This window comes from Pongo abelii, chromosome 5 (genome assembly GCF_028885655.2).
Source record: "Pongo abelii isolate AG06213 chromosome 5, NHGRI_mPonAbe1-v2.0_pri, whole genome shotgun sequence".
In the NCBI taxonomy this organism is placed as follows: Eukaryota; Metazoa; Chordata; class Mammalia; order Primates; family Hominidae; genus Pongo; species Pongo abelii.
In genome coordinates this window covers 26,082,570-26,209,582 of record NC_071990.2, presented here as the reverse complement: position 1 = coordinate 26,209,582, position 127,013 = coordinate 26,082,570, and the positions used below count along the sequence as shown (strand labels likewise).

General features: G+C 41.7%; 10 protein-coding genes across 14 annotated transcripts; 7 read left to right on the top strand and 3 right to left on the bottom strand.

The window, feature by feature from the left end:
- Positions 1-6,537: 6,537 nt before the first annotated feature.
- Positions 6,538-27,313, top strand: H1-6 (H1.6 linker histone, cluster member). 2 transcript variants are annotated; one of them, XM_002816515.6, is made up of 4 exons: positions 6,538-7,507; positions 23,594-23,905; positions 26,454-26,791; positions 27,074-27,313. In XM_002816515.6, exon 1 carries the CDS (start codon positions 6,538-6,540, stop codon positions 7,204-7,206), a length of 669 nt encoding a protein of 222 aa, XP_002816561.6. In that variant the 3' UTR covers positions 7,207-7,507; positions 23,594-23,905; positions 26,454-26,791; positions 27,074-27,313. The 2 variants fall into 2 exon arrangements, 1 of the variants encoding a protein (XP_002816561.6); XR_008526079.2 differs by lacking the exon at positions 6,538-7,507 and adding an exon at positions 23,310-23,501.
- Positions 10,301-94,823, bottom strand: LOC100438251 (uncharacterized). The gene is made up of 4 exons (XM_054557312.2): positions 94,504-94,823; positions 90,945-90,949; positions 68,543-68,906; positions 10,301-10,720 (listed from the first exon to the last, which is right to left on the bottom strand). The coding sequence occupies exons 1-4, from the start codon at positions 94,787-94,789 to the stop codon at positions 10,395-10,397; spliced, it is 981 nt and encodes a 326-aa protein (XP_054413287.1). The 5' UTR covers positions 94,790-94,823; the 3' UTR covers positions 10,301-10,394.
- HFE (homeostatic iron regulator) lies at positions 19,093-27,211 on the bottom strand. 4 transcript variants are annotated; one of them, XM_002816510.4, is made up of 6 exons: positions 27,098-27,211; positions 23,524-23,787; positions 23,040-23,315; positions 21,676-21,951; positions 21,404-21,517; positions 19,093-20,450 (listed from the first exon to the last, which is right to left on the bottom strand). In XM_002816510.4, exons 1-6 carry the CDS (start codon positions 27,171-27,173, stop codon positions 20,410-20,412), a joined length of 1,047 nt encoding a protein of 348 aa, XP_002816556.1. In that variant the 5' UTR covers positions 27,174-27,211; the 3' UTR covers positions 19,093-20,409. The 4 variants fall into 4 exon arrangements, with proteins under 4 accessions (XP_002816556.1, XP_063581206.1, XP_024103842.1 ...); XM_063725136.1 differs by lacking the exon at positions 27,098-27,211 and adding an exon at positions 26,545-26,737; XM_024248074.3 differs by lacking the exon at positions 23,524-23,787 and having other exon boundaries at positions 27,098-27,180.
- On the top strand, positions 57,574-58,847 carry H1-2 (H1.2 linker histone, cluster member). The gene has a single exon (XM_002816508.6). The coding sequence runs from the start codon at positions 58,122-58,124 to the stop codon at positions 58,761-58,763; it is 642 nt and encodes a 213-aa protein (XP_002816554.2). The 5' UTR covers positions 57,574-58,121; the 3' UTR covers positions 58,764-58,847.
- On the top strand, positions 70,562-71,060 carry LOC100435754 (histone H2B type 1-B). The gene has a single exon (XM_002816506.4). It carries the CDS (start codon positions 70,629-70,631, stop codon positions 71,007-71,009), a length of 381 nt encoding a protein of 126 aa, XP_002816552.2. The 5' UTR covers positions 70,562-70,628; the 3' UTR covers positions 71,010-71,060.
- LOC100435391 (histone H2A type 1-B) lies at positions 82,898-83,486 on the top strand. Its single transcript, XM_002816505.4, has one exon. It carries the CDS (start codon positions 82,962-82,964, stop codon positions 83,352-83,354), a length of 393 nt encoding a protein of 130 aa, XP_002816551.1. The 5' UTR covers positions 82,898-82,961; the 3' UTR covers positions 83,355-83,486.
- On the top strand, positions 83,620-86,103 carry LOC134761588 (histone H3.1). Its single transcript, XM_063725139.1, has one exon. The coding sequence runs from the start codon at positions 84,490-84,492 to the stop codon at positions 84,898-84,900; it is 411 nt and encodes a 136-aa protein (XP_063581209.1). The 5' UTR covers positions 83,620-84,489; the 3' UTR covers positions 84,901-86,103.
- Positions 89,189-91,230, top strand: LOC100190801 (Histone H4). Its single transcript, NM_001135489.1, is given in 1 exon segment — positions 89,189-91,230. A coding segment is annotated over 1 exon segment (312 nt). The 5' UTR covers positions 89,189-89,221; the 3' UTR covers positions 89,534-91,230.
- A 281-nt stretch (positions 94,824-95,104) lies between the features above and the next one.
- LOC100436122 (histone H3.1) lies at positions 95,105-96,034 on the bottom strand. Its single transcript, XM_009241500.4, has one exon. It carries the CDS (start codon positions 95,983-95,985, stop codon positions 95,575-95,577), a length of 411 nt encoding a protein of 136 aa, XP_009239775.1. The 5' UTR covers positions 95,986-96,034; the 3' UTR covers positions 95,105-95,574.
- A 2,614-nt stretch (positions 96,035-98,648) lies between these two features.
- H1-1 (H1.1 linker histone, cluster member) lies at positions 98,649-99,471 on the top strand. The gene has a single exon (XM_002816499.4). The coding sequence runs from the start codon at positions 98,711-98,713 to the stop codon at positions 99,356-99,358; it is 648 nt and encodes a 215-aa protein (XP_002816545.3). The 5' UTR covers positions 98,649-98,710; the 3' UTR covers positions 99,359-99,471.
- Positions 99,472-127,013: the final 27,542 nt, after the last annotated feature.

Below are 127,013 nucleotides of genomic sequence, written 5' to 3'. Positions count from 1 at the left end.
TGCATTATATTATAGATTATATAGCTCACACATCTTTGTACATAAATCTTTGTTCAAATATTATTTCCTAAGGATAGACTTCATGAAGTGGAAATACTAAATCAAAAGTGAAAAACATTTTCTAAGGTTCTTAACATATACATTGCCAAATTGCTATTCAGGATCATACCAATTTATAATCCCAACATAATATGGAAATTCCAGTTTTATAGCACTCATATTTACAATAAATTTTTAAGATCATTGTTAACCTAATAGTCCCCCAAAAGAAAAAAAAATTGAAATTACATTTCTTTATTTTAATGACTATTAGTGAGGGTCATTCTTCCCATGTTTCTTGTTAGCCATGACCCTATAAGAAATAAACTGCGCTGCAAAATGATAAACATGATATCAATCATTACATGGGAAGGCACTATATAAAGAATAATACCTTAGGTTAAGGCCAAATAAATATTTATCAGGTGCCTTTTCTGCGGAGGACTCTGAAGGGATATTAAACTGCATTTAGCTGCGTGCAACTGAAACTACTTTTACCTACATTGTCTCTTATAAACATTATAACTACTCTTTGAGAAAGTGTTTACTATGGACTGAATTGTCTCCCCATCCCCCCAAATTCATATATTGAAGCCATAAACCCCAATATGACTCTATTCCTAGACAGGACTTATAAGAGGTAATTAAGGTTAAATGAGGTCATTAGGATGGGTTCCTAACTGGATAGGATTGGTGGCCTTATAAGAAGAGGAAGATTCTGCACTTGGTTTTCCAAATTAAATAATTTATTAAAAAGAAAAAAAAAGAGGAAGAGAGGGAGCTCTGCACATATACTGAGGAAAGGCTGTGTGAGCTCTCACAGTGAGAAGGTAGCACTCTACAAGCCAGCAAGAGAGCCCTTACCAGAATCCAGCCATGCTATACCCTGCTGTGAGACTTCCAGCCTCCAGAACTGTGATAAAATTTTGTTGTTTAAACCACACAATCTATGGTATTTTGTTATGGCAGCCCAAGCCAACAAAGACAGCATCATTGCTGTCACTTACAGACAAGAAAACTAAGACTAGGAGAGAGAAAAGTTAAACTTGTCCAAGATCACAAAAGCCAGAAACAAATGAGGTGAGAAGTTGACCTTGTTCTCCTCAATCCAAGGCCAAGACTCCTCCACTCCACATGTAGATAGCCACCTCACAGTCAACTGCCAAATGTCCACACCCCAGAGTCAGCATTAGACCAAGATGTCTTACCAGGAGACAAATGCCTCATCTTGAATAAATATGTTCTAACAACTTACCCATGTAAAACATTGAACCTCATGAAAAACAAAAATGCAAAGTATGTAGAAAACTATGTTTACCACTTAACTGACAGTGATACAAAGCTTAATGATATCCTTATAGTCTTGGAGGGGTTTGTATATGTGATGAAACAGGTGCTCACGCACTGCTGATAGACTGTAAATTGGTCCTAGAGAGAAAAATAAACTGGAAGGAGATATGCTGTATGTTTACTTTTTTTATGGAAATCTATGAGATATACCTGGAAATTCGATTGGCAATGCATCTATTTCTTCAATGGGTATGCACAGTTGAGCTGTTCCCATGCACCAGGCACTATAATGGGACAATTGCACATGACAGTCAAAAATCTCAGTCTCATGAAGTCGACATGCTCATGGAGAGGTGCCACCCACTAAACTAATATTTGTATATCAATTATGGATACATTGGGCCACATTTTACAGAAATTTACTTACAGTGGGTTAGCCAGAAGGGATTTGTTTTTCTCGATTGGCAAGACGGCTAGGCTGTTTTGTTGGGGGCTGGCAGGAGCTGTCTAGGCTGCCCAAGTATGCAGGTCTCTTCTATCACCCTGTGTTAACCATCTTCCGTGTAGCTTTCAAACTCATGGTCATCTGCAGCATGTCTAGGGGTCATATCTATGTTCCATGCAGGAAAAAAGGGTAAAGGCAAAGGGAAGTAGACATGTACCTACCATCTTAATGCACACCTTGGTTTTCAGAAAATTTAAGAAGAAAGACTTTCTGCTTTTCTCTGACTGTTCTGTATTCTGGATTACAATGCAACAAAAACGTCACCCTAAATTCTAATGTTTTTCTCTCCTTGCTTTCAAAAACTGACTCATTAGCCTCCATGTGGTTTGGAAAAATTATTTCAGTCATCCAGTAATGAGCTGTTGATAGAAATGTTTTGGACATCAAGTCTGTGTTGTTAGCATTATACATGTTAAGCATAGAATAAAAAACATGATGTGGGTACATTTCTTTACTTACATATAAGTACTTATATACTTATAGCTGAAAAGAGAGGTTGAAATGTCAGGTGGAACAGAAATAAGATTACCTAGATGTTTCCCCTATGGGCGATTTTCAGCTATGCTAATCTTTCTTCCAGGTCAGGTACTTCCAGAACTTCCTAATTAAATGGTGGCCCTGATCTTAGTTCCTCTCTCCTCTTAGACATTTTCCAGGACTACAGAAGATGTGCAGTTTATAAATGAGTAGCAGAAACCTACTGAACAAATTATTCAGGCTCATCTGAACAGAGAGGACACTCTTTCTGCTATACTGTCTCAGTGATTTCCCTGCCTTGGGGTCAATTATTGTCTTGGACATTGATTTAAGCACATAATAATTGTTGTCATTGCTTATGTTTGGATTTTATCTCCCGAAATAGATGGTAAATTCTTTAGTTTAGAGACCAAGTAATACTTAAAAAAAATTTTTGTGTGTGTTTTTTTTTTCTGTGTCTCTCAGCCCTGTAATAGCATCGTACTTACACTTGTTAGATTTTTAGAGACAACTTTTACAAAACATGGAATTATCTACATACCCTTTCTACAAAACAGACAAATACTCGGTAGTTGAACAAAAAAAAGCAGTTCAAATAAAATACTTGAAAATGAAGAAATCATTTGAACAGAGTTAAAGTTAATTGTAAAATAATGTCTATAAAAATTATTGCCAATCAAATATAAAGTTCAAAAATAGTGCTTGAAAAAGGAAGAATCATATGAAAAGGGAGTACTCGTTTTAAAAATGTGTTAGATATCAGGAAAAGCCAAGAAGTGAGTATGGTAAGAGTGCTGTCAAGTGAAACCCTGCTGATCTCACTGAACATATAAAAATCTGTAGATGCCTTTATTTTATTCACTCACACACATATGTAGAAAGAGAAATATATGGTAAACATTAAAAAAAAACTAGAATGTAAAATTAATACTTTAAAAAATGGGCTGTATACTTTTCTTATCACCAGAGATAAGAATTTATTATTTTTAAAAGAAAATAGTTATTTTCTTTGTGACTGTTTCCATGACTTTGCTTAGAAGTTAGAGATGCCGAAGTTTATCTAAGAAAATGTTTATGGAAGTATTATTTCAATAATGAATGTTTAGAAGAATGAATTTCCTGACTGGGCACAGTGGCTCATGCCTGTAATCTCAGCACTTTGAGAGGCTGAAGAAGGAGGATCGCTTGAGTCCAGGAGTTCAAGACCATCCTGGGCAACGCAGCGAGACCCTGCAGCAAAGTAAAAAGAAAAAAAATTGAAAAAGGAAGACTGAATTTCCTTTGGGCAAGTCATATGACATTCCTGTGCCTCAGTTTCTTCATCTATAAAGTTAATTCCTACATTTTTGGGGGAGGGGGAGAAAAACTTAGGATAGTGACTAGCACAGGAAAAGCACTATATACTATATATATGTGGATATCATTTGTTTTTATGGTACCATTTTAGCTATCTAATGCAAAATGAATCTTTTTTTTCTGGGTCTTAAATTACGGAATGTAAGAATTTTCTAAATTCTCTATTTCTGTGTTAGTTTTAAAGCAATGGAGTAACATATCTGTCAACTTCTAAATATAAGGATCAACCTGATCCACAATTTGACCCGTAGCCACTAATATTTAATAGTACAACACTCAGAATTTATCAAAGGTCAGAGAAGCCAAACAAATGTAAAAACATACAGGTGCTCAGAAAGATGCACCTGTAATCTCTAAGGAGAAATATTTTCCAAACTGAGTGACACAGTGCTTTAGTGAGTTGTGAAATCAATCTCATGATTTCCAACCTAGTGTTCTTCTAAAAATGAACTAGTCCACAATAGAATATACTAAAGTGCTGGTGCTTAAGATAGTATTGTTTTCTGAAAAAAAAAAAAAAAAAAAAAAAATTTTTTTTTTTGAGACAGGGTCTCGCTCTGTTGCCCAGGCTGAAGTGCAGTGGCACAGTCATGCTCACTGCAGCCTTGACCTCTTGGGCCCAAGTGATTCTCCCACCTCAGCCTTTTGAGTAACTGGGACCACAGGTACGTGCCACCACACCCAGGTAATTTTTTAATTGTAGAGACAGGGTCTTGCTATGTGCTTAGGCTGGCCTTGAACTCCTGGGCTCTAGTGATCCACTAGCCTCAGCCTCCCAAATTTATGGGATTATAGGCGTGAGCCACCTTACCTGGTCTGTTCCCTGAATTTTTTTTTCTTTCAGGTGTTTGTGCATATGTGTCTGTGTATGGGTATAACAGAGAGAGAGAGAAAGAAACTTTTCTATCTCACTTTGCAATCAGAAGTTTGAAGTCTTATCTTTTGGCTTTTGTTTCAGAAATATTTCAAATGTAGACTCTCTCCTTTACCACACTGTCCCCTTAGGCAAGTTCTTTGCCATTCTTCTGAGACTATTGCAACAGACTCCCAACCTCTGACTGTGGGCCCTTCTCAATAACGATTGTTTATGCAATAAATCTAAACCCAAGACAACTACAACAATACAACAAATTCTCTGCTTAAAAACTTCCAATGTCTGCCGGGCACAGCTGCTCACGCCTGTATTCCCAGCACTTTGGAGGCAGAGGCGGGCAGATCACCTGAGGTGGGGAGTTTGAGACTAGCCTGGCCAACATGATGAAACCCCATCTCTACTAAAAATACAGAAAATTAGCCTAGGCGTGGTGGTGGGCACCTATAATCCCAGCTAATTGGGAGGCTGAGGCAGGAGAATTGCCTGAACCTGGGAGGTGGAGGTTGCACTGAGCCAAGATCACACCATTGCACTCCACCCTGGGCAACAAGAGCAAAACTCTGTCTCAAACCAAACCAAAACAAAACTTCTAATATCCACCAAATGTCTCACACAAGTATTGGGGGATCTTCACAAAATGGCCCTTATGGAGTTTTCCTTTGCTGAGACCCCATGGCTCTGGCCACACTAATCTCATTCAGCATCCCAGAAAGGCCTCGGCCTTTGTGAGCAAGCTCTTATCTCCAGGCCTCTCACAAAGACCTGTTCCAGTAGAAGCTCAGGGGAGCACACTGGACATTATTCCAACAACCCTTTCCCCACAGCTATGCAGCCAAATCTGCCAGCTCAGTTAATTAATTAATTAAGCAATTCAGAGATGAGGGTCCGCCCAGGCTGGAGGGCAGTAGCTGCAACCTCAAGCTCCTGGGCTCTAAGTGATCCTCTTCAGTCTACCCAGAAGCTGGGACTGCAGGCATGTGCCACCACACCCAGCTAATTTTTTTTTTTTTTTTTTCGGTAGGGACCCGGCCAACCTATTCTTGAACTCCTGGTCTCCAGCCTCCTGAAGTGCTGGGATTACAAGCATGAACCACTGCGCCCAGCCAACCCGCCCAGTCTTGTTAGACATGGGGTCTGTAGTTTCTAGTAGTTTCTTGAGTCTAGGGTTCCTACCTCATGTTTTATAGTTAATTTAGGAGAGGGACTGTGTCTGTTTATCTGGGGAGGTAGGGGCGGGCAGGGGGATAGAGGGGACTTCAATTAATGAAACCAGAAGCAAAACTCAGTTGAAGACACCGGTCATGAGAGTGGCCTGATTATGGCCAATCTTACATAATGTGTGAGATCTTGATATTAGCCCATCCTTGAGAGTTCTCTATAAAGCTACAGGGACTTGGGAGCACCTTTAATTACACACAACCCATGTTCCTGTGGATTATGGTTTATTAGATTGCACATGCCTAAATAAAGACATCCTCTGCAGTCTTTTGACAATTCTATAAGCATCTTCTGACTCCACAATTAGACAGCTAAGAGATCTGTGTTACTTCCCTCACATATATAAATAATTTTAAATAAAAATCATGGCGTGAATAATTTATTTCCTCTACCGATTTGAAGCTATCCATTTGGAAGACCACTGTGAAGAGACGAAATAAGTCTTCTGCCAAAAATTACTTATTAATTTACAAGGAAAAGGGGAAGTTTTGTTCCTCTCCTTGAATTTGACTGAAAATCGAGGGCTTTCTCGAATAGTTTTGGCATCCAGGGTCATTTTTCATTAAAAAGCGAAAAGTCATGTGAAATATGAATTTCCGCAGATTATTCAGCACTAGACCCTGGGAGATTCTGTAAAAAGGGGTTTTGTTATAATCAACTTTTCCGGGTAAAACAAACACAAATACTCCTCCTCCAAGGGGCGGGGGCGGTGCCTAGGTGATGCACCAATCACAGCGCGCCCTACCCTATATAAGGCCCCGAGGCCCCGTGGCGTTTTATGCTCTTCGCTGGTTATTACGGCTTTAGTTTCTCTGTTGGTATGTCTGAAACCGTGCCTGCAGCTTCTGCCGGTGCTGTTCCAGCCGCTATGGAGAAACTTCTAACCAAGAAGCGAGGGAAGAAGCCGGCTGGCTTGACAAGTACAAGTAGCAAAGTGCCGAACCTCTCTGTGTCCAAGTTGATCACTCAGGCCCTTTCAGTGTCACAGGAACGAGTAGGTATGTCTCTGGCTGCGCTCAAGAAGGCACTGGCCGCTGCTGGCTACGACGTGGAGAAGAATAACAGCCGCATCAAACTGTCCCTTAAGAGCTTAGTGAACAAGGGAGTCCTGGTGCAAACCAGGGGTACTGGTGCCTCTGGTTCCTTCAAGCTTAGTAAGAAGGTCATTCCTAAATCTGCCAGGAGCAAGACTAAAAAGTCAGTTTCCGCCAAGACCAAGAAGCTGGTTTTATCCAGGGACTCCAAGTCACCAAAGACTGCTAAAACCAATAAGAGAGCCAAAAAGCCGAGGGCGACAGCTCCTAAAACAGCTGTTACGAGAGGGAGAAAGGCTAAAGGAGCCAAGGGTAAGCAACAGCAGAAGAGCCCAGTAAAGGCAAGGGCTGCGAAGCCAAAATTGACCCAACATCATAAAGCTAATATTAGAAAGGCCACATCTAAGAAGTAAAGAGCTTTCCGGGAGGCCGATTTGCAAAGAACCCAAAGGCTCTTTTAAGAGCCACCCACATTATTTTAAGATGGCGTAACACTGGAAACTTAAGTTTCTGTGACAGTTACCTGTAGGTTTAAGTTGTGATGCAGCTGAGTTGAAGTCTTGAGGTTGGAGAATTAATTCAGGCCAGGCTTCAAGACCATCCTGGAACATAGCCGGACTACCATCTATACCAGGGGTTCTTATTCCCCCGGCCACCGACCGGTAACTGGTCCCTGTCCGTGGCACGTTACGAACTGGGCCGCACAGCTGAGGGGTGAGTGAACATTAACCACCTGAGCTCCACCGCCTGTCAGGTTAGCTGCAGCATTAGATTCTCATAAGCTCAAACTCTATTGTGAACGGCACATGCAAGGGATCTAGGTTTCAGGCTCTTTGTGACAATCTAATGCTTGATGATCTGAGGTTGGAACAGTCTTAGTCCGGAAACCATGCCCCCAGCCCCTGCACCCCCTGGCCCGTGGTATAATTGTCTTAGAACAAAACCGGTCTCTGGTGTCAAAAAGATTGGAGACTACTGGTTTTACAAAAAAGGAAATTAATCAAGCATGGTTGGTGCGCTCCCTTAGTCCCTGCGCCCAGGCGTTTAAGGATACAGTGAGCTATGGTGGTGCTACCTCACTCCAGCCTGGGTGACAGCGAGTCAGACCTTGTCTCAAAACTTTAAAAAAAAAAAGAGTTGAAAAAGGGCTTCTTGTCAGAGACTGATGCGTATCTAGAGGTCCAGGAACTAAAAAGTCTGATGTCCAATCCTGAAAAGCTCGATGGTGTACTAGAGTAGGCTTTTACGTGTAAGATCATCTAAGTTCTGGAAATGCCAGTGTCAGGGAAGGGAAGTGGAGAGCAATTCGGCATCGAAACATAATTTGCTGATACTTTTTTTTAGCACAAGTACTACATTCTAGTCTTTCTGTGGTGTCATTGTAACTATTGTTTCTTAATATGCTGTCCACCATCTTCAAGGGATCAATAAATAGGAATCAAGGTGTCCCAGAATATGGATTAGGGGAGCTTTTTTTTTTTTTTTATTCATTAACCTGTAGCTGAAATTTAGAATTTTATTCCATTGAGTGTGACTGATAGAAATAACAAATTTGTAGGTTATAGTTGTTGCAAGAATCTTGAAATTGTGCTTGCTTATTTCCAAAGTACTATTATTATTAGGTATGTCAACAAAAACACATATTACTGTCAAGTGGTTTGATAATTATTTTAATATTATTGGTCTAATACAATTGTAACCCTATGAATTACTTTTAAGTATCTTATTTATGAAAAGAATCTATAAGTTTCATCAGACTGCCAGAGCATTGCGAACACTGAAAAATTTTAAGAATCCAAACCTTAATGGAAATGTTGGAGGCTGCCCAGTTGGGGTCTGAATTCAACCTTCCTGAATCACAAAATTGTTTTAACTCTCGGTCTGAGCTAAAGTACGTTTCTCTTTAAACAAACATAGTTTATTTTAATTTTCCTTCGATTTGTGATTTAGTATTCTTACTGATCATCATAAATATTCAATCAATGCTAATGTTAGTCTACTTTGGACCATGGTATTTCGAGAAACTTTGAACAAAGTCCCCTGCAAAACTATGCATTGCATTATTTCACATATATTTGTGTTTTCCAGACGGTTCAATAGTACCTCACTTTTCTGAACTTATTTGTATAGTTTGGCATCTTTTTAAAAATTAAGTTGTGTCCTATAATGAAAAGTTATAAACACTATGTTTTAAATTTGTATAGATAAAATCAACCACAGACCTTTCCTTGCTTGGATGTAATTGCCATTCTTTCCCAATGAGTTCGGAATTAAGAGGATTGTGCAAAAATATGCCTCACTTGCCTGACATATCAGAGAGCCCTTTTGTCTAAATGCTGTGCCCAGCAATGGACTGTCGTCAGATTCTCATCACATACAGTGAGGATGAACAACTGGCCTCCCAGCAGCTGGCTGGTCTCTCAATAATATGGGAATCCCTCAAGATGGCTTCCTGCACCTTTGCTCCTCTATCCTTGTATGTATACAAGGCTAGCATGCCTGGCATACATAAGGTTAAAAACAAAATCAACCAGTTATGGTTCTTCCTCCAGTTCTGGGGATTATTAGACCACTTTTTTTTTTTTTTTTTTTGGATGGAGCCTCGCTCTGTCACCCAGGCTAGAGTGCATTGGCACAATCTCGGCTCACTGGAACCTCCACCTCCTGGATTCAAGCAGTTCTCTGGCTCAGCCTCCCAAGTAGCTGGGATTACAGGTGCCCGCCACCACGCCCGGCTAATTTTTGTATTTTTAGTAGACGGGGGTTTCACCATCTTGGCCAGGCCGGTCTTGAACGCCTGACCTCATGATCCACCCGCCTTGGCCTACCAAACTGCTGGGATTACAAGCGTGAGCCACCGCGCCCGGCCTTAAGACCACTTTGTTTTGGCCAATAGGACAACAGCCATAGAACCCTCCGCGAATGAGAGCTTGTCCCTAAAGATGCTTTATTTGCATAGCTGTGTGCCGCAGGAGCCAAAAGGTGATAACCTTTGTTCAACACGCGCCTCCAGCCCTTTGGTTAAGTTGAAAGTACCATTCTTAGAATACACTAAAACACTTAATTTTTTTTTTTTTTTTTGAGAGGGAGTCTCGCTCTGCCACCCAGGCTGGAGGGTAGTGGCGCGATCTCGGCTCACTGCAACCTATGCCTCTGGGCTAGCTGAGCCTACAGATGCAGACCACCACGTCCGGCTAAGTTTCGTATTTGTTTTGGTAGAGATGGGGTTTCACCATTTTGGCCAGGCTGGTCTCGAGTTCTTGACCTCAAGTGTGATACACTCACTTTGGCCTCCCAAAGTGCTGGAATTACAGTCGTGAGCCACTGCGCCCAGCAAAATGCTTCTTTTGTGGAGGCAATCACTGTATTAGCGCTTGCCTCTCTATGGCTACTTTTTGCTTTGAAATTTTGTCACAATGTGGCCGGTCATTGCAAACACAATTCATTCTTATGCAGGCTATCACAGTGAATTCCGGCATCCAAACTCATTCTCGCAACGCATTTCAGCTCTTTAAAGATTTTGTGAGCGGCCCTGAAAAGGGCCTTTGGTGTTTTGTTTTGTTTTGTTTTTAAGTTCCCAGGAGACCGCGTATTCTTAGATTCAGCCGCCGAAACCATATAGAGTGCGCCCCTGACGTTTTAGGGCATATACTACATCCATGGCTGTGACGGTTTTGCGCTTGGCGTGCTCCGTATAGGTGACGGCGTCTCGAATAACGTTCTCTAAGAAAACCTTAAGCACACCTCGAGTCTCCTCGTAGATAAGACCGGAAATGCGCTTGACGCCACCGCGCCGAGCCAAACGGCGAATAGCGGGCTTTGTAATGCCCTGGATGTTATCCCGGAGCACCTTACGATGCCGCTTAGCACCACCCTTCCCCAAGCCTTTTCCGCCCTTGCCGCGACCAGACATGATTTGTATCACAGTGGAAGTTATGAACTGAAACAGTCCCTTAAATACAAACTTGGCGGACCTGATTGAAAACAACATGAATTGGCGCGGATTTTTTTTTTTTTTTTCTCAAATTAGGTCACCAAGTGGGTGGAGCAAGAAAACTGTTTCATTACGAGTTCATTGTTTTGATTGGCCAGTGACAGCTCACTCTTCCTGGGACTGGAAGGGTGTCTGCAAGTTGAATGCACTGTATTCGTGTCAGCTTAATGACGCTAAGCACAGCCCCACTCCAGATTTCTTTTTATTTGCACTTACTAATAAATTACGGAATAGTTCATTGGGGAACGTACAAATAATGTTTAAAGGAGGTCAGGTTTATAGGTCAAGGGATTTACCCTCCCAATCATTTTAATATTTTTATTTAAACCAGACATTTTGATGGCCTTCTCTGTGCTGGACAAACTATAAGTTTGGCTATGAAGCGTCACTCGTAAAGACCCTATGTTTTGGGAAGGCAAAACGGTAGCCAAATAATTGCAAATTAAAACCTCATAAGTGCAAACTTCTTTCTCGTCACCTTCCCTATCTCGATTCAAATATTTATCGAGTGACTCATTTTTCTGCAAAAGTCTGAGAGAGACAGGGAACATAAACTTAAGTCTGGATAATATGTTTTCCCGGGACGCTCTTCCTGGTCTGCTGTGCCTGTTTGGTGTGCCTGAAATTCCAAACACTCTTCCCTTCCCTCCGTTTTTAATCCCCTTTCAACTTGCTCCAGCTTTAGAGAAAAGAACATACGTTTTGTACAGTTGGGGATTAATTGAAGTGTAGGGCTAATACTTGATTAAGGTCATTACAAAATCTACAGGGTCTTCCTCTGGGAGGTTTTTGTGATAAGATTATTGGTGTTAAAATAAGGCTAATCCCCTTGAAAAATAAATAGAATAAGAGAATTGGGTCTGAATGTGGTTTGAAGAAAGGGACTTCTCAATTCAAAATTATATTCTTAGCTTCCTGCCGGAGCTTTCCAGAATGCCCAAAAGATCCACTTTTGTTTAAAAAACAAAAACACAACCCCACCCACCACTCTCTGGTTAATAAATGAATTTCTATTGGGAATATTTAGAATGGGGCTGTGGCCTGTGAGAGACATTATATAGTAACCTCAGACTTGCTCACATGAAGAGAAGAAACCCAGGAATGGAGAAAAAAGACCCAGGAAAGGCCAGAATGCTCTACATGTCATATTGTTTGTATCACTTCTGAAATAATTGATTACATTTTTGTGCCCCAAATTGGTTTTTCCATTCACTGTCCACATGCCACAACACAGACCTTATAACTAGAGACTTAGCTAGGAAGAAATGTCAAACATTACGGAGAAAAAATGCAGAGTCTGAGATCATAAGTAAAACTCTGAAATCTCAACATGCCTTTTAATTCATGAAAATAAAAAATATAGCAGCATATGCAATATGATAATTCTCTGAAAACATACATCATGTGAACTACCCTGCAACACATCTCGCCAAGTGCCATCTTCATTTAAACCAGAGATCTGGGATGCCTTTCCTTTATTTTGCCTATTATATCATTTATAAAACCCTATTTTTATTTTGATATTTTATTTACTTTCTATTTCCTGCTCCTAATATCTCCTTTCTAAACTTTTCTCAATGGTAGTGACTGAAAAACAATGAATGTCAGAACAAATATTTAAAGGATCTATACATGTAGATATATATATTTAAAATGGATTCTTCCACTCTGGGAAGAATTCAGGCATGCTCAATCTTATGGTTTGGGAGAGGGGTGGCTCACTCGCCGAATCTGTATGGCTTCTCGTTCGCTTTCCATTTCACCTTCCTCTCACCCATCAGATCAAACTCATTCGTTGAACAAGAGACCTAGGCCCTTCAGATTAAAATTCTGCAAACAAGTTGTGGTTGAGAGGATACGTGAAGCATTCAAACAAATAAACCTATGATATTAATCAGAGGTCTTGCCCTGATGCAGTGGCTCACGGCTGTAATCCCAGCAATTCAGGAGGCTGAGTTGGGAGAATCGCTTGAGCTCAGGAGTTCAAGACCATTTTGGGCAACATAGCAAGTCTTCATCTCCACTTAAAAAAAAATAACCAGAGGTCTTATGAAAATATAAATTGTCCAGAACTACCCTCCACAAACTAACTCTCTCAGAATATTTGATATGAGGAATGGAATATGGCGTGTGTGTGTGTATGTGTATATGTGTGCGTGTGTGTATGCACCTATATATGGCACCTGTATATTCAACAAACAATTCTGATAATTGGCCAGTGTTGAGAATGACTAGCAGTCCAGCATACACTATCAGTTTTAAGTATATAATTGCACTTTAGTAAAATGTAAAGAAATCCCAGAGTAGAAATACTTTTGAGCTATATTACAGGTGAGAAAATGCATAAGTATAGTCTCACCCAAGTTAGACTATGGGGGCTTTATAATGTCACAACAGTTGTTTCCAGGCATTTGGGGACATCACCACTGGTCTTGGGCAAACAACTCCTCTAGCCAATGGCTGATTTATCTCACTCCCATCTAAGGCTTCACTGCATTTCTCCTTTTCAGCAACCTAACTTATTTAAAAATATCCATTTTCTGATTCATTTTTTTCTGAATTAAACTGTCAGTGCCATTGGCACACCTTTGGTTCTGTAGCATAACCTATGTCTCTGCTGTGTTTTTTTTTTTTACCTCCACTCCTTACTTTTCTAGGAAAAAATCTCTGCTTTTTTTTTCAGTTTAAATTATTTTACAAAAAGCTTTCTTGACTTGCACTTCCTAGGCTTGCTGTCCTTGTGTGGGCACTCTCCCATAAACACTATTAATACACTTCGATTTGTTAAAAATAAAGATATTTGGACAGAAAATTTCTTTTTCTTTTTTTAATTTTTAATTTTTATTTTTTTCCTAGACTGGAGTACAGTGGCACCATGATGGCTCATGGTAGCCTACACTTCCCCGGAATCAAGTGATCCTCCCACCTCAGCCTCCCAAGTAGCTGGGACTACAGGTGTGCACGACCACATCTGACTAATTTTGTTTTTTTGTTTGTTTGTTTTGTTTTTTGAGATGGAGTTTCGCTCTTGTTGCCCAGGCTGGAGTGCAATGGCGCGATCTCGGCTCACCACAACCTCCACCTCCCAGGTTCAAGCAATTCTCCTGCCTCAGCCTCCCGAGTAGCTGGGATTACAGGCATGCACCACCACACCCGGCTAATTTTGTATTTTTAGTAGAGATGGGGTTTCTCCATGTTGAGGCTGGTCTCGAGCTCCTGACCTCAGGTGATCCGCCCACCTCGGCCTCCCAAAGTGCTGGGATTACAGGCGTGAACCACCACGCCCGGCCACTAATTTTGTATATTTTGTAGAGATGGGCTTTCCCTGTGTTGTCCAGGCTGGTCTTGAACTCCTGGGCTTAAGTGATCTGCCCACCTTGTCCTCCCAAAATGCTAGGATTACTGGTGTGAGCCACCAGGTCTGGCTGGAAAGATAATTTCTAACATTATCCTCTCTTAAACATTTGTTTCAAAAATTTTACAAACATGATAGTAATTAAATTTGATTTTCAAAATTCCCTTGAATACTTTCTTAATAGCACTCAGAAAGCACAAAGTATTTTTACATTTGTTTTAGTGATGAAATTGTGAACCCAAAGTTACACAAAGAAAAACCTGTAACATTATCCCCATACTTAAAACAGATGCCCTCATATACACAGTAAAACTTTTGGGGGCAGTAGTGAAGTTGGTTATTTACTGTTTTATGAAAGTGCCATTCAGCCAGGTGCAGTGGCTCATGACTGTAATCCCAGCACTTTGGGAGGTCGAGGCAGACCGATCACGAGGTCAGGAGTTCGAGACCAGCCTGACCAAAATGATGAAACCCCATCTCTACTCTACTAAAAATACAAAAATTAGCTGGGCGTGGTGGTGTGTGCCTGTAGTCCCAGCTACTCAGGAGGCTGGGGCAGGAGAATCACTTGAACCCGGGATGCGGAGGTTGCAGTGAGCTGAGATCGCACCACTGCACTCCAGCCTGGGAGACAGGGCGAGCTCCGTCTCGAAAAAAAAAACGAAACAATGCCGTCGTAGGGACTCAGTTTTAAGGAATAAATCAAGGATATTTAACTCAATAGACTACAGTTAGCTAACGTGACTTGCACTGAAAGTTATACAAATATTGGTACTTATTCCCCTGCCCCCAAAGTATGAATTAAAGACTCCAAAATTCTTTTTAGAATCTTCAGAGTAAGAGCTAGAATTTGATTTTTTTTAAAGAATAAAAAAATACTTTGTATCTAAATCTGGTGTATAAAATAACTTGGTGGATGATGCTTCAAGGCTATCCATCCCCACATTTCTCCCTGAATGATAAAGAGAATAAATGGATATGTCAATTCAAAAGTTAGAAATTTGGCCGGGCACGGTGGCTCACTCCTGATAATTCTTTCGGATGCTGAGGTGGGTGGATCGCATGAGCTCCGGAGATCAAGACCAGCCTGGGCAACATAGCCAGAACCCGTTTCAATAAATAATAGAAAAAAAATGAGCCAGGCGTGGTGGTCCCAGCTACTCAGGAGGCTGAGGTGGGAGGATCACTTGAGCTCAGGAGGTCGAGACTGCAGTGAGCCGTGATCGCACTACTGCACACCAGCCTTGGTGTCAGACTGAGACCCTGTCTCAACAACAACAAAACAAGTTAGAAATCTGGCTGGCGCGGTAGCTCACGCCTGTAATCCCAGCACTGTGGGAGGCCGAGGAGGGCGGATCATTTGAGGTCAGGAGTTCGAAACCAGCCTGACCAACATGATGAAACTCCATCTCTACTAAAAATACAAAAAAAATTAGCCGTGCATGGTGGCATGCACCTGTAGTCTCAGCTACTTGGGAGACTGAGGCAGGAAAATCGCTTGAACCCAGGAGGCAGAGGTTGCAGTGAGCCAAGATCATGCCACTGCATTCCAGCCTGGGTGATAGAGTGAGACTCCGTCTCAAGAAAAAAAAAAAAATTCTGTATGAACGGAACAAAATATCCTTAAATTTTAAAATACATCTGAAAGATAGTTCAAAATATTTAGGAAAAAAATTATAGGGATCAGGCAAATTCTGAGATTCCTTTTTCCCTGCAGCAAACATTAGGAGTGCTGCTATTCCTAAAAACATGTTAACAGTTGCCACACCATATGTTTCCTTGGCTCAGACATAAGTTTGTGTAGTTGTTATTCCAGAATGGCTAGAATAAAAATCCAGCACAATCATTTTCTTCAGCAAGTTAACTAACCTCTCTGTGCCTTGGTTTCATAACAGCAACATAAGCATAACAGAATAGCAGCAATAGCTCCTACCTACCTCATAAGATTCTTTGGAGGAATTAAATTAAGATTCAGAACAGAGCCTAATATCTAGTAAGTAATAATAATTGGCTAAAAAAATTTTTCTTAAGATTATATATATTCATGGGGTACAAGTACAATTTTGCTACATTGATATATTGCATTGTGGTGAAATCAGGGCCTTCAATCCATCCTGGAAAAAAGAAAAGTTTTTGAAAAGATTTCTGCCATGGAAAACTTTTAATGTACAAATTCATCCATCCAATAAATAGAAAATATATAAGTATCGACTCCAAATCCACCATATCAATCTCTTCTACACCTTAAACAATTACTCAGAAATAGAATGCTTGAGATACCAGAATGCATGCATATCAAGTAATAAATGTATGCAGGAGGTCAAGGCATCCTAGGCTTTCAAATAAAATTGTCATACAAAATACTTTAATATTGTAGTAACATTCTACATGTTAGAGTGTAGAAGTTAATCGCTGATGCAAAAAAGGAAAAGAACACCTTATACCCAAAGCCTACAGAGAGAATCACAATTACAAATATCAGCCTGCATGTGAAAATCTTTAATTTGAAAGTCAGAAATATGTAAATGATAGTCATTGTTAAATCAGATTGTGATTTGAAAAAAAGTTAGTTTAAAACTGAGTTTATGAGAAATTTGGGGATTTTAGAGACAGTGTTTTGTTTTTAAATGTGTGTGAGTTTGTGAAGAATGTTTTATAAAATACTGACAGTACTATAAGATGACATTATTATAATACAACATAAGAATTTTGGCCTGTACCTCTCAGCAGTCCTCAATCACCTGCTGTACTTGTCTCAATGATTATCAGAGTGGTTTGTTTTCCTTCTGTTGTGTTCCCAGTTCAGGCAGCTCAGCAATGGCCTGTGATTCCAGCAATTCAAATAGCTGGTAAGTAGTTTCTTGTTTGTTTTCTCAAATTTTCAGGGGCTTTTCTCTACAAGCGATTTCCAGTTCACGCACCTCCACCCATTCTTTATTCCTTTACCGTCAGGAAAACCCTCAGCCCTGCATCTCTGGTCACCGGACCACCGTGGTATGTTTACCTATGGCCACCAGGTGTCACCCTTCTCTTTACTACCATGGTTTGTGAATGGTTTTGCCAGGGGTGAATAAGAAAGAATTTAAAATGCAGGTCTTTGATTTTTCAAATGTAGTTGATCTTAAGAATTTATGAATAAAGCCAGAAAAATTAAGCTTAAAAAACACCGAAAGAAAATGAGGACTTAAAATTTCTATTAAAAAAATTAACAGGCCACAGTTGCTGATGTTTAGTAAATGTGTTACCGAAATGTGTTACTGTGAAGACTGGGGTGTTTCTTGAAATCTCAGCCCAGGTGAAATAAAACCAATATAAAACAAATGCTTACCTAATGAATTAATTGTAACATATTCTTTATGAGGTAGAAGAGTAAGTGAAGCCTTATAGCAGTCTGCTTTCAGTATACTACAATATTAAGAGAGAAAGAATTTGTCATATGCTTTCAGAATGGTTTGTTGGTAAAATAACCAGTGCCTTACAACTTAGACGACAATGTCCCTAGAGTGAAGAAACACAATTAATTCGGCTACCACAGTTGAATGAAAATATTCCGTAAGACAAAATGTAAAGAAATTAGAAGCAAAATAAATGTCTCCAAAATGACAAAGCGATTAAGTATATACACAGGATGAACAAGAACATCAATAAAATCATGCAGTATACAATACAATGTAAATTTATTAAAGTATATGCATTTTTAATGCAACAATAATACTAACAGGTAATAGACAAGCTGTTAATAGTTTATCACTGGCTAATTAAATAACAGCTTTAATTGTATTCATTTTATAGCTTTTCTACAATGAGCATAAATCACATTTACTTTTTTCTACATAACTTTTCTAACCAGAAAAAAAGAAAATGGTTTAAAAGAAGAGATGAGATATCTTTGCTAAAATTTAATGCCTACAGAAGAAACTTTTGAGCTGTACATGTTATCCTGAAGCACCTGCCCTTCAAGACAGAATGCTTGTACCACATTTATGCAGCCAAATGCATGTAGCAACATAAACACATGCCATCTGGACATATATATTAAGACTATTGACGGCCGTGCAGGGTGGCTCATGCTTGTAATCTCAGCACTTTGGGAGGCCAAGACAGGTGGATCACAAGGTCAGGAGAGTTCGAGACCAGCCTGGCCAACATGGTGAAACCCCGTCTCTACTAAAAACACAAAAATTAGCCGGGCATGTTGGTGCACACCTGTAATCCCAGCTACTCGGGAGGCTGAGGCAGGAGAATCGCTTGAACCTGGGAGGCAGAGGTTACAGTGAGCCAAGATCCTGCCATTGCACTCCAGCCTGGGCAATAGAGTCTCAAAAAAAAAAGACTCTTTTGAACATGGTGAACTGATTTCCCAGAATCTAGCAATTCCTGAGTGTCCTGGTTAGATTTTTTTTTTAATGTGCACTGGAACACCAGTGGTCCCATGGCAGGACCTGGGCATCCTCTAAGCCACTTGGTGGCTTCCATTGTACCATCTCAAAATGAGAGAGCTTACTCCACTTCTTCGAGGGAAATACCACCAGAGTTCTGACTCCAGAGGCACTGGCCTAGGGAGGACACTGTGTGTGAAGCCCAGCAGGGCCACTAGCTGTCCCCACCAATTACAGTCCTTGCGTAGGGTCCAAAGAAATGAATGCCAAAGAGAGCAACAGAGGAGCAAGGGAGTCACATTCCAGGACCTTCCTTCAGGGACTTTTAAAGGAAACATGACGGCTGAGGATCAGCTGGTTGTTTTCTGCTGTTTCCCTTCATGTGATTCAAGCTCACTCAGAAGAAACACAATGAGACAAGAGAAGAGCCATCTCCTTCCTTCTCTATTTACTCTAGGCATCTAAACTACTGAATGTAATGGTGTGTGAGATGTATCAAACGGTCAGACTGACTGAGTTTGAACCTGTTTCTATCACTGACAAGCTATGAGATACTCTATTCTTCACTTTCTTTTTTTTTTTCATTTTTTTTTATTTTTATTTTTATTTTTTTGAGATGGAGTCTCACTCTGTCACTTAGGCTGGAGTGCAGTGGCGCGAACTCGGCTCACTGCAAGCTCTGCCTCCTGGGTTCATGCCATTCTCCTGCCTCAACCTCCCGAGTAGCTGGGATTACAGGCGCCTGCCACCATGCCCAGCTGATTTTTTGTATTTTTATTAGAGACGGGGTTTCACCATGTTAGCCAGGATGGTCTCGATCTCCTGACCTCATGATCCACCCGCTTTGGCCTCCCAAAGTGCTGGGATTACAGGCGTAAGCCACCATGCCTGGCCTACTTCACTTTCTTCATCTAAAAAAGAAATGGGGATAATAGTACCTATCTCATAGAATTATTGTAAGAATTGCATGCAGTAATGCATGTAAGTAGGTGCTCAGAAGAGTTGGACATGAAGTAAGTGCTTTTATCATCATTATCATCATCCTTATCATAATTTTCATTATCAGAACAAGGAGAGACCAGGTAGAAAATTATTGTGATTCTTCAGGTCTGGAATACTAGAGTAGCATCCCAAATGAAGTCACCATTAAACTTTGCAAATATGTATGACACCTTCATGCCAATTAGAAAAAGACACCTCTTCGCAACCCCTTTCAAGATATTTGCCTCCTACCTGCTAAAAACACCCATCATACTACCCACAGATAGCCATGATGCTTTTTCTGGGACAGGTGCCTCTTCCATTCGTGCAGTGTACAGCCTTCATAGCTGTGCAACTCACACCACAATCAGATGGAAGAATCCCCATGGCTTGATGACAGATGAGTTACTGGGTAACACAGAGAGAGGATTCAAAGGAAAAGTCGAAGGAGTCCAGAAAATGCATAGATACATGTGTAAAATTCTGGTAAGGTTATGACTAGCCACGTCCCAGGGTTCAAAGCTTTTCTCAGATGTTAAAATGAATCATGTAAGTCCCCCAAATTTAAGGAGTCCTCTTCCAAAAATAGGAAATGAGATGACATAGGTGTATGTGTCTGAGGTGATGGAGGAAATGAAGGAAGCCTCTAGATGCAGCTTGAGGTTCATGAGAGGCAGTTCCAGGGGAGAGGTCACAGCTAGGGATCACTGGCATGCAGGAACTCAGAAACCTAAATGGGGAAATCTTTCTGAGGAAATGAACAGAGAAGGCTAAGAGCAAGGAGTTCTTCAGGCAATTTCTATGTTTAGGTTCAACTCTGTCCTGAAACATGAAGAGCTCATAAATGCACTCCCTCTTTGAGTCTCTAGTTTTGTCTCCTTCCCACAATGAGTCTGCAGGCTGCGTGTCACTCACGTTCAGCTAAGACGTAGTGCCCCATGGCTCCTCCTGTAGAGACAACAGACCCAGGAAAGAGGCATCACAAACCTAGGCATCATCTTGCCTCTTCTCTGTTCCTTATTTTCCTCATTCACCCGTCTCAATTTAGACCTGGGCACTATTGGATTTCAAGAAACATTATCTCTCATCTGGAAATGCTTATTGGCTTTCTAACTGGTCTCCTCACCTCTCATCTAACTTCTTAACAACACATTCACCATATAAGGGAGATCGTGGTCCTCCTTTCTTAGGATCCTTCAGTGACAACCCAGTGATCATAACCCAATATCCCAAAAGACCTTTGGACTCTGTATGAGCTGGTTTCTTTCTGATTCTCTTTTCCCTACACCACAGATGTTCAGGGGGTAGAAATGCAAAATTGGTGAGTGATAGCTATGCAAACTCAGGGTTAAGATACAGTAATTATTTCTAATCTCCCAGTATGCCTTATACTCTCCTACTTGGCATGGTTGCTCTGTCTGTGTAGACTTCCCATCATCTTCAACCTCACCTAATGGAATCAAGCTTCTCCTTCAAGATCCAGAAGGCTTTCTTGATCCCCAGCTGAATGTGATCATTCCTTCCTTTGACACCCTAAGCATTTGCTTCCTGCCTGCTTTAGGACCTCATGGGGTCTTCTTTAACTACATTTACTTGCTATCAATTTCATTCCCTACCAGATTTGGGTTCTGAGAATAGCCACAGTGACTTCTCAACCTCAAAGCCCCCGCACTACCTTAAACAGCTCTTGCAAAATAGCAGGTGCTCTGAAGATGTTTGTTGAATTAGAGACTTTCATTCTGGGGAGAACCATTATTTTCTGTCTCCCAGGGAGCTGCTGGTGTCCCCAAAGAATATAAATAAGAAAAATGCTTCCCATGGATGCCAGATCCCCTCTGCCCTTCTTCCCACTGTGCCCTGGGGCAGAGGTACTAAGAGACTTCCCCCTTGTTCCTACTCACTTGAAACCTGCCTCTTCCTTAATATTATGGACAAAATTCCAATGAACAAGATGACGACAAAAACAGCAATTCCACTGATGACTCCAATGACTAGGGTGCCAGACGGTAAGGGCTCTAAAACAGAAAAAGCAAGTTAAAGCCTTTGATTGCCACCCTCAGCCCACTCCCTAACAAAGAGCAGATCCTCATCTCACTGCCATAATTACCCCCTCAGGCACTCCTCTCAACCCCCAATAGATTTTCTCAGCTCCTGGCTCTCATCAGTCACATACCCCAGATCGCAAGGAGGGGCTGATCCAGGCCTGGGTGCTCCACCTGGCACGTATATCTCTGCTCTTCCCCAGGGGGTACAGCCAAGGTTATCCAGCCCTGGTAGGTCCCATCCCCATTGGGCAATACGTCTTTAGGTTCGAACTCCTTGGCATCCATTGGCTGCCTATCCTTCAGCCACTTCATGGTGATGTTCTGGGGGTAGTAGTTCAGGGCCCGACACCGTAGAGTGGTCACTGAAGAGGTCACATGATGTGTCACCTTCACCAAAGGAGGTACTTGACAGGAAAGAGGAAGGATGAGGAGAGGGGATCTGTTTATCCTTGCCAGGAAGATTGGAACTTTCACTTCCTTCTATAGGTTGGAGGAAGGAAATATCCTTTTCAGAAAAAAACAAGCTACAGGAGAGACACCATTTTGTGTCCTAAGATTGGACTCTAACACAGTGTCACTTGGAGAGCAGTCAAATCAGCTTGTTCTCCTCACATGTAAATATACACATCTGTTACCCATGTTCTTTGTTCTGATAGACAAAATTGCCCTTTATGTGCATTGAAAATGATTGAATACAGATGGTCAGTTTCACCTGGGTCAACCTAGGAGGCATTGTTATAAGAAGGGGCCTTGTAAGATAGGTACCCTCAGTGATTATTGCTATGTTATGTGAAAGAAACTTTTAACCTAAAGGATTCTGCTACTCTGATAAGTGGCCTCACTTGATATTTTGTCCTGATATTCATATGATAGCTGACATCTCTGAATTCTCTTTTTTTTTTTAAGATGAAGTCTCACTCTGTTGCCTAGGCTGGAGTGCAGTGGCGCGATCTCGGCTCAGTGCAACTTCCACTTCCCGGGTTCAAGCAATTCTCCTGCCTCAGCCTTCCAATTAGCTGGGACTACAGGTGCGCACGACTGTGCCCAGTTAATTTTTGTATTTTTTTTTTTAGAGACGGGTTTCACCATGTTGGTCAGGCTGGTCTCAAACTCCTGACCTCGTGATCCACACACCTTGGCCTCCCAAAGTGCTGGGATTATAGGGGTGAGCCACCACGCCCAGCCTTGACATTTCTGTATTCTTAACATGTATAAATATACAAGAGATTATTGGTTAAATAAAAAGCAAGGGCTGCAGACACTTCCCTTTGAGCCATATGCATGGAGAAAAGAAATTAAACCCATGACTTGTGGCTGTCTCATACATCTCAATTATAAGGTAGAGACTCTAGGATTGAGAAAGTCCCTTCCCAGAATTTGGAGAGGCACACAACCTCAGCCAACTCTGAAACTCCAATCAGGGATTCCATGCCCTGCATCCTCCTGCACTCTGCCACTATAGTGTGGGGGCAGAAGCATGTTTCCACCATACCTTGTTGGTCCAAAACACCTCTCCCCAGCTCCAGCAACTGCTGCAGCTGTGCAGGGCAGTCCCTCTCGAGGTAGGCCCTGTTCTGCCTGGCCCGAATCTTGTGCCTTTCCCACTCCAGCTTGGTGGGCCAGGCCCCAGGTTCTGCTGCTCTCCAGTCCAGCGTGTCAGGGCAGAATTCAAGGTGGTCCTGCCCATCGTACCCGTACTTCCAGTGGCCCTCGGTACTGTTGTCCTCTTGCATTTCACAGCCCAGGATGACCTGCAGGGTGTGGGACTCTGGAAAAATCCCCAGCCTTGTTACTGCAACCAAAGAAGTAGGTCCCTATTTCCACCATCCCCAAGGACCAAATGATCTCAAGAAGCAAATTCCTTCCCTCTTCCCTGCTCCCACAAGACCTCAGACTTCCAGCTGTTTCCTTCAAGATGCATGGAAAGATGAAAAGCTCTGACAACCTCAGGAAGGTGAGGCCCCCTGTCCACATACCCTTGCTGTGGTTGTGATTTTCCATAATAGTCCAGAAGTCAACAGTGAACATGTGATCCCACCCTTTCAGACTCTGACTCAGCTGCAGCCACATCTGGCTTGAAGTTCTACTGGAAACCCATGGAGTTCGGGGCTCTACACGGCGACTCTCATGATCATAGAACACGAACAGCTGGTCATCCACGTAGCCCAAAGCTTCAAACAAGGAAAGACCAAGGTCCTGCTCTGAGGCACCCATGAAGAGGTAGTGCAGAGAGTGTGAACCTGGAGACAGAGCAACAGGCCTTCACCATGTGTAGTAGGAGGGGAGCAGGATGTTGAGGCTCCACACACCTGCATCAACTCATACCATCAGCTGTGTCTGGTCCTCATTTTGTGAAGGGTGAGTTGCAGTCCTGTCTTTCTTCCATATGACAGTCCTGGCTGCTCTTTCCTTATGCGTCTTTCTCTGCCATACATGGCTGCCACCCCCTCACTACCCCCAGATCCTATTCCAATACTCGTGATTAGACAGACTCCACTAAAGCTGGTGGATTCTAGAAAATGTTAAGGTGTCTCTAGCCATGATAGTTGAACTCAGGAGTTGGTGCTCAGGGCAAATTAGACCCAAATCCTGAGGAAAAATTCCTTCAGTTTTTTTTTTTTTTTTTTTTTTTTTTTTTGTGACGGAGTCTCGCTCTATCACCCAGGCTGGAGTGCAGTGGCACAATCTCAGCTCACTGCAACCTGCACCTCCTGGGTTCAAGGGATTCTCCTGCCTAAGCCTCCTGAAAACCTGGGACTATAGGCGTGCGCCACCCACCAGGCTAATTTTTGTATTTTTAGTAGACATGGGGTTTCACCATGTTGGCCAAGCTTGTCTCAAGCTCCTGATCTCAAGTGATCTGCCTGCCTCAGCCACCAAAGTGCTGGGATTACAGAAGTGAGCCACCGTACCCAGCCTTGGCCCTGAATTCTTACACTGAACTGCCTATGTGGCCTCACCACTTGGAAGCCTGACTGGAATCTCAAACTTAACATGTCCAAATGCAGATCCTTGATTTACCCCAAACTGCTCTTTCCTCTGCCTTCACCATCTCAGAAATGGCATTGCCAATTACCCCACTGCTCAGGCCAATAAAATAAAGAACAAAGTCAACTTTAACTCTTCTCTTTTTCAGGGGGTCGGCGGAGACAGGGTCTTGCTCTGTCACCTAGGCTGAACTACAGTGGCACAGTCATGGCTCACTGCAGCCTCAACTTCCTGGGCTCAAGCAATAGCCCCCACCTCAGCCTCCCGAGTAGCTAGGATCACAGGTGCATGCCACCACACCCAGCTAATTTTTGTATTTTTTGTAGAGAAGGGGTTTTGCCGTGTTGCCCAGGCTGGTCTTGAACTCCTGAGCTCAGGAATCTGCCCTCCTTGGCCTCCTCCTTGGCATGAGCTACCACACCCAGCCAATCCTCTTTCTCTCACACAACATAGAATCCTTCAGCAACTTCCTTCAGAATATATTCAGGAGACAATGGTTTGTCACTCCCTTTTCTGTTCCCACCCAGCCCACTCCACCATCTCTTGCCTAGACTGTGTAACAGCTTCCTGGCTGGGCTCCCTGCTTTTACTGTTGCTCCCTTCATTCTGCTTTCCACATAGCAGCCAGAGCAATCTTTTAAAAGCCTGTGACAGATCACTGTTACTCCTTGGCTAGAATTCACACCACAGCCTACAGGCCCCTGCACAACCTTGTTTGTGGCTCCTCTGCTGAGCCCATTACCTACTTCTTGGCCTCTACTCCCCAGCACTACTTGTTTTTTTTTTTTCAACCTGAGCTTTCTAACCAGGAGTTTGTCTCCCAGGTGACATGTGGCAAAGTTTAGAGACATTTTTGGTTGTCAAGACTGGGGGAGTGCTCCTAGCACCTAGTGAATAGGGAGGACAGGATACTGCTAGACATCCTACATGCAGATGGTAGTCCCCCTTCCCACCCCCCCGCCACCCCCCCCCGCCACACACACACGTGAGTAGTGCTGAGAAAACCTGCTTTTTAATCCAACTTGCCAGGCCCACTCAGTTTGCCTGGGAAATACTGCTCCCAGTCAATATCATTCTTATTTCCTTCACGTCTCTGCTCAAGTGTCAGCCCCAGAGTGACTTGCCCTGACTTCTCTGCTTCTCACAACACCCATGGTTTCCTGATGTTGTATATCTTTCTGCTCATTTGCTTATTGTCATCTCTCCCACTAGAATGCAAAATATCAAAGGGTAAAGACTTGTTTCCCTGCTCTCTCCCTTGGGGCTTGAACAGTACAACACATGGTTGGGACTCATTTACACTTGTAAACAATGAGTATTTCTGCTCCACATGAAATTTTATTATTCAACCTCTAATGCAGTGTGATGTTTAAGAATCATAGCTATGAAGTGGAGACACGAGCTTTGCCACCAAAGCCCAGTGTACCATTGAATAAATTTGCCAGGAAGCAGGCCGTGCCATGCCTCATTCTTGTCATGTGTAAAATGTGGATACACATAGTACCAAAACTCAAAGTGCTGTGCTGAGGCTGGCGTGTGACCCACAGAACACTGTGCTACACTACGGGCAAAATCACTGTCAATTAAGATTAGAAGCAGCTGTAGTACTTGAAATAACATCAGAAAACCAGATTACTTATGTTCTTTGTAACCTGAAAAGAGTTTTATAATCTGAATTCCAGTTAACTTCTAGTAAAATAAACGTATTATTAGCTCCTACCTCCCTATGCCTAGTGAAAATCAAATAAGATCAGATATGAATGTAACTTACAACTGAGTGCATTGCTTACATGTTCATTATCAGTACTTTGTAGAGAGGCCTCTTAATTACACAGTACATTGCAAATCAATAAAGCCTGGCCGAAAAGAGAATTGTTCAGTTCAAACGTTCAAAACTAACATATACTTAATTTTCCAGGCAAAAGAACAATTGCCAAGAGTGGGGAAAGGCCGAGGTAGGCCTCTCTCCAGGAGCCTCCCACCCCAGAGACCTCCACCCCAGGTCTCACCAAAAGTGGGTGGAATGGTGAAGAATTCAGATCCCCAACGCCACTCTTTCGCGCCCCCACCGCCCAACGCATTCGTTCTGAGGTGGAAACCCCGTGCAGATCCTGCTGTGGGTTTGCTCAGCCTTCTCGGCAAGCACTCAGGGAAGAACTTCCTGTTTGGAGATGACTGGGGAAAAAACTGCACAGCTGACATTGGAAATAAACCCGACTTCCAGGTCCAAGGAGCCCCAGGCTTAGCTCAGCTCAAGTGAGGAACTACGAGATTTATTTAAAAGCATTCTGGTTGGGGAAGGGAGTGGGCGGTTCCAAAAATCACTCCGAAGAGCCCGGACAGCCGGGGGAGGGGGCAGGTCCTGGGGCGAGGGTCCCCTCTCTGCAGTTCAGTGGTAGGCACTCCCTCACGGGGTCTGGACGCAGAAAGTAGGGAGAGGGGCTTGCGGATAGAGTTGAGCAGGTCCTCCAAAGTTAGCAAACTTCCAAGCGCAAAGAAAAGCTAGTTTCGATTTTTCCACCCCCGCCGCGCCCCTAGTTCGCCCGCAGCCCTCGGACTCACGCAGCAAGCGCCCCTGCAGGACCGCGGTCTGTAAAAGCATCAGGAGGAGAAGCGCCGGCCTGGCTCGCGGGCCCATTTCCCCAGCTCTGACCACACGTCCCCGTTAAATCTCCGCTTCTTTTGAGGGGCGGGGAAACGAGGATGGCTCCAGAAGTCACCCTACAGCTATTGCCTAGGCTCAGGAGATGCCCAGTAAAACTTCCTGGTGAAAAGCAACAGGTCTTCAGAACTTTAATTCTCTCTCCTACAGCAGAAGATACCTGCTTGTGAAACACTAGGTGATCCAGTGTCCCCCTTGGTTTTTAAATCCTGAAGGGGTGTTGTGATTGGGGAAAGTACCTTCGCAATGTTCTGATCTGAACTTTAGATATTTAAATATTTATTATTTTCAAAATTCAATTATACATTTAAAAATTTTATCTCAACCTTAGACCAACTTATGTTTTATTTGACTTAGAAATATAAAGCTTTTTCATTTTGTTTTTTGATTCAATTAAATCATAACATTAACCAATTAGATCCTACTGAAACACCTTCCACAGCCTTCATAATTGAGTTATCTGACAAGTGTTTCACAAACTTTACAGTTTTGGGATTATCTGAAGAATGATTAAACATCTTGAGGCCTGCTCCTAACCCCAGACACACTGATTTAATGGGCAATTGTTAGGTAGTTAGACATTAGCAGTTGGGAGGGGATGACAGAAGAGAGCGGAAAGGCTGTCACTAAGACAGCCACTGGCCCACCTAAGTTCAGGCCCAAGACTACCCTAGTGCCACCCTAAGGGATGGAGTTTATGATAAAGTCTGTGGCCAAAATATCCTGGAGAAAGAGAAAGGGGGGTACAGGCGGAAATTCCCTAAAGTGGCACATGCCCAGTAACACAAAAGCCTGTCCTCAAGTTCACCCCAAGTTCATCATACCATCATTATAATCAAGTTTACATACAGTTTTGCCCCCCATCCCTGGGAAGCTTTTCTTAACGAATTATAGGTAAGACCATGCACAGTTTAATTTTAGATTGTATAGCTATAAACTTCAGTCAAATAACATCATCCTGTCACTCAGATACAGCCCAAACCTCAACTCCTCCCCACAAACCCCATAAAAAGCACCTTGAGCTCTGTAAAGAAGTGCTGATTTCACTTCGCAGAAATCAGCCCACTCTCTCTCCCTCAGAGTGTATTATTGTGCTTCAATAAACTTTGCTTTAAGCTTGCATTTTGGTGTTAGTTTGTAGTTCTTTGCTCACTATCACAAGAACTGAGATTGCTGGTTCAGAGCTCCAGCTCTAATAATCTCCTCGGTTAAAGGATCCATCCCAAAGCATAATTCCCAGTAACAGTATAGGATGCCACCTGGGCAATGGGATTTTAAAAGCTTTCCTCCTCCCTCAACAAAGTTTGGGAATTATTGCCTTAGACATTTCAAACCATATTAATAAATTTAATACACCTGATTTGCTCCAAACCTTTACATATCTAGCAAATTCAACAGGCATTATTTTTGTAAGCGTGTATGCAAATTTTGGCAATTCAAGAAAATCAAACAGGATATCATCAGGGCCTCAACTGTAGGCGAACAGATACAATAACATTGGAAACATGTAGAATATTGATGATGGACACATTGGGGCTGATAGTACTATTCCTTTTTTTCAATTTTTGGTAAGATATAATTAGCATACCATATAATTCATCTATGTAAAATGCAAAAATTGGCCCGGCTCAGTGGCTCACACTTGTAATCCCAGCACTTTGGGAGGCCGAGGAAGGCAGATCACCTGAGATCAGGGGTTCGAGACCAGCCTGGCCAACTTGATGAAACCCCATCTTTACTAAAAATACAAAAATTAGCCGGGCGTGCTAGCAGGCAACTGTAATCCCAGCTACATTAGAGGCTGAGGCAGGAGAATCACTTGAACCCGGGAGGCGGAGGTTGCAGTGAGCTAAGATTGTGCCATCGCACTCCATCCAGCATGGGAGACAAGAGCGAGACTTCATCTCCAAAAATAAAAAATTAGCCGGGTGTGGTGGCATGCACCTGTAATTCCAGCTACTCGGGAGGCTGAGACAGGAGAATCGCTTGAACCTAGGAGGCGGAGGTTGTGGTGAGCCGAGATGCCATTGCCGTCCAGCCTCGGCAACAAGAGCGAAACTCCGTCTCAAAAATAAAATAAATAAAATAAAATGCAAAAATTAATGGATTTTAGTATATTTACAGAGATGTGCAACCATTACCAAAATTTTACAACATTTCTATCTCCCCAAAAAGAAACCATGTTCCCCTAATTCAGTACCCCTAATTCATCACCTCCCAGATTCCTCCATTCTCCTCCTCCTCCCCTCCCAGCCCTAGACAATCTTTAATCTACTTTCTTTCTATTTGCAACATTTAGTATACATAGAGCCATATAATATATTGCTTTGCCGTGACTGGCTTCTTTCTTTTAGCATAATGTTTTTATGTATGTTTTTCATGGACCAATAATATCTATTATAAGGACATATCACAACATATTTTATTTATTCATTCATCCACTGATGGACATTGGTTTGTTTCTACTTTATGGCTATTCAGAATAGTGCTGTTATAAACATTTATGTACAAGTTTTTTTGTGGACTTATGTTTTGATTTCTTTTGGTTATATATCTAGAAGTGGGTTTGCTGGGTCATATGGTAACACTATTTAACCTTTTGAGGAACTGCCACATTCTTTTCCAAAGTAAGCATTTTATCCTCCTATCAGCAGTGTATGAGAATTCTGATTTCTCTCCATCTTTGCCTGGGTTTTTGAATCAGGGCCCCAGAAAGAACAAAAATGTGGTTATTCAGTTGTTCCGCCATCACTTGTTGAGAAGACTCTTTTTTCACTGAAGTGTTTTGGCAACCTTATCAAAAATCAATCTACCATAAATGTGAGAGTTTATTTCTGGAGTCTCAATTTTATCCCATAATGCTATAATCTATAATCCTACCTTTTTTTTTTTTTTTCTGACAGAGTCTCACTCTGTTGCCCAGGCTGGAGTGCAGTGGCCCAGTCCCGGCTCACTGCAACCTCCGCCTCCTGGGTTCAAGCGATTCTCCTGCCTCAGCCTCCCAAGCAGCTGGGATTACAGGCACCCGCCATCATGCCTGGCCAATTTTTGTATTTTTAGTAGAGATGGGGTTTCACCATGTTGGTGAGGCTGGTCTGGAACTCCTGACCTCAGGTGATCTGCCCACCTCAGCCTCCCAAAGTGCTGGGATTACAGGCGTGAGCCACCGCACCCAGACTATAATCCTATATTTATGTCAGAACTACACTGTCTTGATTACTATAGCTTTGTAGTAAGTTGAATTCAAGAAGTTTCTCAACTTCAAATTTGATCTTTTTTGGAAGACTATATTAGCTATTCTCAGTCTGCTGAATTTCCATAGGAATTTTAGGATCTATTATCAATGTCTATTCTATTTTTGTATGTGTTTTAATATTTTCATAAGAAACTTTTTTCATTTAAACTTTTTTTTTTTAAGAAAAATAGTGAAAATCAGAACACTGGGGGTCGGGTGCATTTAACAGGCAGAAGAAGAATAAAAATTTGTCATATAAACAAAAAAGAAATGACCAACCATATTCTGGAAGCCATGGAGTGGTTATAGGTGCCAAAAGCTGCAGAGAAATGGTGTCAGATATACCTGAAAATTGTCCATTATATTTGGACATTAAGAGACTTGGAAGACTTAAGGCATAGATTGCTCAGTGAGACCCCGAGGGCAAATGGTCTGAAGGTGAATAGACCGTTTCACCTTTAAGAGAGCAGGTAGGAAGCTATAAATCCAGGTCTAAAAAGTTGACTGAACTGTTAAGGAAGAAACTGTAATCTTGAGCCACTCTATCCTGGCTCCACCTTCTGCTGCAAGCAAACAGAAATGCTGAAATTCAACACTCACAAAGGCTGGTAAGCTGGAAATGACACAAATTACTCCTGGGAAAGTCAGAATCAGAATTAGGCCATATTTGTTGGGGTTCAGATTTTCATGTACACTTGGGAAAGGGTTTAGCTTATAGGCACATACATGAAGGGAACTGGTATAGGGCTGTGTTCATAAGGTCAAGAGTTGAAGGCCAGGCATGGAGGCTCTTGCCTGTAATCCCAGCACTTTGGGAGGCCGAGGCAGGAGGATGGCTTGAGCCCAGGAATTCAAGACCAGCCTGGGAAACACAGGGAGACTCTGTCTCCACAAAAAAATTAAAAAATAAAATTAGTCAGGTGTGGTGGCACACACTTGTGGTCCCAGCCACTCAGGAGGTTGGGAGGATCACTTAAGCCTGGGACATTGAGGCTGTAGTGAGCCATGATAGTGCTACTGCACACCAGTCTAGGTGACAGAATGAGACCCTGTCTCAAAAGAGCTGTATCCACATCCCAGGAAAGTGGTTGAAGACCTACTTTTCTCTGTAAACCTAATAAAAAATAGAGTGACAAATGTGTGTTGTGGAAAGAAATGGGGTGAGGGCTACGTAGATGCAAAACAATACATCCCCACATACGACTTGTTAATCATCCTTTTCCACCCACTTATGGGATGAATTGCATCTCCCCAAAAGATACTCTGTCCTAACCCTCAGTACCTGTGAACCTGACCTTATCTGGAATAGGGTGAGTTCACTGGTTAAGAAGAGATTATAGTGGAATAGGGTGAGTCCTCCAACCAATGACTGGTGTCCTCACAGACACAGAGGGATGATGGCCATGTAGAGATGGAGGCAGAGATTATGCTGCCACAAACCAAGGAACACACGAAGCTGCTAGAAGTGGAAACAGGCAAGAAAGAATCCTCCCTCAGAGGCTACAGAGGGATCTTGGCCCTGATAATACCTTGATCTCAACTGGCCTACATAACTGTGAGAGAATAAATTTCTTTTGTTGTAAGCCACCCAGTTAATGGTACTTTGTTACGGCAGCCCTCAGGAACTTGATATACATTTCTTTTACTGTCATAGAAGTTTTGAATCTTTTAAGTAGGTCTGTCCCCTTCCTCCCAGTGTCAACGCATGGAATTCCTCTCCTTGTGCCTTGGAAAGTGAAAGGTCTTTGAACTGGTAACGAAAGAAATCTCAGCATGAGGCCAGTTGCTATACCTCACACCTGTAATCTCAGCACTTTGGGAGGATGAGGCGGGCAGATCACTTGAGGTCAGGAGTTCTAGACTACTCTGGCCAACATGGTGAAACCCCGTCTCTACTAAAAACAAAAAAAGTTATCCTAGCTGGGCATGGTGGTACACACCTGTAGTTCCAGCTACTCAGGAGGCTGAGGCAGGAGAATCGCTTGAATCCGGGAGGTGGAGGTTGCAGTGAACCGAGATCACACCACTGCACTCTCTAGCCCTGGTGACAGAGCAAGACTCAGTCTCAAAAAAGAGAAAAAAAAAAATGAAATTTCAGCATTATAGAATAAAAATGTTTCCCCTTCCCCCCAAACTTTAAAAAAGCAGAAGTCTGCTCATAAAATGGTCTTTGCCAATGTTATTTTTATTTTAACAAAGGAATCTTGCAAGGCTACCAGATCTCAGCAATTGTCACTATGTTCTATAAAAATCACTTCCTAAAATGTCTGAATTGACTGCTTGTCTCATTTATTTGTTTCTCGTGTCATACTGCAATGGATATCTGTCGTTAGTATAAATATTTGTGCATTTTGTTGTTGTTAAAACAGCTTTTTTGGCCTGTCTTCTTCCACCTATGAGGTAATATAAAACTCATGTTTAACACTTATTTTTGTAGCAGGACAAGCCACAGACAAAACCCCTCAGACACTGAGTTAGAGAAGGAAGGTCTTTATTCAGCTGGGAGCTTCAGCAAGACTCACATCTCCAAAAACCGAGCTCCCAGAGTGAGCAATTCCTGTCCCTTTTAAGGGCTTGCAACTCTAAGGGGGTCTGTGTGAGAGGGTCATGATCGACTGAGCAAGTAGGGGTATGTGACTGGGGGCTGCATGCACCGGTAATCAGAACAGAACAGGACAGGGATTTTCACAATGCTTTTCCATACAATGTCTAGAATCTATAGATAACATAACTGGTTAGGTTGGGGGTCAATCTTTAAACAGACCCAGGGTGCAGCACTGGGCTGTCTGCCTGTGGATTTCATTTCTGCCTTTTAGCTTTTACTTTTTCATTCTTTGGAGGCAGAAATTGGGCACAAGACAATATGAGGGGTGGTCTCCTCACTTATTCACCCCCTTTGAGAATCTCACTCATTAGTGGGAGTTCTCACTTTTATTCTCACTACCCATGTCTTCTTGAAAGACAGATTGATAGTGATTCATATAGTACACTTGTGCTGAAGCATTTTGGTGAGCTAAGGTAGCGATGAAGCTTTTTATCATTTGGAGAAGTACAGATAGCAAACGAGGGAGCAGTAAGCAGGTTTCTATTAATATTATAACTCCTATTATAAGAGTTTTAAATCTTCTTAGCACTGGAAACCATTTTTCAAACACAGCCCCAGGATCAAATCCATGCCACACCTACATGGGCACATGTGCCACTTTTGTCATATTTCTAACTATGTCTTCAACTATTTGCCCTTAATCATCTATGTGTAGACAGCAATTAGTAAGGTTAAATTTCCTACAGACCCCTCCTTCAGTTGCTAGCAAGTAGTCGAGAGCCAATCCATTTTGATAAGTAGCATTTTGCATCTGAGTTTCTTGCCAGGCCAGAGTAGTCAAGGCTCTGCCAGTCTTATTAGTGATTAATTCTAAGACAGCTTGTAACCGTATGATCCGGCTGAGCATGTAAATGGGGGTCCGGTATCCCCACGAGCCGTCTTGTGCCCAAGTAGCAGGCCCATAATATTGTATGATTCTCTCAGGGGGCCATTCATTATTTTTCCAATTTTCTATAGCTATGTTTTTTTTTTTTTTTTTTCGGGAAGCCCAGGAGTTTGCCTGTCTTTATGGGCAGTAGGAAGAAAGATGGTTTAATAGTGCCAATAACACAACTACCTGCCCACTGTTTGGGTAATTTGGCATAAGCTCTATGCCCACATATCCAGTATAATCCAGTGGGGGCTGTGCAGTCCCGGTGGGACTCCGGGTGGGTCCACACAGTTTGAAACTTTGGGAATTTACTGAATGGATTTTTCTTAGTGTGGTTTGAACTCCACTAGGTGGCTGTTTTTGTAGTACTATTATACAGTTTTTGCCCAAGGCAGCTGAGTCTTCCCACAGGAAGGGTGAAGTCCTTCCGCACTCTTGTTATACAGTATTATCTAATGATTGAGGCTTTTAGGACCCAGAAGTTATCAGGGTGATTCTTTTGAGCTGGGAATTTATCAGGAACTGGGTCTGTAGGTACTAATTCTCGTGCTTCCCATGGCCATTGATCTCCCATTACAGTTCCTCCACATACATAACATGAAGTGACATTGAGATACTGGGCTAGATGCTCAGCTAATTGCAAAAACATATTTCTTGTTTTTCCTGGAATTTCTGGTACTGGCACATTCAGTTCATCATAAGAAGGTTTGAAATACTGGCTCAGGGGAGTGTTTATAAACTTCTCCTCAAACCACCATATTTACTCGAGGATCCAGTCCAGCCCCATCTATTTCTAGGGTTATACGCTCCCCTTTTTTCCAGCGAGAATCAAGGGGGTTGGTTATTACTAGTTCTAAGGGGTTACACTGAACACTGGTACAGGAAGGGCCACTTTTCCCTTTCTGAAGGTGGACAGGATTCTTTTTATTTTTTAACCAAGTTGCCTAAATGACACAAGACCAGTATCTACATTTATTTCCACACAGTCCCAATTCATGACAAATGTACTTATTTTCTGCTATATAACCTCTTTCCTAATGAAGAGAACCACATCCTATTTCTAACTTATTACTATTAATGACAGCACAGGCATCAAATTTCAAGGTGACTTGTTTGGGCATTCCTTTTTCTTCTGTTTTGGCTAACAATGTACTCGTATCGTTTATCAGCCCCCACCAGTCCTCAGTCCTTAATCTTATTTCAAAAACTGTGGGAGGCTCGGATGGGTCATAACACACATCAGGTTGGTCATTTCTTGGGCTACCTACCTTGTATAGAATAGCATTATATAAACAAGTTCTTTTTAGCATCCCTGTACACTTATAATAACCATAAAATAGTAAGAATGTAGCAACTTTTTGTCCTACCTCAGTGACTTGATGTATACACTGGGAACAGCCCTCAGTCTGAGAAAGGTCTGTTGAATTCTTTACTGTGCAAGTCCAAATTTTAAGGAAAATGAGTCCCTTGATGAGTTTTCTCATGTTTCGGCCGTGCATGGACCAGTCAGCTTCCGGGTGTGACTGGAGCAGGGCTTGTTGTCTTCTTCAGTCACTTTGCAGGCGCTGGCGAAGCTGCCACGTACAGCTCACAGTCTACTGATGTTCAAGGATGGTCTTGGAGGTTGGGCCCACTAGAATTAACTGAGTCCAATACCTCTACTCAGTTACTTTCAACTGGCCTCTCTGATGCCAGGAGCAAGGTGGCGGGTTTTAGGGTGTTGCAAACTTCAATGGTGATGCAGGGATTTTCACATAGCAAACTTTGGTACTTGGTTAATCTAGCATTTGTTAGCCAATGATGTAGTTATTAAAGTCACTACAGCATGGGGGGCCTTTAAGTTTAGGTTTTGTGCAAGAGTTAGCTTATCCGCCTCTTGTGCTAGCAGGGCTGTTGCTGCCAAGGCTCTTAAGCATGGAGGCCAACCCTTAGAAACTCCATCTAGTTGTTTGGAGGCCCAGCCTCGGCCAGGGCCCCACAGTCTGGGTCAAAACTCCAACCGCCATTTTTTCTCTTTCTGACACATAGAGTGTAAAGGGTTTTGTCAGGTCAGGTAGCCCCAGGGCTGGGGCCGACATGAGTTTTTCTTTTAACTCATGAAAAACTCATTGCTATTGGTTGTAATAGATGTAGTTTATCCAATCTACATTTTTATTAACTGTCACCCACCAAAATATTGACTCAAATCCTGCAGCTATTTGATTTTGGGCTTTAAATTGATCTGGTATTCCCTGTGGGACTCCAATTGCGTCTAAATAGATGTGAGAGTTGAAAGATCCATAAGGGGCTTCTCTTGCTTTACGATGTCTTATTTTTCCTCCCTCTGGTTGATGAAATGCCAGGGTGAAAGCGATAGCCAATTGGACTAAAGTACAAGTGCCACTCCAGTTATTTGGCAGAGTGTCCAGTAAAGGTCCACCACCATACCACCACACATCCACTTGGGGATGAACAAGGGCTGACTGATTGATAAGCTCCTGAAAATTCTTAAGCTCACTGCATCCCTTCAGGTCTCCAAGGAATGCTAAGTTTCCTCCCTGTCATGAGAGACAAGAAGTGAACTTAGCTTTAGGAGATGGAAGCTGGATGGCCCTCGGGGGTTGACCTGCAGGGTGCTGGACTTTGGGATATAGCAGAGAGAGCTTGGCACAACTTATTACTCCAGGCCATAGAATCCTGGAAAACAGTTACCATGAAGCCCATGCCTGGTCAACGGGAGGACCGCCTTAGTGGAAAGGGGACAATCTGGGCCTCTGGCCTGCCATGTGCACAAGCATAACAATTGGTTTTGTTTAATGTGTGGACAGAATATTTGATCCATTCCAACTAAGCATTTGCATCTTGGTATCCTGCTTAATTATCAAAGTTTGTTATAAGTCTTTAACTTCTATGATCCTCTAGTAAAATGAATGTATGATTTTAGGAAATTACAAAAACCAGTTGGGGCAGTCCATCCTTGCTCTTTAGTGGTCCACACAACATTGGACCAACTATGGCATAAAAGCTCTACATCGGGGGGCAAGACTCCTGGTTGACACTGGGGTCTTTATTGAAATCTCTCTGGATTAAATGGTCTCAATTTACTAAGGCCCAGTCTGAGGAGAATCAGGAGGGACAGAGGTACTTTTCTGAAGTAGAGAGATGTCTTTGACTTGGCAAGTCCCCACAGGGTATAACAAGGCAAGCATTAAATTCAATAGTTTGAGGCAAAATTGACTTGGTTATGTTAATAACTAGATGGTCAGAAATAGAGTGAGGAAAGAAGAAAGAGTAATAGAATAGATGAAGGAGTTAAATTTTTCTTAGCTTTAGTTTGGCAGGGTTTTCCCCTGGGACTATGGCCCACGACTTGGACGGGGTGGCACTTTCTTGACTCGGGTGTGATGAGTCCATCCCTTTTTCACCGTATGAACAACAGTCTTGGTGGTTAGCAGCACAAGGTAGGGTCTTTCCTAGGCTGGCTCAAGTTTTCCTTCTTTCCACCCTTTGATGAGAATATGATCTTCAGGCTGGTGCTGGTTTACCAAAAATTTTAGGGTAGTACATGTGCTAAAAGACTTTTAGTTTTGAGGGAAAGGAAAGTGGAAGATAAACCAAGTATATAACTTTTAAGAAGTTGACCTTTTGTTTTAAATGTGGGGACATCAGCAGTGGAGTTTATAGTCCTTGGTGCCTTCTTACTGAGAAATTTCCTTTAGCACCTATTTTTATTAGTTTTTAGACCAAAGAAAGTCAAATGCCATTTTATATTTGACAACGCTTCTTGTATGTTTATACCAGATAAGCTAGATTTCACCTTTATATTAGTGTGTTGTTAATGTTAAATTTGGTTTTAATAAAACTTTGTAGACATATTTATTTGATTTTTAATGTCTGACCATAAGGTAAGATTTTTATAGACTTTTTTTAACCTTTTATAATTTTTGTTAAAGAACAGGTTAGTGCTTTAAGAAAAACCCATTGTGTTTTATTTTAGTGTTCAGTTCACAGAAAAACTGGATGATACCCCTTAACTTCAGCCAATATGTTTAGACACAGAATTTTCTTTACAATTAAGGTTTCAAAACTTGCTTAAACCTTCAAAACAATTTTTGTAACCTTTTAATGTAGGTAAAAATCCACATTCTTATGCATCCTGTTAATCTTTTTACCAAAGGTATATTTTACTTTCCTTACATACCTTGCACATAAACTATTTATTCAATAGTTTTACATTTAGGAGGCCTAATTACTTTTAAATTATACAACATTTCTTGCATAAATTTATTTTTCTAACACACATTTTTTTCATGACTTTCACAGACAATTCTTTTACATGCCTCAACTTTCTGACTTATTGCAAACATCCCTTTCTGTAAACAACTAGTTAGTTTATCTCAGGACAAGGATTTTCCATATAACATTCTTTTTTATATAAATTCTGCCTCCTTTTTATTTCCTTTTTTTTTCCGAGGATGACAACCATTCTTTTCCAAAGAGAACTTCCTTTATGTCTGTGGACTAGACTGTCTAAGGTCACAAGATTAGAAGTTACTATAATACATGTTACACTGTTAACTTTTAGCAAACTTTACTTTTGTTGAAAACCTTGTAAGTTTTGGATTTCAATTACCCTTTGCTATTAATAAGACCTTATTTAGTCCAAATTAACTTAGAATTGGTATAGATGGCTTTTTTTTTTTTAATTACCTGGGAGGAACCATCTATCCTCCTGTCCTGAAGGGAACCCCTCCTAGGTTTGGTCAGAGCTTTGTATGGTAATTAAGATTTAGATCCCCTGTTAGGAAACCTGCTGTGTTAAGAGAATTTTCAGTGGTTAATGTTAAATCATCTTTTTTTTTTTCTTCCTTAGGATACCTCTGAACTGGTGAGGTGTGCTCACAATGAGGTTTCCTCTAAAAGTTATTTTTTTACTTTCTTCTGTTAGCAAAGCAGTTGCCGCTACAGATTGAATGCATCTGGGCCATCCGCGGGTTACTGGGTTAAGGATTTTTGATAGGAAGGCCTTAGTGCTTTTGGAATATGCCCTGACAACAAAGTGCCAGTTCCTTCCCGGTGTTCAGCCACTGCGTTGATCCTCCACGAGGGCCTGCCACGCGCTGCTCTGGCGAGGCGTTCCACCCGGGCAATTGCCTACCCAGGAGCGCTCTCCAGATCTGTGTCGCTCAAACAGGCTGGAGTTCCCCCTAGGGATGCTCCACAGGGCAGGCCTAAGCCACCTAAGGGGCTGCCTCGACTGTCCCTTAATCACCTCTCTCTCCAAAAACCAGCTCTCTGAGTGAGCAATTCCTGTCCCTTTTAAGGGCTTACAACTCTAAGGGGGTCTGCATGAGAGGGTCGTGATTGATTGAGCAAGCAGGGGGTACGTGACTGGGGCTGCAAGCACCTGTAATCAAAACAGAACAGAACAGGACAGGGATTTTCACAATGCTTTTCCACACAATGTCTGGAATCTATAGATAACACAACCTGTTAGGTCAAGGGTCGATCTTTAACCAGACCCAGGGCACGGTGCCGGGCTGTTTGCCTGTGGATTTCATTTCTCCCTTTTAGTTTTTACTTTTTCTTTCTTTGGAGGCAGAAATTGGGCATAAGACAATATGAGGGGCAGTCTCCTCCCTTAATTTAAACAAAATATTCAAAGTCCTACCTCAAGTAAGTTGGCAAATATTAATAAAGTTATGGCATAGAAAATAAAAATGATTGTAAAAGGTGTAAAGATATTTCTGTGGGGAAAACATTTGTTTATTAGTTATCAGTTAAAATTCTGTGAAAAATAACCAGTAGAGATCCTAAAGTACCCAGGGGCTAATAATAAGAAGGGAGGAACACCCTCTCGCTCCCTACCATTACCTCCCCGGAAGGGAAGAGGAAGAGGGTGACTCCAGGAGAGCTGTGATCTCCCCTCCCCATATGTCCACATATACCTGACCTCCCCTCCCCAAAATATACACCCAATACCTCTCCCATATATACATATTTATCTGACCTCTCCACAAATATATACCTAAACTTTCTCTATATATCCACATATACCTAACCCTCTCACACACATATAGCTGACCTCCAGTGGAGGAAAATGGGGAAGAGAGAAGAAGTTATCAAAGGATAAATCTAGGTCATACTCAGAAATGTGAAAAATAAAAACCACAAGCACAAAAAAAACCCACAAAAAATAGAAATTGATGAATTTGTTTGTGTCAAAATTAAGAATTCCAGTTCAATGAAGGATCCCATGGATAAAGTTAAGACACCACTGTAAGGATGGTAGAGAATTAAATGTCTGAATCAGGCGAAAGGATGAGTAATTACAATGCACAAGGCCAAGAAGACCAAACAGAAACTCCACATAAAAAATGTACGAGGCCGCGCGCAGTGGCTCATGCCAGTAATCCCGGCGCTTTGGGAGGCCAGGGCGGGACGATCAGGAGTTTGAGACCAGACTGGCCAACATCGTGAAACCCCATCTATACAAAAAATACAAAAAATTATCTGGGCGTGGTGGTGGGTGCCTGTAATCCCAGCTACTTGGGAGGCTGAGGCAGGAGAATTGCTTAAACCCAGGAGGCGGAGGTTGCAGTGAGCTGAGATCACACCATTGCACTCCAGGCTGGGTGACAGTGTAAGACTCCGTCTCAAAAAAAAAAAAATATATATATATATATATATATGAAATAAATGAACAAGAAATTTAGATACAGGAAAATCCAAAGCACTTGGTAATGAAAGAAAGGTAAAGTGATGTGTCCTTTTGCATTTAAAAGAGAGCATTAACAAATTAGAGAGCTAAATAATGCTCAGTATTGGTGTGGATATGGAGACTCAGGAATCCTCATGCACTGCTGATGGGAGTGGACACTGGGGCTTTAACTCCATTTCTGGAAATGTTTTCCAAATATCATCTCAAACATATCCCATAAAGGTGACAGGAAGGTGTGGGCAGACTGAGCTCCTTCACTGAGAGAGTTGGAGGTAAAATGAAGTCACTGCACAACATAGAGTTGGAAGCAATGGATTAGATGTCCACATCGTTACCTGGAAGAATCCATAAGACACACACACACACACACACGTTTGCGTATATTGTTCCTGGCAGGTAGGCATGGAGGTTTAGAGGCTTTCTACATCACACCTACTGCACACAGTAAATGGCCAGGCTGAGCACTGACTTCCATGAAGGGAGATTGAAGGTAAGAGATTGAAGATTGTTCTCTGGCCTGGGACCCTGCAACTGAATATGCAGAAAAAAGTACACCCCGCCACCCCGCTTCCCATCTTTCCTACCTGATTAGAACAGCTTTTTCAGAAAACTTTGGCCAGGGTTTGTGGCTCACATCTGTAATCCCAGCACTTTGGGAGGCTGAGGCGGGCGGATCATCTGAGGTCAGGAGTTCCAGGCCAGCCTGGCTGACATGGCGAAACCCCGTCTCTACTAAAAATATAAAAAATTAGCAGGGCATGGTGGTACACACCTGTTGTCCCAGCTACTCGGGAGCCTGAGGCAGGAGACTCACTTGAAGCGCGGAGATGGAGGTTGAAGTTAGCTGAGATCGTGCCACTGCACTCCAGCCTGGGCAACAGAATGACACTTTGTCTCAAAAACAACAACAAAACCCACCAAAACTTTAAATCTACCTATGGCCAAATGCCTGCTAAAATGAGCACCCAAGAAGCAGTGTTCAGGAAAGTCAGATGCATACCCTAAAATTAGATGCAATGTTGGCTGGTCACAGTGGCTCACGCCCTGTAATCCCAATCCTTCTTGGGAGGCTGAGGCGACAGATCGCTTAAGCCCAGGAGATCGAGACCAGTCTGGACAACATGGTGAGACCGTGTCTCTACAAAAAAGTACAAAAATGAGCTGAGAGTGGTGACGTGCACCTGTAGTCCCAGCTGCTCAGGAAGCTGAGGTGGGAGGATCTCTTGAACCCAGAAGGCGGAGACTGCAGTGAGCCGAGATCATGCCACTACACCCCAGCCTGGATGATAGAGCCAGACCCCCATCTCCAGAAAAAAAAAAAAAAAAAAGAGAGAGAGATGCGATATTTAGGGTTCAACAAGACTGAATTTCTGACTCCTTTCCCTACCTCGCCAGCATGTTAGATTCTGGGTCCTTCATCCCAACCCCCTGTTCATGCCATAGCCACCCTGTGGTACCAACTTTGAGAGCCTGGATCTTCATCCCCTCATGATAATGAGTGTCCCATTCAGGTCTCCATACTCAGCTTGGCAAGAGTGTCTGTCTTCTCCTTATGGGACCGTCACATTCACCCAGCACTGACAGGTTCCATTCCCACTAGGGTGGCACCCTATATGGTCTGAGTCCAGGCCTTCCTGGTCCCTCAGTAAGCTCAGCATGGTAGCACAATCGAAAAGGGCTAGGCACGGCAACACCATTTCCCACCAAGAGGTCTGATGGCTGATCACATAGACTGAAGGAGATTCTGAAGAGCAGAGGTGGAATGAAGAATGAATCCTGGGCTCTGCTCTTCCTAGGCCTGTCTTCCTCCCTCCCGAGATGTTAGATAACTCATGAGAGCCAGAAACCAACTGCAGGCTGGCCTCAGGCCCTTAGGTAGTGCTTCAGCCTCAGCCGTCCACATTCTAGGTACCCTCATATTATAGGTTGAAGTATGCATTCTCACAAAAATAAAGTTGTTGAAGTCCTAACCACCAGTACTGAAATGGGACCAAGTTCCCTTGTCCCACTCGCACGGCATGTGATGGGGGTGTGGCTAATTTCTTCAGTGCCTGGCTGCTCAAACCTCTAGGGGAACATAAAGATGGGCAGGTTGTGGGTCTCCAACCCCATGACCCCACGACAGTGTCTAGGGTTGAATGTTTACAGCTCCTGAAGCCACAGTGGGTGTGTGTTACAGGGTGCTCTTTTAGTTTTGCCATTTATAGGCAGCTGGTGTTAACCAGCTCAATCAGACCATCTACCTTGTCCCAAGGACAGAAGCCTTTCTGTATCCCAGGTTCTTGCCTTGGTGTATCAGAATAAATCAGACCACACCTGGGCTGAGAGAAAGAGTGCAAGGTTTTAAGTGGAGGTAGTTCTCAGCAGTTGGGCAAAGCCAAAAGTGGATGGAGTGGGAAAGTTTTTCCTTGGAGTGGCCCAGGCTCTCCTCCAACCACCCCAGCCAAATTCTGCCTCATTTTGCCAGGCAAACGTTTGTTGTGTGTTCTTCTGCCAGTGTGCTCCCCTGGACAGCCAGCTACTCGTGTCTTGTGGCAGGCCAGGGGAGGTCTTGGGAAATGCAACATTTGGGCAGGAAAACAAAAATGCCTGTCCTCACTGTGGTCCCTGGGCACAGGCCTGGGGGTGGAGACCTAGCCGGGGACCACGCCCTTCCCTTCCCCACTTCCATATAATTTTAAAGGGACCACGCCCTTCTCTTCCCAGCACTTTCCCCCTCCTGTATCAGTACCTCTGAATGTGGCCTCATTTGGAAATAGGGTCTTTGCACTTGATCGGTTAAGATAAGAGTGGGCTCTAACCCAACATAAAGGGTGTCCTTATAAAAAGGAGAAATGTCGTACACAGAGACTGACACCTATAGAGAGAAAATGTGGTGAGTAGACACAGGGAGAATCACCATTCAAGTCAAGCTGTGAGTCTGGGGATACCAGAAGCTGGGAGAGAAACCTGGAACAGATTATCCCTCATTGCCTTCAGAAGGAATCAAACCTGATGATACTTTGATTTCAGACTTCCAGCTTCCAGACTGTGTGACGATAAATATCTGTTGTTAAGCCAACGAGTTTGAGGTACTTTGTTACTGCAGCCCCAGAAAACTAATACAATAGGTACTATGGACTGAATTGTGTCTCCCTTTCCCAAAATTCATATGTTGAAACCCTAACCCCCAGTGTGATGGTACTTGGAGCTGGGGCCTTTGGGAAGTCATTGTATTTAGACAAACTCATCAGGATGTGTCTCTCACGATGAAATTCATGCCCTTATTAAAAGAGACAACAGGCCAGGGTGCGGTGGCTCATGCCTGTAATCCCAGCACTTTGGGAGGCCGAGGTGGGTGGATCACCTGAGGTTGGGAGTTTGAGACCAGCCTGGCCAACATGGTGAAACCCCATGTCTACTAAAAATACAAAAATTAGCTAGGTGTGGTGGTGCACACTTGTAATCCCAGCTACTTGGAAGGCTGAGGCAGGAGAATCCCTTGAACCCAGGAGGTGGAAGTTGCAGTGAGATCACACCACTGTACTCCAGCCTGGGTGACAGAGACTCCATCTCAAAAAAAAAGAAAAAGACAATAGAGCCAGGTGCTGCAGCTGATGCCTGTAATTCCAACACTATGAGAGGCTGAGGCAGGAGGCTCGCTTTAGCCCAGGAGTTCAAGACCAGCTTGGACAAAATAGTGAGACCCCATCTTCTAAAAATTTAAAAAATGAACTGGGTGTGGTGGTACACATCTGAGGCCCCAGCTACTCTAGAGGCTGAGGTGGGAGGATTACTTGAGCCCAGGAGGAGGCTGCAGTAAGCCACTGCTGTCCAGCCTGGGCTACACAAGAACCTGTCTCGGGAAAAGGAGAAAACAGAGAGACCTCTTTTTCTTTCCTCCTTCTCTCCACTGCCTAAGCCCTACAAGCACAAAGAGGACACCACATGAGCACATAGTGAGAAGGCTGCCACCAACAAGTCAGGAAGAGAGCGTTCACCTAGAAACTAAATTGGCCAGCACCTGGATCTTGGACTTCTGAGTTTCCAGAACTGTGAGAAAGTTATTTTTTTTAGCGACTAAGTCTATGGTATTTTGTTACGGCAGCTCAAGGTAACTAACATAGTAGAAGGGATGAATTGTGGAGATCACAAGTCCACACCTCCAGAAAAAGGCTTCCCTGAAAATTAGTCTGAGCAAAATTCGAAGAATTATTTTTAAGAAATTTTAAGGGATCTGACAAGTTTGCAAGAGCTAGAGAATGCTTTACAATATGATAATAGAATGCTCTGTGATGACAGAAATCTTTCCACACTGTTCAAAACTAGCTACTGGCCACTTGTGACTATTGTGCACTTGAAATGTGACTGGTGTCTGAGGAGCAAAATGTTTCATTTTACTTAATTTTAATTCATTACAATAGCTACATGTAGCTAGGGGCTACTGGATTGAACAGCACAGCTCGAGTCTTTTAGAGGGAAACAGGACTCACCAAGGTGGATGCTGGTGGCCAAGCAGCAATGGCAGGTAGTACACACACAAGAGGCAGATGATACAACACATTCTCCCCAAACCTGGAGATAAGCTCACCCCACAATCCCGCCACTGAAATAGACTTTATGTTACCAATGTGCATTTTTACATCCTTTTCCATACAGAAAGATCATTCGACAAGTACTATGGTACTTAAAAAACAATATTCAATTCATTATTATGACAAAATTAAATTAACAGCTCTTCCTTAAACTTTTAAATTCAATTTACAATGCTCACTATTGGCATTTATTAATCTACCAATTTTTTCCCATAGAACCCATAGAACTAACAATCTACCAAATTTTTAACATTCGTTTTTGGCAAGGCTTTTGCAAGTTGACGAACTTTAAGGAAAAATCTTAATAATTGCAATTTTTAAATCTGACATACTGGACTTTTAAAGTATCCAATTGACTAATGAACAAAACTGCTTCAAATTTTTCAATTCTTAAAAATCTTAAGACAATACTTAATATGGCAAATCTTAACTTCTTAAACTTTGTAAGAATGCTTATCAACTTAGATTGGTATAAAGTTGTGTTAAAAATCACAGGATACATCATCTCAGCTATAAGTTTTCATGAGTTGAGTTTTTACAATCATTTGAAATGCTTAGAATAGGAAATATGTATAAATTATTTAACATAAAATATTGTTGCAAAACCTCTGGAGTGTCAGTTTCTCTGGCCAGACTTTATGCTGCAGCACCTTTGCCTGAGTTCTTGTCCTGCATCCAGGAAGAATTAGGTACAGAGGCAAGAGTAAAGAAGATTAGTTTTCCAGTAGTTCAGCTCACCTAGTTAACTCCTGTTCACAATCTTCAAAGTTATCAGAAACCTGTAATCGAGGGTTACAATCCGTCCTTTGAAGAGTTTCAAAACAAGACAACATTTGTCTATGAGTGTTAAAATTTCCTAAGGTAGTCACAGTCAAAAACACAATTGACAAAGAAATTTAGTCACCTCTGTGATTTACAATAGCCTAACACAATGACTCTAATTATAACTGACGACACAAACTCAGATATCAGAACTCTAGAAATCCCGTATAATTTTGGAACACACATTCACAGTTTTCACTAAAATATAACCTGAAGATCAAATACCACCTTACGTCAACAATCCTATATAACTAAACATGTCAAATGATCTTGTTTACCTCTCCTTTGGATACTCCAGGGGCCCTCTGTAGCATCCAAAAGTTAGGGGTTAGCAAAGACAATTTTCAAGCTGTAAAGGCTCAAAACACTCAATGAACCTCTAGTCATATCTCTTCTCTACTCACTAAATGCTAGTAGCACCTCTCAGTTTTGGCTAAGCTGGGAGGATCTCTTGAGCCTAGAAGTTTGGGGACGCAGTGAGCTATGATTATGCCACTGCACTCCAGCCTGGGCAACAATGCAAAATCCTGTCTCAAAAACAAAAACAAAAAACAAATTGCCTATGCTGTGGTTATCTCACAATTAATAAAAAGGAAAAAAAAGTATGCAGTCTCTGTAGGTCCTTGGGGTTTGTTGGAACTCAGAAAACAATACCCCAAAATAAAGGCTGCAGAAGCCAAAGTTTTTCTCTGATCTTCTCCTGCCCTCCTGTCTCTGAGTCCCATTCTCCCCGGAGTCTAGCTACATAAATGAGAATTCCTCTTCCTCAAGTTAGGTCATAAAAATCAAAACACCTTTTCCCCAGAGCCAGCCATAAAACCTAAAAATATTACTCTAACTTTCCCTCTGTTTTTCTGTGTAAAAACTGGCCACAAAGAAATTATCTGAACTACCTTATTTGATCGTAGATCACCAGACCGCATTCCAGAGAGGATCCAGAAGGAAGGAAGGCTGCACAGAGAGGCCAAGAAGAATCTAGACAGACAGGCCTTGCTGGGTTTCCCTACTCCATTCATTAGCAATCCTGTTTCTACACGGCAGCCCATACTTTGTTGAATCTAAAAAATAAAAATGGACAATTTCCCCTGTACACATTAATACACATTAATAAATTGGATATAAATTGGATAATTTATTAATGTACACATTTATAAATTGGATAATTTATTAATGTACACATTAATAAATTGGATGCGGCCAGGCGCAATGGCTCACGCCTGTAATCCCAGTACTTTGGGAGCTGAGGCAGGCAGACCACGAGGTCAAGACCACCCTGGCCAACATGGTGAAACCCCGTCTCTATTAAAAATACAAAAGTTAGCTGGGCGTGGTGGCGCATGCCTGTAGTCCCAGCTACTTGGGAGGCTGAGGCAGGAGAATTGCTTGAACTCGGGAGGTGGAGGGTGCAGTGAGCCGAGATTGTGCCACTGCACTCCAGCCTAGTGACAGAGAGAGACTCTGTCTAAAAAATAAAAAATAAAACAATAATAATAATAATAAATTGGATGCATTTTATCCTATTAATCTTCCTCTTTTCGGTGGTTTTCAGCGACTCTTCAGAGGCCAGAGAGTAAGTTTTCCCTTAGCCCTTACAGGTTCTTATGTTTAATTTGTTACTCTCATTTAAGACATAATTAAAGTGGCTTCTCCATGAAGATTATTTCTGCATCCATTATTTGGTAAGATTGGCCATTTTCTCCTTTGATCTCTACTTCACACTGACCCACATAAAACATCACTGCCTGTTTTTTTTTTTTTTTTTTTTTGAGACGGAGTCTTGCTCTGTTGCCCAGGCTGGAGTGCAGTGGTGCAATCTCTGCTCACTGCAAGCTCCGCCTCCCGGGTTCACGCCATTCTCCTGCCTCAGCCTCCCAAGCAGCTGGGACTACAGGCACCCGCCACCAAGCCCGGCTAATTTTTGTATTTTTAGTAGAGACGGGGTTTCCCTTTGTTAACCAGGATGGTCTCGATCTCCTGACCTCGTGATCGGCCCGCCTCAGCCTCCCAAAGTGCTGGGATTACAGGCGTGAGCACACCGCGCCCGGCCCCGTTTTTTTTGTTTTTTGCATGTCTTTTCCCTTTTACTGTAAACTATTCCCACTACCACCGTAGTTATCATTTCTACTGCTTAATAATTGTTTTGGGGAAGTGAATGAATCAACCCACATGAGTTTCTTGTCTATTTGACAATTTATTCTCTTTAGGAATAGTATTAACTCCTAAGGTCCTGGGAGCCAGACTCTGTACTTGGCTGCTCCGGGGTCCTACTTCAGTTTCCCAGCTTCTTAGTACTGTCACTGTCAATTGTGGGTAATAATTATTTTTGTCCATCAAAAGACTCTGTATGTGAATGAGTTTTGAAATCTGCTGAGTAATACAGTGTCAACCCAGTTAATGATTTGCCAGGCGGCTTGATCAGCGGCTGTCCCACTACCGGCATTTTGATTTGGAGCGTCATCTAGTGTCTGCAAGCACAAACAACATCCTGCATTGTAAATGCCTTTGGCTACAGAGATTGAAACCAAAGCAAACCTATGTTTTGAATTGTTATTCTTCAGCAGTTCCGCTAGCCTTGAAAAATCTAAAAGTTAAAAAAAAGCTTTATATTTCATTCTCTGCCTAAACTCTTTAAAATTGCTAGTCGACAATTAGATATTTTCAATTTAATGAAATTTTTTTTTTTTTTAGTTCACAGATTAATACACAACGGGGGAGGGTTCTTATTCTGTTGGACTTTTATATAACCTCCACTTTAGTGCAGTCTGCTTTATGGGGTCTTGTTTGAGGTGTGTGTGTGTTTAAGGGAATGTGGTTTACAATCAAAATATTGGGTTGCTCTTAGGCACATTGTAAAGTCACAAACCTGTATTCTTATTGATACATAATGATTAATAACATTATTATTACAGCCATGATCACCATCATTATTGATATATCTAAATAATGAATTTTATAATTTTGCTTCCTGTCAGGCAAGAGCCAATTTTAGTGCTACCATGTTTGTACAGCAGTATTTATGTCTGTCATCCTCCTCAGTGTGGTCATTTTACTTCACTTGATCTTAGCCAAAAGGCCGAGAAGCGATGGTCATTTTACTTCAAAAATGAAAAGAATTAATATTTTTACGTTTCCCTTAAAAACCCTCTGTTTAACCTCTACTCCTGGGTAAAATGGTCTAGTCCTTCCTTTTCATATCATCTCTGATATCTTTTGCACAGCCACTATTACCTACCTTTTTCTAGATCCCTATTCTTCAAACACCACCATGAAAGTAGAGCCTGTCTTAATTACTTTCTTGTCCCCTGAACTCAGTACATTGTTGGGCTTCTTGAAGATGTCGATCAGTTGTTTGTGGAGTGATTGAATCAGCTAGCATGATTTTTCTAGACCACTGAGACAAGAGTCCAAGACACTTGTTCCCTCCCATGTTCTTGCCTGCCTGTGCAATCCATGCAGTCTCATGGCTTCCCAGTGCCTCAGAATTATCCCCTGTCAAACAGGCATTATAATTTCTGTCCACTGAAAAGGACAAAAAACTAAGTGTATAGCTAGAAGTTAAAAATTACCGGCCAGGTACTGTGGCTCACTCCTGTTATTCCAACATTTTGGGAGGCTGAGGTGGGCAGATCACCTGAGGTCAGGAATTCAAGACCAGGCTGGCTAACATGGCAACCCCATCTCTACCAAAAATTTAAAAATTAGCCAGGTGTGGTGGCTCGCACCTGTGGCCCCAGCTACTCAGGAGGCTGAGGCAGGAGGATTGCTTGAGCCCTGGAGGTTGAGACTGCAGAAAAATAGGAATATACTCTCTTTCAAGAGTTCTGGTTTTGACTGCCACCTAGCATACATCAGAAAAACCGCATGACATAGGAAATGCCTGTGACAGAGGGGTAAGGTGAGAGAGGTTGATGAAGAATGTATTGAAGGAGTGAAAACGCTTCCATCCCTCTACTTACTAAATATATTAGTTAAGTAGTTGGGGCATATTTTAATTCATGCATTTTGTAGATAGAAAAACAAAAGTTTTATTATGTTTTATTTCAGTTGATACTTTAATATGTGTGTGTTTAGGACGCATGATTTATAATCAGTCTGCAGCACTTCTTGGAGAAGTCTGAATTCTCATTCTCCATTTCCTTATTGGCAACGTGAGAATGATTACAATGGTGGTTGTCTCATAGGATGCAGGGAGTCAGAATGAAAATAGTGCATATAATGCCTGGTGCAGAGGAAGGGTTCAGTTAACTGTCTGTATTAATATTACTGATAACAGTCATGACAAACAAAAGCTTAACAACAACACCAACAACAACAGTTGCAGAATTGAGCCACCAATTTGCACACAAGATTGTAGGTAAGATGTTTTAGAAAAGTTATTATTTAATATATGTATATATTTTTGTACTTAAAATATGTCAGAGATTGTTCTAAGAACTATTTAAATATTAACTCCTTAATCCTCATAATGACCCATGAAACAGGTAGGCTTATTATTGTCTCTTTACAGGTGAGAAAACTGAGACATGAAAAGGTTTATTAACTCATCCAAAGTCACACAGCTGATAAAACGGCAAAATTGAATTTGAACTCAGACATTCCAGGTTCCAAGCCAGTCTCATTATTCTTTTGACTAATATACTAAGCTGCCTCTGTATTTTTCCTTGATTACTTTGTAAAAGTATGAGGAAAATATAAGTGCTTCAAGTAACCATGAAAAATATAAACAATCTATGTATCAACTGAAGCATAATTACAAATCCTTCGATAAGCAAACATAATAAAAATTTGATATCAATCAAAAATTTTATGTAATGTAAGCAGGTTGAGATGAATTCTATAGTAAAAAAGTGCAGAGTGCTGGAATACCATGCTCCTAATGTATTGGCTAGTCACACCTGCCTGCTATCAAAGGTATGCACACACCTTGGATACAGAATGTGGGGACTGGGTAGTTATGTGAGTGTCATCAGAATTCTTTCCCACTTGGGAAAGAATTGTCCATCATAAGCTTGGATGATGGACAAGGAGTGAGCTCCCAGAACAGTGATGTGGGGATACATCCTCACATCACAGTGACAGTGAGTGTTCTAGACTGTTTACACACCTACCACTCCTAAATGCACACATATAATTGCTTGCACACACACACACACACACACACACACACACTCATCTCTTCTCTGGTGGTCCAGCTCTATCTTATCATTAGGCTTCCTGGGGCTAGTACCTAGGGCCTGTATCCTTTCAGAGGCAGCTAAGGGAAGCACACATAATTAGAAAGAATGAACCAGCTTGTTGGATTTGGTCTCTTCCCATCCAGCCCTCCAAGTTAAGGAGAGTACCTTCTTTCTTAGGGTCACCAAAGGAAAAAAAAAAAAAAGAAAGAAACAGAAGGATATCATACAGCAAGGATCTAATGCAAATATGCCTCAAATGAGAGGCTACTGTGTGCTCATCCCAATCCCAGGAACTGTATGCACATTATCTAATTTAATCCTCACTATATTTCTGGGAGTATTATTCCCATTTTACAGAGAAGGAACTTGGCAGGGCAACCAAGCTCATGAATGGAGAAACTGGGATTAAATATAAAGCTTCCTTGCTCCAGAACTGCTGTCTTTCCGCTCTTCCACACTACCAGCTCAGCTGTGTTCTCAACATGCAGGCAGCTTTACAAGTTATAGATTAGCCTGGGACTTCCAGGGTTTTGAATGGGTTAGGGAATGGGGAACTTTCGGGTATACTTTCCATTTTTTCTTCATACATATGTAATACATAACATAAATCTATGGTATATATGATAAATATATAGCTACATATGAACGATATAATCACATATATGCATTATAAATAAATATTAATTTTATAATATTTTAAAGGTTATCAAATAAATATTAATATAAATAAATACTTAATACTCAGCTTTGTTTTCCAAAGTGATAAATGCCTATATTTAGCAAAAGATTTTTTGGAGGCCTGATAATTTTTAGGAGTGTAATGAAGTCCTGATATCTAAATGTTTAAGAACCACTATTTTAGGCTGTTGTCTTCTGTCTTATTTTCCCAGCTAGACTGGTAAATACTTGAAGGCAAACGTTTAACCAGCACATCAACATTTTTAAGTTTTTATTCTTTTGTTCTCTCAGTGGCATCAGATTTCTCACACTGTATGATGGTTATATTTGTCTGTATCTGTCCCACCAGGTATAAGTTCTTGAGAGGACACACTGCTAGGCTGATCTTAGTTTTTATTATTTCTCCTGGTGTCCTGTGCTTAACAAGTGCTCATTAAGTGTGTAAAAACACAGCACAGTAAAAAACTAGACATTAAAAATAATGTCAACCAATCTATTGAAATTTGCATTTCCATGTTTCTTCCAAAATAGTCATTGTGTCAGGTTATGTACTTATTCTGATGAAGACTATTGCCTAATATACGTTTGCATCTTGTGCTTTATAACTGCCTTCATATAGACACAGATTGAGAAGGTGTAAAAATGTGCGTATCCTCACAATTGACAAATTCTTATCCTTTGAGGGCAGGTTTGACTTTCTGAAATGCTTTGACATCATTTGAAAGAAGCTTGAAGAATAAGATAGCTGTTAATGACCCAGTTTCCTGCATCACTTATATGATTATAATGGCAATTTCAAAATGTTAGGTAAATATATTTTGCAATATATTGTTCCTTTTGTAATACTTTCTATGTATTTATTTATATTTTTAAATTTTATATTTATGTATTTATTTTTCTGGACAGAGTCTTGCTCTGTTGCCTAGGCTGGAGTGAAGTGTTGCGATCATAGCTCTCTGCAACTTCAAACTGCTGGGCAAAAGCGACCCTCCTGCCTCAGCCTCATGAGTAGAGTAGCTGGAACTACAGGCGCATGCCACTGCACCCAGCTAATCAATGTATTTATTATGCTCCCACCGTGTGCTCTAGTATATTTTCTGTTGTTTTCTGCAACCCATTTTGAGAGCGTGTTAGGGAATATAGATGCAGTAACTTTGGTCTCAGCCCTTGAGGTGAGGAAATATTTAGCCTCAGGTTTAATCTCCTAATTGTTGGCCATTTGCCTTCGAAGATTGAAAAATGAGTAAAACTGTGGCTCTGGGTTATATGTTAAAAAAAAGTTTATGGGGCTGAAGCCAGGCAACAGACAAGAGCCCCTACAATCTTATTTAGGCTGAAAATATCCTGGAGTCCCTGTATTGTTGGTCTCAAGCAGATAGCAACACTAACACTTACTCTTTGAGGCAGGCACTGCCAGTGGGGTGGCTGTTATTATTAGCCTCATTAATTGGTGAGTCAGGAAAAAACAGCTTTAAATCATTCAAAGTTCTGGCCTATACAGGATATGTTAATATTAGGTTAGCTACATCCAAAAGCTGACAGAACCCTACTCTAAGGCTGGGCTTGGTGGTTCACACCTATAATCTCAAAACTTTGGGAGGCTGAGGCCGGAGGATCACTTGGTGCCAAGAGTTTGAGACTAGCCTGAGCAACATAGTGAGACCCCTGTCTCTACCGAAAACAAAGAACTCTAATTGGCATAGTAGAAGGAAAAAGTGAAAGAAAAACCAGCTGTCACCCTCATTCCTTACACCTGTCCCAACAACTCCTCTCACTATCCTTTGAATGTATCTTGGCTGTTTGAGTCTCTCTCTAGCCCCATTACTGCTGTTTGGACTTGACATTTTGCTCTGCATTTTTAACTTTTTCTACCAGGGTTTCCAGAGCCTGAAGAGTGTGGCATGAAACAAAACTAATCAACCTATAATATTTATGATGTGTGTGTAAATACAAGAATACACAATATATTGCATTACAATATTTTAACTGTGTCCTCAATTTGTTTGTGGCTTTCTTGAGGACATCAGTTTCGGGTGGGACGACCACATCCTTAATCTGAACTTTCCCTTGGAGGTCATTCTTTTTTTTTTGAAATAGAGTCTCGCTCTGTCACCCAGGCTGGAGTGCAGTGGCGCAATCTCGGCTCACTGCAACGTCCGCCTCCAGGGTTCAAGTGATTCTCCTGCTTCAGCCTTCCGAGTAGCTGGGATTACAGATGCACGCCACCATGCCGAGGTAATTTTTGTATTTTTAGAAGAGACGGAATTTCACCAAGTTGGTCAGGCTGCTCTGAAACTCCTGACCTCATGATCTGCCCGCCTCGGCCTCCTAAAGTGCTGGGATTACAGGCGTGAGCCACCCCACCCGGCCAGAGGTCATTCTAATAGACTTTTTTGTTGTTGTTGCTCACAGGCTTGTTCAATCTTGCTTCAAAATTTGAGAAATACAGTTTCCATGGAACACCAACCAGATATCAGGTTGCTATGGAGTTGATAGTCAAAAGCTTTGTATCTTCCAGTTTTTCAGAATGGCTTCTAAAGGTTCTGATTCAGAGCTCTTAGGCCAAATTGAACAACCAAGTGTCAAAGTACAATATTCAGGAAGTTAAAAACACGACTGACATATATGTACTATATATAGTGAGCTTGTGTATGTGTCAAAGAATGATTTAATTCATTAATGAAGGAGGAAGCAGAATCACAATTAGGTCAAAGGAAGATACGGGAGAATAAAATATGTATTTGGTCAAGGAAAGAATGTATACTGGAAGAGGAAGGGAAAATCAGATATAAAGTTGTTTAATGCCTTATTAGGCAATATAATAATAACTTTTAGGGTCATTTTTTCTATATTAAGAATTCATTTCCATCTCTATGACAAAATCCTTATTAATTTGTTAAACTTCTACAAGTGAATGTTTACTTTTAGATAATCTGGACCCAATAAAATGTAAACATTAAGTCAGAGTTACTTTCACGTAGGACAGTGTTGTCCAATAAGGTACCACTAGCTACATGTGATCATTGACCATTTGGACTGTAGCTAGACTGATTTAAAATGTTCTAAAAGTGTAAAATACACACCAGGTTCTGAAGATTTATCATTTAAAAAAGAATGTCAACTGTCTTTTTTTTTTAGCTTATTTATTATATGTTGAAGTGATAATAGTTTGGATATATTAAGTTAAATAAAATATCTTAAAATTAATTTTACTTGTTTCTTTTCATTCTTTCAATGTGACCACTAGAAATCTGTAAAGTATTTATGTGATTCACATTCTATTTTACTGTCTAGTATTGCCTCACATCATCAGGTACCCCATAAATAGGCTTTTTAGATAATTCTCTAATATAGCTTGGAAGGATATGGAGAAATATTTTTGCGTTGCTTTTAAGTTTTGCATAACTTTTTCAACACACCTTATAAAGGATCTAGAAAAGGGTTGGTTACATGTTTGTCTTCTGGCCTCCACCACGTTGCCAGGAGGTTGGGGACAAGATTCTGGGTGGCTGGATGTCCTAATGGCTTGAGGTCTGGACTTCAGATTTGCATATAAAGAGATGTGATTAGATTGAATCGACTAGAAAAATCATATTAGAGAAATGAATCACAGCGATTAAATTTACATGTTGATTTATAAACCAGGACACCAATTTATAGTGAAAGAAGGTCCAGTTACCTGGTAATCAAGACTTTTCATAGCTATTTTCATGATGGATATACTTAGCTGAGTTTTAAATGAGAAGGGGGTTAATTGCACATAGAATAAGATCTAAGTGAAATGTTCTTTTTTTTTTTTTTTTTTTTTTTTTTTTGACATGGAGTCTTGCTCTGTTGCCCAGGCTGGAGTGCAATGAGGCAATTTTGGCTTCTGGAGTGCAATGAGGCAATCTCGGCTCACTGCAACCTCCACCTCCCGGGTTCAAGTGAGTCTCCTGCCTCAGTTTCCCGAGTAGTTGGGATTACAGTTGCCTGCCACTACGCCGGGCTAATTTTTGTTTTTTTTTTTTAGTAGAGATGGGGTTTCACCATGCTGGCCAGGCTGGTCTCGAACTCCTGACCTCAGGCGATCTGCCCGCCTCAGCCTCCCAAAGTGCTGGGATTACAGGCGTGAGCCACCAAGCCTGGCCTAAGTGACATGTTCTTATATTGTTTCTTTCTTTTTTTTTTTTCTTCGACTGAGTCTCACCCTGTCGCCCAGGCTGGAGTGCAGTGGCGTCATTTTGGCTCATTGCAACCTCTGCTTCCCGGGTTCAAGCGATTCTCTTGCCTCAGCCTCCCGAGTGCCACCACCCCCAGTTAATTTTTGTACTTTTAGTAGAGATGGTGTTTCACCATGTTGGCTAGGCTGATCTCAAACTCCTGGCCTCAGGTGATCCGTCCCCGAGTCTCCCAAAGTGCTAGGATTACAGGCGTGGGCCACGGGGCCCAGCCTTATATTATTTCTTTTACTACAATATATTAGTATGATGCAGGTGCTTCAATTGTTTATACACTTTCCATAATTTTGTATAATTCTTATACCCTGTCACTCTGAGGAATGGCCAGTCTAAAGTGTTTTTCCACCACTGCTAATTCATCCATCACTAATCTCATTAGACTGTTAATTCCCAGAGGACACAAGCACACAAGTAGACAATGTTTACAAATGTTAGACAAATGTTATTTAATAAAACAATGGAGTCACTCTTAGTCTAAAAGATGTTTCATTTTTCATTCGTCATTGAACTCAATTTGTAGGTTCCCTTTTTGACTTTCCCACAATCTAAGGTTGTTCTCTTTAACACATATTTTCATGAAAACATATATTTGAGCAGAAATTGTTGGTGAGTTGTAATATTACCTTTGTCCCTAAATATGAATCTATAATTATATCAAATATATGGGCAGACAATTTACTTTGCCTTTAATCTCAAGAAAAAAATAGCAATTACTTGGGGTCGGAGAGTAAAATAAGAAGTAGTGAACCTTAAAGTAGCAAACTTTAGAACAGAATAGTTTCAGAGGATGAGAAGAGGTGATTTTTCAGCTCATCAACAACAGATCTTATAATAAATTACATGTTCTGGTACTTTTCTTGTCTTTCTGTGTTAAATTTTGCTATTTAAAAAATAAATTTCAAATATATTGTTCATCTTAAAAGTCAAGAGTGTGTTTTATTAAAGTCAGTTGCTTTATTTGCAACTCAAAAGATATATTTGAGTTCCCAACTGGAGATTGTCCTATATGTTAACTTGTGTAAGGTATGGTTACTGAAAGTAACCTACAATTTTCATGGGCTGAAATTCATCTCTATATTGCAGCGTACAAAAATAAATAAATAAATAAATAAATAAATGCTTGTTTTCTTTGAAAACATATTATCTCAGTGCCTCTAACTGACAAATCTATTGGCTTTTTTGCAGGCTTAAGGGATCTCCCTTGTTCCTTTATTATCTCTATCTTGAGGGCCAGACCTCCTGCCTTACACAACCCAGAGGGGGACCTCAGAGCTTTTTAAAAAGAGCCCAATTTCTCGCCTGTGGAGAAGTGAAAAGGATGCCCCGCCCCCATCTATGAAAAGAAGGATTTGATAGTTTCAATGTCTTCAAATCAAAGATTTAAGTCTCTAGCCCCCCACCACCCCGGACCCTACCAAGGCTCATGAACCCCCTCCCATCCCGCCCTAATTGCTTTGGACTGGCCCTGGAATCCTTGTCCCAGTCCACAGTTCCTGTGCGACTGCACGAAGAATTCACAGAGGACCTGTGTTACTTCCCTTGTGAAGAAACAGAATTATCATGAAAATTTAGGTGGAAACCATTTCGCTTTTTTTTCCAAAAATAAGGGAAGCATGTGCCCAACCACCCCTGGGAAAAAGAACTTTCAGGGGCAAAGGAGCGAACAGGTAATTTATAAGAAAAACAGAAAGTGGTCTCTGATTGCCCCAGACTTCCTTCGGAGTTGGGGGAATTGGGGACGCCTGGACGCGTTGTTATTGTGTTTGTGGAAAAAATAAATGAAGAGCATGAAGCCCGAGGCTTCTGAGATTCTTTCCTGACCAAACCCGGGTGATTTGGTGCGGGGAATTTTAATATTTTTCCCCTTTTGTGAGGTGGAACAAACACAACTTGGGAGCAGCGCAGCGGCTCAGAGCCTGCCAGCCAGGCGGGCGACCAGAGCACCAATCAGAGCGCGCCTGCGCTCTATATATACAGCGGCCCTGCCCAAGCGCTGCTTCATCGGCGCTTTGCCACTTGTTCCCGAGTTGTTGATTCTCAACATGTCCGAGACTGCTCCTGCCGCTCCCGCTGCCGCGCCTCCCGCGGAGAAGGCCCCGGTGAAGAAGAAGGCGGCCAAAAAGGCTGGGGGGGCGCCTCGCAAGGCGTCTGGTCCCCCGGTGTCAGAGCTCATCACCAAGGCCGTGGCCGCCTCTAAAGAGCGCAGCGGAGTTTCTCTGGCTGCTCTGAAAAAAGCGTTGGCTGCCGCTGGCTATGATGTGGAGAAAAACAACAGCCGCATCAAACTTGGTCTCAAGAGCCTGGTGAGCAAGGGCACTCTGGTGCAGACGAAAGGCACCGGTGCTTCTGGCTCCTTTAAGCTCAACAAGAAGGCAGCCTCCGGGGAAGCCAAGCCCAAGGTTAAGAAGGCGGGCGGAACCAAACCTAAGAAGCCAGTTGGGGCAGCCAAGAAGCCCAAGAAGGCGGCTGGCGGCGCTACTCCGAAAAAGAGTGCTAAGAAAACACCGAAGAAAGCGAAGAAGCCGGCCGCGGCCACTGTGACCAAGAAAGTGGCCAAGAGTCCAAAGAAGGCCAAGGTTGCGAAGCCCAAGAAAGCTGCCAAAAGTGCAGCTAAGGCTGTGAAGCCCAAGGCCGCTAAGCCCAAGGTTGTCAAGCCTAAGAAGGCGGCACCCAAGAAGAAATAGGCGAACGCCTGCTTATAAAACCCAAAAGGCTCTTTTCAGAGCCACCACTGATCTCAATAAAAGAGCTGGATAATTTCTTTCCTACCTGCCTGCCTTTTCTTGGTCTGCCCTGTTCCTTAAGGTTAGTCACACGGGAGTTATTGAGGTTACCAAAAAGAATTGGGTAAGGGGGTTGGAGAGTGGCCGCTGTGAGGTTACAACACTTTACCCTTTATTGCGGCTTCCAGGTCCCTGGCTGTTCCGAGGCGTTTCCCGCTGGCGGATGTTTTTGGGATGGCAGTCAGCCCCGCCCCAGGCCTGTGAACGGCAGAAAACACCGCAAAACAGCCAGTTTCCTAGTCTAAAGGGATATCCGGATTGGACAAAAAAAAAAAAAAAATTCAAAAGTCCCGCCTTGCGCCCGGGTTGGTCCATTCTTCTGGTACATGACTTTCATTCTGTATTTAATTGGATGGTGGCAGACGTTGCGTATTCTGTTTTACTTTACTGTGACTTAAAAGTTTTGCCTCTTTTCTCGATACTAATGTCTGGGATTTCGGACGCTTTCCACGTTGTCGGTAGTCAAGTTGATGTCTCCTGGAGGTAGTGGCAACATCCAGCCCTGGGAGGAGAGTGCGTGCAGGTACCTTTGTCCTACATTCCTCTGCTGTTAATTTCTCATTCCTGTGGCAACGAAGGAATGCATTTAAAAACACAGCCAAAACAGCGGCAATAGCCCTTCCTCCACCCAAGGCAATCGTGGACCTAGGGAGCTTTTTGTTCCACATATCATGTAGCGTTCCGCTAAACTGACAGATTTGAGCGTATCGATTTTGAGCGTATCGAAAGCACAACTTTTAGCCAGCCATTTTGTCCTCGCATGACGGTTGCTTATCCTGTTTAGACAGACAGCAACATTTAAAAATCGAAGTTACTTTAAACGTATTTTGTTTGGCAGTCCAAATGTTTCTATGCAGAAAACAAAATATTTGTACTATTAACTATTTAGAGTGTATGGATAAATGGGAGACATTTCTAATAAAGGCCTTCGTTAATGGTTCCCTCTATTTGACATCCATGGTGCTTCTGAATACAGAAAGCCTAGCGTCTTGTATTCGCTTCTTTTAAAATCTGGTGGGCACGTTTTGGTGAGACCTAAATTATGGGGACTGGGGCTTCTGGAGATAAGCTGCTCAATTATTCTACCATCTCCACAATGATGAATGTAGTGAGTTAATTTATCTGTTAGTGATAGTGACCACGGATTCATCCCAAGAAAGAGAGAAAGGGGAGGGAGGCAAGAAGAGAGACAGGGAGACAGAGGCAGGGAAGAAGGAAAAAACATTCTCCCATGGTTTAAGTAATTTTGTGTTGTTAATTTTACATTACAACACGGTTTAACATGGTGAACCCTCTATTTTGGTGTAAGGTTTAATATATGGACATACTTTCTCCCAAGACCATTTATGAACTTTCATTTCTGCTTCCCCCTTCTTCCTCCCGTGCCACCCGCCACACTCCTATCAATTTTGGCTGTTTTGTCATAGGCTAATAGGCTAAAATTTCATGGACAGTTGTACTGTCTCAGGTTTCTCAGGTTTCTATTTTGTTCCTTTAGTCATTCCCACAGTTAAGGTAGAATTGTACTGTTTTAAACATTGTGTTTTGTGCTATCCTCAATGCTGAGATGATCATGTGACAAATGGCAAGTATTCAACTAATACCTAAATCTGTAGTACCTTATCAAGCCTAATGCTATTTCACAATGCCTACTCCATTCACCTCACTTTATCTCATTACAGGCATTCTATCATCTCACATCATCACAAGTAAAACGGTAAGCTATTTTGAGAGAGATCACAGTCATATAATTTATATTTATATTTATATTTATATTTATATTTATATTTATTTATTTATGAGACGGAGTTTCCCTCTGTTACCCAGGCTGGAGTGCTATGGCACGTTCTCAGCTCACTGCAACCTCCGCCTCACGGGTTCAAGCGATTCTCCTGCCGCCTCCTCCTGAGTAGCTGAGATTACAGGGGCCTGCCACCATGCCCGGCTAATTTTTGTATTTTTAGTAAAGACTGGTTTCACTAAGTTGGCCAGGCTGGTCTCGAACTCCTGACCTCAAGTTATCCGCCCACCTCGTCCTGCCAAAGTGCTGAGATTACAGGCGTGAACCACCGTTCACAGACTCAAATCATTTTTATTACAGTACATTGTTATAATTGTTCTGTTTTATTATCAGTTATTGCTAATCTCTTACAGTGCCTGATTTATAAATTAAGTTCATCATTGCCATGTGTATATAGAAAAAACTGTATATATGGTTCAATACTATCTGTGGTTTCAGGCATCCACTGGGGGTGCAGTTTATTAAACATGCATTTACATTAGTCTCCCCTTCGGGAGACTAATTAACCGAGATGTTGTAACATGACTTTAATACCTGATAGAGCTAATTTTCTCTCATTATTCTTTTTCAGAATTTTCCTGGTTATTCCATTTTTATTTTTCCATATGTATATTAAGATCCCTTCCACCTCCTCCTGTTTCTCCATCTCAACATCACACAATTAAAAAAAAAAAAAAAAAAAAAAAAAAAAGGGCCGGGCGCGGTGGCTCAGGCCTATAATCCCAGCTCTTTGGGAGGCCTAGGCGGGTGGATCATGAGGTCAGGAGTTCAAGACCAGCCTCACCAAGATGGTGAAATCCCGTCTCTACTAAAAGTATAAAAATTAGCCAACCATGGTGGCAGGCGCCTGTAATCCCAGATACTCGGGAGGCTGAGGCAGAGAACTGCTTGAACCCGGGAGGCGGAGGTTGCAGTGAGGCAAGACCGTGCACTCCAGCCTGGGTGACACAGCGAGACTCCATCATAAAAAAAAAAGCCGGAAGCGGTGGCTCACACCTGTAATTCCAGCACTTTGGGAGGCTGAGTCAGGCGGATCACCTGACGTCAGGAGTTCAGGACCAGCCTGGCCATGAAAATATGGCCTGGCCATGAAAACACACAATAAATTAGCTGGGCGTGGTGTCACACACCTGTAATCCTAGCTACTCGGGAGGCTGAGACAGGAGAATCACTTGAACCCAGGAGGCAGAGGTTGCAGTGAGCTAAGATGACGCCACTGCACTCCGCCTGGGCGACAGAGCCAGACTCTCTCTCAAAAAACTAAATAAATAAAAATAAAGTTATGGTACATTGAACTTCTGTGTTCCTTTCTCCCTTAGATACTTTCATGGCTACCCATTTAATTGATGTTCTTATCATCTCCAAGGGTTAGTCAGGAGAGGAATCAACCCAAGCAAAAATAGCTGATTTTCTAATTTTCCTTCAATGCCCTTTGGGGTCTTAATCTATTTGATTTATGTACTTTCAATTAATCCTAACCTCGAATGCCTTCTGCAAACATGTTTCCACAGATGAAACCCGTAAAATGAAACACATTCCTTTAATTTATAGAGTTAAAAATTAGAAAAATTTTCAATTCTACTTGGCCTTTAGATTCAGTCTTCCATATGTTTTCTCAATTTTGTTCATGCTCTTTAGTTTTGTTTTATTCCATCACAATTGTTCACATAGCTTACTGGCTTAGGTCTAATGAACCATTCATTTGGAAATTAAAATTGGCCATTTTAAGATGAAAAAGATTCTTGCCTCAATTTTATTTAGTTTTTGAAACTGTCAATGAGGACACATTTTTTTCTGTACTCTTAGATTCACTAAGTAGGGTCTTGCAAATTTAACTGACAAAGGACAGATTAACATGCGAAAAAAAGAGCATACAATTTTATTAGTATATTACATGCACAGAGTTCCCAAAGGAAAAAAAATTGAAACCTTAAAAAAGCAGTTAGACTCACGGACTTATACACCATTCCAACAAAGGAAAGGGAGTCTGCACTTCATGGGATGACAAATTTGGGAATGTGACTTGGAAATACATGGGCAATAAAAACCATGGAAGATAAAATGAAAGATAGAAATAATTGTAGTAAGATTTGTTTTTGCAGATTCATCTCAGTGCCAGCCTTCCATATCTAGTGATAAGAATTGCTCTTTTTCCTGGTATAGCAGTTGGGGACACTTTTACAAGGGAAATTTCTGTCACCTTCACAAAGGGAAATTTGGGTAAAGAGAAGACAGAGAACTCTTCCTACACCTGTTGATTTTCAATTGCCTTCAGCTGAAAATAACTTTTATGCCAAAGTAGAATAATTTGGGGGTGACATCCTGATATTCTTCAAAACTTATATTTAATTTCACGAGTAATTATATCATTCTTGATTTTTTAATTAGTTTTATAAAATAATTTTGAAAAACAGTAATAATATTCAAATAATTTCAGAAACACTGCTGATAAGCCAAAAACATCAATGAATATTGCATAAACAACTGATAATTCAACCATGAAAATTTATGACATTGTTCATGTGTGATGAAACTATGAGTAACATAAAAACTAGAGGCTACTTGTAATGCATTATTCCAAACTTTCTGTTTTTTATTTATTTATTTATTTATTTATTTTGAGACATAGTCTCTCTCTGTCACCCCGGTTGGAGTGCAATGGCGCGATCTTGGTTCACTGCAGCCTCCATTTCCCTGATTCAAGCAATTGTCCTGCCTCAGCCTCCTGAGTAACTGGGATTACAGGCGCCTGACACCAAACCCGGCTAATTTTTTTGTATTTTTAGTAGAGACGGGGTTTTGCCGTGTTTGCCAGGCTAGTCTTGAACTCCTGACCTCAGTGATCCACCTACCTCGGCCTCCCAAAGTGCTAGGATTACAGGCGTGAGCCACCATGCCCGGCGCATTATTCCAAACTTTCATACACAGTGCTATCATGGCTACAAATTGGAATATCATATTATACACCCCTAGGCAAAGCTCTGGATATTTTGGCTATATAAGCCTGAGGGAAATGTAGAAAGGGCATTGTGGTTGAAATTCATACTAGAGATGAACAGGCCCAGTGCAAGACAAAATTACATCACTAAAGGATATCAGAAGAGAATAGGGATTTAGGGTACAGTGGCAACAACGGTTTTGGGAACTAGCATTTTTTGAGCACTTATTTACAATATGCCAAGCACTGTTGCTGATTACTCTATATTTTCAAACACATTCTTGTCACAGCACTTTGAAGTAAGTGCCATTGTCATTCCCACTTCAGGGTGAAGGACTAAATAAAGCTTGGTGTCATTAAGGATGTAGCTAGTTAGCTGTGTGTGTGTGTGTGTGTGTGTGCATTTTTTTTTCTAATTTAAAGTCAATAAATTTTTATTTGAAGAATTGCACATCAAGGTAAACTTTGTTCCTCTAAAGAGCTGGAGTCAAAATGTATCTTCAAAAGATTCATCTTCAAGTTAGCCCTTCTTAATAGAACCGATGCTTAATCCACAGTTGTCAGCCCACAATTCTTTTATTTTGACTTTTTTTTTTTTTTTTTTTTTTTGAGACGGAGTGTCTCACTGTCACCTGGGCTGGTGGGCAGTGGCGTGATCTCGGCTTACTGCAACCTCTGCCTCCCGGGTTCAAGGGATTCTCCTGCCTCACCCTCCTTAGTAGCTGGGACCACAGGCGCATGCCACCGTGCTCGACTAATTTTTGTATTTTTATTAGAGATGGGGTTTCACTATGTTGGCCAGGCCGATCTCGAACTCCTGACCTCATGATCTGCCTGCCTCGGCCTCTCAAAGTGCTGGGATTATAGGTGTGAGCCACTGCACCCAGCCTTATTTTGCCTTCTTTAATCTCCATTTGAATATGGATACACTGATGAAAACATCAACATTCTTCACCAAAAATCTTTGGGATTTAATTTCTTCAACCACTTTACTTTGGGGTCATTTTAAGATTAGGTGTATCTGCCTGGTTCTCAATTTGACACCCTTTCTCTCTAAACATGAATGAGTTCCAATCATATTTATTCCTAAACTATCACACTCAAGTATACTACAGATCTGTGGAATATGCCAAAAGTTAAGGTGAAAAATTAAATTATTAGGTATTTCATACTTTTGCTAGTTTTTGATCTGTGAGTGAATATAACTATCCTCTATGTCCTGGCACTGTTCCTCAGAAACATAGGGCCCACATATGTAATTTTAAATTTTTTAGTAGCCACATTTTAAAAAGTTAAAAATCTATTTTAATGATTTTAATCCAGTGTAACCAAAAATTGTTTCAACAAGGTATCCAATATTAAAATATTGAGGTTTTACTTTGTTATTTTACTAGGTCTTTGAAATCTGGTGTGTATTTTACACTTAAAGCACATCTCAGTTTGGAGTAGCCACATTTCAGTGCTTGATAGTCACATATGGTTAGTGGCTACCATCTTGGACAGGACAGCTTTTATACTCTGGGAAGATGCAAGCAAATACTTGCTCTGCAGCAGAATCCAGATGTTTTCCAAGAAAACACTTTTTCTGACCTGTTCCTGAAACCCAGGGAGTGTCTCTAATACTTTATATTTTATTGGCTTGTCCTATTGTAACCACCCAACGGGCTCTCCTTGTCCACTTCCTAGGCAGAGCTGATTTATCAAGACAGGGAAATTGCAATAAGGAGCCGGCAGTACAGGAGACTAGAGTTTTATTATTACTCAAATCAGTCTCCTTGAGAATTTGGGGACCAAAGTTTTTAAGGATAATTTGATTGTAGGGGACCAGTGAGTCGGGAGTGCTGCTTGGTTGGGTCAGAGATGAAATTACAGGGAGTCTAAGCTGTCCTTTTGTGCTAAATCAGTTCCTGGGAGTGGTGGGGTGGGGTACACAAGACCAGATAATCCAGTTTATCTATCTGGGTGGTGCCAGCTAATCCATTGTGTTCAGGGTCTGCAAAATAGCTCAAGCATTGATCTTAGGTTTTAAAATAGTGATTTTATACCCAGGAGCAATTTGAGGAGGTTTAGAATCTTGTAGCTTCCAGCTGCATGATTCCTAAACCATAATTTATAATCTTGTGGCTAATTTGTTAGTCCTGCAAAAGCAGTCTGGTCCCCAGGTGGGAAAGGGGTTTGTTTCTGAAAGGGCTGTTATTGTTTTTGTTTCAAAGCAAAACTATAAACTAAGCTCCTCCCAAAGTTAGTTAATCCCAAGCTCAGGAATGAAAAGGACAGCTTGGAGGTTAGACATTGGATGGAGTCGGTTAGGTAAGATCTCTTTCACTGTAATAATTTTCTCAGTTATGATTTTTGCAAAGGTGGTTTCACTGTCCACTTCACCTCACATCAGGCCTCTGACTAGAGGATTCCAACAATACTTAGGCCAGGACACCACCATGTCTCCTTATCCACCCTGAGGGAGTCCAGTTTCTGAAACAAAGGAAACTATATATGATAGTATGAAACTATATATGAGAAGGAAATTACATATGATAATCAATTTTAGGGTTATCTTATTGATTAGAAGATATTAAAGTGTGACACTGCCTGGCAATGATATCTGCTGGTAGTAAGAATTTGGCCAATTTAGTGAAATTCCTGAGGCTGAACCTCCACTTCTGTAAAATGGAGACAGTGAGATAATTTGCCTTACAACGCTGAAGTAAGAATTTTACACAATAATTCAGACCAACCACTTCATGTGGTACTTGGCCTATGGAAAACTATCAATGACAGTTTATAGTTTATACTATTAATGAATCCTTTGTTTCATTGTTATTTCCTTCTACACATTGGCCTCTCTAAAAGAAGGTAATATTCAATACAAATAAAGTTATAACAGCTTGCAAAGTTGTCCCAGGGAACTCACTTAACCACTGAAGTGTTCAAATTGCTTAAGGTTGACTTTATATTCTCCTGACTAAGCTTTCTCCTTCTGGTATTTCCTCTGAGAACAGCACCACCATCCAAAGCATCATGCAAACAGTGGTCATCCCAGACCAGTAATTCTCAACTCACAGGGTGCTCCTGCAGAGATGTATTTGAATAGAGTGGTAGGATGCTGAAGAAGGCCACGTATAATTTGGCCAGTGATCTGAGGCAGATTTATCCTGAAGCTAATGAAACACAAGTGTAAGGGCCTGTACTTCCAAGGTGCAGAGAGGGGCCCTACAAATGTGTTAGTTTGTCTCTCTCTCTCTCTGTTTTTAAAATTTGCAGTATTAAGGTATTTTAATCACAGATGGTTCAGACTGCTATTTCCACTCAATCCTCCTTTTTATTAAAATTCACCATTGTCTGATTATGTTGGAATCCTGATGAAAATCTTTGAAATTTGAGTAAGAGGAAGTTTAGTTGAAGATGTATCTAGTATGGGGATAATAAGTTACGTGATTTGCATATGTGTTCATGTGTACTTCATTCGTTGCCAGCCAATCTGACGTAAGAATGGCTTCAAGGAATGTTCCTACTGCTCACTGGAATAACTCACCTAAATTCCTGGCAAGATGCAGGTCTAGATAAAATGTTATGACATCTAAGTATTCAAAACACCTTCCCAGCACTGAGAGTGAGTGTCTAGTGGAGAGTAGAAATGTATAGAGCCAGAAGCTAGTCTGGAAAGAATTCTTACAGTTTACAACTTACATGTGAAAGGAGCTTGACAGAGGATTTTCCAAACTTGAAAACAATCCTAAAAACTTACTTGACATTACCAATAATGTGTTTTGAAACTGAAACACATTTTGAAACTGAAACTAAGTTATCAAGAAAACATATTATCATCAGCCACCCTGGAGGAAAGAGTGAATTCTATTTCCATTACCTATAGACAACATTACAAAATAATTTCGATCTGAATATGGAATCAGAGTATTCAGTCAAAACTACAGGAAAATATACATGGTAGTGTCATATTCAGAAGCTAATAAAATATGCTATTTTCTGAATTTTGTGATGGCTGTTGTTTTGTCAGCTTTTATAAAATTGGAATTTGATTTTATTTTCCCATTATAAATTTATATTTACAGTCTGCAGTACTTTTGCATTTTTAATTTTACATTATAGTTTTAATAGTTAACGAGTTGTAAAAGGTTTGATCCCCAGAAAACCTTGATCTACCCCATCAGTTAAGTATACTAATATATTTAGAAAATGGATGAAATTAGCGTTTAAATACATTTTTAAATATTTATTAAAAGAGGACATGGGTAAAAGAGCTTTGCAATTGCTACCCTTCATTCTCAAATTCCCTGGATAAGAATGACCGCATAATCTTTGGATGATCATACGCAAGTCTTGTGTATTTGTTATATAAATCTATTTAGTGGACTTCTGGCAGTGTGTAGTGAGGCCAGTTTCTTCCACCTGAGCTCTGACTCCACCTCCAGCAGCCCAAAACCAATACTGAATTTTGGGGTCAGATATTGTTTTTGTGGACTTTAGGTAACTATACACACATTGCCCTTATGATAGCTTTAATAATACTGCCATCAGACCTAAAATTGTCAGGTAGATTAAAAGGAGTGACGGTGTCGCCAGGAGCCTATTTCAATATGTAAGTATAAACACATATACATGTTAAAAAGACCCCTAGGAATTTTTTGACAAGGGCAAGTCACTCGTTTTCTCGCAGTAAAACCGGTTGAAAAGAAAAGGCCTGATAGACTTGACTGTAGTAGTTTTCGACTTTCCACTACCTTTAAATCATTTATATCTCCCGGAAACTAACATAGAAAACCGAATTGGTTACAGCTGTTTTTAAGTGAAATTGTAAGTGGCTCTGAAAAGAGCCTTTTCAATTATGAAGAAATGGGAAGACTTATGCCCTTTCCCCACGGATGCGACGTGCCAGCTGAATATCTTTGGGCATGATGGTGACGCGTTTAGCGTGAATAGCGCACAGATTGGTGTCTTCGAAGAGCCCCACCAGGTAGGCCTCGCAAGCCTCCTGCAGCGCCATCACCGCAGAACTCTGGAAGCGCAGGTCGGTTTTGAAGTCCTGGGCGATTTCTCGCACCAGGCGCTGGAATGGCAGCTTCCGGATCAGCAGCTCGGTGGACTTCTGGTAGCGGCGGATTTCGCGCAAGGCTACAGTGCCCGGCCGGTAGCGGTGAGGTTTCTTCACGCCACCGGTGGCCGGAGCGCTCTTACGGGCCGCTTTAGTAGCAAGCTGTTTGCGCGGCGCTTTGCCGCCGGTGGACTTGCGAGCTGTTTGCTTTGTACGAGCCATTTGCAATGAGAGCACACACAAAAGTGTAGTGAACTGAGAGCAAGTGGCCTTTAAATATAGTGAGAAACATTCTGATTGGTCCTGTAATATTTCAAAAGTCCCGCGCGATAAAATTATTGGCTGAAGAGTGACCAGACTGATTGGTTCATTACCAGACAATCTTATTGGATGAGTTGCCCCACCGCCCATCCTGTTCTTTTCGTTTCAGTTATCTGCAGCGACAAATTGTCTAAAATTCTAGCTCATCCAGTCCCAAAGAACAGGGTGTATAACAAACTATCTAAGGTTTTTCAAAATGTAAATTCCGATTCAGTAAGTTTGAGTGGGACTTGAAATTCTGCATTCCTGACAGTCTCGCAAGTTATCAATGCTGGTGAACACTCACTAAACCACCAGAAACGTTCACTGACTCATGACGGGACATAACGTTTATATTCAGAGAATGAGAATTCCACCCTATTTTGTTACTGGCGAACAGCAAGTTTCCTTGCCCTTTGTTTTCTAAGTCCAAGTCACATTCCCACCCTGCCTGTTCTCAAAATATCTTATTTTGGTTGGCCTTAAGTTTCGCCTTCTATACTCTAAAATGTAGTTTCTAAAGGAAGGTGTTATTTTCTCGAAACTTAACTTTTTAACACCATTAGGCTACGGGGGCGGTGGCTCACGCCTGTAATCCCAACATTTTGGGAGGGCGAGATGGGACGATCACTAGAGGCCAGAAGTTCAAGACAACTCTGGCTAAAATGGTGAAACCCCGTCTCGCATAAAAATACAAAAACTAGCTGGGAGCGGCAGCAGACGCCTGTAATCCCAAGTACACAGGAGGCTGAGGCATGAGAACCGCGTGAAGCAGCGGGGTGGAGGTTGCAGTGAGCCGATATCGCGCCGCTGCACTCCAGCCTGGGTGACAGAGCTAGACTCTGTCTCAAAATAAACCAATCCAAACGAAAAGCAAAAAATACCCGTAACAGAAGCAAGTTATCATCCTTTCTTGTGAAACCATAGACGGCTCTGAAAAATTACAAGTGTAAGCTACGTTTTCTGATTTGAGTGTTTACTTGACCTTGGCCTTATCGTCGCTCTGTTATTTTGGCAACAGGACGGCCTGAATATTGGACAGGACGCCTCCCTGAGCAATAGTGACGTTGCCCAGCAGCTTGTTGACCTCCTCGTCGTTGCGGATGGCCAGCTGCAGATGGCGGGAGATGATGCTGCGGGTCTTGTCACGTATAGGCGCTGCCCGCCAGCTCCAAGATCTCGGCGGCCAGGTACTGTAAGTACACTGGCGCACAGGCTCCGACCGGCTCAAAATAATTGCGCTTTCGAAAAAAAGGACGGACTCTGCCCTATTGGGAACTGCAAGCCCGGTAGCTATGAACAAGTTTTTGCTATAGCTCCGTTTTCCACGTGCGAAAACAGCGACCTACAAAAGCAGTCATAAACTGTGAAAGACAAGCAAGCTGGAATGGTCCCTGAACAAATCCTTTTATACAAACTGCAAGGCTGCAATAGGAAGCTATCCTATTGGTCAATTATGTTTGGCGCTTTATCCAATAGAAAAAGATAACATAAATCCCATATTTGCATAAACCCCACCCCTCGGTGAAACCGTGTTTCTTTTGTCCACTCAGAAGTGAGGAATCTTAAACCGTCATTTGAATCTCAGGACTATAAATACATGGGCTCTGAACTGTTCTCTGTACTACTTTGTGGTGGAGAGTGTTAGTAGCTTTTCTATTCTGTTTAGGAATAGAAATGCCTGAACCCTCTAAGTCGGCTCCAGCCCCTAAAAAGGGCTCTAAGAAGGCTATCACTAAGGCGCAGAAGAAGGATGGCAAGAAGCGTAAGCGCAGCCGCAAGGAGAGCTACTCTATCTATGTGTACAAGGTTCTGAAGCAGGTCCACCCCGACACCGGCATCTCATCCAAGGCCATGGGGATCATGAATTCCTTCGTCAACGACATCTTCGAGCGCATCGCGGGCGAGGCTTCCCGCCTGGCGCACTACAATAAGCGCTCAACCATCACCTCCAGGGAGATCCAGACGGCTGTGCGCCTGCTGCTGCCTGGGGAGCTGGCTAAGCATGCTGTGTCCGAGGGCACCAAGGCAGTTACCAAGTACACTAGCTCCAAATAAGTGCTTATGTAAGCACCTCCAAACCCAAAGGCTCTTTTCAGAGCCACCTACTTTGTCACAAGGAGAGCTATAACCACAATTTCTTAAGGTGGTGCTGCTGCTATTCTGTTTTAGTTCTAGAGGATCAACTGGAATGTTAGCGAAGGCAAGTTTTAGAGCCAAGGTTAACTTTAACTTGGACAGGGCTGTGTGCGGTGCCTCTCGCCTTTAATTCCAGCAATTTGGGAGACCGAGGCGGGCGGATCACTTGAGGTCGGGAGTTCGAGACTAGCCCGGCCAACATGGCAAAAGCCCGTCTCTACTAAAAATACAAACGATAGACGGTCGTGATGGCGCTCTTTCTCATCTGCCTTAGCAAACTTATTTGTTCCCCCTGGGTAAGCCTTCGGGTACTATGTATAAATAAGCCTTCGGGTACTATGTATAATTCCTCTGATAAGGTTACTATTCTCTCCCTGGTCTAGTACAGGAAACTTTCTGGATAATGAAGAAGGTAATGGAATTCAGGGTATAGTGTTTCTGTGGGGGTCATTAGCCGTTAACCTCTGTGAGATGCGGGGGAGGGGAGCAGAAAAGTCTAAGCGACAAAAGGGCATATAGGGATATTTCCTCCTGCAGCTTGCCTATGCTGTAAATTTTTACCTCAAGTATTGAGGAAACAATAAGCGAAGTCTGATTTCCCGGGCGCCTTTATACGGAATGTTTCCCGCTCCACAAAATGAAATCGCAGTAGTTTTGCGTTATAATTGTTTATCAATGACAACAGCTATGTAGTTTACATATTTCATGCATCCCAGAAATCCAGATTCCCATTTCCTAGGCCACTTAATGTTCTGATTTCCAGCTCTGCGAGATACAAAAGGGTTTGGATTTTGTGCCCTTCCCCATCTGGCGCCACTGCAAAGCTTACTAGGAGGGCCCCACTTGGAGAGGGAAACCCTTTTCGAGAAGTCCAGGACGCCAAAAACAATATAGCTAAAAAAAACGCAGGAAGAGCACTAGTTGAGGAAGAGGACTCAATGGGCCAATTCTGGGTCTGGGGCTGGGGGAAGAAATTCAAGAAGAAAAGACACTTGTTGACTGCACACTAGTAGGAGGGGGTGGGGGAATCGGAGAGGAGTATTTTCAGCGAATTTATGGGCATTATATGTAGGTGACATTCAACAGTGTCTTTGGATGAAGAAATGAAGTTTCTCAAACAGTTTTTGTTTTTGTTTTGAGAAAGGGCCTTGCTCTGTCGGCCAGGCGCCATCATAGCTCACTGCAGCCTCGACTTCCCCAGCTCAAGCAATCCTCTTACTTCAGCCCCTTGAGTATCTGGGACTACAGAAATGCGCCACCATACCCAGTTAATTTTTTAATTTTTTGTGGAGGCAAAGAGTCTTACTTTGTTGCCCAGGCTGGTCAAGCGAACTCCTGGGCTCAAATGATCCTCCCGCTTTGGCCTCCCAAAGCCCTGGGATTATAGGAATGAGTCACCGCGCCCGGCCCAGATTTAATTTTTAAGAATCTTTTAAAAGAGGTTCTGGGCCGGGTGTGGTGCAGCTCACGCCTGTAATACCAGCACTTTGGGAGGCCAAGGTGGGAGGATCACTTGAGCCTAGGAGCTCAAGACCAGTCTGGGCAACTTAGTGAGACCTTTTGTCTCCACCAAAAATTTAAAAATTAACCAGGCCTGGTGGCACATTTCTGTAGTCCCAAGTACTAGGGAGGCTGAAGTGGGAGGATTATTTGAGCCTGGAAGGTGGAGGTTGCAGTAAGCTATGACCGCACAACTGCACTCCAGTCTGGGTGAGGACAGACCCTGTCTCAAAAATAAAAAATAAAAAATAATCGATGCCACACAAAATGTCAGTGAACAACTGTAAGTGAAGCACTTCCCGTCCTAGTACTGTATATGCAAACTGCCGTTGTGAAAGTGACGCTTGGCTTAAAAATCTACATTTTTTTTTTTTTTAATTATGAAACGACCACCTCCCCCAAAAACATTACTAAGGAATTGAGGCTGCAGTTTAAGAAGCTGATATTTAGGATCTATCTCGGGAGAAGTGAGACCTGCTAATATAAGCATTTTCAAAATGAACTTTTGGGCCAGGTGAGGTGCGTCATGCCTGTAATCCCAGCACTTTGGGAGACCTAGTCAGGCAGATCACTTGAGCTCACAATTCGAGACCAGCCTGGGCAACATGGCGAAATCCAGTCTCTACAAAAAATTAGCCGGGCGTGGTGGCATATGCCTATAGTTCCAGCTACTATAGAGGCTGAGGTGGGAGGATTACTTGAGCCCGGGAGGCAGAGGTTGCAGCAAGCCAAGATCGCGCCGCCACAGCCTGAGCGACAAAATGAGATATGCACCCCCCGCCCCCCAAAAAAGCATGACTCATTAAAAAAAAAAATTTAGCCGAGCGCGGTGGCTCACGCCTGTAATCCCACCACTTTGGGAGGCTGAGGCGGGCGGATCACGAGGTCAGGAGATCGAGACCATCCTGGTTAACACGATGAAACCCCGTCTCTACTAAAAATACAAAAAAATTAGCTGGCCGTGATGGTGGGCGCCTGTAGTCCCAGCTACTCAGGAGGCTGAGGCAGGAGAATGGCGTGAACCCGGGAGGCGGAGCTTGCAGTGAGCCGAGATCGCGCCACGGCACTCCAGCCTGAGTGACAGAGCGAGACTCCGTCTCAAAAAAAAAAAAAATAAATTAAAAAATATGAAGTTTTGAAGCAGAAATTATTTTGTCATATGTTGTTTCATAAATTTTTTGCCTGCCTGCCTTCTTCCTTTTTTACAGAACTCCAACACTTACCCAAAGGTAGCTGTTGTGTCAGGGTTTCTGTACTATAGTCCCTTCTGTGGTGGCCAGAAATATGTTACAGGAAAGAGGTCCCCATCCAGACCCCAAGAGACGGTTCTTGGATCCCGCGCAAGAAAGAGTTCAGGGTGAGTCCGCAGTGCAAAGTAAATGCAAGTTTACTAAGAAAGTAAAGTGGTGAAAGGACAACTACTCCATAGACAGAGCAGGACATTCCCGAAAGTAAGAGGAGGAAGGCATCCACACTAGGTACAATGCTTGTATATATGGGGAGATGTGCTCTGCTACAAGAGTTTGTGATAAAGGATTAATTTTCTTAGTTACTATATTTTGCAAGAATCAACATTATTATCTTTAAACAAAATTAAGAATGCCTTTGTTCTCCAGATATAGGGATATCTGGACACTCCAAAGTCTGAGTCTGTTTAGTAAGCATTATTTATTTGTTCCCTTAACCGTAAACATCTAGAAGCTAGGAACGACTGACTTTCTGGGAATGCAGCCCAGAAAGTCTCAGCCTCATTTTCCTAGCCCTCACTCAAAGTGGAGTTACTCTGGTTCAAGTGACTCTGACACTTTTCTTCTTTTTCTTCTTTTTTCCTTCCTTTCTTTCTTTTTTATTTTTTATTTTTGAAATAAGAAATCAAGAATACTTGCTGTTTATCTAAAACAATACCCATAATTGATAAGCCAAAACAAAAACCTAGGTTTTCTAACTCAAAACTAGGATGTTTTGCTTTCTCTGCTGATACTCGGCTGATCGTTAATAGGTAATTAACAAACAAGCCTTGCTATGTCCCCCTCAGTTTATTACCATTAGATCTATGCCTACTGTCAATCATATTAATCCACAACTATGCATTTCACAAAACTTACCATAAAAATTCACAGGTTTCCCGCTTCCGTCATTTTCATTTCTGAAGGGTCCCATGTAATATAAAACTTATATTAAATACATTTGTATGCTTTTCTCTTGCTAATCTTTTTTTTTTTTTTTTTGAGACTGAGCCTTGCTCTGTCACCCAGGCTGGAGTGCAATGGCGCGATCTCGGCTCACTGCAACCTCCGCTTCCCGGGTTCAAGCGATTCTACTGCCTCGCCCTCCCGAGTAGCTGGGACCACAGGTAAGTGCCACCATGCCCGGCTAATTTTTTTGTTTGTAGTAGAGACAGGGTTTCACCTGTTACCCAGGATGTTCTCAATCTCCTTACCTCGTGATCCGCCCGCCTCGTCCTGCCAAAGTGCTCGGATTACAGACGTGAGCCACTGCACCCGACCAATCTGTCTTTTTGTAGAGGGGCCTCAAGCATGAACTTACTGATGGGTGAGAAAAACAGAATTTTCTTTTCCCCTACAATATAAACATTAATTGTAATTTTATCATTCAGGAAATTTTGGTGACCAATCTTACAGAAATTTTATCTTGTGCAAGTCTACACAAACCAATATGTAAATGTTCTATAAGTGAGATTATATTTCACTTTTCTAGTATCCTTTTAAATTAATAAAAGAGATTCTAATGATTATTTTCATTACTGCATTTCATTATAGGGAAGTAGATAATTGCCATTTATTCATTGACCTTCCCTTTTTAAAAATTATAAACCATGTTACCATGAAAATGCTTTTCAGTTTTTCTCTACACACAAGATTGCTGTAAGGGCAAAAATAGAGATAGGAATCATGCATCCATTAATATACATATTTTGGTTTTTAATACATGTTACCAAGTTGCCTCCTGAAAGTCTGTTTACACTCTCACCAACAGGGTGTTTTTTCCTGACTTCCACAAATGCTCTTGAACAGTGGGTGTGTTAGTCTGTTCAAATTGCAGACATGAACAATTAAATCTCGTTGTTTTTATTTTTAAGACAATTATTATTTGAGACTGTACATTTTGATAATAACATTTCTTCTATTATGGTTTGATTACTCATGATTCTTTCCCATTTTCTTTTGGGATGTTGCCTTATGTACATTATTTTAAATAGATAGCTCCATGTATTAAAAGATTATTATGTTTGAGGGCTTATGATATGTCAGTTACATTTCTAAGATTTTTTTTTTTTCTTGAGACAGAGTTTCGCTCTTGTTGCCCAGGCTGGAGTGCAATGGTGCGATCTCGGCTCACCACAACCTTCACCTCCAGGGTTCAAGCAATTCTCCTGCCTCAGCCTCCCCAGTAATTGGGACTACTGGCAAGCGCCACCACGCCTGGCTAATTTTGTATTTTTATTAGGGATGAGGTTTCTCCATGTTGGTCAGACTGGTCTCAAACTCCCCACCTCAGGTGATCCACCCGCCTCGGCCTCCCAAAGTGCTGGGATTACAGGCATGAGCCACTGGGCCCGGCCACATTTCTAAATTCTTTACAAGTATAAATTCATTCAATCTTCACCAAAACTCAATGAAGTGTGAGTACTATTATTATCATTGTTTTACAGATTAAAACAAGTAATATAGCCACTTACTGAGTTCTTCTATACACTTGGTAATTTTTTTGTTTCGTTGTTCTATCAATTATTGGGGGAGGGGTGTTGAAATCTCTACCTTTAAATCATGTATGTGTCTATTTCTCCTTTCAGTTCTATCAGGTTTTGTTACACATATTTTGCAGTTCTGTTATTTGATGCATATACATTTAGAATTGCTTGTTTTTCGTATTGGATTGACCCTGTTATCATTATGTAATATCCCTGTCTGTTCCTAGTAATTTTCTTTGCTCTGAAATATACTTATCTGATGTATCATCCAAAAGACCACCAGGATGGCTAAAGAGTAGAAAGGAGAGATTTACTGGCAATACTAATTTGCAAGCCAGGAAGAGATGGTCCCAGAACCTGCCAAAATTACTCTCCCTTTGGGTAGAAGGAGCAGGTTGGTTATTTTTATGCCTCATAGGATATATATCACACAATAGAGTCATACATTTTCAGCACGTTTGGGGGGACAGCTATATATATTATGAGGGGTGCCAAGTGCATTCACAATGGATAAACACGTGTAACATACCTCCCATGTTCACTTTGAGGTTAAATTTTAGGTTAAAATGAGGTAGAATTTAGGTCTTTACATCACAAGGTGAACTATAGGAACAAAGACAGTTTACGTGCTGCCTCTAACAGCTGGCTGAAAATGGCTTAAGGTCTACAATTACGTGTAAGAATAGAATGTGTGTCAAGGCGGTCCTCTGTCCAATCGGAGTTGTAGTGGCCTGGACTGTAAATCAGAGTTAGGAGGGCTTCTGATAACTCCTATAGTTAAGGAATTTAGCAAGTGTGAGTTTTTTGGTAGTCTTTGGAATTTAGGAATTTGCCATGCCAGCCAAGTCATGAATGCTCTACCAGTAGGTAACTTTGTTTCCTTAATCTTAGAGTCTGTCTTAGTTGGTATAGGGGCATCTATTTTGGTCTTTCAGATCAGAGATATTATTAATACAGATACCCTTGCAGTTTTGGGCTGATGTTTATATGGCTTATCTTTTTTGCAGCCTTTAATTTCAACCTGCATTATGTTTATATTTGAAGTGAGATTCTTGCAGACAGTGTACAGTTGTTTTTTTTTTTTTTTTTTTGAGATGGAGTTTCACTCTTGTTGTCCAGGCTGGGGTGCAGTGGCACAGTCTCAGCTCACTACAACCTCCACCTCCTGAGTTCAAGGGATTCTCCTGCCTCAGCCTCTTGAGCAGCTGGGATTACAGCCATGCACCACCACACCCGGCTAATTTTTGTATTTTTAGTAGAGACAGGCTTCACCATGTTGCCCAGGCTGGTCTCAAACTCCTGACCTCAAGTGATCCGCCGGCCTCGGCCTCCCAAATTGCTGGGATTACAGGTGTGAGACCCCGTGCCCAGCCAAACTGTTTTTTAATGGGTGTATTTACACCATACACATTTAATGCAATTATTGATATCTTAGGGCTTAAGTTCATGAAGGGTACTCTGGGAACCATAGTCTCTTGGCCCACTAAATGTTTGCCAGAAATCACTGACAAGGCAGATTGATTAATAGGTGAAAAGGCATTTCACCTATTGTTTAACGTGTCTACATGGGAGCATTCGGAATTAATTACCTAACTTCCCAATGAGTTATAGATGCTTACATACCATTTTTAGATCACAGAAAGAATTGGGGCTTAGATTCTGGTAAAACAGGTTATGGGAGGCAAAAGAGGTTTGGCTTGCAAAGGTGGCCTTGTTATGCAGGTGAAGCCTCCCTCAGAAAGAATAGATGGTAAATGTTTCTTTTACGATTTTTAAGTGTCAGACTCTCAGTCTCTCCTGGATCTGGGGAAAGGTATGGAAAGGGGAAGAGGCATGGCTGCATTAATGGAGATTCTCTATAGATGTAAAATTTTTCCCATTTAAGGCAGCTTTGCAAGCCCATTTCTGCCTGCTGGCCAAGCAGCAGCCATTTCAAAATATGTCAAAGAAATATATTTTGGGGTAAAATATTTTGATTTCCTTTAGACTGGTGGCTTTATAAGAAAAGGAAGAGACACCTGAGCTGACACACATACTCTTGCTCTCTCAACATGTTATGATGTAGTAAGAAAGCTCTCACCAGATACTAATGCCATGCCCTTAGCTCCCCAGGTTCTAGAACAGTAGGAAATAAATTTCTTTTCTTTAAAAGCTAGCCAGTCTGTGGTATTCTGTTATAGTATCACAAAATGGACTAAGTAACTATATTATGATCATCTTACATGACTGATCCCTCCTACATCATACACATACACAGGCCACATTTGGAACATTGTTACAGGTTCCACTGTCCAGTAGAAATGTACTACAAATTATATATGTATTTTTAAATTTTTGAGTATCTTCAATAGTATATTTTCGTTAACTTTTATAGTCAAAATGTCATTATAACATGTATTCAATATGCATAATTATTAGTGAGATGTTTTACATTCTTTCTTCATACTAAGTGATATGGTTTGGATATTTGTCCCCTCTAAATCTCATGTTGAAATGTAATCTCCAATGTTGGAAGTGAAGCCTGGTGAAAGGTTTTTGGATCATGAGGGTGAACCCCTCATGAAGCGCACTCTTCAGGGTAATCAATGGGTCCTCACTTTGAGTTCACAAGAGATCTGGTTCTTTAAAAGAGTGTGACACCTCCCCCATCTCTCTCGCTCAGCTCTCACCATATGATATGCCTACTCCCTCTTCACCTTCCACCATGATTGGAAGTTTCCTGAGGCCTTGCCAGTAGCAGATGCCTGCACCACACCTCCTGTACAGCCTGCACAACCGTGAGCCAAAAAAAATTACTTTTCTTTATAAATTAGTCAGTCTCAGGAATTCCCTTATAGTAATGCAAGAACGAACTAACACACTAAGTCTATTTCGTATTTACAGAATAGCTCAATCTGAAGTACCCTTTTTCAACTTCACAGTAGCTACTTGTAGCTAGTGGGCACTGATTTGGAGAGTGTTCAAGGGTGAATTGTATTATGTAATTAACAGATTTTTTTTTTATTGTTTTCGCAAACCACGAGGCATCAGATTGTCTTACTTTCTCTGCTCCTGGTGTTGGAGTTGTTATTGGGAAACAACTTATTTTCCTCTTATATTTATATGAAATAAATAACCCCCAATATTTCCCTCCCCATTATCTGCCTTTTGTTTTTTGAAGGCAAGTGCCTAGAATTTACTGTTTTTGAAGCACTTACTGAAAGGATTGCCATCAAGTTGTTTTGCTAATAGCACATGCCAGGCGCTAGTTGGTTTGCTTAATTCAAGGTAACTTGGATGAGAAGAAGAGTTTTTCTCATCCATGGCTCAGTAGAGTATAGATTACTGATATTGTGACTGGATGTACTCCTGCTTTCTAGTGTGAGTTTTTGAAGCTACCCTTAATCTTGGTTTCAATTTTATCTAGCCCTGTACATATCCAAGGCTCTTTCCAAAAATGGTCTACGATTTGTTTAGGAAGTTAGAATAACTGTACCTTCTGACCCACGGTTCCTGACATTTTCTGGGCTTCGAACACATCCAGCATTTTATCGAAGTATTTATCCTTCCTACTTGGCTGGCTTCTTCATTGCCTTCAGGTCTGAATTCAAATGACATTCTCCTGATGAAACTTTCCATCCTTATTCCTATTCTTTTTTCTTATCCCCTTTCTTTATTTTTCTCCATAGCACTCATCATTTATCTCTACATTTTCACTATGTATTTACCTTATTGTGCACTCCCCCTACAAGATAAGTAGCACCGTAAGGAAACAGGTTGTCTGCTTTTTCACTGCTATGCTCCCTGCACCTAGAACACTCTCTTGGCACTTAGCAGGTTTTCAGTAAATATATGCTGAACTAATAATGGTGGATATACATCTCCCTCATGAACTCTCTAAATCCTTCTGATTTACATTGGTCAATCTTCTTTTCCATGTGCTTTTGTATGATTTATTGCTCAAAATCTTTATTTTATATGCAGAATGCGCACTGCTATTTAATGTTCATGTATGTAAGTCCTCCCTTCTCAGAGTATAATCTCTTCAGGGCAGTATCTGAGATAACTTTTTAACATCTCCATCATGAATCTTGCACCTTTTCAAAGAAAATGAGCCAGTGGTTACTGATGTTTACGGCTGTTGTTGAGGGTGAAGATCATTATAATTTTGAAAAGGGAAGTTGAATATTGTGAAGGGAAAGATATCACTAGAGTCAGAAGACTTGGGAAAAGGCAAAAAACAAAGTAAAAATGAGCACTTTTAGTCTCCTGACAGTTTCTCTGAATCAAATCCATAGTTCTGTGACAGCGTTGGCTTAGAAGCAGATTTTTTTTTTTTTTTTTTTTTGAGATGGAGTTTCGCTCTTGCCCAGGCTGGAGTGCAGTGGCAGGATCTTGGCTCACTGCAACCTCCGTCTCCAGGGTTCAAGCGATTCTCCTGCTTCAGCCTATGGAGTAGCTGGGATTACAGGCTCCCACCACCATGCCCAGCTAATTTTTTGTATTTTTAGTGAAGACTGGGGTTTCACCATGTTGGCCAGGCTGGTTACGAACTCCTGTCCTCAAGTGATCTGCCCACCTCGGCCTCCCAAAGTGTTAGGATTACAGGCATCAGCCACCGTGCCCAGCCAGGAGCAGATTTTCTTACACTCATGTTTCTTTTTCCTTCTGCCATCCTGTTTCAGTATAACTAGACCACAGATAGAAGTAGTAGATACCTCAGAAATTCCTGGAATAATTAATCCACGTTCATCTGTACTCCATCTGCTCCTATCTCATGGAATATAAAAGGAAAAACACCAAGATTTCTCTAGGCAATCTGTCTTGATTTTAGGTTCCTCAACAGGAGAGCCAGGCAATGGCTGTAATAATATTGTCCCGGCCAAGGAAAAACTTCCCCTTTGCCCTCCCAAGGTTTATGGAAAATTACTGGCAAAACACAGATTAATTGGAGAAAAGGCATATCTATTTATTTCATCACAATTTTACAGGAGATTTTAGAATTAAGACTGAAAGATACAGGGGAAATTGCCCATTTTTATGCTTAGGTTCAACAAGATAAACAGCTGTATAGGGTACGATCTAATGCTAACAGACTGAGTGGGGAAGCCCCACAAGGCTTGTCTGTCAAGATTCTTCTTGACCTCTCAGTGCAGCATTCCTTCCTTCTGGTTATAGGACAAGACCCTTTTTTAGAATGGGGGGTCTTATGACCTACAGGCAAACAAGGTAGGTTAGTGTAATATTTTTAGGTTTTATGGCTGGCTCTGGGGAAAAGGAGTTCTGGTTTGTATGGCCTACAAACCAGAATTCTAGAATTCTAGAATTGAGGAGGAATTCTAGTTTCTATGGCTAGACTTTGGGGAGAATGGGACTTACAGACAGGAAGGCAGAAGAAGGTCAGTGAAACACTTTTATAATAATAATCCCATTTTGAGTATTTCTGTGTTATGGAATGTTCTTTCATTTCCTGAAAGATTCCAGAGACTCCTCATTCAGTGTTGTGAAAAAGTTCAGGAAATGCAACTCAAAAACGTGCCACTTTGTTATGCTGATTTCTTTGAACTGAGGGCACCTAGGAAACAGTAAATTCAAGGAGGGGCTTTCTCTGAACTTCTCTAATCAAAAATTTCAAAATTTAAAAAAAAATTCAGAAAGGAATTTAGTTGTTAAGATTCACTTCCCTGGGGAATCTCATCAACCAGAGAAGATTAACTGTATCACAGGAGAGGAGACTGGTGGTTAACACCATCTAAACAGACTTTGTCACAGCTGTCACCTATTCTTTGAAACACCCATTTATTTTTCTCCAAAATCATATACTCTCCTCTAAGTTGCCTACATCCCCCTTCTCTCTCCCTTATGAATCAGAGAGCTTATAAGCTTCTACAGTTCACTGGGATTTGGGGTATTCGCTTTTCTTCCCTCCCACTCCCCCTCCCCTTTTTTTGTCTTTGAGACACAGTCTTCTGGCTCTGTCGCCCACGCTGGAGTGTGGTGGCTCTATGTGAACTCACTGCAACCTCCTCCTCTCGGGTTCAAGTGATCCTCCCACCTCAGCTTCTCGAGTAACTGGAACTACAGGCGTGCACTAACTACCAAGCCCGGCTTTTTTTTTTTTTTTTTTTTCCGTTCCTTTTTTGGTATTTTACTGGAGACAGGGTTTCTCCATGTTGTCCACGCTGGTCTCGAACGCCTGGCCCGCCGTCCTCGGCCTCCCAAAGTGCTGGGATTACGGGCATGAGCTACTGCGCCCGATTTGAAGGACCTCTTAAATCTATTTAGAAATTGGTCGGAGTCTACTCCTTTCCAAAAGCATGAGTCACAATCCCGGAAAAGCACGAGCGGCTGAAAGTCAAAATAACCAGAACAAAACCTCCACTCATGCTTAAAAAAGGTATTTTGACAAAATCCTAATTCGGTCAATTATTATTAGTATTCAAGTAGAAGGCTCAAGCCAGACTGGGGATTGGCTCAAACATAAACCTTACACCAGACGGAAGGATTACATGCAAATGAAGGATGCAGATTCTGATTTCCCATTGGGTATTTGACATTAGCCAATGGGAGAATTCCCCACAGCCTACCTCCAGTCAGTATAAATACTTCTCTGCCTTGCGTCCTAATGTAGTTTCGTTACATTTCCTTGTGGTGATTTTTTCTTTTTATCTGAGGTAGTTATGTCTGGTCGCGGCAAACAAGGCGGTAAAGCTCGCGCCAAGGCTAAGACTCGGTCTTCTCGTGCAGGTTTGCAGTTTCCCGTGGGCCGAGTGCACCGCTTGCTCCGCAAAGGCAACTACTCCGAGCGCGTCGGGGCCGGCGCGCCGGTGTATCTTGCGGCGGTGCTTGAGTACCTGACCGCCGAGATCCTGGAGCTGGCGGGCAATGCGGCCCGCGACAACAAGAAGACCCGCATCATCCCTCGCCACCTGCAATTGGCCATCCGCAACGACGAAGAGCTTAATAAGCTTTTGGGGCGTGTGACCATCGCGCAGGGTGGCGTTCTGCCTAATATTCAGGCGGTACTGCTGCCCAAGAAGACTGAGAGCCATCATAAGGCCAAGGGAAAGTGAAGTGTTAACGCTTCATACACTGCTGTTTTTCTGTCAGCAGACGAAGTCAGTCTAACAACAAAGGCTCTTTTCAGAGCCACCTACGACTTCCATTAAATGAGCTGTTGTGCTTTGGATTATGCCGCCCATAAAGATGTTTTTGAGGTTTTTTTAATGGTTTTGAGTGTGGCACTTTTAGTAATTTGTACTGCAGAAATTAGATTCATAGAAACCTCAGGAACTCTAGGTATGTGGGAGAAGTGCCATGCAGCACGAAAAACATGTTTACTGGGGTGATTCGCGTTAAGTTTCACACACAGCAGTTACCACATTTTAGAGGAAGGAAATTATACCGATGAGTGCATTCCTAACTATCTTTAATGGAAGTGTTGAACAAAACCCGCATACAACACACGTTAAAACAGTTTGAAAATGTCATACCATTTGGTGTAGCAATTGATGGCATACACAATTGAGAGCACACACATTACCACTTAACATTTGAGTACGTATTTCCCAAAATAAGGAGCTTTTTTCCAGTTTGGGGATGTTTTGCTTTGTTTTGAGGTGGAGTCTACCTCTGTCGCCCAAGCTGGAGTGCAGCGGCGTGATAACAGCTCATTGTAACCTCGAACTCGGGCTCAAGCGATCCTCTTGACAGCCTTCCGAGTAGCTGGGATTACAGGCGAGAGCCGCCACGCCCGGCTAAGAGCATTTTTCTAATTGCCCACAATTCTTATGCGACGCCCAGAAAAATATAATTTTAAATAAAGCGCATATGCAAATTTCCCTAATCCTCTCCAATATGCTCTGATTTCTTTTTTATATTTTAACTAGAAACAATTGGAGGTTTCTGCGTTGCTTTGTGTGGTTGTAAATTTTAAGACTTTAGGAAGCTTTTCCAGTACAAGACTTGTCCACAGTGGATATAGCAGCTAAGGGGTTAACAAAATGACGTCAGAGTAGCTATGGTAATGGACAGGAGCCTCTCTTAATCTGCAACCAGGCACAGAGATGGACCAATCCAAGAAGGGCGCGGGGATTTTTGAATTTTCTTGGGTCCAATAGTTGGTGGTCTGACTCTATAAAAGAAGAGTAGCTGTTTCTCTTTTCCTCCACAGACGTCTCTGCAGGCAAGGTTTTCTGTCTTTTTGCCATGGCTCGTACTAAACAGACAGCTCGCAAGTCCACCGGCGGTAAAGCGCCGCGCAAGCAGCTGGCTACCAAGGCCGCTCGCAAAAGCGCGCCGGCTACCGGCGGCGTGAAAAAGCCTCACCGTTACCGCCCGGGCACTGTGGCTCTGCGCGAGATCCGTCGCTACCAGAAGTCGACCGAGCTGCTGATTCGGAAGCTGCCATTCCAGCGCCTAGTGCGAGAAATCGCCCAGGACTTCAAGACCGACCTTCGCTTCCAGAGCTCAGCGGTGATGGCGCTGCAGGAGGCTTGCGAGGCCTACTTGGTAGGGCTCTTTGAGGACACAAACCTTTGCGCCATCCATGCCAAGCGAGTGACTATTATGCCCAAGGACATCCAGCTCGCTCGCCGCATTCGCGGAGAGAGAGCGTAAATGTAAAGTTAATTTTTCATCAGTCTTAAAACCCAAAGGCTCTTTTCAGAGCCACCCAATTATTCCAACGAAAGCAGCTGTGATATTTTTTGTTGTCTTAACAAAACAAATCTCTAAGGACCCCCAGAAAGCATTAGATGCTCTTAAAAGTTCATTAACAGAAACAACGGCTTGATCAGTCTTGCAGTGTAGGCTATTTCTGACCTTATTAGTAAGGTGCTATTTGGAGAGAAGAAGCTGTGTAAGTCCACTATCATTCAGGCCTCTAGCTTGCTATGATTAGCATTATTTTAAACAACTTTGTAAGACCAAGAGTAAGGGAAAAATCTGGAAGTAGTTAACTGGCACTTACTAGGCATTTTTTGCAAAGCTTTGAAAAGACTGGAAAATTTTATCTTGCGAGTTCCAATGTCTTCCTCAAAATGCTTAGAAGGATTTTCTCAGCTCAATACATAGTTCCCTAGGTTTTCTCATATTTTTTTTATATATATATACTTTTATGTGAGGCAGGGATCTAACTGGCTCTCATTTTATCCATAGCTAGCTACCCACTTTAAATCTGTCAGTCTGTCGACCAAGCATAATTTAATCCCTTATATGGGAATTATTTTATATGTGTGGCTTTGCTTGTAAATAGTCTATCTGGTTGCATTGCTTTGTCTCCTCTAGGACTATGCACCATGACATGCCACATTTTTTTTTCAGTAATTCTTGCCTGTAGTTATCTATTAAAATCTAGAATTTACAGGTTTTAACCATTTTCTTTCTGTTGATCTTGCTTTTCAGTTTTGGAGGTTGGGGATTGAGTACTGGAAGAAAATTTATAGGGATGGGAATACTGTACGTAAACAAAAGTAATGTTTAAAATTTTTATATTTTATATGATTTTTTATCACATAGCTTTTCCATGACGTTCTTACAAACTAACTTTAGAACCACCACAGAATGTCCAACATTAAAACTATTAATTCCAAAGACCTTGCCTCACATTCTTTTTTACAATAAATATTTTTTACACCTAACATTCTTTCTTGGCCTACATCTACAATGTAAATTGATGTACCGTACTAAAATCACCTGACCAACTGTCAACAACAAATCACACACACACAAAAGATTAAATTTGAATTGCATCGTTTACTTAAATTCATTTGTGTTCCAGCTTTTAATAAAGCAGTTTTTGGTTTATAAAGTAATATTTGCATTTTAAAAATTATGAAAATGAATATGTCTGTGTGTTTTATGATTCATTTTTCTTGACTCTTATACAAGTGACTCTACCTGGCATAGACATTTGTTATCCATAGACAGCATGGATATGTTAGAGATGCCAATGGACTTGGTCTATGCCAGGGTGACTACCCACAAGCTCTGGGCCCAGCTGAAGGTCAAGTATTTTTTTTCCAGTTATAGATGTGCTGGATCTGATGTATAGTGATTGACTTTTTATATTTTCTTTATCTGTAGGAAACAAAGGTGTTGGAGGTACTGGGTCTGATGAATAGCATAAAAGAATAAAGTGACATTACTGTCTGAAGATCAGATGGACAGGGGTGGTAGCTAAGTCCAGCTGTTCTCCACTCCCTCACTTACATTCTTTGCCCCCTCCTCAATAGAACAAGGATTCTGCTCTAACTCTTCATTTACAGTTGATATTTAAAAATTCACAAATGGATGAAATTGTCATTTGTGAAAGAAAATTTATTGAGCATTTTGTATTTGTGAGTAGTGCAAATATTTTAATATTATATTGAGAATCTATTGTTTTGTATTAGACGAGTAATTAAGGTGAGATTGGAGACAAAAAGGGGGTGTTGTTTGCAGAATATACCATCCAAAAATAGACCACTGTGGGATCAGGATTCTTTTGAGCTAAAGGCACTTTAAAAACAGCAATTCAAGAAGGGATTCTTCTAACCTTTTCTTTCTGAAAACAGGAGATAAAAGTTCCAATGTGAAAAATGCTCTCCTTGTACCAGGAGAAAAGAAATATTCTTCAGCCCAGAGTCATAGATGAGATAATTCTGCACAAACACAGCAGGGAGTCATAGCCGAGAGACTTCCATACACAAACCTTGTTAAAATAATCATATTTTCCTTTAATCTCCTCATATGGTTTACTTTCCCACAATTGCCTCTCTTTAACTTAATGTGAAAGCATTTAGCTTTTGCCATTTCTTTGGGTCTTCACTTTTTTATGAGGGTTCTCCTGTCCTGTAAAATTTACATTAAATACATTTGTATGCTTTCATTCTGCTAATCTGTTTTAGGGCAAATTAATTATCAGGTCCAGTTGGAGACCCTAACAGAGTAGAGGTAAAATTTTGCCTCCCTACAACATAGAGATTGTGTGCATTAAATGTTGATTGTTCCCAGTTGTTCAGTTTCTCAGGCCTCTGAGCCCAAGCTAAGCCATCATATCCCCTGTGACCTGCACGTATGCATCTAGATGGCCTGAAGTAACTGAAGAATCACAAAAGAAGTGAAAATGGCCTGTTCCTGCCTTAACTGATGATATTACCTTGTGAAATTCCTTCTCCTGGCTCATCCTGACTCAAAAGCTCCCCCACTGAGCACCTTGTGACCCCCATCCCTGCCAGCCAGAGAACAACCCCATTTGACTGTAATTTTCCACTATCTACCCAAATCTTGTAAAACGGCCCCACCCCATCTCCCTTCGCTGACTCTCTTTTCGGACTCAGCCCGCCTGCACCCAGGTGGAATAAACAGCCTTGTTGCTCACACAGACCCTGTTTGGTGGTCTCTTCACACGGGCGCCCCTGAAACAGTTTAACAGGGTTTTTCCTGCCCAGTCGCCACAAAGTGATGTTATGCTGCAGGCTGAAGTTTACAGCTAATGCCGTTGAAATCTAAAATCAGTTTTGGTTTGTTAGATTTGGGTGAGACGGCTAAGATTCTCAGAGAAAGAAGTCAAGTTTGGGGTGCATTTTTCAGACTTAAAAATTTAGCAGTAACCCTTGCAGTTTTTCCAATAGAAGTGATTTATGAATGCTTTCAGGAAATTTAAAACAACAGTGAGAAGCACGTATGGAGATTTGAACTACACTCCAGACTTGGCTATAGGAAAGCACAAAGGCTGCTATTGTATTGCACCTTGGAAAAGAGAACAAAGGAATATTTTTGGACAATTTTAACATGTCACATATGAAAAGGAAAACAATCTGTCAACACCTTGTACGTTATTACAGGCTGTGATTTTAAAAAAACAATCCTTAGTAATACATACATAGTTGCTGCTAGCAATATAGTGTTGGGAGTAAAAACATGAAAATGAGAGTTCAGGACAATATCCCAACTCTGAGCAGATTTTTTTAAGTAGTAACATCTAAAATTAAACCATATTATGTAATATTTATTTCTTTTCCACAGTCTCTTTTCTCATGCCTCGTTCACATTAGCTAATTAAAAGTCCCCTGAGTATCATCATAACCCGATTTACAGATGAAGGCACGGTTGCAATGAGCTAACAATCACCCTCTTCTGAATGAGACAGTACAGTGTGAAGGATAGCAAAACTCCACATCCATCCTCTTAGGGCTCTGGCTGGACCAGCAAATTAAATTAATGTAAAATGGATTAACAGGAGAAAGGTATATGCATTTATTTAACACAGGTTTTACGTGACACAGGTGCTCTTATAAGGTAATGAAGGCCCAAAAAAGCAGTTAGCTACTTACATAATGAATTGGACAATCAGTAAAATGTAAAAATGCGCTAAAGCAAAGGAATTTAGGCTAGAATATATAATTGTGTAGAGAAGCGACCAGCAAGGGCTCTTGGCCTCAGCCTCCTATCCTTGAGAAGAATGTTGCTTTTTTTAAAGTACAGTGAGAACATCTTTCATATGAGAATTTCACCTACTGCTTCTAAGAAACAGGTCAGCTTTCAAGAAAAGATAAGGCCAGAGTGATCTTTTCACGCCTGCTCTTTTAAGTACCTTTGAATAGTCAATGTCTTCAAGCACTTGAAAGACTTAAAAACTTTACCACTCTGGCATATTAATGAAAGCCCTTAATATAAGCCCTTATTAAAATTCTCAGTCGAGGGTATAAATTCAGATTCAAATAGTAGTGTCGTAAACGGGAGGGAAAAACTAAAGGAATTAAAAATGAAACTATTGTGTTCTCCCTCGCAGTCCTTAGGTCACTGCCCCTCGAGGGGCGGAGCAAAGAGTGAGGCGGCAACACCTCCTTCTCCTCGCTCCCGCTTTCAGTTCTCAATAAGGTCCGATGCTCGTGTATAAATGCTCGTGGCTTGCTTTGTTTTCACATATCTGGTTACTGTTCTGAGCTGAGTAGCCATGTCTGGTCGTGGCAAAGGCGGTAAAGGTTTGGGTAAAGGAGGTGCTAAGCGTCACCGGAAAGTGCTGCGGGATAACATCCAAGGAATCACCAAGCCGGCCATTCGGCGCCTTGCTAGGCGTGGTGGGGTAAAGCGAATCTCTGGTTTGATTTATGAGGAGACCCGTGGTGTTCTCAAGGTGTTCCTGGAGAATGTGATCCGGGACGCTGTGACCTACACGGAGCACGCCAAGCGCAAGACTGTGACTGCCATGGATGTGGTTTACGCGCTCAAACGTCAGGGACGCACTCTGTACGGCTTCGGCGGTTAATCTTTTGGTCAGCTTTCTTCTAATGGCCCTTTTCAGGGCCGCCCACTCCCTCTCAGAAAGAGCTGTGATTGTGTTTTTTCGGATGGTAACATCTTAATGGCTGTACTTGGCTACTTTGCCTAGTATGTAGAACTGTTATAAACCAGTTGGGAGAGACCAGGTTGTTTGGTCTGAGTGGCTGCTAAAGCAGAAGTCAGCTAAGCAAACGAGGTCTCTGGGATAAGTGATCTATGAACTTCAATGCGATAGTTTTGACATATCAAGCAACTTAACTGTGCAGCGCGAGTCCGATAAATGAGTAACTCAGCTTTTTAGTTTTAAAAACAAATTGGGTTATTTGTGCGAGAGCTTAAGATGCTAGTCTCCTGCAACTGAGTAGGTGGATTAAAATGGATGTCAGGTGTTTTCCCAGGCGTATCTGACTTAACGTCAGCAAAAGCTGTACTAGCCTCCCTGGCAACACCTGCCGTCCTTAACCGCCCCCTGCCCATAGCGCCAGAAGCCTTTACTTCCATTTCTTGTTGAGCTTGGCGTCCTGCTGAATGACGTCACCTCCCCCTTCCCTGGAGTAGGACTGGTGGTTAAAGCTGCTTTGCTCTTTTCAGTCGTCAGGCTGGAGGCTCTCCTAAGCAGGCTGCCTACGCAGTTTGTAAATTCCCACTTAGACTAACGGATCTGTTTTATAAGGACTCAGATTTCCTCTGACTCCGAGGTCTGTGGCAGTAGCTGTAAGATGGAAGCTCCCTCTGATATAAGATTCTTAGATGACTTGCATCTTCACTGTACCTGTCAACCCAATAGTCTTCTATTCTTGCCTTAAATTGTAAATTCCAAAACTGATTTAATTGTGAAAGTTTCAAACTGTACGACCTAGGAAGTGTTTCAAAGTTAGGTGACCAGATTTTTAGAAGTCAGCCAAATATTCAGCATCTTTGATTTAATAACAAATTTATTGATGGCTACTTCAGCAAAAAAATCAACTTTGTTGCCGGTTATTTTGCTAACAAGCCTCTTGACAGGAGGACACAGTGACTAGGCAGTTGAATAAGTGAGTTCAGGTGAGAGGTCTGAGCTGGAGATAAAAATGTGGGAGTCATCAGCAGATAAATAAGTGCTGAGACCAGATGAGATGGCTAAAAACTGAAACATAATGTAGTGCAGCATTGTTTGTAATAGTAAATGAGTGGGAACTGTAAAGTTTTCATCAGAAAGGACTAGAGTGTGATCTGTATATCCATAAAATAGAGTATGTCTCTACACAGCCCTACTAAAGAATGAGAAATCTGTACTACTCCTCTACATACTCTGGTGTACTCTGGCTCAGTTCTTGGACTCCTCTTTTCTTGGCTAACTCAACTAGCCTTACCACTTACATGCTCTGTGCTCTGTGAAATAGTTTGTTCAACAGAACACGGCCTAGCTGTAAGTGCCACGTTAACTTCTAGCAATGCCAAAGCCTGTGATAGTGGCAGCTTCCGGCTGTTTCTCATTCCCAGGATGCCTAACCACCTCTCCAAATTCTGTTTGCTTCCACCCACTTCAAGCTTCAGAACGAAACATAAAGCTTAAGGAAAATAGGCCCGGCACGGTGGCTCACGCCTGTAATCCCAGCACTTTGGAAAGCTGAGGCGGGTGGATCACCTGGAGTCAGGGGTTCGAGACCAGTCTGGCCAATATTGTGAAACCCCGTCTCTACTAAAAAAAAAAAAAAAAAAAAAATTTAGCTGGGCATGGTTGCGGGCGACTGTAATCCCAGCTACTCCGGAGGGTGAGACAGGAGAATAGCTTGAACTCGGGAGGCAGAAGTTGCAGTGAGTTGAGATCGTGCTATTACACTTAGGCCTGGGAGACAAGAGTGAAACTGTGTCTCTAAATAAATGTTTGCAATTATAAACCATCTCCCTGACCTTAAATCTGTAGACTCATATACAACTGCATATTTGATGTATCTATTTGAATATCTAATGGGCATCTCAAACTTGTCCAAAATAAATATGTTTATACATAAACACCAAGTCTGTTCTTCTGATATTTGTCACGTCAATCAATAGAACTCCATTCTTCAAGCAGCTTGGGCCAGGAATTGTGCAATGTTGTTTGTCCTGAGCTTCTTACAACTTTCTTCCAATGCAGTCAGCTCTGTTGAAAATCGATCAGAATACCTTTCATTGTTTTCTTTGCTGCTTCTTTAGGAACAAGCTGCCATGGCGGTTTGTCTGAATGACCACAGTGACCCCAAACTGGTCTTTGTTTTCACTTTTAATCCCCCTGTCATACAGTTTTTTCTCTATCCAGCATCAACAGTGATCCTTTTTGAAGGTATTATGTCCACTGTCTGCTGAAAACATTCCACTGGCTTTCTATCACCTTCATAATAAAAACCAGCATCCTCATCATAGCCTACAAGTAAGATGACCAACCATTACAGTTTGCCTGACTCTCAGGGGTGTCTCAGGGTGTAGGACTTTCAGTGCTGCAACTTAGAAAGTTCCAAACAAACTAGGATGAGTTGCTCAACCTACTTAGGAGTCCCTACTAGATCTGTACTCTGGCTACACTCTGACCTCATTCTCTTCGTAGTTCTTTCTCTTCACTGACCTCCTTGCTGTTTCTGGAATGGACCAAGCATTTCCAGCATCAGCAGCTTTATATTTATTCTTTCTCCCTAGAAGGGTCCTGTCCTGGATATCTGAATAGCTCTAGATCTCATTTCATTCAAGCCTCTCCTCAAATACCAACCTTAAGAAAGAGACCTCCCATAATCATCCTTTGTAAAATAATAAGCTTTTCTGCTCATTTAGCATATATATATAGCTGACTATTCTCAATAGCATATATATATAACATTTCCCCACCTATATCTATATATGTAACATATTTAACAAAAAATACATATAACTAGATATATTTTATTTTGTGTTTGTTATCTCTCTCCCAACTAGAATATATTTTTTGAAGGTAGGGACTTTGTTTTGTCCCAGAAGTATCCCTAGCACCTTGAACAGGGCTGACGTTTAACAGGTAGTTTATGGAGGTTTGTTGAATGAATGCATGCGTGAATCTTCTATGTAAGTCTCCAGGCTCCCTACTAAGCCCACTAGAATGCTAATACCATCAATTCCCCATCTCATTCCTTGACCTGCCACTGCCTGAAGCAATCAGTGTGCAATTTCTCTTTAGAAAATCCGGGGGGATAGTCTAGGGGTTGCAAATTAAGCAACATTATCTTTGTTCTGAAAAAGGACTGCATGAGTGTTAGGATTGAAGAAGGCCCAAGGTGGTGGTGAGTATGCCTAAGATGAGTATGACCTATCAGCAATGCTATGAACTAAAAAGGCCAGGCAAAACGTAACAGCTAGTCATGGCTATTGTTACAGCGACTATACCTCCCATATGGGTAATTGATATCCACACACCCCTCTACATTGACTCTGGAATTCAGGAAAGGGAATTAAAATTTTCTAACTTATGTACCCCAATGATTACAACAATATCTGGCATATGAGATCAATAAATATCTTTAAAATACCAACTAAGTAAGACATAAAATGACCCACCCTCCATAACAGACTCATTTTTGCTCCTCTGATTTCTGAAACTATCCAGGATGCAGCTATGAATTCTCTCCATTGCCAGTTTTAAATTAAGCCAAGCTGGGCACTTGTGTAATTCCTCAAAAAATCCTGGATGAAAACTGTCAGGTGGAAAACAGGACCTCAAAATAGACATCCATCACTAAAGCTAACATAGTGAGGCTGAAATCAGTCCTCTATAACAATGGTACCAAAAAGAGCACAATGAGAGAGGCATTTGTGAATATTTACTCAGATGAGAGTAAGATATTTCCCTATCAGCTAACCTCAAGTTCACATCCCTTTTCCAGCTGAGTTCTGAAGCTAGATGTACTTAACTGGAACACATAACTGCATCAGGAACATCCTTTAAAACTATGGCTACAATGGCTTGACTGGACAAACCCCAGGCTTCCAGGTTTAGCACAGGTGGCCCTTCACAGACCAACATTGCCTATGCTACCAACCTCATGTCCTGCCACCCTGCTTGCATCATTTCTCCCTCTGCATATATAAAAATATATGTGTATGTATATAATCAGCTTTATTGATATTTAATATACCACAAAATTTGCCCACTTTAGGTACAATTCAATGAATTTTACCATGTTTTCTTAGTTGTACAACCATCATCACAATTTAATTTCGGAATATTTCTATCACCCAAATTTCCATTTCTACGTAAAGGGGAAAAAAAAAGGCTAACTGCTGAAGGCCGCGTTAACACTGAAAAAGGTGGCTTTTCTCTCTAAAACAGATTTTAATCTCCCCTGAATTTAGTGTCCTGGGTATTCCAGTAGTCTGAATGGGGTTTCAATTTTCAGGGTCTTTTTAATAGAGGCAAATTGTATTGGTGGCGATAAATGTAGTACTGTTCTCAGTACATGATTGAGGGATACTTAAATGTCTCTGTGATTTTATTTCATAATCCCTAAAAAAGATTTTTTTTTTCCTAAAACAGGGTTTTTGTCTTTTCTCACTAAGCTTCTTAGTTTCCCCTCCGGCTCCCTGGCTTGCCTCAGGAAATATTAGCTCATCAGTTCTGATTGGTTGACAGCTACGAATGGCGCTCATTGATTGGGCAGCGCTTCTCTTTGTCCCTTGGAAATTAATACAGATTTTTAACACCACTTTTTTTCCACTCATTCTTCAGAGTTGGAATATCGTTGCTCCCCTACCCATATGTAGTGAGTGGAAGGCAAACTTGGAGTTCCCTTTATCTTTCCTTTTTAGGATGTCAGCTCATTATCATTCATGTTAATTATACATTGAGCTTCTTGGCCTAATGGATACAGCTCTTCTTTTGTTTAGTTGGGCGGCCCTGAAAAGGGCCTTTGGTTCAGAAATGCAAGCTGTGGAGAAATCAGCAACCTTAACCGCCAAAGCCATAAAGGGTGCGTCCCTGGCGCTTGAGAGCGTAGACCACGTCCATGGCAGTGACCGTCTTGCGCTTGGCGTGCTCCGTATAGGTGACAGCGTCACGGATCACGTTCTCTAAGAACACCTTAAGCACCCCGCGAGTCTCCTCGTAGATCAGACCAGAGATCCGCTTCACACCGCCACGCCGGGCCAGACGCCGGATGGCCGGCTTGGTGATGCCCTGGATGTTGTCACGCAACACCTTGCGGTGGCGCTTGGCACCCCCCTTACCCAAACCCTTCCCGCCCTTACCACGTCCAGACATGACTTCCCAAGAAGTGAACCAAGAGCAAGTGAGAGAGAACAGGGGAACCGATCTTTATATATCTACGTTACCCTTCCCCCACCTCCAGCGGACACAGAGAATGAAAAGCGCGCAGGCGGGAAATGTGACGCCTACAGTCCCCTCCCTTAACCCCTCCTCCAAGCCCCAGGAAATGGCGGGAGCAGCGATTGGGGGAGGATGAGGAGACGGGGGTGGGACCAAGCTGTCTTGACCAATGGCCTTTATTTTTTTTAACAGAGCTACAGGCTTTGAGGAACTGGGTTAAGAATTAAATGTAAACCCATTCCGACTCCAGAACTATTTTAAGTCGAATTTTTTTTTTAGCCGAATCTCGCTGTCGCCCAGACTGGAGTACGTTAGCGCAATCTCGATTCACTGAAACCTCTGCCTCTCAGGTTCAAGTGTTTCTCCTGCCTCAGCCTCCCGAGTGTAGCTGGGATTACAGGCGCTCGCCATCGCTCCCGGCGTGTTTTTGTATTTTTCGTAGAGATGGGGTTCGGCCATATTGGCCAGGCTGATCCCGAACTCCTGATCTCCGGTGATCCGCCCGCCTCAGCCTCCCAAAGTGCTTGAATCACAGGCGTGAGTTACCGCGACCGGCCGAAATCGAATGGTTTTGAAGCCTTCCGTGGCAAGCATTAAAACGAAAAGTGCTCCCAATGCATTCCCCTATGTCTTAAATTGGTTTCTTACAGCTACTTTACTTGAAAAGGTGGTGGCTCTGAAAAGAGCCTTTGCTTGGACAGTCAGAGCTGCCAGAGTAATCACGCCCGCTCTCCGCGGATGCGGCGGGCGAGCTGGATATCCTTGGGCATGATAGTGACGCGCTTGGCGTGGATGGCACACAGGTTGGTGTCCTCAAACAGCCCCACCAAGTAGGCCTCGCACGCTTCCTGCAGAGCCATCACAGCGGAGCTCTGGAAACGCAGGTCTGTTTTAAAGTCCTGCGCAATCTCGCGCACCAGGCGCTGGAAAGGTAGTTTACGAATGAGCAGTTCAGTGGACTTCTGATAACGGCGGATCTCGCGCAGAGCCACAGTGCCGGGCCGGTAGCGGTGAGGCTTTTTCACGCCGCCAGTGGCCGGAGCGCTCTTGCGGGCTGCCTTAGTGGCCAGCTGTTTGCGTGGCGCCTTGCCACCAGTAGACTTCCGAGCAGTTTGCTTAGTACGAGCCATAACAGAAAAAGAGTACACCGCAATACCCAATACTAACGCAAATACACCCACCAGCTTCTCTGCTATTTATAGTATGTAAAGTGCAGTGATTGGATGATAGAAGACGCTAAATATAACGTTACAAGCTCTGATTGGTCTATCTTTAAGCCATCAACAATCGTGCAGTTTCACTAGCTACTATATTCTATTCCAACTCTACAGATGATTATTTAAGTGGTATTTTATTACTATTATTATTATTTTATTTTACTTTTGCTTTGTTCCCCAAGCTGGCCTTAAACTTGGGCTCAAAGGATCTTCCCGCCTCAGCGTCCGGAGTAGCTGGGATTACAGGGGAGCCCCACTGCGCCGGCTTGGACTTTAATTTTTTAGACTTGTCCTCTAAGGCTGTGTTTATTTTCCATAAAAAAAAGCATCGATTCCAAAGGTATTATAATTCCCCAATTCCGTATAACCTTCAGCTCTTTAGAAAAAAAAAAAAAAGAGGGAATACTGCTCACCTCCTCTCCGGAAATGTACCCTTTACGGGAATTTCTGAAACCTTTCACAAGAATTGGATTCCTTTGTAATGCTTTAATTGGCTTGGGAGTGTTATTGAAATCTACAAAGCATCTCAAACATAGTAGGATTACACTATTACTCAGAAACATTTTCTATGAGACGTCCTTCTCTTGATTATGCTCTTTGAATCCTAAACTTGCAGCGTTCTGCAGCTTTTGTTTTCTAAAGCCTAGGTGTACTCTGCCAGTCACAAAATGGCTTTTCTCCAGCACTGCCGCCAGGTACCACCAGCTGGGAGTTGTTCCTCTTGCGGAGCAGGAGGTGGACTTGGCCCAAGAGAAACTGGATAGTGGTTCGCAAGGAACATAATTTAGCATTGCCAAGAGCTAACGCAATCATTTTAAAAATCTCAAAACACTGAAAAGTGTATTGTGACCTTTTTAAATTCACAGGAGACAGGCCACATTCTATCTTTTGATTGGTTTAGGCTATTTTCTTGAACAGCCATTTAGAAAGCAGATCTATCATCCTTCATTTGCATGGAGCGTTCCCATTTTATTTGAAACCAGTTTAACCCAATAGAAACAAGGGAGGCAGAACCCATTATTTAAAGTGGAAACTCCTGAATCAGATAATTCGGAGTATTTCCTTTTTGAAAGTTGCGTTTTCTCACATACCTCGCTTATTACACTAAGAAAGGTTTATATCTTTCACAAAGGGTTTACTTACAAAAACCTTCCAATTTTGTATACCTGTGCTTCATAACTGACTAGCCGTCAAACCAAGATGTAGAATTTCCAACTGTTATTTTCCAAATTTTTAGAAATTACGTGAAATACTTGAATGCATGCCTTCTCAATAAAATGGGACGTAGGAAGCACTGGTGCAGAAGATGGGTACAATACTTATCTGGGACCACTCCATTATTTGGTTGGGACGTTGAAGAAAAAGGAGAAAAGCTCAGGTTACTTAGCATGGTTCGGACTTATTTGAAAACTACCACAGCACGAGCGGAAATAAGACCGCACTACCTCACTCTCTGCTGTGCTGTGCTAGGGGGTTTTCCAGAATAGGACTGTAGAAGTGGATGTCGATTTAATAGTTTTTTATTCTCCCGTTAGCTGAGTCTCTGATTGGTAATGTGAGATGGTTTTAGCTTATTGATACTTTGAAATGCTCTTAACAGCCACAAACAAGTTAAAGGGATGTTACCAGAAAATCTTATCCCCAGGGTGTGCTTGCACTTATCACCCGCGTTTGCTTACACACTAAGTGGACTTAACTCCCCAGTAGAATGCATGTCAGGGAACCGGTTTCGTGGGCCCAGCATTTAACGTCTTTCGCAGGCTTGTGAGGCCCATAAATATTTGTTGAATAAAAGAATGAGTTGACCATGTCATGGTGCGCTGATTGCATGTGCTGACATGGAACACAGGTTGTAAACCTTAATACCAATTTGGGGCATGTTGCATGGATGAAAAGGGCATTGGAAATTCCTGAAGTGCATCCCACATTGGACTGTGGAAATAAGTTGCAAGTGCAGAAACGTTTCCACACTTGCAGTTTGAGTATTAATTGCAGCGTTAGTGAATTCTGCTGTTGTCTATGATTCATTCTTCTTTGACGTGAAAGGTATTCGCGAGACACATCGCTCTAAAACACTGCCAGAAAATGTAATAGAGGTGATGAAAACTGGCCCTAACACGGCCTAAAACTCGCACTTTCCTCTCCCTCCGCAACTATTCAAAACACTGTATTTTACATTTCTTGCAAATTAAAAACTAACATCTCTGGCAACGGACCTCTAAAAATTTCTAATAAAACTCCTCGGATGCTAGTGGGACTGCATTTGTAAACCGCCCCCCCTCAACCTACTCCCTAAAAAAGAGCTGCTTTTTGAGAAAGAAGCGGTACCCTCTGATGCTACTGGGCGGCAGTCTGCCTACAATTTCTTTCATAATGAGGCAACCAGAGCGGCTTTTTCTGTGTGTTTGCTTGCGTTGAGGGGAGCAGGACCATAGACCCTAGAGGCCCCCAGCTGCCTTCTGAGACTGGGCGAAACCCTCGGCAGCGCGCAGGGGGCGCTAGGGCGCGAGGGGCGGGCACTGATGGGCACCAATCACGGCGCAGTCCCACCCTATAAATAGGCTGCGTTGGGGACTTTTTTTCGCCTCCTGCTTCGTCAGGTTTATACCAGTTTACTTGGTGTGCTGTGTTAGTCACCATGTCCGAAACAGTGCCCACGGCTCCTGCCGCTTCTGCAGCTCCTGAGAAACCTTTAGCTGGCAAGAAGGCAAAGAAACCGGCTAAGGCTGTAGTAGCCTCCAAGAAAAAACCCGCTGGCCCTTCTGTGTCAGAGCTGATCGTGCAGGCTGCTTCCTCCTCTAAGGAGCGTGGTGGTGTGTCGTTGGCAGCTCTTAAAAAGGCGCTGGCGGTCGCAGGCTACGACGTGGAGAAGAACAACAGCCGCATTAAGCTGGGCATTAAGAGCCTGGTAAGCAAGGGAACGTTGGTGCAGACAAAGGGCACCGGAGCCTCGGGTTCCTTCAAGCTCAACAAGAAGGCGTTCTCCGTGGAAACCAAGCCCGGCGCCTCAAAGGTGGCTGCAAAAACTAAGGCAACGGGTGCATCTAAAAAGCTCAAAAAGGCTACGGGGGCTAGCAAAAAGAGCGTCAAGACTCCGAAAAAGGCTAAAAAGCCTGCGGCAACAAGGAAATCCTCCAAGAATCCAAAAAAACCCAAAACTCTAAAGCCCAAGAAAGTAGCTAAAAGCCCTGCTAAAGCTAAGGCTGTAAAACCCAAGGCGGCCAAGGCTAAGGTGACGAAGCCAAAGACTGCCAAACCCAAGAAAGCGGCACCCAAGAAAAAGTAAATTCGGTTGGAAACTTCTTCTAGTAACCCAACGGCTCTTTTAAGAGCCACCTACGCATTTCAGGAAAAGAGCTGTAGTACACAGATGAAATCCCCCAAGCAAATGCAACACGCCCTCAATTATATTAGAATCACTTGGAGAGTCAATAGGAACTTTAACATAGCCTCCTCTGGTAAGAATTTACTACTCAACCTATCAAAGATAGCAAGGTGAATTCAAATGCGCCGAGTTAGGAAAATCGAGTTTTAAAATTACCTGGGTTTTGTTTTTCTTTTTTTTGGAAGTAGCCCAAAGTCCCGCGTCTCACGACCCCAAGCTAATTAGTCATAACCGTATTGAACCAAGGTTGAAGCCCAGTCCCAGGCTTGAGGCTTTTTATTATACAAGGTTAAAGTGGGTATATTGCGTTTTGGGGTCAATATTGCTAAAGTAGCCTTTTCCGAAATTGGGTGGTCCTAAGAAATGCTTCTGGGATAGTTGGCAAAATTCATGGCTTAACCACGCCCTCTCCACAGGAGTGGCTAGCGAGCTGTCTGTCCTTGAGAATGACGGTGACCCTGCTGGCATGGCTGGCGCCCACGTTGGCGTCCTCTGAAAGCCCCGCCAGGTAGGCCTAGCTCGCTCGCTTTCTGCAGCGCCATCATGACAAAGCTTTGAAACGCAAAATGCTCTTTCTTTGTGCAGCGCCTCACCGTGGGTACACTTACGGGCTGTCGACTTGGTTTAGGCCCTCGTCAGGACAAAGGAGCTTAGTTTGTTGGAGTTTTAGAGCTGCAACCCAAAAGCCCTTGCTCGGTTTCTCCGTTTTCAGAAACGGAAGCGCCCTGATTGGATAATATTTGAAAATTACTGTGCTTAACTGGATCGTGTTTCATCAATCGTGCAGGATTTTCAACCCTGGTGGAGCCCACATATTCAAAACTGAAGATCCTTTTCTCAGAACTGCCCCTTTAAGCTTTTGCAATTTTAATTCTGGGGTTCAGATTTTAATAATTGGACTTTTTTGTTTACATCTGACAAGAGTATATGATGAGCCAAGTTTACTCACTTTTACTTAGTGCAGTTCAATTCTAAAAGTTTATTTTTGCGTGTGTGCATATGAGTTAATAATCAGTTGTATTTTTCAAACGGTCTGCCTTTTTTCAATTGTTTTGCTTAGCTCCTTCCATCGTCTAAAGTCAGGGATACAGGCACATCACATCCCTGTTCCCCCTTCCTCAAACTAATATGTAGCTACCTACATTTATCCTTTAAAACAAAAATTCTCATCTATTTTTGTTAGAAATATACATGTTTTTCTTTGAACTAAGTATTTTACATACACCTATCTATATACATGCATACTTGTGGTTTTGTTTTTAAAAAAAAAAAAAAAAGTTATCTTTTGAGACTGGGTCTCAGTCTGTTGCCCAGACTGGACTGCAGTGGCATAATCACAGCCCACTGTAACCTCCAACTCCTGGGCTCAGGCTATCCTGCAGCCTCAGCATCCGGAGTAGCTGGGATTGCATGCACGTGCCCCCATGCCGGGCTAATTTTTTGTTTTTATTTTTTGTAGAGACAGTCTCACCATGTTGTCCAGGCTGGTCTAGAAATGGCCTGAAGAGATCATCTGCCTCCCAAAGCGTCGGGATTACGGTCACTGTGCCTGGCCTTGTATGCATAATTGTTTTGTCTTTTGATTAGGGTTATTAATTTAAAAAACAAAGGCTGGATGCAGTGGCTCACACCTGTAATCCCAGCATTTTGGGAAGCCGGATGGGCAGATTGCTTGAGCTCAGGGAGTTCAAGACCAGTCTGGGCAACATGGTGAAATCCCATCTTGACAAAAAATACAAAAAATTAGCAAGGCCCAGTGGCACGCACTTGTAGTCCCAGCTACTTGGGAGGCTGGGGTGGGAAGATGACTGGAACCTAGGAAGTAGAGGCTGCAGTGAGCAGAGATCATGCCACTGCACTCAAGCCTAGATGAAAGAATCAGACCCAGTCTCAAAACAAAAATAATAAAAATTTTTTACAATGATGTTATATACACTTCTGCATGTTGCTTTTCTCTTAACCAAACTTTTCTAAAACCCTGTCATGAAAAAAAATCCTTCACATGGAGTAGCATAAGTTACTCATCCATTTCTTATTGATAAGCATTGATGTTTCCAGTTACCACTGCTGAACATGGTGCAATTGAATAGAATTCCAGGGCTGAGATTGCTAGTTTTAAGTTGTATTTTATTATTTTATTTATTTATTTATTTATTTATTTATTTAGACAGAGTCTCACTCTGTCACACATGGTGGAGTACAGTGGCATGACCTCAGCTGCAACCTTCGCCTCCTGAGTTCAAGCGATTCTCATGCTTCCGGTCTCCCAAGTAGCTGGGATAACAGGCACCTGCCACTACGGCTGGCTAATTTTTGTATTTTTAGTAGAGATGGGGTTTCACCATGTTGGCCAGACTGGTCTCAAACTCCTGGCCTCAAGTGATCTGTCCACCTCGGCCTCCCAAAGTGCTGGGATTACAGGTGTGAGCCATGGCGCCAGACCTGGACTTTGTCTTCTGTTTCATCAGTCCTTCTGTCGGTTCAAGCACAGTATCACACTGAAGACTGATGATTCTATATAAATATGGTAAAGACTGTACACCCTTACTGTTCTTATTTTTTAATTTTAAGGCAATTTTAGATTCAGCTTTCCAAAGAATTGTGGAATGCTTAGAGCTAGAGAAGCCTTGGAAGTCATTTAGTTTTTGTTTTGTCAGAGAAAATTCTGTAGAGACTCTGTCCTGCTCTCACTGAGTACCATCCCATAGTACCCCCCATCAGCTTTAAAGGGCAATAATACCTTATGGACAGTATGCTTTTCCTCAAATATATTCTAAGCCATGATCAATGCAAAAGAGTGAGAAGGAAAGTAAAGTTGTTATCTAAGAATCAGTGGGTGCTCTCTTTAAACTGATTTATCACTCCCCCTTCCAAACTCTCTTGAAGGTCACTCTGCCTCCCTTTCTACATAAGAACTCCTAACTCCAAGGGAGGAAGGTAAGTTATTCCATGCTTAGAAAAAGAGAAAATAGGTTTGGTAAGCGTCTGCTTTCTGCTACCATTCTCTATGTTTCTGTGTTTCTTATAGGATCATTCAATTATTGGTTGGCTCTTGAGAGGGAATGCAAGGTTCAAGGATACAAGCCTAGATCTTGCCTGTATAGAACCTCATGATGTTATGCTTCTCTAAAATGAGGCCTGGAGGAGACGTGTTGAAAGTGACCCATAAATCTGCAGTATCTCATGTCTCTCAATGGGGAGAAGGAGTACCGTGGGAAATAGCATTAGGTCAACGACAGGAACAACTCCCAGGTGAGTTGATTTATTCTTTTATTTATAAAGTTGTTAATATGCTACATAGTCCCTACTTTTGCCACAAATAGTCATTATTTTAATTTCATATTTCAATATTGATAAATGAAGGAAAAAATGAGTAGCAGTTAAGCAGTCCATAAATCTACATATAAAGCAAATTAGAGATTTTAAAATCGATTCTGGATGCTTAAAATCCTTCTCATTGAAAAAAAATTTCTTATTAGAAGATTTCAACATTCTTTAAACTGAGAAGCATAACATATAAACAGAAAACCATAGCAAAATAAAAATGCAAAGCTCAATAAATGAACACAAAGTGAACACCATAATAATTGCCATACAAGTAAAAAAACAGAAAATCAGCCAACCCTCCCAGAGCCGCCTGATGCTTGCTTCCAGTCACATATCACTCCATCTGCCCTAAACATAACCCCTATTTTGATTTCCAATGCTGTAATTTAGTATGCCTGTTTTTGAAACATATAAAATGGAAATAAAACAAATGTAATCCTATGTACCTGACATATTTCACTCCAGAACATTAGGTTTGAACAGGTTCATCTGTGTTGCTGTGTATAACTTTAATTCATTTTTATTGTTATGTAATATTCTATTTTATGAGTGCAACAATTTAGGTGTCTACTGTTGATGCATATTTGCTTCCTTTTTTCAGCTAATATAAACAGTACTGTGAATATTCCTGTGTATGTATCTTGGTATATATAGGAATACATATTTTGTTTGTATATCTAGGAGAGGAATTGTTGGGTCAAATGCTAAACTCTTTTTGAAAGTGGTGATATAGGTTTACATGCGATGAAATGAAAATTAAAACCACAGTTATAAACAGACATGGATGAACCTCACAAACCTAATGTTGATGGAATCTAGCTGGGAATTCCTGTTCTTCCATATACTTCCCAATATTTTTTTTCCAATTAAAATTGTTAGTCTTTTGAAGATGTTATCCATTGTGGCAGATGTGCAGTATTATCTCATTATGGTTTTATTTTACATCTTTTGCCCATTTTTTGTTAATTGGATTGTATATCAGTCTACTTGGGCTGCCATAACAAAAATACCAGACTAGGTAGCTTAAACAAAAGGAATTTATTATCTCACAGTTCTAGAGGCCAGGCCAGAAATCCTAAATCGAGGTGCCAAGAGATTCAGTTTCTAGTGAGGGCTCTCTTATTGACCTGAAGATAGTTGCTGTCTTAGATTGTTTGGTGCTAAACAGAATACCAGAGACCAAATAATTTATAAAGAATACAGATTTATTTCTTACAATTCTGGTGGCTATAAAGCCGATGGTCGAGGGGCCCACCTCTGGCAAGGGCCTTCTTACTGTTATGGCAGATGTGACATGTCATCTCATATTCATACCACAGCAGTCGCCTCTTGTGTCCTCATGTGGCCTCTTCATATGCCCATAAAATGATCTCATGTCTCTTCCTTTTCTTATAAGGACACCAGATCTATCAGACTACTGGTCCAGTCTTATGACCTCATTTAACCTTAATTATCTCCATAAACTCCCAAAATCCCTATCTCCAAATATAGTCACATTGGGTGTTGGAGTTTCAACATCAATTTTGGGGGAACACAATTTAGTCCAAACAGATTGTATTTTTTCTTGCTGGTTTAAGATAGCTGTCTTTTTGTCCTTTTTTTTTTTTTTTTGAGGTGGACTCTTGCTGTGTCACCTGGGCTGTAGTGCAGTCGCGCTCTCTCAGCTCACTGCAACCTCTGCCTCCTGGGTTCAATAAATTCTCCTCCTCCCAAGTAGCTGGGACTACAGGTGCATACCACCACACCCTGCTAATTTTTGTATTTTTGGTAGAGACGGGGTTTCACCATGTTGGCCAGGCTGGTCTCAAACTCCTGACCTCAGGTGATCCACCTGCCTCGGCCTCCCAAAGTGCTGAGATTACAGGCGTGAGCCACCAAACCTGGCCTGTCTTTTCTGTTTTAAGTTTTTAAATTTTGCTTCCGAGCCCTTTGTCCATTTTATGTGTTGCAGGTATTTCCTCTGTAACTTGTCTTCACTCTGTCAGAGGCTGGAGTGCAGCGGCACAATCACAGCTCACTGCAGCCTCCACCTCCCAGGATCAAGCGATCCTCCCACCTTATCCTCCTTAGTAGGTGTGACTACATGTGCAGGCCACCATGCCCAGCTAATATTTGTATTTTTTTGTAGAGATGGTGCTGTTGCCCAAGTTGGTCTCAAACTCCTGGGCTCAAGCAATCCATCTACCTTGGCCTCCCGAAGTGCTGGGACTAGAGGTGTGAGCCACCACTGCACCCAGCCAATGATATCTCATGATGCATGAAAGTCATTAATTTAACGTACTCAAATTAAGCACACTGCCCTTTTATGCACAACCTTTTTTGTATCTTATTTTAAAAATCATTTTCTATTTCAAGGTCATGAAGATCTTATTTTATAATACCTTCTTGTGAAATTAGTTCTCAAGACTACCCTCACTTCTAACACCAATTATAAGTTGAGAGGTCTGTGGTTCCCAATCAACCTTAGGTTAGTAATTTGCTAAAAGGACTCAGAACTTGCTGAAGCTGTTAGCCTCATGGTTACAATTTATTATAGGATATGTAGCTTATTATATGTCATTCCAATGCAATGTAAAATTATACAACTACTTTTAAAAAGATTTTAGCATTTGACCCAACAATTCCACTCTGAGGTATACAAACAGCAGATATGTGTGCACATATATACCAAGACACATACACAGCAAAATTCATTGTAAGAATTGAAAAGGGGAAACAACTCAAGGAATACAGATTAAAATCAGCTGAGAAAAGAAACACACAGGGCAGTATTGTGGATCAAATTGTATGCAGATCTCCCTTGCCCCCAGAAGATATGTTTAAAGTCCCAACTCCCAGTACCTCTGAATTGTGGCCTTATTTGGAAATAGGATAGTTGCAGATATAATTAGTTAAGATGAGGTTATAGTACAGTATGATGGGCTGGTGACTTAGAAGAAGAAGTAGTATATATATTTTTTAATAGAACTAGTATTCTTCTAAGGTGGTCATGTGAAGACAGACACACACAGGCAGAGACTGCAGTTATGCAGCTGCAGGTCAAGGAATGTCAAAGGTTGCCAGCAAGTACAAGAAGCTAGGAAGAGTCAAGGAGGGATTTTCCTACAGGCTTCAGTGGAAGCATAGATCTAATGATTCCTTCAGGTCAGATTTCTAGCTTCCAGAACTGCAAGAGAATATGTTTGTTGTTTTAAGCCACCCTAGCTTCTAGCTCTTTGTTACAGCAGCCCTAGGAAACTAATATAGGCACAATCCAGGCAAGTTCCAAATATGAGCTTCCAGTTGTCCTCTTCCAGTGATATCATGAACAGTATTACTTTCCCAGCATTAATGTGTGACAGTACACATGACGTACAGAGCAGTCCCCACTTATGCACAAAAGATATATTCTAGGACCTCCAGTGGATGCCTGAAACCATGGATAGTACTGAACTCTATATAACTGTTCTTTCCCATACATACATAGCTATGATAAAGCTTAATTTATAAATTAGGCACAGTAAGAGATTAATAACAATAAAATAGAACAATTGTTAACAATACACTGTATAAAAGTTAGGTGAATGTTTATTTCTGAAATTTACCGTTTATTATTTTAGGACTGCAGTAGACCACAAGGAACTAAAACCATGTAGAAACTAGATACAAGAGAACTGTATTTCACCCGAGCCTCAGTGTGCAGTTTTAATGGCCTGCCATGGTTGACTGCTCACATGGCTGATCTTTTAGTCTACCTCCACAGGTAGAGCTGATACTGTGTGGCTCAAAGTTCCTATTATAAATCAAATTGTGGACTGTGTGGTGGTCAAAACCTCCAGGTAAACAAAGACACACTTATCAGGGAGGACATTTCAAGGGTCTAAAATTCATCTCCCAGTAGCTGAGGGGAAAGGCTAGACCTCTTTTTGGGTAAGATAAATTTTTTACCATATACTTTATTTTGCTTTTCATGTTTAGCTTTATTTTGCTTTTCATGTTTAGTTCCCCTGGAATTGTTTTTTGTGTATAGTGTGAAGTAGGGGGTCAAGTTTCTTTTTTTTCCTTTTTGTTCTTTTTCTGTTTAAAAGGATATACAATTGTCCCATGCCATTTATTTACAAGAGTCCTTTCACCATTGTTGTATGGTGCCACTTTAGATGTAAATCAATGTCCATATTTGTTTGAGCCTGTTCCATTCGTTTGTCTATTTTTGGACAACACTGCCCTGATTATTGTCATTTTATCAGTTTTGATATTTAATAGAGCTGCAGATTTGTTTTGTTTATTTTGGGCCCTTGGATTTGTGTATTAAATTTGAACACTGTTTGTCAATTTCTATAATAAAGCTTATTGGGAATCTGATTAGGATTACAATGGTTTTGTAGATCAGTTTGGGGACAATTAATACCTTTAAAATATTGACCACTTCAACTGTAAATATACTCCTCCATTATTTAGTTTTCCTGTTTAATTTCTCTGAGTAATACATTATAGTTTTCTTCGTAGAAGTCAGATATGTAGAAAATTAAAAGGCCAAGTGCAGTAGCTCATGTCTGTAATACCAGCACTTTGGGAGGCAGATGTGGGTGGATCACCTGAGGTCAGGAGTTTGAGACCAGCCTGGCCAACATGGTGAAACCTCATCTCTAGTAAAAATACAAAAATTAGCTGGGTGTGGTGGCGGGCACCTGTAATCTCAGCTAATCAGGAGACTGAGGCAGGAGAATCGCTTGAACCCAGGAGGCAGAGGTTGCAGTGAGCCAAGTTCCTGTCACTGTACCCCACCCTGGGCGACAGAGCGAGACTTCATCTCAAAAAAACAAAAAAAAGAACATTCAAATAATCAATGTAGATAGTTCAAATAACTAAAAAATGAACAGTTATTAAAGTATAAGGATATAAAAGTTAAAAAATCAATAACCTCCATATATACAAAATGGCCCATTGGAGAAAAAAAAAAAAGAATAGGCGAGACTTAAAAAAGCTGGGAATCTCCCTGAAAATCTTTGAGAGCCTTGGCCCTGCCCTCAGGGATTTGTCTGGCTTCATGCCAGATACGGGTAGTTCCTTGTTTAAAAAAATTTTGCTCCATCAATCAAGAAGGGGCTCCTTCCCCAGAGCACAAGGACCTCCATAACACCGGACACTAGATGTCTAAGGGACACCTCTTAAGGAAGTTAGACTTCCAAAGAATGGTGTTTCCTCTGTCCCCAAACCCTGGAACTCACAGCACAACTGCTCCTTGGAGTTCGGTTTCAAATCTACAAGGCCATCATGGAGGTTGCAGACCCAGTCCATGGCCTCAGTGTCCAGATGTACGGAGGCCTTGGCACCTGAATGTGAGAACATGACCTCCCTGAAACCACCACAAATATTGTTTCATGTTATGTATGTTTTTTATCTGAAATTCCTTTTCTTTAAAAATTCAAATTACATATTTTTCAAGCCCCTGAACAAGCTTCATGAGCATTTATTGAACCCACAGCTTTTAAAACCTACTGAACACTTTGCTATATGTTGTCATTCACTATCCACCAATTATTTAATTATTGATCAATATTGTTTCCTTAGTGTTGGGATAATTTATACATGTATTTCTTTTATATTGCATATTTTATATTTCTGCGTTACAGTTATTACATATTACTTTTGGTACAGTAATAGTTCAGAAGTGTACATCCAAAATTTAGCTGTAAAGTGAATGGACTGAGGCAGAACTGGAGGCAAGAAAATGTCACAGTAATTCTAAAAAAATGTACAATTAGAGCAACAGAGTAGCACTGAAATTGAAGAAAAATAGATGCGTTTGAGAGAAAATTAGGAGGTAGAATCAACAGCTTAGATGTAGGGATGAGAAAGGGTCAAGGATGACACTAGGGTTTTTAACTGGAGCAAGTAGGTAGATAGAACATTTCTTCCTGAAAGAGCAGGTCAGATCATGTGTTGTCTCAAAGGGCATGAAGAGCAGAAAGCCTGGGACAGATCCTGAGATGATACCCATGGTGCAGGGAGAGGGAGGGAGATCTGCTAAAAAGACTGCAAATGTCAGGATAGTAGAAAATCATGAGTGTGTGATGTCCTGGAAGTTGAGACAGCATCACGTTTGAGAACATTTAAATGGTAACTCTGACAAAAAGCTGGAGGCCAACTGTGGACGCCCATGAGAGTGAGAAGCTCCCACACTTTTGTGGGCATCAGAAAGTCTGCCAGGTTCCTGCAGTGAAGATCTGAGAAGGATCCTCTTGTGGCTTTGGCAGGGAGAGAAGAATTATTATGAAATACACCCAGAACCTTCTTCAAAACAAAGGCCTACTCTCAAGGGGAAAACATTTTGCCAGAGTCTTATTCCAGCTGGGAGAAGGTAATTCTTCCCACTGCAGCCTCATCTAGGCTTTCTGTCTCACTTAAGGGAGGAAAAATAGTCAACAGGGATCAGAGCTTCATGAAAATAAATTGGAAATGGTGCAGCCAGGAAAGGAGCAAAGGTCTGAGGAGGAGGAGGAGGAGGAGGAGGAAGAGGAGTTGTATCATTATAAACACTTGAGGAAGAGGAGGAGGAGGAGGAGTTGTATCATTATAAACACTTGTGATGGTCCCAGCCCCAAGATACAGGCGTGCTAATAAACTGAGGCTTAACACTTTGACTACAGAATGCTGCTTCTCCCTAACACCATCAAGGCTCCAACTGAATAACAATGAATTATGAATGAAAGAGCTGTAAGGAGAGACAAAAATTAGAATGAGACAAATATTGATATCTAGAGATGCCAAGAAGGCAAGGAAGATAACTAAAAAGGCACTCTGGATTTAGAAACAGGAAGTCATTAGTGACCTTGTAAATAATGGAGCCAGAGGAATACCAAGGGCAGAAGCCTCACTATAGTGTGTTGCACCTGTCAGAGGTCAGGAACAGAGGCAGGAGGTGTAACTGACTCTCCCACAGTGTGGCTTTGGAAGAGAGAAGTCAGCAGCTGCATGGAGATTTGGGAGAGGGAAAGCTTTTTTTTTTTTAAGTTGGAAAAGACAGCTATGTGTAAATAGAATAAGACGTTAATAGACGGGAAAAGTGTAGACACAGGAAAGAGGGCAGACAAAAACAAGTGCACAGTTATCTAAGGAGGGAAACAATGGGATCAAGCTGCAAGTATATAAATTTGTCTTGATAGAAGAATCCTTGATCTGGTTTATTCACTGTTTGGTCCAAACCCACATCCCTGTTCTGCCTGTCTCTGACTTGCTCTGTGCCCCAGAAGCCCAGCTTCTACAGATGGCATTAGCTGGGCAGCCCTGCCCTCTGGCACCAGCTGGATTTGGCCAGTGATCAGCCCAGCAGGAATGTAGATGGCAAAGGAGAGAGAGGTCAGTGTACTTATTCCCTGCATCACCCCCACTGCTCGATGGGCAGCTCTTCCTCCACAGTCTCAGCTCTGGCCTAGCTCTGGTTACAGGTTCCCTCCTATTGCCTCTTCAGATTTAAAGGTGTGTCTGTCAGGGTATAACTGGGAGCTAGAAATTGCACTGAAATTGAACAGAGAATTTTATGGGAATGGTTGTTAACTGGTTATAAGAGGACTGAAAATGGAAAAGTGGAACAAAAGTATCAGAGATAGTAATGACAGAAAGCAACTACCACCTCCAGGTTTAGGAGAACAAGGAAAAGATTCTTTGAAGAGATCCCCAGAACTAGGACCTCTGAAGAGTGGATGCTGGACCACTGATGATGATATGTCTGTAGACAGAGGCATGATGAGGCTGATTTTAGGAGCATGGAAGATCTCCAAACTGAAGCAAACTGCTGTTACTGGATTCAACTGCCACTGCCAGGTTGAAGAACCCATTCTGTGAGGATGTCAACAAAGTGGGAAATTTTCACATCCTTCCAGCCCTCTAGTCTTCCTCCAGTGCTTCCTATTGGTAGGGTTTGGGGAGGCGGCTAGCAAAGCGGGATTGGAAAAGATAGACTAAATCTTCATAACCAGCACAGGGTGACATTGGATCACTACTGTTGCTGATCTTGGGTTGCCTCGTATCCCCTGTTCTTCCCATTAGCCCTGTCACAACTTTGTAGATATCCCTTCATTATATGCCCTTCATATATTCTTTTGGTTTAACTTTTTCTGTTGGAATCCTAATATGGCACTTCTCCATTTTTCAGGACCAAAAGAGTATAAAAGATTATCTTTTACTAAAAAAAAGACAAAAAACTGATCTAATTCCTGATTTGATCATTACACAATCTATACATGTATCAAAATATCACATAGTACCCCATAAATATATACAACTGTGTCCATTAAAATTAAAAATTAAAGAAAAGATGGTAAATATAGCTCTATCAGGCAGTGGGCATTTTACCACGATGGTTTTATTTCCCCCATGAAGGGGGGAGTGAGGGAGCAGCTGAAAGTAGGTGCTTATAGGGGTTTAGAGGGGCTCAAAGCTTTGAGAGAGGAGAATGTCTGAAAGAGCTGCCAAATAGCATGCAGGTCCCATGAGGGCAGAGCCTCTACTCATTCACCAGTGCCTCCTCAATATCTACACTTAAGCCTAACACAAAGTGTGTGCTTAATAAGTATTTGCTGAGTATGTAAAGTGGAGACAGAACCAATCTGGCAAACTTTGTAGGACTGGTGGGCAATGAAGATCAGTCAGGTAAAATCTGTGGATATAAATTGATCAAAAAATTCAAGGTTAGGTGTTTTTCTTCAGTCATGCTCAACGATGCTTCAGCCACGCTCAACTCTTCCTGTAGCCACAGAAAAAGGTTTACTCATAATCGAGCTGTGTCTGTGTCTGAATAATGAAAAGACCATGATGCAAGGGAGTTGGAGACACACAAACAGTGTTTGAAGTAATGGGTAATGGAAGCATGCTACCAGGGAAAGGAAAGAAGTGGCAATAGGAAGGAACAGAGATCTGTGGTCCTATGTCCCCTGAGCATATTACCATGTTAAAGCTAATTCAGTTTTCAATCATCATTAAAATTTTGTTCCTAAATGTATGGCCATTGTTTTCCACAACCACACTAAAACTTTATTACCTCTGGCAAGTGACTATGCAAGTAACTAAGAGCAAAAAAAATCCACAACTACCATTTGAGCTATAAATTTAGGGAAAGTCATCTGGATATAATCTAAGTGACCCTCCACTGAATGTCAGTATCTTTGCATATGTGATTTAAATCTGGGCCTTCGCAACACCATAAACTGTTCTTGTCTTTAATATCCAGATTGAAGGAAATAATCTGAGCAGTTACGAGTCCTGAAGCTAGAAAGATGGAAACCCCATTTGCTCATCAGAAAGTCTTAGAGCTTGGGGGCTGGCGGGTCCTGTCTCACTGGGATAGAGGGGCTCTTTCCTCCCCGTCTGACAGTCTGATAACTAGAGAAGCCGGCCAACTTATTCTCCAAGAAGGAGCCATCTTAGTTCCTCCCGAAATGTTCATATTTAGAAATTATTGTTTGTCAGTAATTTAACCCCTTATGGGCTTGCCTTGTGGTCCATACCACTGAGTGCAGAGCTTGCCTGGAAGCATCGTGAAGGCCATTCCATCTTTCAGGCAGTAGAGTTCAGTACTTCTTTAAAATTGCTGCTGAACTCTGTATTTGAAAAGAAAGAATCATTTGGGTGTGGTAGCTCACACCTGTAATCCTAGCGCTTTGGGAGGCTGAGGTGGGAGGATCATTTGATGCCAGGAGGACCACTTGAGACCACCCTGGGTAACATGGCAAGACCCTGTCTTTAGGAAAAAAAAATACAATAAAATAAATACAATAAAAATAAAAGCAAAAAGAAAGAGTCCATCTTAGGGACAGACTGTAACTGCTCACTGGAGCTTACCTTTACATAGTTCAGGATCAATTATAATAAAACACTTCTGTGCAGATTCAATAGGATTATTTTAATCCCCATCATCTCTCTGAGTTTCCAGTCAGTTTCTCTCCACGTAGACCCCCTTCTCCAGCCCACCATTGTCTCTCCTCCTATAGCTCCACCAATCAATCAGAGCTTTTTCTAACTGCACCTAGTGCACCTAGAGTCTACTCCAGAATGCTCATGGAGAAAGTTTCTGAAAGGTAAAACTCAGAATGATATTTGTAGCTAAAGGGAGACTTGCTAGAGACAATAAGCTGATAGTTGTAGACTTCAGTAGAAGAGGAATGACACTGCAATGTCAGGGTGCAGGACTTCAAGAGGGCAGAGTCTGGAAACCCAATGGGAAAAATGCTCACCAGGAACATGAAGAGAAGGAATTACGTGTAAGGATTTCTCAGTGTGTTTCCAAATTTGCCCAGCAGAGGGAGGCCTCGGGTTGATGGCAGGCTGACCACACAATTAAAGAAGGCTGAACCTGTGGGCTTTTAACAACCATCGTGGGCTCTACTGTAAGCATTTAGAAAAAGAAAGTTATCCATTCAAAAATATATATATTTTTAAATTTCAGAACAAAATTATGAAGAGCTATATTTACTTTTCTACATTCTAATTTTTATAAATCTGAGTATATTTTGCATATATTGTTATAGTACATATTCAATTTTATATTTTGCTTTTTTCACTTAACCATTTTTACTAGATTATTATGTGTTCATAATAATCACTTTTTTAAAACTTGTATTTTTATTTTTTATTTTTTGAGACAGAGTCACACTCTGTCACCCAGGCTGGAGTGCAGTGGCACGATCTTGGCTCACTGCAACTTCCACCTCCTGGATTCAAGCAGTTCTCCTGTCTCAGCCTCCTGAGCAGCTGGGATTACAGGTGTACACCACCAAGCCCGGCTAATTTTTGTATTTTTAGTAAAGACGGGGTTTCACCATGTTGGTCAGGCTGGTCTCCAACTCCTGACCTCATGATCTGCCCACCTTGGCCTCCCGAAGTGCTGGGATAATCACTTTTTATGCTGCATAATTCTTCAAATTTGTTGATAAAACTGTATTTACACTCATTTGTTTTATTAGAAGGAATTCCAGAATATTTTGGCTGCCCTAATTAATTTTACAATTAATATGATTTTGAAATTGGGTATTGGCTCCTTCTGAATTGGTTTATTAAAATATATTCTAATGTAATTTATGACATTTTCATCATATTAGCATATTTATTCTGTTAGAATTTCATAATTTATAAAGCTACAAACTATATGTAATATAGTTTGTAACTTTATCTCATAACTTTATGCAGTTACAAGTAGAAATAAAATGTTCCCCTCAAGATTGTTTAAAATTTTATTGTAAACAAGTGTAAAAAACAAAATCACTAAAACACTCCCTCTTTTTTCCCTCAAAATGCATGTTTCCATTTTAATAGAACCCGTATTTAATCAGCAGATTTCTATGGTGGCTAGATTTGTAGACTAAATATTAAAAGCCCCAAAGCAAATGCATTTTTCTCTTAAATTTTACTGACTTTTTTTTTTTTTTTTCTTAGATGAAGTCTCGCTCTGTCGCCCAGGCTGGAGTGCAGTGGCACAATCTCGGCTCACTGCAACCTCTGCCTCCCAGGTTCACGCCATTCTCCTGCCTCAGCCTCCCAAGTAGCTGGGACTGCGGGCGCCCACCACCATGCCTGGCTAATTTTTTTTTGTATTTTTAGTAGAGACGGGGTTTCACCGTGTTAGCCAGGATGGTCTCGATCTCCTGACCTCATGATCCGCCTGCCTCAGCCTCCCAAAGTGCTAGGATCACAGGCGTGAGCCACCGCGCCCGGCCTACTGACTTTTATCCAAAGAAAATATAAGAGCTCTTCATCATAACATATGTTTCTTGCTCTTGTTATTAAATATGACACATTTAGGCTTAAACTGATTTGAAGGTTTATGACATTAAGTTATTACATAATTAATTCATAAAGATAATGACTAGTTTGAACTACTGACAGCTCACACATCATCAGTTGAACAGCAGAAAGCTTATTAAGCTACTTTCTTATATTTCTGTCTCCCAGCTACTAAAAGAAACGAAACCCTTCCAGGTGTTAAGGCAAAACTTTCCTCCCCTTTTCTTCCATAAATCTGATTCCATGTTAGTGAAATTTCTACTGATGGCTTTGGTTTCCTCTATAGTAGGATAGAGATCCTGTGGCAAAAGTCATGTCTGACATGGTAGCAAATAGAAATGGGGAAAAGGAAGGTCTGCAAGAGCCAATGTGGGAAATGGGGAGAGGACTGACTACAAAAACCCAGCAGGAATTCCAGAAGAAAACTCCTCAGGCTGGGCACATTGGCTCACGCCTGTAATCCCAGCACTGTGGGAGGCTGAGGTGGGCAGATCATTTGAGTCCAGGAGTTTGAGACCAGCCTGGTCAACATGGCGAAACCTCATCTCTACAAAAAATAAAAAAATTTGTCAGGCGTGGTGGCACACACCTGTAGTCCCAGCTACTCAGGAGACTTAAGTGGGAGAATCACTCAAGCCTGGGAGGTGGAGGTTGGTGAGCCGAGATCACGCCACTGCATTCCAGCCTGTGCGACAAAGCGAGACCCCATCTCAATCAATCAATCTCCGCGAAAAGCAACATTATGGAGAGACAGGATTCCGTCAAGGCCTGGGGCACGCAGGAAAATATTAAGGCAGAAGAGAGTTTCCTTCCCACACCACACTGTATCCCACAGGCACTGTGGATGTGCATATGAAAGAGGGGTCGGTCCTAAGAATTTAGAGTCACAGAGGAGGAGGCACCAAGCAGACTGTGGAGAAAATCATGACCAGAAAGGGATAGAATGTAAAGCTTCACCTGATTATCTGGCCTCAGGGATTCCAGAGGAACTGGTCCCAATGGTCTCCTGGTGATGTAGATTCTTAGGTTTCTTTTACAGGGGTTTTCTGGGAGAACGTTGACCCAGTTAGCATTCAAGCAACTTCCACCCTGCACTTTCATTCTTTCCCCTTCACCTGCTTAGGTTTTATCTGTCCAGGAAATAATAATAAAATTATTGAGCCCTGGACATGTACCTGTAAAGCTCCTTAAAGATGATGCCTTCTAACTACTCATTCAACAGATACAAAAACATTACAATAAAATGACTCATGCAAGACACCCAGGTAGTTTATAGCAGCTAATAAAAACAGAATAACTATAATAAACGGTAAGTTTATAAAAGTTGCATTGAGTATACTTTATAAGAACTGCTTATTGAGTTTGCCTAATAATCACACAGCACAATAATAATATGTATATATTTTTAAATATGTGTAAATATGTGTAACACAAACTTGTAGAAGGTATATCTGAGTACAACCCTATTCTCTTTGGTTAGCTTTTCTAGTTCATTACGTAAGTGGCATAGCTACCTAAGGACTTATGCTTATAAATGTTTAAAAACTCAAAAAAATACAGAGGACATATGTGGATAGATAATGGAAGAGATAAGATAGGTAGGTTGAAGTGATGGGCGGCCCCTCCACATCTGTGGGTGTTTCTCGTTAGGTGGAACGAGAGACTTGGAAAAGAAAGAGACACAGAGACAAAGTATAGAGAAAGAAAAAAGGGGGTCCAGGGGACCGGTGTTCAGCATACGGAGGATCTCACCGGCCTCTGAGTTCCCTTAGTATTTATTGATCATTGTTGGGTGTTTCTCGGAGAGGGGGATGTGGCAGGGTCATAGGATAATAGTGGAGAGAAGGTCAGCAGGTAAACACGTGAACAGAGGTCTCTGCATCATAAACAAGGTAAAGAATTAAGTGCTGAGCTTTAGATATGTATACACATAAACATCTCAATGCCTTAAAGAGCAGTATTGCTGCGCGCATGTCCCACCTCCAGCCCTAAGGCAGTTTTCCCCTATCCCTGTAGATGGAATATACAATCGGGTTTTACACCGAGACATTCCATTGCCCAGGGACGAGCAGGAGACAGATGCCTTCCTCTTGTCTCAACTGCAAAGAGGCGTTCCTTCCTCTTTCACTAATCCTCCTCAGCACAGACCCTTTACGGGTGTCGGGCTGGGGGACGGTCAGGTCTTTCCCTTCCCACGAGGCCATATTTCAGACTATCACATGGGGAGAAACCTTGGACAATACCTGGCTTTCCCAGGCAGAGGTCCCTGCGGCCTTCCGCAGTGTTTTGAGTCCCTGGGTACTTGAGATTAGGGAGTGGTGATGACTCTTAAGGAGTATGCTGCCTTCAAGCATTTGTTTAACAAAGCATATCCTGCACAGCCCTTAATCCATTTAACCCTGAGTTGACACAGCACACGTCTCAGGGAGCACAGGGTTGGGGGTAGGGTTACAGATTAACAGCATCTCAAGGCAGAAGAATTTTTCTTAGTACAGAACAAAATGGAGTCTCCTATGTCTACTTCTTTCTACACAGACACAGTAACAATCTGATCTCTCTTTTCCCCACAGTAAGTGATGGCCGGAAGGACATGGCAGAGGGCAAAACAAAACAGCATTGGGAACAAGCTCTGTTTAAAAGGAGACTTGTGAACAGCAAAGAGTAGAAAGGGTTCTCTTACAACTGAAGCCCATGGAAGACAAATGTGTACTGCGTGAGTTTTAAGGCAATAGGAGTAGTGGGACCTAGGGCACACCAGAGAGCATATTAACTTTCAAACTTTTAAAAACATCGTATCTGCTGGACACAGTGGCTCACACCTGTAATCCTACAACTTTGGGAGGCTGAGGCCTCCCAAAGTGGATAGCTTGAGCCCAGGAGTTCGAGACCAACCTGGGCAACATGGCAAAATCCCGTCCCTACAAAACAAACAAACAAAAAACAAAATTAGCCAGGCATGGTGATGGGCACCTGTGGTCCCAGCTACTCAGAGGCTAAGGTGGGAGGATCGCTTGAGCCCCGGGAGGTTGAGGCTTCAGTGAGCCATGATAATGCCACTGCATCTCAGCCTGGGCAATAGAGGGAGAACCTGTCTCAAAACAAAAACAAAAACACACCATACCTAACCACAATGCGTCTGTCTTTAAGTACCAGTACCACATCCCTTTACTCACTACTAAACAGGTGAGTTCCCAATCCCTGGTAGCAGGTTTAAGCATGTTATATTAAAGGTCTTAGGCTAGTGACTCATTCACTCATTAAACAAATACTTATTGTGCATCTACTATAAACTAAGTACTGTGTTAGGTACAAAAGCAAATAATCTAAGCTCTATAAACTTTACTTTCTTCATCAACAAAATGGAGATATTTTAGGCATCTACTCATTGTTCTGAGCTCCATCTTTTGTGACTGTAGTTGGCAAAGCTTTTTATCAGTTTCTCTAAATAGCTCTACCAGTCCCTGGTGGATGCTGGCATGCCCCAAGGATCCATCCTGATGGCCCTGTCCGCTTACCTTAGCTGCCTGCCTTTGCAGCACCGCTCTGCTCTTCTGCAGGACTTCCCTTACCCTTTGGGGTCTTGCTGCTCTTAGGCTGCTCTGCTTGTTTTGATCTGCTTTGCATCACATGTATGTAAAGGCCCTTTCCTTATTTACCCATGACCAAGATATTATGAGATTCTGGAATTTCCCCAAACCACATTGATTGCTGGGAGAATAAAAGAAGTGGATTACAAGTGGAACTTAGAAGGGGAGTATTCGAGAAGACTTCTCTGCAAATCCATTTAGAGAGAGCTTTCTCCAGTGGTGACTCAAAGATGCAGCTCCTTTCATCCTGTGGCTTGGCCATCTTCAGCACATGGCTCCCAAGGATGTCCTCAGGACGGTCTCTAATCCAAGGAGCCTGAAGAGAAGAAAAGGCATGGAGTATTGTGAGTGGTAGGTGGTTATGGACAAGTTACGGAAGAAGACGCATCACTTTTGCCCACCTTCTACTAACCAGAACTCACACAGCCATAGACACTGACAAGTAGGACTTAACAAGAATCTAATTTTGAGTCTAGGAATACGATTGTAGCAAATATTTAACAGCTTCAAACACAGGTGCATTGCTATCACTATGCCTGGCCCAGGCCTGTCTCCCTTTCCTGCCATGTCATAAGGGCCAGCATTTATGTCTAGATTGGGTTGGTTGGGATATTAAGACAATAATGAACCAATATAACATCTTGAGCATAAAACCAACTGATACAATGATGTACAAGTCAGATGATTCTGATGATTATGAATTATGTCAATAAAAGAAATGTGATAACTAAGGTAATTTTTGTTTTGGCAAATTTTTGTTTCTTCATGACAGGATGAAATCCTGTCATTTGTAGCAAAATGGATGGAATTGCAGGATACTATATTAAGTGAAATAAGCCAGAAACAGAAAGTTAAACACCACATGTTCTCACTTATATGCGGAAGCTAGCTAACTAAATAAATAAGTTTATCTCATTGAACTAAAAAGTACAACAGAGATTACTAGAGGCTGGGAATGGTAGGGGAAAGAGATGATAAAGAGATTCGTTAAAGAAAATAAGTTACAGCTAGATAAGAGGAATCAGTTCTAGTGTTCTATTTGTACTACAGAATGGCAACAGTTAACAGTAATAAATATTTTCAAAGAGCTAGAAAAGAGGACATTGAATGTTTCCAACACAAAGAAATGAGAAATGCTTGAAATAATGGATATACTAATTAATTACCCTGATCTGATCACTATACACAGTATGTATAAAAATACCACTATGGGCTGGGCGCAGTGGCTCACGCCTGTAATCCCAGCACTTTTGGAGGCCAAGGTAGGCAGATCACTTGAGGTCAGGAGTTAGAGACCAGTCTGGCCAACATGGTGAAACCCCATCTCTACTAAAAATACAAAAATCATCCAGGCGTGGTGGCATGTGCCTGTAATCCTAGCTACTCAGGAGGCTGAGGTTGCAGTGAGCCGAGATCGCGCCACTGCACTCCAGCCTGGGTAACAGAGCAAGGCTCCATCTCAAAAATAAATACATAAATAAATATTTTTTTTTTAAAAAATCACTATGCACCCCATATATACGTATAATTATTATGTTAATTTGAAACATAATTTTGAAAAATGAAAAAATGAAACACAAATATGAATCAATCCTCTCCAAGTTGATATATTTAAAAGGAAAAAAGTCCAAGGGCTTAAACTATTCAATTTCAACATTTTATTAAAATGCTATAGTAATCTGGAAAGTATTTCAGAATGAATTGGTATGAGGTTAGACACAAAGATCAGTGAAACAAAATAGAGAACCCAGAAATAGATTCACACATCTATGGACAACTGGTTTTGACAAAGGTGTCAAGGCTATTCAATAAGTAAAAAAATCGTCTTTTCAGTAAATGTTTCTTGAACAAGTAGATATCCTGGTGTGGGGGAGAGGAGCAGGAGCCTTACCTCAAACTTTATGCAAAAATTAACTCAAAATAGACCATAGACTTAAATGTAAAAGCTAAAATTATAAAACTTCTTTAAAAAATAGGAGAAAATCGTCAATACCCTAGGATTAGCAAAGATGTCTTTAAAACAAAACAGGTTGTTTATGAAACATAAATAACAAAATGATAAATTTCATCAAAAGTGAAAATTTGCTTTTCAAAAAACATAAAATGAAAAGCAGGAGTCTGAGGCATGAGAATCACTTGAACCTGGGAGGTACAGGTTGCAGTGAGCCGAGATGGTGCCACTGCACTCCAGCCTGGGTGACAAAGTGAGACTCTTTCTAAAAAATAAAAAATAAATAAATAAATGAAAAGAAAAGAAAAAGAAAAATCACAGGCTGAGAAAAAATATTTATAATACATGTGTCTGACAAAGGACTTGCACCTAGAAAATATAAGGAACCTTATAACTTAGTAAGATGACAAGCCAAAACAAAGAGTAAAAGTTTTCAACAGACATTTCACAAAAGAAAACATACAAATGGCCAGTATGCACATGAAAAGATTTTAAACATCATTAGTTACTAGGGAAATGCAAGTCAAAACCACAATGAGATACTTCACATTCAACAGAATAGCTAATGTTCAAAGGACTGACAATCCCCAGGGTGAGCAAGGGTGTGGAGGAAACTACTCTCATATATTGTGGATGTAAGAGGACAATGTTACAACTACTTTGAAAAAAGTTTGGCTGTTTCTAACATAAAATTAAACACTTATACAGCCCAGCAGTATTTCTGGGTCATTTCTCCCAGATAAATGAACACATGTCCACACTATGACTTATGTACAAATGTTCATACTGGTTTTGTTTCACAATGCTATAAACTGGAAACAACCCACGTGTCCATCAACAGGTGAAAGGGTAAATAAATTGTAATATATCGGCCGGACGCAGTGGTTCATGCCTGTAATCCCAGAACTTTGGGAGGCCAAGATGTACGGATCACCTGAGATCAGGAGTTTGAGACCAGCCTGTTCAACATGGTGAAACCCCGTCTCTACTAAAAATACAAAAATTAGCTGGGCATGGTCACGGGCGCCTGTAATCCCAGCTACTCAGAAGGCTGAGGCAAGAGAATTGCTTGAACCCAAGAGGCGGAGGTTGCAGTGACCCAAGACCATGCCATTGCACTTCAGCCTGGGCAACAAGATGGAAACTCCGTCTCAAAAAAAAAAAAATTGCAATATATCTATATCTTGGAATATTATAAAGCAATAAAAGGGAATAAACTACTGATATATATGCAAAATGGATGAATCTCAAAAATGTGAAGGAAAATAAAAAATACATATGATATAAATTCCATTCATATGAAATTTTAGGAATGGGAAAACTAAGCTGTAATTATGGAAAGCACATCAGTGGCTGCCTGGGGCCAAGAGGATGGAAGAGGAGGCACAGGTGATACTACAAATGGAAACTATCTAGGTTGACGGAAGTGTTCTGTAACTTGATTACAGTAGTAACTGTTGGGGTATATAAAACTCATCAAATTGTATAATTAATGCAGGTGTATTTTACTGTGTATAAATTATTCCTCAATAAAGTTGATTTTTCATTAAATATATTATTTGCTAAAATGAGAGACAACTATTATCTTAAAGTAGTTAAGCACAATAAAAATACTACAATCAACTCATTATATGTGGAAATTAAAGGAGAAAAATAGTGGTATGATTAATTAAAAAGAAAACCTTCTAAATTTTATCTTAGTTCATAGTTGTAAAAGCTGCCATCCCTAATCAAGGCCACCCTTGACTCTTTCTCATGTTCCATCTTTCTGTTTGTTTCATAGTTTATGTGTCACCAAAAGCTATCAGATAAACGTATTCTTGTGAAGATTTAAATATATTACATGTTAAGCCTTAGCGAATACTTCAATATCTAAAGAAGCTACAAACAAAACAAAAATCAGCACTTAGTGATAAGAGATTACATACTCTCCAGGGAAGACCTGAAGACTAGCCCCTTTCTGGATCCTCCCCTCATCCCACTCCAAGTCCTCCCCTCCAATCCCATATGCACTGGGCATTCATACAAATAAGACCATCAGCTCTGGATATCTGTACTAATTGATGCTCCTGCTAACTAGCTGAATGATTGCAATGTAAGGACAGCACTACCTGAATCCTATTTATCTCTCGCTATGTCATAGCAGCCTTCCATGCTGATGGTGTGTTTGAGGATCCAGAGGGGTCTTTGGTAGGCAGGATTGTTTTATTTCCCCAAGAGGAAAGCCTTGATGCAAAAATAGGTGAAGAAATCAGTACAAAAAAACAGAAAGCCTAGAAACTACCATGCACGCAATAGAGTAGAAGTAGCCTCAAGAGTTAGTGGAGAAAGGATGGTCTATTCAAGTACCTGGGCTGAGAAACTGGCTTTCATATGGAATAAAAATAAAATTATAGCTATACCCCATATCATACACAAAAGTTTCTACATCTAACAAAGACACAGGTAGAAAATCTTTTAAAATTTTAGAAGAAAATAGTGCAGAATTTTAGTGCAGAATTTCTTAGACTAGATGCAAAAACAAAAATGATTAAAGTGGCCAGGCATGGTGGCTTACGCCTGTAATCCCAGCATTCTGGGAGGCCAAGGTAGGCGGATTAGTGGAGGTCATGATTTCGAGACCAGCCTGGACAACATAGTGAAACCCCATCTCTACTAAAATACAAAAATTGGTAGGGTGTGGTGGCTCACGCTTTTAATCCCAGCTACTTGGGAGTCTGAGGCAGGAGAATCACTTGAACCTGGGAGGCAGAGGTTGCAGTGAGGGGAGATGGCGCCACTGCACTCCAGCCTGAGCAACACAGCGAGACTCTGTCTCAAAAAAACTAAAAATAAAAAAAAAGATTATTTTAAAAAGATAGACTATTTTAAACGAAAAAAATCGTTTAAATGATATCATACACTACATCTAATATTTGGAAAAGTACTTCTTAATACTTTTAATAAAAACAGGCGCTGAGAGCATACAACCTATCCTCAGAAGTGTGTTTGACCTCTAGGAGGAACGCAAGTGAGTTCTTCCTTCATTTTAACTTGTCATTTTCATTTATTTCAGGAACATCTGAAGTAAATACAGTCACACGTTAATCTTCAAAAATCTAGGAGGTGCGTACGCATAGTTCCATTACTTCAGTTTTTGTACTTTTGCATTTTAAAATATCACCGGAAAGCTCGGTACAGCTTCAAGGCTAGAAGGGGTGGCTCTCTCTTAAGCCCTGTCCACGCCAGCCTCAGCCCTCTCGCCCCGCCCCCATTGCCCAGTCCCCACCCCCACTTCCCCATTTCCCCACTCCCGCGGTCTCTTAACGCACCTCGTTTTTCGTCCAGTGGACTCAGGCCTGTAGTCTTCCACCATGATCGGCTGCTTTCCCGGAGCTCTCGCCCTTAGAAGAAATTGAGAGAAGCATCAGCGGAGACCCATCTGTGGCTCCCCTGAGGGCGCGGCATTCAGACCTCAGATCCAGCTGTGAGAAGGGACCCCAGGTTCACACCAGGTCTGCAGGAGCCGGCCCATCAGAGGCGCTAGAAAACAAGCCTCTCGGGGAGGCGCGCAGGGCGACTGCAGGCTGTAGGGGGCGCTGGCGCCGGCACAAACCAGGGGCAGGGCCGGCGCTGCGGTCCGGGCTCCTGCGGCGTAAGGAGCGGCCCCAGGCCAGCAGCTGCGCCCTGGCTGGGAGCCGGGGAGCATTTGCTGCTCTGCTGGACCCCGAGTCTGGCGGCGGGCGGCCTCCTCCCCGCTCCCCGCCCCCCATACCCCAACTCCCGATCTCTCTGCTGCGTCTGGCCTTAGGCTGAGACCCAACGAATCATCCCCCGCATGGGAACCCTTTATAACTGAATTTAGTCTCATGTATAACTGAATTACGGATGTGAGAATCGCAAATGAGGACGAATGGTTTTTACGCACAAAACATGAGACACAAATCTGTAAGAAATATAAAGTCGTGACCACGTCCTTTCAGAACTTTAACCTGTTTTCTGAAGTACGTCAGTAACAATGGCAGGGAAAGGGTATCTTATATTTCACCACAGCCTCAAAGAGGCCAGTTCGTGGATCCGCTGAGGCTTGGAGTAGGCCTTCTGCCCACGAGTCCTGCGGCTATGAAAGAGGAAGCCGCGGTTCAGGGCGTCCTCGCGAGTCGCGCAGCCCGCCCTGCTCCAGCTGGGGACACCGGTGGTCACGGCGCTTTCCAGCTGCAGATCCAGGCGGCAGCCCAAGGTTTGGTCCAGCTGCCAAGGGGTGGCTCGCGTGACTGACGGGCCTTGAACGCTCCCAGGACCCACATCTGGAGAGGGAGGTGGGGTGGGGTGCTGAAGTCATTCTTGGGGCCCCTGGGGGCGGGCATGGACCTGGGTAAGGCCAGAGAAATTGACACCTCGTGACATCCCGGGAAGAGAAGTACGTTCAGTGTAACTCCAGAGCTGAAAGATAACCGCCTTCTGGCTGGTCCCTCCTCACCTACATACTTTTCTAATTTGTCTGGAGCAGGCCGGGCATCTGTATTATCTGGTTATTTAAAAGCTCTCCATTAAATTCACATACACAAAAATAAAAATTAAAAAAAAAAAGAAACAAAAGCTCTCTAATGACCAAATCCTACACAATAGTGAATACATTTTTTTATGTGGTCCCTAAAATTGAGTTCATGCCTTTTCTGAAGTAATAGACACCCAGAGAAGGGATTGACTTACCCACCATGCCACAGAGATTACTTGGCCCCAGAGTTCTTTAGCAGACCGTGTATATGAACATCGTTTGCAATCATATAAATTAACGGGGAAAACCTCATTTAGTATGTTACATGCCTAGCGTTTTGTGCCTGAACACCTTACAAGAACCAGGGACTATTGCCCCAATACTATATTTCAGGAAAGGAAGGCCCAGACAGATGGTGTCACTGGTCCACTTTCACCCAGTTGGTAAATGAAACCAGAAATTATAGCTGTACCACAGAAAGGTGAAAACGTTTCTTTTATAATTTCACATACAATCTTTAATGGACCCAGTGTCCAACACATTAAAGCAAGTGCTCAGGAGTGACATCAAGATGTAAAAAATAGTCCTGTCCTCAGGGAGTTGAGGTCTTGGAGAAAAGAGATGCAAGGAGACACAAGACAAAGGGGAAAGAGAAGGAGCACTGAAGACTGAGGACCCTGCCTGTGGTCTAGAGTGAGGATGGGGACACCCGATGCCCAGAATATGACAGTTTGGAGGGGGCTGAAGGACTCTTCTATTCTTTATCAGGAAAACAGAATTACTCTCCTAACCAGAAAGGGTATTTCAATTTATATTTTCCATCACAGCACTTTTCTGGTGATAATTTAATGTGTTTTAAAAAATGTGTCACAGTGATGGCCTGGTGTGAAATAAATAAATAATAAAATTTTAAAAATTAAAAAATATAAAAATCTTTTATACAGACATTAGGAGTTACAAGGATAACTGTGAATTATAATTAGTAATTAAATTGAAATACTGATTATTTTCATTTTTAATTATTTAATAAAACCTATTTAACATTTAATATTTATCAGTAATTAAATCTAATTGTAATATTTATTATTATAAATTATTTTAGAATTAAAAATAAGGTAGAAGTGAGGCGTGGTGGCTCAAGCCTATAATCCCAGCATTTTGGGAGGCTAAGGTGGGAGGATTGCTTGAGCCCAGTAGTTCAAGACCAGCCTGGGCAACATGGAGAAACCCTGTCTCAATACAAAAAAATGAGCCATGTGTGGTGGTGCGTGCCTGTAGTCCCAGCCATTCTGGAGTCTGAGGTGGGAGGATGACTTGAGCCTAGGCAGTCAAGGCTGCAGTGAGCCCTGATCTTGCCACTGCACTCCAGCCTGGGCAACAGAGCAAGACCCTCTCTCAATATACATATGGACAAACTTAAAATTTAAAATGAAAGCATACTACTGATACAGAATTGAGTGGAGATGCAAAGCTAGTCCTATAGCCAGAACAATAAAGATAAAAAGGAGAGTGGAAGAAGGTATGTCATAAATTTCATGATAAATGGCAATTGCAGATATCCTGTAGCAGAACAAAACAACAAAGTTGTAGATAAAACATATCCAACACTTTGGAAGGCCAAGGAGGGAGGATTGCTTGAGCCCAGAAGTTGGAGACCAGCCTGGGCAACATAGTGAGATCCTGTATCTAAAAAGGAAGAAAGAAAGAAAAAAAAAGGATGATAAAGTAGACAATATTGAAAGCCATTTTCTGCAAATACATAGTGAATTTGATCAGTAATTTTCTTCCAACAGTGCAAAAATGAATAGATATTAGTTGCCCGAAATAAAAATCAAATATCCAACAAAAAATGTTGACTAATAGAATCTAAGCTAGTAACTTTGGCCAGTTATAAAATGTCTTAAATTTTTATATAAAAAAAGAAAACCATATTTATAAGAAGAGGTGATAAAGAGAAATTATTTCAGTTATGAAGCTTTTGTTAGAAAACTATGAGAAAAAAACTATTTTTTTTTCAAAAAGTGAAAGATTAAGTTACCAATCAGTTGCTAAAGAATACCGGATGGCTGAGTGTGGTGGCTTATGCCTGTAATCCGAGTACTTTGGAAGGCCAAGGCAGGAGGATCATTTTAGGCCAGGAGTTCGAGACCAGCCCTGGGCACTGTAGCAAGACCCCTGTCTCTATAAAAAAAAAAAAAAAAAAAAAAAATACAAGACCTTGCTAACAGTAGCAAAGATCAATTAATTCAAAATTTGAACAACTGTAATTTATTTAGCTTTAGAGTACTCTTGTGATATGAGATTGCCAAATTAATACTTTGGGTACATTTCTTTTCTCAAAGGACTTGCAAATTTACAAAGAAGTGTTGAAGAAAAGCCAAACGTTGGCAGATAATGTTTGCAAAAAGACAGATCTGATGAAGAACAATATTTTTAGAATACACAAAGAATACTTAA

Bases quoted from the DNA above. Each gene is read 5' to 3' on its own strand.
- H1-6 (XM_002816515.6), top strand. From the start codon at position 6,538: ATGCTCTTCGCTGGTTATTACGGCTTTAGTTTCTCTGTTGGTATGTCT.
- HFE (XM_063725136.1), bottom strand. From the start codon at position 26,737: ATGTCAGCTGTGCAGTTTTTTCCCCAGTCATCTCCAAACAGGAAGTTC. The intron at 23,788-26,544 runs GTGAGACCTGGG...CTCTGTCTCCAG, and splicing joins CACCATTCCACCCACTTTTG to GTTCACACTCTCTGCACTAC. The intron at 23,316-23,523 runs GTATGTGGACAG...GGATTTTTCCAG, and splicing joins AAATCACAACCACAGCAAGG to AGTCCCACACCCTGCAGGTC.
- H1-2 (XM_002816508.6), top strand. From the start codon at position 58,122: ATGTCCGAGACTGCTCCTGCCGCTCCCGCTGCCGCGCCTCCCGCGGAG.
- LOC100435754 (XM_002816506.4), top strand. From the start codon at position 70,629: ATGCCTGAACCCTCTAAGTCGGCTCCAGCCCCTAAAAAGGGCTCTAAG.
- LOC100435391 (XM_002816505.4), top strand. From the start codon at position 82,962: ATGTCTGGTCGCGGCAAACAAGGCGGTAAAGCTCGCGCCAAGGCTAAG.
- LOC134761588 (XM_063725139.1), top strand. From the start codon at position 84,490: ATGGCTCGTACTAAACAGACAGCTCGCAAGTCCACCGGCGGTAAAGCG.
- LOC100438251 (XM_054557312.2), bottom strand. From the start codon at position 94,789: ATGTCTGGACGTGGTAAGGGCGGGAAGGGTTTGGGTAAGGGGGGTGCC. The intron at 10,721-68,542 runs GCGCTATTCACG...TCATAACTTCCA, and splicing joins CTTCGAAGACACCAATCTGT to CTGTGATACAAATCATGTCT.
- LOC100436122 (XM_009241500.4), bottom strand. From the start codon at position 95,985: ATGGCTCGTACTAAGCAAACTGCTCGGAAGTCTACTGGTGGCAAGGCG.
- H1-1 (XM_002816499.4), top strand. From the start codon at position 98,711: ATGTCCGAAACAGTGCCCACGGCTCCTGCCGCTTCTGCAGCTCCTGAG.